Raw genomic sequence first — 144,179 nt, 5'->3', positions numbered from 1 at the left:
ACGTAATAAACATTCCCAAGGGGATTCACTGAGAAGTAAATGGAGTAAGAAGATATCAGGAGGACTGGTGAAAACCTTGGTCAAAGAGTGGGCTTAAGGATGGTGTAAAAGGAGAAGAAGTAAATGGAGAGTCGGAGGGGATAATATGGGTTTTCAAGAGTAGAATTTCGAAGTCTGAAGGATAAAAATGGATCCCCGACCAAAGAAGGAGATATTAGGAGGGATGACAAAAGCTTGAAGCAAGATATAGTTTTCATGGAAGGCCTGAAAGAAGGAAAGAACTTGCCTTTATATCGCGCCTTTCAAGGCCTCAGGACCTCCCAAAACAGTCAATAAAGTACATTGTGAAGTGTAGTCACTGTGGTAATGTAGGAAAGGTGACAGCCAATTTGCACACAGCAAGATCCCACTCACTGCAATGCGATAAATGGCCAGGAAATAGGCCTTAGTAATGTTGCTTGAGGGATAAATATTTGCCAGGACACCGGAAAGAACTCCCCTGCACTTTTTCGAATATTGCTGTGGGATCTTTTACATCTCCCTGAGAGGGTAGATGGGTCCACGATTTAATGTATCCTATTGTCGGAACCTCCGACAGTACAGGACTGCCACAGTACTGCCCCTCCAACAGTACTGCACTCCCGCAGCACTGACCATTCAACAGATTGAGAGTCCCTCAGTACTGGCCCTCCGACAGTGCAGCAATTCCTCAGTACTGACTCTCCGACAGCGCAACCCTCCCTCCATACTGACCCTCCGTCAGTGTAGCACTCCCACAGTACTGACCATCCGACAGTACAGTGCTTCTTCAGTACTGACCCTCCGTAAATACAGTGCACCCTCACTTGCATTTCAGTGTCTGCATGGATTATGTGTTCAAGTTTCTGGAATTGGATTTCAATGCACAGCCTTCTAACTCACAGATGAGACTGCTACCAATGATCCACATCTGACACCTGAAAGGAGGAGAGGGAGATGGAGGGGCTTCGGGAGATCATTGAGTCGCGTGGATATGGCTGAAGGCACGGTTGTCAAAAGTAGGACAAATGGACTGCGGATGCACAAGCGATCAGAGGTGGAGGAGTAAAGTGTTCCCGAGGGGCTGTCGGACTGGAGGAGGTTACAGAGGTAGGGAGGGGTGAGGCCCTGATGATATTAAGTGTAAGAAAGAATAAAAATAAACTACAGGCTGAGGAGAATGGAATCCAATGCAGGTCAGTAAGGATTTTGGTGATTGGTGAGCCGCTCACCAATCAAAAAGCCAGGGGTGTGGATGGCATCCCTGGCAAGGATGTGCCAATTTTGTGGCCAAATATCATGACTTCCCAATTTTTAACTGGAGGAAATGGTGGGTCATCTAAAACAGAAAGTGGGTCTGACATCACAAAGACATTGGAAGGGTCAAGAGAGGCGGTGGTTTTATCAGCGTCCATCTGAAAGCTGGTCCATGTCTGTGGACTGTGTCTCCAAAGGGCAGCATGTAGATAAGGAAGAGGAGGGAGTCAAGGATTGAACCTTTAGAAACATCAGAGATAAAGGTGATGGGGTGGGAAGAGAAACTTCTCCTGGCTGTGATCAGAGAGGTGAGTGGAACCAAGAGAGGGTCGTCCCAGCAAAAGAGGCCAGTGTCCGATGAATGAAGAGGTGACGGGTGGGTTGTCTGTAGGTATGGAGATGGGGAGGGTTTTAAACTCAAGGATGAGAATTTAAAATTTAACGGATATGTAACTGGGAGCCAGTGAGGGTCAGTGAGGCCGAGCAGGACCTGGTGCTGGTTGGACAACAACGTTTTGGACGAGCTCACTTTTATGGAAGGTGGAGGTTGGGTGGCCGGTCAGGAGTGTATTGGAGGAATGGAGTCTGGAGTGGACAGAGGCATTGATGAGGGTTTCAATGGCGATGTGCTGAGGAAGGAACAGAGCGTGTGATGGAATCACGGGGCCTTTGTGATGGAGGTCAATTCGAGGAATGAGCTCAGCTCGGTGTTACACGGGGCCAATTTTACTGGAGCCGCGAACCAATGCAGAATAAACGGGTAAACTTCTGCCGTAAAATGGCGGAGAGAGGAATGTCAATGGGACACGTTCAGTGTCCGTCCCCAAATATCACCCACAGTCATTTCTGGGCTGCAATCCTCAACCTGCCCTTTAACTGTCCTCGTGGCAGTGACTCAATATTCATATTTTAACTGGGAAACTGCAGGAACAGAGTGAAACGGGCCTGCTTGTGTCCCTGGATTCAGACTACACTGCGGAGAATCGGTAACATTCATAAATGAATCGCCAGCACTGACCATGGTCAATACAATTATATAAAAACCGTAAATGAAGCCGTTTATTATTGTCGGATCAGTCCCGTTTGAGAACAGATATAAACTTTATTCCTGAGAGAGGTCTGATTAAGATAATGTCCTGGACTTTGAGATGTTTGTGTTTTATTCACCACATTATTTACATCGGAGTCAAAGCTGCTGATATAATGTGTTTGTTAAACTGACTGTAACTGATAGCAATGATCAGGAGTATAACCGTGTCAGTGGAGACTTATCCACTGTATAAATCAGGGCTTGTTGGAATGGATCAGCTCAGTGTGACTGCTGGAGTTGTGCTTTCCTGGTCAACAGAAGTCACTGCTTCTCAAAGAAATGGATTATCCAGTAATATTTCAGATACAAGACATTTATTATCCTGTTCTTGCAGCAATTGGAGTTCCAGGTAAGCCGATATCTCAGCTGTTAATGGTGTAAATCAGTGTTGAATCTGCTGCTGTACTTGGTGTATGATTTTTTTCTCCTAGCGCATTTAACACAGTCACCTGGTCTGTTCTTCGGTTGAATGATGGAATATTTTAAGTCTCTGCTCTTTCGGGCTTGTCGGAGCTGCATTATATCCATAATGACCCTTTTATATCCAACCCTGGCATTGTTAATGGATTATTCTCTGTACTGAATGTATTGTTGACTAATTGTATCACTTTAACTTCCAAACTTTCGATATTGTCGGACTTACATTAGATCTGTAATGACTTTGTATATACAAAGCTGGCATTGTTACTGGATTATTCTCTGTATGGAATGTATTGGAATCAGGTGTCTTGGCTAAGAGTTGGTATCAGACCATCAGGAGTTGTTAACAGTCTCATGTTGTGGAACGAACCTGTCCTGGAATATGTTTTCATCAATGTGTTTTCAGTGATTGATAATGAGACAGCTCACGGTCTCAGTGTTACAAGGAGGCAGTGCAATGTCCTCCCTCCCCAATAAAATGCTTCAGTTTAACTGGGATTTCAATGTATTTATTGGTGATCACTGTTATGAAATATTATTTCATTATGTGTGTATCTGACGCCGTTTCAGATGTCTGGTTACTGAACTGAGTTTTCTGCTGAATCTTTCACATCTCATTCTCTGCTTCACTGTGGACGAATTCACTGACTGTCACTGGACTTCACTGTAAAATGAAATGTTTTGATGTTATGTTGTCTCAATTTGCACCGTATTTGTTGGAATCAGGAGCCCTTCAGTGTATCTGTACATTATCAGTGTGATTTTGGCGTTTTGTTAATTGAACAATCCCGCCAAATATGACTTTACTTTATAATTACAGGAGAAGGAATCTCAATTATTGTGAGATCTGCCTGGGAGAGGCTTTCGATTCTGTTTATTCCATGATTGGCAGATGATGTGAACAGTGTAGGTGAACAGGTGGAGAATCGGATGATCTCTAGAAACATTAAACTATTCCACAGAGGCTTCACTATTTAACAAACCGACACTGAGAATAGGATCGGTGGAACACGGGGCTGGTGAACAGAATGCAGGCACAGGATGATAGGATTTAATCGGATATGAAAATGGACTTGAGAAAGAGAGTAGAGTGAGTGATAGAGAGGGTGACTGAGAGGGAAAGCGAGAGGCTGTGGTGTGAATAATTCATCAGAATGAACTGCTGAAACTTCCAGTACAATTAAATATACAAAATGTGATTTGAAGGTGATATTATGAAGTGGTCAGATTGGGTGAGTTTTTATTGTGGGACTCGCTCCTCATGTTTATATCCCTGTCAGGTCCTCAGTCTGTTTTTGTGAATGTTCCTTGTTTTCCAAACTTAGCACTAAATATAATTCAAATTTACCTCAAGAATAGAATCAGTAATTTATTGATTGTGATGAATTATGAGGATGCTGTGATGTTAAAGCTCAGCTGAATTCAATAAACAACAAGTTTGATATAATTAATATCCAACACAGGTTCCCTGACACCAATAACCACAGAAAGGAACTGTTGAATGCATTAGTTGGATTGTGCAAGTGGGACCGATGGATTAGATTTCCTCTAACACTCTGCAGCAATCTCTCCCTGTGAATCCCACCCTCCCCTCCCACTGCATTGAATCCTCTGTCTCCCTCCAAATCTCACTCACTGGCTCGGTCTCCAGCTGACTTACCCGTTTAGTGCCAGTCCCTGTCGGCTCACTTAACCCAGAGCAACAAACCAGCTGCACCTCCCCCTGTCCCCTCACCTTCCCGACACTTCCCTCTCTTTCCCCATCCGTCTGGAGCCCAAATCCGGCTTTAATCCACTGGATTCGCGGTGTGTAAAACCCCTTCTCCCTTCCCCACCGGCACTGTGCCCTCACTCAGTCATTCCACTGGATCCAGTGCTCACTTTATTCACTTTCTGTATCCATCTCCCAATTCATTATTGATCATTGTGTTGAAAAACATCTCTCTGCCCGAAAGCGCTGCCCAGGTCAATCAATCACTTTCCACCCTTCGATGCAGCAACAAAGCTGGAAATTTCACCTCAGATCCTCTCAAACCGTTGCTTTGGCTCCAGGTCTGATCAATAATTTATCTGCTTCATTTTCTCTCTCTTACAGTTAACTTGGTGGCGATTGTGATCCTGTCCCGAGGAAAGTGCGGTCTCTCCAAATGTATCAGTCGCTACCTGGTGGGAATGGCAGTGGCCGATCTCATGGTCGTTATCTTTGGTGTGATATTGAATTGGATTGGTGCGATTTATTTCCCAGGTTCATTCCTGTTCATTACTCCCGTGTGTAGTTTTATTTCCTCCTTGAGTATTGCAGCCACGGATGTTTCTGTCTGGCTCACAGTCGCTTTCACCTTTGATCGATTTGTGGCCATTTGTTGTGAGAAGCTGAAAACTAAATATTGCACCGAGGGAACGGCGGCTGTGGTTCTGGGAACAGTGAGTGTGCTGGGCTGTTTGGTGAATGTTCCCTGGTACTTTATGTATGAACCTTACGATATAATTGATGATGTTCCCTGGTTTTGTGAGACTAAACCGAGCTTCCGTACTTCCCCCGCATGGGCCGCATTTGACATGATTCACCTCATTTTAACCCCTTGTGTCCCGTTCTGTCTGATTTTGCTGTTCAATGTTCTGACAGTCAGGTGTATTTTAGTGTCCAGTCGAGTCCGCAGGGGACTCCGGGGCCGCAGCAATGGAGAGAACCAGAGTGATCCAGAGATGGAGAACCGAAAGAAATCCATAATTTTACTATTTAGTATATCGGGCAGTTTTATACTGTGGTGGCTGACACAGGTTGTATTTTACATTTATCTGCGAATTGCAGACAATCGGTATTATTACTCCGACTCTGAGCCTGGTTTTCTCTCACAACAGACGGCAATGATGTTGCTGCTCCTCAGTTCCTGCACAAACACGTGTATTTATGTCCTGACCCAGACTAAATTCAGAGAGGAGCTGAAGAACGCGGTGAAATACCCACTCAATCTAATTGTTAAATTAGTGAAATAAAAGAAAGAGCTGAAGGGTTTCGAGCACGAGAACTAAATCCCATTTCATACTCCATAGAATCATAGAATGGTTACAGCACAGAAGGAGGTCATTCAGCCCATCGAGCCCGTGCTGGCTGTTTGTAAGAGCAATCCTGTTAGTCCCATTCCCCTGCAATTTTTTTCCCTTCAAGTATTTATCCAATTCCTTTTTGAAAGCCATGATTGAATCTGCTTCCACCATACTTTCAGGCAGCACATTTTGCCAATCACCTTAAATCGGTGTCCTCCGGTTCTGGACCCTTCCGCCAATGGGAACAGTTTCTCTTTATTTATTTTATCTAGATCATAGAATCATAGAAGTTACAACATGGAAACAGGCCCTTCGGCCCAACGTGTCCATGTCGCCCAGTTTATACCACTAAGCTAGTCCCAATTGCCTGCACTTGGCCCATATCCCTCTATACCCATCTTACCCATGTAACTGTCCAAATGCTTTTTAAAAGACAAAATTGTACCCGCCTCTACTACTGCCTCTGGCAGCTCGTTCCAGACACTCACCACCCTTTGAGTGAAAAAATTGCCACTCTGGACCCTTTTGTATCTCTCCCCTCTCACCTTAAATCTATGCCCCCTCGTTATAGACTCCCCTACCTTTGGGAAAAGATTTTGACTATCGACCTTATCTATGCCCCTCATTATTTTATAGACTTCTATAAGATCACCCCTTAACCTCCTACTCTCCAGGGAAAAAAGTCCCAGTCTGTCTAACCTCTCCCTGGTCCTTCATGTTTTGAACACATCTAACAAATTTCCTTTCAACCTTCTCTGCTATAAGGAGAACACCACCAGCTTCTGAAGTCTATATACGTAACTGAAGTTCTCATCCCTGGAACCATTCTAGTAAATCATTTCTGCTCCCTTTCCAAGGCCTTCACATTCTTCCTAAAGTGCAGGGCCCAGAATTGGACACAATACTCTATTTGTGGCCGAACCAGTGTTTTATAAATGTTCAACATAGCTTCCTTGCTTTTGTACTCTATTTATAAAGCCCAGGAACCCGTATGCTTTTTTAATCTTTAAAGATTTATGCACATATACCCCCAGGTGTGTCTGTTCCTGCACCCCTGCAATATCTTATTTAATATGGAATATTAACATTTCACACTCCAGATGAGAAACCCATTCGGAAGTCAAACGACATCAGTCCCAATCCTTGGAAGATGCAAGATAACAACTACTTGCATTTGTCCAGTGCCTGTAAAGTGGAAAAATGGCCCAAAACACCATACAGGTGTAAGATGGCATTAACTGAAATAAATATCATCTATGAAGAGGCATTTCAGTGACATATGAATTGACATTTCAAATTAAACAGGTAGTCATTTTAATTTTACTTTCAAATCTACTGTTATCATAAAAAGTTATTCAAATCCTGAAGAGGCTGAATGGAAATAGTCATAAATCTTCAAAATATAAATGTAGAGTATCTAAAACCGGAGCAATTGGTTTTCCTTTGCATTATTAAGCTGGAAGATCATTTTCTGCTTGGATACAGTTTCCATTCATATCTAAAATCAGACAGACATCCAACCACATTAAGTTTAATGGACCATAAAGCGGCAATGATTACTTTCCTTCAATTTACTAAAATCTATAGGTTCAAACAAGCTTTTCCAGCGCTTAATATATATTCATGCATTGTATATATGTAGCTGTGCATGAACTGGTTTGTTGTATGTATTTGCTTCCCTTTTCTCTTCCCTCAGTTGGTGACTTTGTCCCCTCAATCTATTTCATCCACACTAGGTCACTACTATTAGTCTCGTCATGTCCCATACACCAAAGAAACCACATATGGTCTCACAGAATTTTTTTAAAATGTTCATGTTCGAATTTTTTTTAATTTTATAGGTTGAAAAAATTGTGATTATTTTGAATATGAAGACTGAGGAAATGTAAAGAAAGTCCATTTAGTGAAATCTACTGCAGTAATTGGTCCATCAGTCGCATGAACAGAGCTGGCTGAATCATAGAAAAGAAACGTGGAAAAATTTACAGCACAGGAGGTGGAAAAAGAGCTACCCAGCCGAATCCCACATCCCAGCACTTAGTCTGTCGCCCTGTCGGTGAAGGCACTTCACGTGCATCTCCAAGTTCCTTTTAAATGTGATGAGGGTTTCTGCCTCTACCACCCTTTCAGGCAGTGAGTTCGAGACCCCTACTATCCTCTGGATGAAAAAAGTTTTCCTCTAATCCTTCTACCAATTACTTTAAATGCATAAGATGGTCGAATAGACCAGTCCATTGATATCTTCCTGCAGTCTACAGCTTTTCTCTTCACTATCAACCACACGGCCAATTTTTGTAACATCTGCAAACTTCTTAATCCTACCCCCTACATTTAAGTCCAAGTCATTAATATATACCACAAAAAATAATGGACCTGGTACTGAGCCCTGTGGAAGCCCACTGGAAACAGCCTTCCAATCACAAAACCCATCGACCATTACCCTTTGCTTCCTGCCACTGAGCCAATTTTGGATCCATTTTGCCACTTTCCCTTGGATCCCATGGGCTTTTACTTCTTTGACCAGTCTGCCATGTGAGACTTTGTCAAAAGCCTTGCTAAAATCCATGTGGACTACATAAAATACACTACCCTCATCGACCCTCCTTATTACCTCCTCAAAAAATTCAATCAAATTAGTCAGACATACCTTCCCTTAACAAATCCATGCCTTTCTAAATGACGGTTTATACTGTCTCTCAGAATTGATTCCAATAATTTGCCCACCACCGAGGTTAGACTGACTGGCATGTAATTAATTGCTCGCTCCCTATTCAAACAGTACAATATTACCAGTCCTCCAATCCTCCGGCATCATGCCTACAGCCAGGGAAGATTGGAAAATGATGGTCAGAGCCTCCGCTATTTCCTCCCTTGCTTCTCCCTTGCTTCTCTTAACAGCCTGGGATGCAATTCATCCGGGCCTGGCGATTTATCTACTTTCAATGATGCTAAATCCCTTAATACTTCGTCTCTCACTATGTTTATCCCATCCAATATTTCACATTCCTCCTCCTTAACTACAATCTCTGTATCGTCCCCCTCTTTTATGAAGACAGACGCAAAGCATTCATTAAGAACCTTACCCACATCTTCCGCCTCCATACATAGGTTATCGTTTTGGTCTCTAATAGGCCCTAACAGGATGGTAAGACAATTGGCTGTTTTTTTTAAAGCAACTTGACTACTCACTAATTTGCATAAGTGCATGCTAGTACTCAAACCTTGAATTTACGCCTCTCACATTGTCTAACATGTTTTTCAAGTTTGACTTCACAAATTCCTAGTGGTGGTGGTAGGTCAAAGGTTGGTTTGCTCCTATTAGGGAATAATGGAGCTCGAACTTGCTGTTTTCTTTCTCTGAGCCAGTGTTATCTCATGATCTATCAAGAATGCTCTTTCCCCTCAAACTTAGTACAGGCTGAAAGTAGCTTCGCATCTGACAAGTTCACTTTTTAAAAAATCATACCTTGTAAGGCATTTTAACATAGTTGGCAATATATTTTTTCTCACTAATGAGTTAATGTATGTGATGCAAGACACTCAAAACACAAGGAATTAATAATATAACTGCAAACTGTGAAAGCAGTATTCATGGAATTTGTACTGAAGTCGATTTTACACAAGTATTAAATCAGATAATCATGTTTTGAAGGATTCATTTTTCCACCCAAATAAATACCATTTTACTCAACCATGAAATTGCTTTGGACTATAACTTTTCTGTCATTGTTATCTTGCAAACTGAACAGGGGACGGAAAGTACATTTTATATTCGCAGCACAGAGTTCTGAAATGATCTTACATTTGTTTCTGATATTATATTTTATTGACAATCTGACCTATTGAGGCAGGATTTGCTCCACACACGGCACATGAACTGTTGCTCGAAATGAAGGCACTAAAGAGCTCAGCTGGACTTCAACTAAATGGCCGCCCTGATAAATAAGCAAAGCTGGTAATCAAAGCAGATGTTTGTGGTCTGATGAGAATGGGTACACTCTAAATAAATGGAGAGGGAGAAAGGGAGTGAGTGCAGAGAAAGAGAGACAGAGAGAGACAGAAAGAGAGAGAGGCGGAGAGGGAGAGAGAGACAAAGAGAGAGAGAGGCAGACAGAGAGACGAACAGAGAGAGGCAAAAAGCGAGAAACAGAGACAGAGGCAGACAGAGAGAGAGAGGCAGACAGAGAGAGAAGCAGACAGCGAGAAACAGACGGAGCGAGGCCGACAGAGTGAAAGAGACAGAGAAAGAAAGACAGGGAGAAAGAGACAGAGAGAGAGAGACAAAGAGAGAGACAGAGAGAGAGAGAGTGAGACAGGGAGAGAACGACAGGGATAGAGACGGACGGAGAGAGGCACAAGGACGAAAGAACTGTAACGATTTAAAAAGCGCAGAAAATTAAGACAGATTCACATAAAAGGGTGAGAGTGTGTGTGTGAGAGAGACAGAAACAAATAGGGGCAGAGACAGTGTTACTCAGAGATGGAGAGAAATAAAGATAGAGTTATTAAGATAGGAGAGAAAAGTAAAGGCAGAAAGAAAGCGGGTACATATAATATATATTATGAGAGAGAGAGAGAAAGCAGACATGGACGGGACGAGAGTGAGACACTGATAAAGAATTACAAAGTGATAGAAACGGAGAGGTAAATAAACGGAAGAAATCAATTCAAATTAAGTAGAGACTGAGGGAGAGGCAGAGCAGGAGAGTGTAAGACATAAACAGACAGTAACAAAAAGAGAGAAAGTGGAATAGAAAGCATGGAGAATAATGGAAAACAATAAAGAGGGAGAAATACAAAGATAAAAACAGAGATTGAAAGAAATGGAATGAAATACAGAAACAGATGCAAAGACGAGATGGAGAAGTCAACTAGAAACAGAGAGAAAGAAGTCGACAGAAGCAGAGCTGGAGAGAGTGAGAAATAGACAGAATGAAATAAAGACAGATGAAAAGGGAAGGAGCAAGATATGGATAGAAAGAAAAGGGAAAAGTAGTCCCACAGAGAGAAACAAAGGCAGATATAGACAGAGGAAAACGGAAAGAGGGAGAAGGATACGGAGAGAGAGGTGGAAAGACTAAAAGACGGATGAAGTCAGAGAGAGAGAGAGCGGGGGGAGACAGAGAAGCTAGAGAGAGAAGATAGGCAGCGACGAGCAGACCGAGAGAGAGAGGGAGGCGTATAGAACTAAAAGCCAAGAGCAACAGATAAAAAAAGATGGAGAGATAAACAGTGACGGAGACTGAAATTACAGTAGAAGTGGAAATAACAAGTAGAAAAAGATGGAGACGTAAACAGCAACAGAGGCGGAAATTACAGTTGAAGTGGAAATAACAAGTAGAAAAACAAACAGAAAATAAACAGAGATCAATGAAATGAACAGGAATAGACAGAATGAAAGACGGACAAACATATAAAGTGACAGGAGGGTAGAGAGAGAAGTGAGAATAGAACACAGAAAGCATTAAATAAACAAACAAACTGTGTAATCAGCCTGGAGTGTGTGAGAGTGCTGACCAGCAGAACAGCAGCAGATGAAGCAGGCCAGACAGTTCATGTTTGTTCTGGGGTAACACTCTTGTGGATTTAATTTTGACATTTCTAATGGTGATGCCTGGAGGCTGCACAATAAAGTCACTCAGTCTTGTGTCCCTGACCCTGACCATTACTTACTGCAGGAGTTTCCCAGCTGTTCTGTGTGGTAAACACTCATCTGAAAAACGAAAGCCTGAGACTAAATCGGCTTCAGCATGTCTGAAGGAAAAGGACGATAAAAAGGAGGAAGGACTGTGAAAAGAATTGTTAATGACACGTTGTAAAAGACCACATAGCAGAGGATAGATCACCATAGCAACAATGACGATTCCAGGAGGGCGACAGGTCGTTTGAACACCTGCCGACTTAATTTGGTTACACTGTGGACACTGAGAGAAAACAAGTGAAGTATCAATCAAATGTGGGTTGCATTTGTAGGAATCTATTGTTGATAAGCTGCCGTCCCCAGAGGTGTGATTCTGTGTTAAAAAAGGTCTTTAAAGCTGGGCAGAAGTTGAGTGGGGAGAGACACAGATCCACCACGACTGCTCCAACCTCGCCTTTCGCTTCCTGGCAGCACCACCTCAACTGGAATCTTGCTGACTGCTCGCTACCTCCCAGCTTAATGCCTCGATGCAGGTTTAGAGATTGCCTGTGAAGCAGATGACCTGACGACAAGAGAAAGCCATGCTTTACTATAACATTATCCATCAAAATACCTGGAATCTTCCCGGCAGGCTTGAGCCAACAATCAGTATAAAACTTTCGTTATGGGCTTAGTCTAAGATAGGCATTTGATTTCCAAACGGTTATGCATTTTGTTAATTCAGAATGTGTTGTTTTATTGTGGGTAAATCAATTCTAAATCGGACATAAACTCAAGGTGTTGGTTAAATTCTATTCTCAATTTTTATACTGTATTAATAACAAATGATTGTTTTCTTTGTGACGCCACGGTTTTATGCCTGAAGTTTCATTAGGAAAAAGAGCTCATTAAGTTTCATGTAAAATTAAACCTTGTGGAGATAAAAAGTCATTGCCTCAAATTAAAGTGTAAAATCACTTTATACCCTTTGCTCCTCCATCTATACCATGTGTAACTTTCTCAGTGAGCTGCTGGATTCTGTAATAAATCACAATGTATTCTTAACCCTTCTGCTGTGTTACTAAACTGGACAGGGTCCCGCAGCACTCTCCTGATCTGCTACTGTTACAAATACTGTTATTGTTTCAGGTTAATGAAAAATATGAATAATGGAGAGATGAACCAAATCCCAGATCAGAGCTACATTCAGATTGAGGCCAATTTTACTCTGATTTATTTAACAGAAGCTAGAATTACATTCTCTGCACAAAATGGCTAATTTGACCTTTCCCTCCGAATGTCTGGTCTCTCCTTCTCGTTAACCATTAAGTTCAAATAATCAAATGTTAATCCATATTTTTGGAAGTTCACATTTTGGTGTTTAATTCCCTCACTGCACCGCTGTCTTAATTTTAAACACCAGCTAGCGCCAGTCTGACTCAGTTTGTATCTTTAATTATAGTGCAACAGTGATTTGCGACCCGTTTTACACTATCACAGTCTACCTCAATGGATCTACAGCAGACCCAGACATGAGCTGTGAAGCTTTGTGAATCTCAGGGTATAAATTTGTCTACAGCAAGCCCAGACATGAGCTGTCGAGCTTTGTGAACCTCAGGGTATAAATTTGTCTACAGCAGACCTAGACATGAGCTGTGGAGCTTTGTGAATTTCAGGGTATGAATTGGTCCACAGCAGACCCAGACATGAGCTGTAGCGGTTTGTGAACCTCAGGGTATAAATTTGTCCACAGCAGACCTAGACATGAGCTGTGGAGCTTTGTGAACCTTAGGGTATAAATTGATCTTCAGCAGACCCAGACATGAGCTGTGGAGCTTTGTGAACCTTCGGGTATAAATTGGTCCACAGCAGACCCAAATATGAGCTGTGGAGCTTTGTGAATCTTAGGGCATAAATCAGTCTCGTGCAATTCCGTAAAACAGGTGGTAAAGAATCAGCCGCCCGTTCTACAATCCGCCCGATTTCCTTTTCCATTGAAGTCAATTGTTGGGAAAATCGGACCAACAACAAAACGGACTGCTGATACACCATCGCTCATTTTACGCTATCGCTTATTTTGCACCATCGCTCATTTTGTACCATCGCTCATTTTGCACCACCGCTCATTTTGTACCATCGCTCATTTTGCACGATCGCACATTTTGCACGATCGCTTGTGATGGAACAATTTCATTCTGAAAGTGCTGTTGACGTCAGGGCTGATTCCTCGAATGGGCGCTCTGGGAGAGCCCATCCATAAACCACAAGGTCGCTGCGCTTTATTTTCTACCCACTAATTTAAATCGACTGGAGATCGAAGAAATCCGTCTGTGGGCCGGAGATTTCCCCACCCTGCTACTCGACCAGTTGTGCCAGCCCTGTTGTTACGAAAGAAGAAGCCTCTAAAGTGGAAAGACTGAAAACCCTGGTGAAAGCAACTCAAAAAATATGTGGGTAAAATTCAACTTACGTAGAAACATAGAAAATAGGAGCAAGAGTAGGCCATTCGGCTCTTGGCCTGCTCCGCCATTCAAAATGATCATGGCTGATCGTCTAACTCAGTAACCTGTTCCTGCTTTTTCCTCATATCCCTTGATCCCCTTAGCATTAAGAAATATATCTATCTCCTTCTTGAATAAATCTAATTACTTGGTCTCCACTGCCTTCTGTGGTAGAGAATTCCACAGGTTCGCCACCCTCTGAGTGAAGAAATTTCTTCTCATCTCGCTTCTAAATGACATACCCCGTATCCTGAGACTGTGAACCCTGGTTCTGGACTCCCCAGCCATCGGGAACATCCCCCTTGCATCTAGTCTGTCTAGTCCTGTTAGAATGTTACAAGTTTTGCTGAGATCACATGTCATTCTTCTAAACTCCAGTGAATATAGGCCTAGTCGACCCAATCTCTCCTCTGACGTCAGTCCTGCCATCCCAGGAATCAGTCTGGTAAACCTTCGTTGCACTCCCTACATGGCAAGGACATCCTTCCTCAGATAAGTAGACCAAAACTGAACACAATAGTCCAGATGTGGTCTCACTAAGGCCCGGTCTAACTGCAAATCCTCTTACAATGAAGGCCAACATACCATTCGCCTTCCTAATTTCTTGCTGCACCAGAATGCTCGCTTTCAGCGACTGGTGTACAAGGACACCCAGGTCTCGTCGCACCTCCCCCTTTTCCCAATCTATCACCATTCAGATAATAATCTGCCTGTCTGTTTTTACAACCAAAGTGGATAACCTCACATTTATCCACGTTATACTGCATCTGCCATGTTCTTGCCCACTCACCCAACTTGTCTAAACCACATTGGAGCCTCTTTGCATCCTCCTCACAGCTCACTTTCCACCCCAGCTTTGTGTCGTCTGCAAACTTGGAAATGTTACATTTAGTCCCTTCATCCAAATCATTGATATATATTGTGAATAGCTGGGGCCCAAGCACTGATCTCTACGGTACACCACTAGTCACTGCCTGCCACCCGGAAAAAGACCCGTTTATTCCCACTTTGTTTCCTGTCTGTCAAACAATTCTCAATCCATGCAAGTACATTCCCCCCAATCCCATGTGCTTTAATTTTGCACACTAACCTCTCGTGTGGGACCTTATCAAAAGCCTTCTGAAAATCCAAGAACATCACATCCACTGGTTCTCCTTTATCTATTCCACTAGTTGCATCCTCAAAAAACTCCAGTAGATTTGTTAAGCATGGTTTCCCTTCCATAAACCCATGCGGACTTTGTCCAATCCTGTTAATGTCATCCAAGTGTTCTGTTATCACATCTTTTATAATAGACTCGAGCATTTACCCCCTACTGATGTAAGGCTAACTGATCTGTAATTCTCTGTTTTTTCTGTCCCTCCTTTTTTAAATAGTGGGGTTACATTTGCCACCCTCCAATCTGTAGGAACTGTTCCAGAGTCTATAGAATTTTGGAACATGATCATCAATGCATCCACTATTTCCAGGGCCACTTCCTTTAGTACTCTGGGATGTTGATTATGAGGCCCAGGGGATTTGTTAGCCTTTAGCCCCATAAATTTTCCTAGCACTAAGTTTTTACCAATAGTGGTTTCCTTCGGTTCCTCCCTCTCACTAGACCCTTGGTTCCCTAACATTTCTGGGAGGTTATTTGTGTCCTCCTTTGTGAAGACAGAACCAAAGTATGTGTTTAATTGTTCTGTCATTTCTTTGTTCACCGTTATAATTTCCCTCATTTCTGACTGTGAGGGACCTACATTTGTCTTCACTAATCCTTTTCTCTTGACATATTAATAGAAGCCTTTACAGTCAGTTTTTATGTTCCCTGCTAGTTTACACTCATACACTTTTTTCTCTCTCTTAATAAATCTCTTTGTCCTCCTTTGCTGAATTCTAAACTGCTCCCAATCCTCAGCATTGCCGCTTTTACTGGCAATTTTATATGTCTCCTCTTTGGATCTAATACTATCCCTGATTTATTTTATAAGACACGGTTGATCCACCTTTCCTGTTTTATTTTTGTGCCAGAAAGAAATGAATAATTGTTGTAATACCTGCACACGTTCTTTAAATATTAGACATTGCCTATCCACTGTCATACCTTTCAGTAAAGTTCTCCAATCTATACTAGCCAACTCGCACCTCATACTTTCGTAATTTCCTTTATTTAGATTCCGGAACCTAGTTTCGGATTCAACTACTTCACTTTCGATCTGAATGAGGAATTCTATCATGTTATGGTCGCTCTTCCCTAAGGGATCCCGCACAACAAGATTGTTAATTAATCCTTTCTCATTGCACAATAGCCAGGCTAGGATCGCCTTTTCTCTAGTTGGTTCCTCAACATATTGGTTTTGAAAACCATCACTTACACACTCCAGGAATTCCCCCCCACCCCCAACAGTATTATTGCTAATTTGTTTGAAAAATCTCTTTGTATATTAAAGTCACCCATGATTATAGTTGTACCCTTGTTGCATGCTCTCTAATTTCCTGTTTAATGCCCACCCCTACATTTCCACTACTGTTTGGGGGCCTATAGACAACCCCCACTAACGTTTTCTGCCCCTTGGTGTTCCTTAGCTCCATCCATACAGATTCCACATCGTGATTTTCAGAGCCAATATGCTTCCTCACTATTGCATTGATTTCCTAACTTTACTAACAACGCTACACCACCTCCTTTCCCTTTTTGCCTGTCCTTCCTAAATATTGAATACCTCTGATATTCAATATTTCGACCAGGGCACAACGCAGGCGGTAGCGGATGGGCCGCCTATTATACACCCCACTCAGTTCTCCTTTGCATTGAAGTCACGGTGTGTAAAACAGGCGGTCGATGCGCTACCGACTGTAATTCAGCTCCACTGAAGTTACATTTCATCCCTGATAATCCACAGGGTGCAGCCACCAGCCTCCGACCTGATCCGGGGCACTCAGCAGGTTCATTCCAGATTGAACTCACTGACCATCTGTCAAGCAGCTCAAAGTGTCCTCAATTTCCACAACTCGAATAGTCCAACACTTTGCCCCATAAACAAAACACTGTTTATGTCTGGGTGCCTCGGTAAATTTTGGTATAAGGAATATAACATTTGCCTTTTATTCCTGTTATCAATGTAACGCAAACTATCTTCCCCCCAGTCATTTTATGTCAGGTCCAACACAGCAGTAGCAATGGGACTTGGACCTGTTTCTGCTCTCATCTCACTTGTGCGTGTAATGCATACTGGGTTCAGTCCAGAACCACACACTGGAATGACACAACCTCATTATCCACGCCATCAGAAACAGTGAAATGTGCAACCACTCCTTGCAGGTCACTGGTGCTGGGAATGGGCTCGGTTGGACTGAAGGTCAGTGTGAGACTGACCGAATTGTTACAGTGAAGCTGTGAAAGCCTGAAATATGCTGCTATTGAGGGCATCAGACTAGTAATCTATGGAGGCGGTAATGACTGTCACTCCAGAAGTAACGAACGCCCTTAGAATCTCCACCATATCCCTTGTTGCAACAGGAATCACCTGGACTGCCATATTGTCCGGGGTGCTCTGAATGGCCTTACATACCTCCTGCGTTGTCTTACAAATGCAGATCTTGAACTTCTCCAACTGATCGGTCATCTCCAGAATGTGAGAGGTGACTGTCTCCACGGCCTGCCCTTTAGGTCTGTGCTGCCAAGTCATAGTTCTGTTGAAGACTGGCGTCCTCAGCTCTGGGGCCTTGGGCCCCTCAGCCAAGGACAGTTGTTCCTCGGCCTCCAAACGGGAGAAATATATTATTTCAAGCTCCTCCTGCTCACTGGTGCTCTGTGCTTAACCCTGTCATATACCCTCAGTCTCACTATAAACATCCTTTCGAGAGGCTGCATCTGGGCTGGTGATGGGAACGGTGAATCAGGTATAGCAATAGATGCTTTAGCGATTCAAAGCTTACTCTCATATCCTTACTTTATTAAATGGTGGGAGACTTTACAATTATCAACAACATGCGTTTATATAACGCCTTTAACGTAATGAATCCTCCCAAGGTTCGAGTCACTATTTCATTCTTTTCATCAAATGCACTCATTTCGCTGAGATGAAGTTTTTTCTTTAATGGCTTAACATTTCATCTTCAAATCCAGTAAATTTCCGTTGTGCTTGTCACTTTTTGATTGTTTTTAACAAGTGTAACTATTTCACTGAGATAAAGCTTTTTCTTTAATGGCTTAACATATTATCTTCAAATCCAAAAAATAATCGTGGTTCACCTTAATGTTTTCTTGTTTTCAATAAATGCACTTATTTCATTTTGTCAACTCATTTAATAAGTACCTTAACCTATATGGCTACGGACCAATTGCTGGAAAATGAGATTCGGCTGGATGGCTCATTTTCGGCCACAACGGACACGATGGGCCGAATGGCCTCCTTCTGTGCCGTAAATTTTCTATGATTCTGTGATTATAAGGCACGTCACAGGAGCTTCTCAGATCAAATCAGAGGACAGCAGCTTGATGACTGGTTGGTGAGTGATACACTTTCTTGCTCTCTCAGTTAGGGGAGTGGTTTAAACTAGAGACCTATAACTTACTAATACTTTATTCAATTATTAACTTAAACTAGATCAATTAATTAATTAAAAAATTATCAAAATAAACCAAGTGAATTAATTACATAAAGACTTTAATGAAGTAAATAAATAAAACAAGGTTAGGTAGGGATCGTAGGGCGGGTGATGTGCTGTAACTGCAGCATGTGGGAGTTTGTGGAGAGCAGCGTGATCCCAGGGATCCACATTCGCAGTAAGTGTCTGCAACTCGAGGAACTTCGGCTCAGAGTTGTTGAGCTGCAGTCCGAGTTGCAGACATTGCGATGAATAAGGGAGGAGTGAGTTATCTGGATACTTCGACCCAGGCGGCAGTCACACCCCTTAGGTTAGGTAGTGGTTTAGATTTAGCTAGTGGTCAGGGACTGGAGGATGTGACTGCGAGTCAGGCAGTTAAGGGGACCTCAGATGCAGTGGTGGAGGAGTCTCATCATTTGCTTTGTCCAACAGGAACGAGGTGCTTGTTGCCTGTGTGGATGAGAATAAAGATTGCAGGGAGGAAGGGCAAATTGACCAGAGCACCGTGGTGCAAGGGGCCATTCAATTTCCGGAGGGGTGGAATTAAAAGAAATATGCTGGTGTTACGTGATAATATACTCAGTGGGATACATACTGTTCTCTGCAGCCGTGACCAGGAGTCCCGAAGGCTGTGTTTCCTGCCTGGTGTCAGGGTTAAGGATATCTCCTCATGGCTGGAGAAGAACTTGGAACATGAGGGGGTTGGGGTATGGAATGTAGTTTTCGTGGTCCACGTAGGAACCAACGACATAGCTAATGCTAGGAATGAGATTCTGCTGAGGGACTTTAAGGAGCTAGGGTCCGAATTAATGAGAAGAACCACAACGGGAATAATCTCTGCATTACTAACTAAGCCACGCCCATATTGGCATCGGGTCAAACAGATCAGAGATTTAAATGCGTGGCTCAAAGAGTGATGTGGGAGACTGAGGTTTCAATTCATGGGGCACTGGCACCAGTACTGAGAAAAGAGGGAGCTGTTCCGTTGGAACTGGTTCCATTTAAACAGGACTGAATAACTAGGGCGGTAGATAGGGCTTTAAACTAAAAAGGGCGGGGGAAGATTCAAGTAAGGTTAAATTTATAAATATGAAGAGGAAAGTCAAGTCCAGAGAGCAGTGTAGCGATTTGGTTAAAGCTAAGCAGAGTGTGTGAGGAAGGGACAGAGAGTGTAACGGGAATAGTACCTCAGTGAATAAGGTCAAATCAGGGGAAAATAGTAAAACGTTAAAATTAAACGCTCTTGATCTGAATGCATGAAGCATTCGGAACAAGATCGACTAATTAGTGGCACAAATAGAGATAAATAGGTTTGATCCAGTAACATAGAAAATAGGAGCAGGAATTGGCCATTCGGCCATTCGAGCCATTTAATATCATCCTGGCTGATCTTCCATCTCAATAGCATATTCCCGCTCTCTCCCCATACCCCGAGATGACTTTTGTGTCTAGAAATCTATTTAGCTCCTTCTTATACATATTCAGTTACTTGGCCTCCACATTCTTCTGTGGTAGAGAATTCCACGGGTTCACCACACTCTGAGTGAAGAAATTTCTTCTCATCTCAGTTCTAAATGTCCTACCCCGTATTCTGAGACTGTGCCCCTCGTTCTGGACCTCTTGGCAGGGGAAACTTCCTCCCTGCATCCAGTCTCGAGCCCTGTGAGAATTTCATACGTTTCAATTAGATCACCTCTCATTCTTCTAAACTCGAGTGAACACATACGACAGTGCTGCCATACCAGGTATCAGTCTGATGAACCTTCGCTGCATTCCCTCGATGGCAAGTGTATCCTTTCTTATGTAAGGAGACCAAAACTGCACGCAATACTCCAGGTGTGGTCTCACCAAGGCCCTGTATAACTGCAATAAGACATCCCTGCTCCTACACACAAATCCTCTTGCAATGAAGGCCGACATACCATTCGCCTTCCTAACTGTTTATAAGAACATAAGAAATAGGAGCAGGAGAAGGCCAATCGGCCCCTCGAGCCTGCCAGCCATTCCATAAGATCATGGCTGATCTGATCCTAACCTCAAATCTAAATTAATGTCCAATTTCCTGCCCGCTCCCCGTAACCCCTAATTCCCTTTACTTCTAGGAAACTGTCTATTTCTGTTTTAAATTTATTTAATGATGTCGCTTCCACAGCTTCCTGGGGCAGCAAATTCCACAGACCTACTACCCTCTGACTGAAGAAGTTTCTCCTCATCTCAGTTTTGAAAGAGCAGCCCCTTATTCTAAGATTATGCCCCCTAGTTCTAGTTTCACCCATCCTTGGGAACATCATGACCGCATCCACCCGATCAAGCCCCTTCACAATCTTATATGTTTCAATAAGATCGCCTCTCATTCTTCTGAACTCCAATGAGTAGAGTCCCAATCTACTCAACCTCTCCTCATATGTCCACCCCCTCATCCCCGGGATTAACCGAGTGAACCTTCTTTGTACTGCCTAGAGAGCAAGTATGTATTTTCTTAAGTATGGAGACCAAAACTGTATGCAGTATTCCAGGTGCGGTCTCACCAATACCTTATATAACTGCAGCAATACCTCCCTGTTTTTATATTCTATCCCCCTAGCAATAACAGCCAACATTCCGTTGGCCTTCTTGATCACATGCTGCACCTGCAAACTAACCTTTTGATTTTCTTGCACTAGGACCCCCAGATCCCTTTGTACTGCAGTACTTTCCAGTTTCTCGCCATTAAGATAATAACTTGCTCTCCGATTTTTCCTGCCAAAGTGCATAACCTCACATTTTCCAATATTGTATTGCATCTGCCAAATCTCCGCCCACTCACCCAGCCTGTCTATATCCCTCTGTTGGTTTTTTATGTCCTCCTCACTTTCTACTTTCCCTCCCATCTTTGTATCATCTGCAAACCTCGGTCCCCTCCTCCAACTCGTTAATATAGATTGTAAAGAGTTGGGGACCCAGCACCGACCCCTGCGGAACACCACTGACTGCAGGTTGCCAGTCCGAGAATGTACCATTTCTCCCAACTCTCTGCTTCCTGTTAGATAACCAATCCTCCACACATGCCAGAATATTACCCCCAATCCAGTGATTATTTATCTTGAGCAATAATCTTTTATGTGGCACCTTGTCGAATGCCTTCTGGAAGTCCAAATACACTACGTCCACTGGTTCCCCTTTATCCACCCTGTACGTTATATCCTCAAAGAACTCAAGCAAATTTGTCAGACATGACTTCCCCTTTGTAAAGCCATGCTGATTTGGTCCGATTAAATTATGTTTATCCAAATGTTCTGCTACTGTCTCCTTAATAATAGACTCCAAAAGTTTACCCACCACAGATGTTAAGCTAACTGGTCTATAATTTCCAGCCTTCTGCCTACTACCCTTTTTAAATAAGGGTGTTACATTGGCAGTTTTCCAATCTGCCGGGACCTTTGCCGAGTCCAGAGAATTTTGGAAAATTATTACCAAAGCATCCACAATCCCTTCTGCCACTTCCCTCAAGACCCTCGGATGTAAGCCATCAGGTCCAGGGGATTTAACCGCCTTGAGTCCCATTAATTTATTGAGTACCAATTCCTTAGTGATTTTAATCGTATTTAGCTCCTCCCCCCCAAGAGCCCCCTGTTTTTCCAGTGTTGGGATATTCTTAGTGTCCTCTACCGTAAAGACTGAAACAAAATATTTGTTCAGCATTTTTGCCATCTCCATGTTTCCCACCATTAATTTCCCGGTCTCATCCTCTAAGGGACCTACGTTTGCCTTAGCCACCCCTTTTCTTTTCATACAACTGTAGAAACTCTTGCTATCTGTTTTTATATTTTTTGCTAATTTATTTTCATAATCTATCTTCCCTTTCTTAATCAATCCTTTTGTTACTTTTTGCTGTCTTTTGAAGACTTCCCAATCTTCTATCCTCCCACTAAGTTTGGCTACCTTATATGTCCTTGTTTTTAGTCGGATATTATCCTTAATTTCTTTACTTGGCCACGGATGGCTGTCATTTCTTTTACACCCTTTTTTCCTCAGTGGAATATATATTTTTTGAAAGTTTTAAAATAACTCCTTAAATGAACACCACTGCTCATGTACCGTCTTACCCTTTAATCTATTTTCACAGTCTACTTTAATCAATTCCGCTCTCATACCATCATAGTCTCCTTTATTCAAGCTCAGTACGCTTGTTTCAGAACCAACCTTCTCACCCTCTAATTGGATATGGAATGTAACCATATTATGGTCACTTATTCCAAGGGGATCCTTAACTAGGACATTATTAATTAATGCTGGCTCATTACACAGGACCAGGTCCAAGGTTGCTTGCCCCCTTGTTGGTTCAGTTACATACTGCTCAAGAAATCCATCCCTAATACACTCAATGAACTCTTCCTCAAGGCTACCCTGCCCAATTTGATTTGTCCAGTTAATATGATAGTTAAAATCCCCCATAATTATAACTGTTCCCTTATTACATGCCCCGACTATTTCTTGATTAATACTTCTTCCAGCAGAGTTGCAACTATTAGGAGGCCTATGTACTACGCCCACGAGTGTTTTTTGCCCCTTATTATTCCTTATCTCTACCCAAACTGTTTCATTATCCTGATCCTTTGTCCCAATATCTTTTGTCTGTATTACAGTGATTCCTTCCCTTATTAACATAGCCACCCCACCTCCCCTTCCTTCCTGCCTGTCCTTCCTGATTGTTAAATACCCTGGCATATTTAATTCCCAGTCGTTGTCACCCTGCAGCCATGTTTCTGTAATGGCCACAAGATCATACCCATACGTTGTTATTTGTGCCGTTGACTCGTCCATTTTGTTACGAATGCTACGTGCATTCAGATGAAGAACTTACAAATATGTTTTGTGACACTTAGTTCCTGCTTTTTCCTTTTTTAACACTTTACCTTTTACTCCATACCTTCTGTCCCTTCCTGATATGCTTTCCTCAGTCTCGCTGCTCACGTTCCCAACCCCCTGTCACAGCTTTGATGCTGGGTTAATCGCCTTACGCCTTCTAGTTTTCATTTTATCTGTCGTGCCTAAAGTGCCTAAAGTACACTTTCTTTCCGCTGCTCTATGCTTTTCCCTTTCATTTGTTCTTGAACAACTGTTTGTACTATTCGTATTGTAGATTTCCCCTGGGTCTTCCCCTCTCTTGCTGCTCTCAACTTTATTCCCTTCTGACTCCCCGCTCAGGTTCCCATCCCCCTGCCATTCCAGTTTAAACCTTCCCCAACAGCACCAGCAAACACCCCCGCGAGGACATTGGTCCCGGTCCTGCTCGGGTGTAACCCGTCACGCTTGTACATGTCCCACCTTCCCCAGAACCGGTCCCAATGTCCCAGGAATCTAAATCCCTCCCTCCTACACCATCCCTGCAGCCACGCATTCATCCTGTCTATTCTCCTGTTCCTATACTCACTAGCACGTGGCACCGGTAGTAATCCTGAGATCACTACCTTTGAAGTCCTGCTTTTTAATTTATCTCCTAACTCCTTAAATTCACCTTGCAGGACCTCATTCCTTTTTTTTACCAATGTCGCTGGTACCAATATGGACCACGACTACTGGCTGTTCACCCTCCCCCTCCAGAATGCCCTGCTGCTGCTCCGTGACATCCTTGACCCGAGCACCAGGGAGGCAACATACCATCCTGGAGTCACGTTTGCGGCCGCAGCAACGCCTATCTGTTCCCCTTACAATGGAATCCCCTATCACTATAGCCCTGCCACTCTTCTTCCTCCCCTCCTGTGCAGCAGAGCCACCCGTGGTGCCCCGAACCTGGCTCTTGCTGCTTTCCCCTGATAAGCCATCTCCCCCAACAGTATCCAAAGCAGAATATCTGTTTGAGAAGGAGATGGCCCCAGGGGACTCCTGCTCTACCTGCCTAGTCCTTTTAATCTGCCTGGCGGTCACCCATTTCCTTTCTGCCTGCGTATTCTTTACCTGCGGTGTGACCACCTCACTGAACGTGCTATCCACGATAGTCTCAGCATCGCGGATGCTCCACAGTGAGTCCACCCGCAGCTCCAGCTCCGAAAAACGGTTAGCCAGTAGCTGCAGCTGGACACACTTCCTGCACACATGGTCGCCAGGGAAACTGGTAGTGTCCATGACTTCCCACATAGTGCAGGAGGAGCATATCACGGGTGCGAGCTGTGCTGCCATGAATTTCCTCAGACTCCTAGACTCTCTTCCCGCTCTCGGCCTCCCCTTTTATACTCTGCTCACCTCTCGGACTCTCCTGCCTCACCTGTGATGTTGCACAGTAGTTGTCTCTTGGTGCAGGTCTGCTGCTGCTTTTATTTCACAATCTCAGTCTTCTACTCTCAGGTACACTGCCGCTCTGGGGAAAAGTTCGGAAAAGCAAGGCAAAGCAGCACCTCCCTCCCCCACTACACCGAACTCCCACACTTACCAAACTCTCAGCACACTGTGTCGTCCGCAGTGACAGGCCCCTGTATTTCGACAGTTGAGACTCAGATGAGTCAGGCAGGCCCCACCTTCAAGTACCAGTTGAATCTAGCTAACCAATTAACTTGCTACAGCAGCTCTCTGCTGAAGCCTGACAGAAATTAAAAAATCAAACTTTTAAATTGACCTTAAACAGTTGAAGCAATATGCACTAGATTTAAAGAGATTAACCCTTAAACTCCCACACTTACCGAACTCTCAGCACACTGTGTAGTCCGCACACCGTGCAGTCCGCAGTGACAGGCCCCTGTATTTCTACAGTTGAGACTCAGATGAGTCAGGCCTGCCCCACCTTCAAGTACCAGTTGAATCTAGCTCACCAATTAACTTGCTACAGCAGCTCTCTGCTGAAGCCTGACAGCAACTTAAACATTTAAACTTTTAAATTGACCTTAAACAGTTGAAGCAATATGCACTCGATTTAAAGAGATTAACCCTTAAACTCCCACACTTACCGAACTCTCAGCACACTGTGTAGTCCGCACACCATGCAGTCCGCACTGACAGGCCCCTGTATTTCTAGAGTTGAGACTCAGATGAGTCAGGCCTGCCCCACCTTCAATTACCAGTTGAATCTAGCTAACCAATTAACTTGCTACAGCAGCTCTCTGCTGAAGCCTGACAGAAACTTAAAAATTTAAACTTTTAAATTGACCTTAAACAGTTGAAGCAATATGCACTAGATTTAAAGAGATTAACCCTTAAACTCCCACACTTACCGAACACTCAGCACACTGTGTCGTCCGCACACCGTTTGCTGCACCTGCATTTTTGCTTTCAGTGACTGGTGTACAAAGACACTCAGGTCCCTTTGTACATCAACATTTCCCAATGTATCACCATTTAAATAATACTCTGCCTTTCTGTTTTTCCTTCCGAAGTGGTTAACTTCACATTTATCCACGTTATACTGCATCTGCCATGTATTTGCCCACTCACTCAACTTGTCTAAATCGCCTTGAAGCCTCTTTGCATCCTCCTCACAACTCACGATCCCACCTAGTTTTGTGTCGTCAGCAACTTGGAAATATTACATTTGGTTCCCTCATCCAAATCATTGATATATATTGTGAATAGCTGGACCCCAAGCACCGATCCCTGCGGTAACACACGAGTCACTGCCTGTTACCCCGAAAAAGACCCATTTATTCCAACTCTCTGTTTCCTGTCTGTTAATCATTTTTCAATCCATGCCAGTATATTACCACCAATCCAATGTGCTTTAATTTTGCACACTGACCTCTTATGTGGGACTTTATCAAAAGCCTTCTGAAAATCCAAATAAACCACATCCACTGGGTTCTCCCTTATCTATTCTAGCAGTTACGTCCTCAAAAAAACCCAGTAGGTTTGTCACACATGATTTCCTTTTCATAAATCCATGTTGACTTTGTCTGATCCGGTTGATATTTTCTAGGTGTTCTGATATCACATCCTTTATAATAGACTCCAGCATTTTCCCTACTTCTGTTCTGTCGTTCAGGGCTAAAGGGTTAAATTATGAGGACAGATTGCATTGACTAGGCTTGTATTCCGCTGCATAGAGAAGATTAAGGGGTGATCTAATTGAGGTATTTAAGATGATTAAAGGAATTGATAGGGTAGATAGAGAGGAACTATTTCCCCTGGTGGGGAATCCAGAACAAGGGGGCATAACCTTAAAATTAGAGCTAGGCCGTTCAGGGGTGATGTCAGGAAGCACTTCTTCACACTCAGGGTAGTGGAAATATGGAACTCTCGCCCACAAAAGTCTGTTGAGTCGGGGGGTCAATACGAAATTTCAAAATGGTGATTGATAGATTTTTGTTAGGCAAGGGTATTAAGGATTAAGGAACCAAGGCGGGTAGATGGAGTTAAGATACAGATCAGCCATGATCTAATTGAATGGCGGAACAGGCTCGAGGATCTGAATGTTCCATTCCTCTTCCTATGTAACATGATCGTGGGGCTGAATGGCCTCCTCCAGTTTCTGTGCAACAGTTTGGAGGGGATGAATAGCCTTCTCCAGTTCCTACTTAACATGATAGAGGGGCTGAATGGCCTCCAGTTCCTGCAAAACAGGCTTAAAGGACTGAATGGCCTCCTCCTGTACCTGTGTAACAGGCTCGACGATCTTAATGGCCTCGTCCTGTTCCTGTGTAACAGGCTTGACGGGCTGAATGGCCTCCTCCTGTTGCTATCTGACAGGCTTGAGTGGTTGGTAGGCCTCCAGTTCCAGTATAATAGACTCGAATGTCCGTATGGCCTCCTCCTGCTCCTATGTGACATGCTTGAGGGGCTGATCGGCCTCAGTACTGATGTAACTGGCTCGAGGACCTGAATGGCATCCTCCTTTTCCTATATAACAGGTTCGAGGGGATGAATGGCCTCCACCTGTACCTGTGTAACAGCCATGAGGGGCTGAATGGCCTCCTCCTGTTCCTGTCGAACTGCAGTGAGTTACTTGCAGCTACTGCATCCAAGATGGCTGCCGTAATCGCCGCCATTTTGTCCAAGATAGCCACCTTACTTGCCGCCATTTGTCCCAGAGGGCCGCCAAACTTGTGCCCATTTTGTCCAAGATGGCTGCCATACTTGCTGTCATGCTGGCCTTGTGTAAATACGCATATATGATATATATATTATGAATTCAAGTTGTTGTTGTTGTACTAGTAATAGTTGTGTTCGTGGTCTAAATATAAAAGTTTGCCATTCTGTGATCACTCTGGGGTGTCTGGGCGCTCTCTGGGATCATTGGGTGCATCCTGGGATCACTCTTGTGAGACGGTGTGCAATCTGGGATCCCTATGTGCGCTCTGGCATCACTCCAGGGTAACTGGGTGCACTCTGCCACCATTTTTTGCAGGATGGCAGCCACACTTGCAGTCACTTTGTCCAAGATGGCCACCATATTTGCCGCAATTTTGTCCAAGGTGGCCGCTGTGCTTGCCGCCATTTTTTTCCAAGATGGCTGCCATTCTTACCGCCATGTTCGCCGTGTTTAAATATACATATATATATCATATATATACTATAAATACAAGTTGTTGTTGTTGTAGTTGTTGTGGTGATAGTCTAAATATAAAGACTGCTACACTGGGATCAACTTGGGGTGACTGAGTACAGTGTGGGATCATTGGGTGCAATCTGAGGTCCCTGGCTGCACTCAGGATTCCCTGGCTGCACTCTGGGATCACTCTGGGTGCAATCTGGGATCCCTGGATGCACTCTGCGATCAATCACGGGTGACTGGTTGCACTCTTGGATCACTGGGTGCACTCTGGATTCACTGTGGGGTCACTGGGACATTCCGGGGTCGCTGTGGTGTAACTGGGGACACTCTGCGCGGTACTTGCCAGCATTTCGAACAAGATGACTGCCGTACTCGCTGGCGATTTGTCCAAGGTGGCTTCGGTACTTGGGGCAATTTTGTCCAAGATGGCCACCACACTAATTCACGTCCTCGTCGTCGTCGTTTGTTTGTTTGTTTGTTGTTGTTGTTGTTGTTGTGTTGGGGGTTGCTGAGGTGGTCTAAATATAAAGACTTCAACTCTGGGATCACTCTGGGTGACGGATGACACCCCCAGAAGGGACCGACCAAGGCCTCCTTCCCTGGAGGGGATGGATGGTGGCTTCCCTTAGAGCGCCTGACCAAGTCCTCCCCCAGAGTGGACCGACTAAGCCATCCCCCAAAGGGGACCAACCGAAGCCTCCTCTACAGAGTGGACTGACCGAGGACTCCTCCAGGGGGTACCGAATGCGGCCTCATGAAGAGGGGACTGACCGAGGCCTCCTCTAGAAGGGACCGAGCCAGAGATCCTGCACAGGTTGCACCCAAACAGGGCCCACATGAGATCGGTCTGTTTATTGCCCTGGGGTTTAATTTCCATTCTGTGCCCTGGTTTTGGGGCCTCGGTTTAACACGTTCCTGTTCGATTGTGACCGTTGTGATTTAACCAGGTTAAAGCCTGGGGTTAAAGTAGCCAGGCCTGCAATATTATACAAACACGTTAACCCAGAGTGAGACAAACAGGGGCCGAGAGGAGATTAACGTCGGAAACGTGAACCCCTGTACGGGCTTCGAGGGTTTGTTACAATTTCAAAATGATGCTTGTGTTTCGGGGAGATGCGACAACTTTGAGGGGACAGAGCGGCGAGTTGAGTCGGTTTTGATGGAGTAAATAAGGAGAAACTGTTTCCAGTGGCAGGGGGTCGGTAACCAAAGGACACAGATTCAAAATAATTGTCAAAAAGCGAGAGGTGACATGAGGATTATTTTTTATGCAGCGAGTTGCAATGATCTGCAATTCACTGCCTGAAAGGGAGGTGGAAGCAGATTCAAAAGTAACTTTCAAAAGGGAATTAGATAATTACTAGAAAAGGAAAAATGTGTTGGCCACGGGGAAAGATCAGGGTAATGGGACTATCTGGTTAGCTTTTTAATAGAGTCGACAATGGCACGATGGGCCGAATGGTTTCCTTTTGTGATGGATCATTCTGTGATTTTGCGGCCGGTCCACGTCAGCCATTTTGCGGCAGGTGCATGGCGGTCATTTTGTTTTGCATGTCGGGAGGCCATTTTGTGGGGTCCCAGCTGAGCTCTTTTGCTCACAGTCCGTCTCACCATTTTGTGCAAACTGCATATCCAGCCTCCGAGTAAGACCCCTCCCCCCAACACAAACATAAACACATACAGTTCACTCGACCAAACAGTCACGTCTGCGGTGCTGCTTGGAGGAGGAAGGATGGAATTTCCAGGATCCTTTACTCAATAATTTGAAACACTAACACCATTTAAAAAAATAACGAGACCAGGCCTGAGCTGAAGTAACTTTCAATAACTTACATTTATATTGCACCTTTATAGCAGAAAAACGTCACAGGGCGCTTCTCAGGAGCGATTCATGTGACACCGAGCCACACAAGGAGGTATTGGCACAAGTGACCAAAAGCTTTGGCAAAGAGGTAGGTTTTAAGGAGAGTCTTAAAGGAGGAGAGAGAGGCGGGGAGGTTTATGGAGGGAATTCCAGAGAATAGGGCCGAGACAGCGAAAGGCACGGCCGGCAATCGTGGAGCAAAGGGAGTGGGGGATGTGCAAGAGGCCAAAACTGGAGGAGCACAGAGATTTTGGAGGGTTCGAGGGTCAGTTGTTACAGAGTCCGACTCATAACTGGGAGGGACAGAGACTGTACATGGGGACATTAATTACCAGGAACACTTCATGTCTGTACATTGAACGAGTGTCCAACTGCAGCCCAGACTGAGCACCACCCTGGGACAATCCTGTCTGTACATTGAGCTGTGTCCCACTGCAGCCCAGACTGAGCCCCTCCCTGGGCCCTTGCTGTCTGTACATTGACCCAGTGCCCGACTGCAGCCAAGACTGAACCCCACCGCTGGGCCCTTCCTGTCTGTACATTGACCCAGTGTCCCACTGCAGCCCAGACTGAGCCCCACCCTGTGCCCTTCCTGTCTGTACATTGACCCAGTGTCCCACTGCAGCCCAGACTGAACCCCACCCTGGGCCCTTCCTGTCTGTACATTGACCCAGTGTCTCACTGCAGCCCAGACTGACCCCACCTTCGGACAATCCTATCTTTACATTGACCCAGTGTCCCACTGCAGCCCAGACTGAGCCCCACCCTGGGCCCTTCCTGTCTGTACATTGACCCACTGTCCCACTGCAGCCCAGACTGAGCCTCACCCTGGGCCCTTCCTGTCTGTACATTGACCCAGTGTCCCACTGCAGCCCAGACTGAGCCCCACCCCGGGCCCTTCCTGTCTGTTCATTGACCCAGTGCCCCACTGCAGCCCTGAATGAGCCCTACCCTGGGCCCTTCCTGTCTGTACATTGACCCAGTGTCCCACTGCAGCCCAGACTGAGCCCCACCCTGGGACCTTCCTGTCTGTACATTGACCCAGTGTCCCACTGCAGCCAAGACTGAACCCCACCCTGGGCCCTTCCTGTCTGTACATTGACCCAGTGTCTCACTGCAGCCAGACTGAGCCCCACCTTCGGACAATCCTATCTTTACATTGACCCAGTGTCCCACTGCAGCACAGACTGAGCCCCACCCTGGGCCCTTCCTGTCTGTATATTGACCCACTGTCCCACTGCAGCCCAGACTGAGCCTCACCCTGGGCCCTTCCTGTCTGTACATTGACCCAGTGTCCCACTGCAGCCCAGACTGAGCCCCACCCTGGGCCCTTCCTGTCTGTTCATTGACCCAGTGCCCCACTGCAGCCCAGACTGAGCCCTACCCTGGGCCCTTCCTGTCTGTACATTGACCCACTGTCCCACTGCAGCCCAGACTGAGCCTCACCCTGGGCCCTTCCTGTCTGTACATTGACCCAGTGTCCCACTGCAGCCCAGACTGAGCCCCACCCTGGGTCCTTCCTGTCTGTACATTGACCAAGTGTCCCACTGCAGCCCAGACTGAGCCCCACCCTGGTCCCTTCCTCTCTGTACATTGACCCAGTGTCCCACTGCAGGCCAGACTGAGCTCCACCCTGGGACCTTCCTGTCTGTACATTGACCCATTGTCTCACTGCAGCCCAGACTGAGCCCCACCATGGGCCCTTCCTGTCTGTACATTGACCCAGTGTCCCACTGCAGCCCAGACTGAGCCCCACCCTGGGCCCTTCCTGTCTGTACATTGACCCAGTGTCCCACTGCAGCCCAGACTGAGCCCCACCCTGGGTCCTTCCTGTCTGTGCATTGACCCAGTATCCCACTGCAGCCCAGACTGAGCCCCACCATGGGCCCTTCCTGTCTGTACATTGACCCAGTGTCCCACTGCAGCCCAGACTGAGCCCCACCCTGGGCCCTTCCTGTCTGTACATTGACCCAGTGCCCCATTGGTGACCATCCAGCCCCGGATATCCGGCAGAATCAGCGCTGTGGGACCGGGTGACTGAGTCTCGTGACCCTGTCGCTGGGCCTCTGACGTCACAATGGGAGAAGACGCTCGCTCAGCTCGAGCTGGAAACCGTTAAAGGGCCGTTAGGATTTAAACCTGGAGCACGGCCCGTTAAAGGGGAGGGACAGAGAATCGGCCAAAAATGTTCATATAATGAGACCAGGAAAGGTTATAAATTGAAATGTTCATATAATGAGACCAGGAATGGTTATCAATTGAAATGTTCATACATTGAGCCCTGGAATGGTTATAAATTGAAATGTTCATATAATGAGACCAGGAATGGTAATAAATTGAAATGTTCATATCATGAGACCAGGAATGGTTATAAATTGAAATGTTCATATCATGAGACCAGGAATGGTTATAAATTGAAATGTTCACACTCCCACTCTCAGTCCGCGTCTGGATTCCCGCAGCGACTCCAGGTGTCTCTTTCCGTTTGAACTGAATTGATTCTCCACCAGACTGAAACAGATTAAAGATTAAACAGGAAATAAACAGATTGAACAATAGTGTAAATAACAGGGAGACTGGGGTTAACATTTCAATAAAAATTACAGACAAATATTACCCACAAAAGGGACTGAATCCCATTGATATTTTATTTGTTAGATTGAACATTAACGCAAACACTCACCAGATCCACTCCAGACTCCTGCGGGTCAGTATGAGGGAGCGGAGAGCGGGGACAGATCGGTCTGTGAAGGAGTTTGATCCCAGGGACAGACCCGTCAGTGACCGGTTTGTACTGAGAGCGGAGACGAGATCCTCGGTACAAGAATCTGTGAGACCGACACCATCCAGACTGGGGATCAGAGAGAGAGAAATCACAGGAATCAGGGTAAATCCCCAGTGTTTATTAATAACACTATTACTGTTACTAATAATAATGTACAGTGTTTATTAATAACACTATTACTGATACTAATAATAATGTACAGTGTTTATTAATCACACTATTACTGACACTAATAATAATGTACAGTGTTTATTAAAAACACTATTACTGATGATAATAATAATGTACAGTGTCAGACATCCAGTTATTATAATCACAATCTCACACAGTCTGGTACTTACTCCAGTTCCTGTATTTTACAGTCCGGATTCCTCAGAAGCGCAGACAGTAATTTCACTCCTGAATCTCCCAGTCCATTGAAATTCAGATCCAGGACCGTCAATGACCGGTTTGTCCTGAGAGCGGAGACGAGATGCTCGGTGCAAGAATCTGTGAGGTCGTTATTCCATAACCTGGAGATCAGAGAAAGTCAGAGGAGAGAGACAGAGGCAAGCAGAGATAACAGGAATCAGAGTAAATTCCCAGTATTGATTTGTATTATTATTACTAAAACTTACATTAATATACCGTGTTAGACATCCGGTTATTGTAAGCACAACCTCACACAGTCTGATACTTACCACAGTTCCTGTATTTTACAGTTCGGGTTCCTCAGAGCCGCAGACAGTAGTTTCACTCCTGAATCTCCCAGTTTGTTGCTCCCCAGTCTAAACACAAACAGACAGTGAGAAACACATTGAATTCAATCCCCGATCTGACACAATTTCTCTCTGATATTACAGGAAACACAAAAATCTTCAGGAAATTAATAACCAGATGTCCCTGTCACTGACAATGAATTTCGCTCTGTTCAATGCCACATATATTCAGGGACTATCAGTAAATGCATTTATTCAATAACGTGCTGTCTGTGTGGAGCCTTTAAATGTCCCTCAGTCCGGTCTCATTCCCCGATGATCAGAATTACCCTCCTGGAGATCAGTGACCGGTCCCGTCAGGTTTGTGAAAACTTGTCTCATTTTTGCTGCTTCTTAAATCCCAGATTTTATGGGAATGGGGCGATTTCCCTGAATTAAATGATAAAGCGGCGATTACCTGTACATTATGCAGTATTTTATTAATCTGTATAATATCTCGGAGTGAGTTATATTGTGAAAAGGCGCTAACGGCTGCTGTAAAATGCGTCCCACAGGACTTTATGTATCAAGGAGAGTTTATTCTGTCCTGTTACAAGTTTTAAATGTCCCTGTACTCCTAGTTTATAGGGGAGGGGAGTCTCTCTCTTTATTCCCATTAAACTGGCTCTACATTTATTTCAGGTGGAACGGGCCCGACCGTTTTTGGGGAATTTTCTGAAGTTCCCTCCCCGAGCAGGACATCACGCACAAGGGGACAGATTATGGGAAATTCCCGGGTTCACTGCCCCTGGTTCACCCAGGAGCCTCCGGCTGTGTGTGAAGCCCCACCGCTGCCCAGTGTGTATTTGTTCTGCTGGGCTAATATACCACAACCCGTTCGATTTCAACCTTTTTACCGGCATATTTTAGTTCCCAAATCCACTGAAGTGTCGGCCTGGATTAATGAGCGAGGGGCCTGAATCCACGACCTTCTGACTCAGAGGCACGAGTGCTGCCAGCTGGGTGAAGAGATGGTGGATGTATTGGAGAGTGTGAAGGGCTGTGTCATTGATGAGTTAAGATAACGTACCGCCGTCCTGCGGGGAAAGCTCAGCTCGCCCACTGGCGGTTGACTGCCCGAAAGCTGTGTTTTGCTCTTTGTTACTGAATGTTCGGTGTTTCTGGTTCCCTCTCCTACACACGTTGACAGTCCGGGGACAGTCACTTGTCCCCACACCTCGGTAAGAGGGTGGGATGCTCCGACACACAGACTGCTGCAGTTACTGTCGGTCTACGTGAAAGCAACAGTGAGAAGGAGTCTCTTCAATGGACGTATCTCAGGCAGTGAGAAAAACTACAATAAATTTTATTTATTGCAATTCAATTGTCAGACTCCTCCAGTGACCTGTATTTACTGATCCGATAAAGACTGTAAAATCCCGACTTGTTCACAAGGATCCATTTTAGATTCTCGAGTCCTTAGGAAATTACTAACCGATCCTCTTATCATTTGTCATATTTGTGTTGAATCTGCTTCTCTCTGGTTTATCTGAACTGTTTGTTTCCCTTCATTACGGAGCAACAATATAATTCGTGACTGTTCTACAATTGGTCTAACAGTTAGAGACAAATGAACAGTTACCTCAACACCTGGCATTTGTGCAGTGCGGGTCCCAGCCGCTGGAGTCCTTCATACCGAATGGAGCAGTTCTCCAGATTGAGGTGTTTTATAGTATCGCAGAGTCCAATGACATGAGACAGCACCGCACAGTCAATCGGGGTCAGTCGCAATTCACTCAATGTAAGTGTTTCCACAGATCCCACTGTGACCCGAGCCAGTGTTTGATTCTGAGACTCAAACAGGTAGTGGAATGTGTTCAGGAGGTCCGTTTTACGAGTTTCTCTCCCTATGTTTCCAATCTCTCCTTCAACCTTTTCCTTCACCCAGTCAATCACTCCACAAATTGTGTGATGAAGAAATGGACCCAGAAACTCCTCCAGGGGCCGAGCTGACCGTGAGGAGGAGAGACCAACAAAAAAACGGAGAAATATCTCAAATCGCCCATCTTCCTTGCTGTGGGCTTCACTGAGGAGTTTCCGGATGTCCCCTGGATCTGGAGTCAGGAATTGTGCGAGTGCGGCTACAAACTCTTGGATGGTGAGGTGCGGGAATGTGTAAACCATACTCTGGGCAGAATCATCTCTCTCCAAAAGTTCCACCATGAACCCAGACAGGAACTGGGAAGGTTGCAGATTGTTCTTGATCAAATCTCCATTTCTAAACACAATCTTCTTCTCGGAGACTCCAGTGAAGGCCATCTCACCGATCTTCAGTAACACATCACGGGGGGATTCAATCTCTCGGCCATGGTTTTTCAGAATGTTGTAAATATAGTAGGAATATAGTTGGGTGATGGTCTTGGGAACTCGCTGCTGTTTCCTGTCTCTTTGTGTGAAGAAGGGACCCAGTGACAGACCGAGGATCCAGCAGTAGGAAGGGTTGTAACACATGGTGTACAGGATCTCGTTCTCCTCCACATGTTTGAAAACAGCTGCTGCCACCGCCTGATCTTCAAAAAACTTGTTGAAATATTCCTTCCGTTCTTCACCAACAAATCCCAGGATTTCAGCCCAGACACTGATCTCAGCCTTTTCCAATAAATGTAATGCAGTGGGGCGGCTGGTCACGAGCACTGAACATCCTGGGAGCAGCTGGTGCTGTATTAAACTGTACACAATGTCAGACACTTCACACCAGTCTTCAGGATCTGTGCACATGTACTGAGGTTCTGTATTTCTCCGATTGTCAGCAAAATCGATACTGTCCTTGAATTCATCTAAACCATCGAATATAAACAGTAATCCTACTGGGGTCTTCCAGAGCTCTCCCAGAATATTCCCAAAGTAAGGATACATATCCAGTATCAGATTCCTCAGGTTTATTCTACAGTTAATAGCGTTCAAATCCCGGAATTTAAAACTGAAAACAAATTGAAAGTGTGGGTATATTTTCCCAGTGGCCCAGTCATAAACAATCTTTTGTACCATTGTTGTTTTTCCAATCCCCGCGACTCCGCTCACTGCTGCTGAACTCCCAGAACTGGATCGCTGGAAGAAACTCTTCATTTTCTGGAACAAACTGCCTCTCTGAGAAAAACTGCTCTGGAACAATTGATCTGTTCGGATTTTTTCCAGTTCTCTCCGGAGATGTTTCCCTCTCCACTCTTCATGGTCTCGGCCTCTTGCCAGCAGTTCATGTTCTACAAGTGTCCGATCTCGAACAGTAGAAATGACCGTTAGCTCAGTGTATAGAGTGACCAGCTGGAAAATCTTAACCTTCTCCTTTATTAGGATCGTGTTCACTCTCAGTGTTTCAGTTTGGACCCGGAGTGTTTCCTTGTGTTTCTGTTGAACATCTTCAATGAGAACAGACAGAAAGTGGTTCTCAATGTTATTTATTTTGAAAAAAGTAACAACTTCTCATTATCACTTTACTCGTCAGTGTCATTTCGTCAGTCCTTGGGCAAGTTATCTTGATTATTGTGGGCACTGGGAGAGAGACAGACTGTGAATGGACAGAAGTCCCACTGTTATTGTATCAGGTCTAGGGCAGGTTATCTGGGATACTGTGTGTACTGAACAGACTGAAATGGGCAGAAATCTATTGTTTAACCTCAGTTGTGGGGAAGCTTTTAGAAACGATAATCCGGGACAAAATTAGTATTCAATTTATTAAGTGTGGATTAGTTAAGCAAAGCCAGCACCGATTGTTAAAGGTAAATCGTGTTTAACTATCTTGATTGAGTTTTTAAATGAGGTGACAGATTGCGTTGAGGAGTGCAATACGATTGATGTTGATATGGACTTTCAAAAGGCGTTTTATAAAGTGTCGCAAAATAGGCTTATTAGCAAATTTGAAAGCCATGGAATAAAAGGGGCAGTGGCAGCATGGATACGAAATTGGCTCAGTGACAGGAAACAGAGAGTCGTGGTGAACGGTTGTTTTTTGGACTGGAGGAAGGTTTACATTGGTGTTCCCCAAGAGTCGGTACTCGGACCACTGCTTGTTTTGCTATATATTTATGACTTGGATCTGGGTGACGCAAAACGTGAAAGTGCAGTAAACAGTGAGGAGGATAGTGATAGACTTCAATAGGACATAGACAGGCTGGTGGAATGGGCGGACATATGCAGATACAATTTAACGCAGAGAAGTGCGAAGTGAAACATTTTGGCAGGAAGAATGAGGAGAGGCAATATAAACTAAATGGTATCATTCTAAAGGGGGTGTAGGAACAGAGAGACCTGGGGGTGTATGTTCACAAATTTTTGAAGGTGACAGGACAAGTTGAGAAAGCAGTTTAAAAAGCATACGGGATACTTGGCTTGAAAAATAGATGCATAGACGACAAAAACAAGGAAGTGATGATGAAGCTTTATAATTCCCTGGTTTGGCCACAACTGGAGTACTGCGTCCAATTCTGGGCACCGCACTTTACGAAGGATGTGAAGGCCTTAGAGATGATGCAGAAAAGATTTATTCGAATCGCTCCAGGGATGAGGAACTTCAGTTACGTGGATAGACTGGAGAAGCCGGGGTTGTTCCACTTGGAGCAGAGAAGATTGAGAGGAGATTTGATAGAAGTTTTCAAATCCATGAAGGGTTTAGGTCAAGTAAATAAGGAGAAACTGTTCCCATTGATCGGACGGTCGAGAACCACAGGACACAGATTGAAAGTGATTCGCAAAAGAACCAATGGCGACAGGAGAATAAACTTTTTTTAAGTAGCGAGTAGTTATGGTCTGGACTGCTTTCTCTGAAAGGGTTTGTGGAAGCAGATTCAATCGTGGCTTTCGAAAAGGAATTCGATAAATACTTGAAGGAAAAGTTTTGCAGGGCTACGGGGAAATAGCAGGGGAATGTGGCGAACTCGGTAGCTCTTGCAAAGAGCCGGCAGGGGCTCGATGGGCTGAACGGACTTCTTCTGTGCTGTAAAAATTTTATGATTCTAATGTATCAGACCGTGGGCAGGTTATCTGGGGTATTGTGGGCACTGCGAGAGGGAGAGTCTGTGAATGGACAGAAGTTCCACTGTTATTGGAACGGACCTCGGGCAGGTTATCTGGGATATTGTGGGCACTGGGAGAGGGACAGAATGTAAATGGACAGAAGTCCCACTGTTATTGTATCAGACCTCTGGCAGGTTATCTGTGATATTGTGGGCACTCGGAGAGGGACAGACTGAGAATGGACAGAAGTTCCACTGTTATTGTATCAGATCGCGGGCAGGTTATCTGGGGTGTTGTGGGCACTGGGAGAGGAACAGACTGTGAATGGACAGAAGTTCCACTGTTATTGTATCAGACCTCGGGCAGTTTATCTGGGATATTGTGGGCACTGGGAGAGGGACAGACTGTGAATGAACAGAAGTTTCAATGTTATTGTATCAGACCTATACTTCTTTAGTCACCTGATCACAGGTAAATATTACTGACATTCTGAAGGTACAGGGGGGATTAAGAAAGACAATTTAAGGTATTAGGAGTTTAGGTTGAGGGAATGGTGAGAGGGTTTGATGTATCTTGTTAGTGTAAGAGACTTCGGTATTGAATCATTTCAACGTAATTCACAACTTTAATGCAGGAAAAAGGCTCACACTCACGAAAATAATTAGAGACGGAGAAAATTTAAAGTCGGAAATAAGAAGAGAAATCAGGGTAATTTTCTCACTGAAGGGTCAGAGAGCGGGGAACCAGTTACCAGGGAAACACACTGAAGGGGCAGTGTAAGTGGGGTTAAAAGACAATTGAACGTGTTTCTGTGGATACACTGAGAGGAGGAGTAGGTGGGGCCATCTCTCAAAAAGAGGCAGGCTTATTTGGGCCAAATGGCCTTTTCCTGTCTCTAATCATTCTCCCGTTATATTGTATTTCAGAAATTGTGAACAATTTTTCAGCAGCTTTGCACCTATATTTAATGTGTTTTTATAACAGTCCTTTCATAGAATTAGAATTAGAACTACTGCCCACATCACTCAGTGTAATGTTAGAGCAGAAAACATTCACAGTTCATATCAACTGTTCTCCCAATAATTATACTCTGTTGTTTCATTTTGGTCTGAATTTCCTACAATGCAGGATTGGGAAATTACAAATCTGTTTCCATCAGTCATTCCATTGGGTCTAAAAAGACCCTGAGTTAAATGACTATTCTTTGAGTGGAATAAGTTCTCTCTTTCACTGCCATCAGTCATTCCATTGGGTCTAAAAAGACCCCGAGTTAAAGGACTATTCTTTGAGTAGAATAAGTTCTCTCTTTCACTGCCATTAGTCATTCCATTGGGTCTAAAAAGACCCCGAGTTAAAGGACTATTCTTTGAGTAGAATAAGTTCTCTCTTTCACTGCCATTAGGAAGCCAGCCCAGAACTTCCGAATTACCCTGAATATTGTCTTTCCCTCACATTTCTCCACGGATTAATGATCTATTGTGTGAACATCTGAACATCTTCTCAGATCAGATCGAACACCGAAGTCTCATTCTGTGCTGTGTAATGAAAATGTTTTAATATTTTGCATTTCTCCACCTCTTTCCCTACCGTTGATGGTGGGCCAGATTTCTAGAGTAGTCGGTAAACCTTAAAGTCTGGCTTAAGGCACTGCTCATTAATTCTGAGCCCAGAGCTTCTATGTGCCTCATAGGAGTTGTGTATGGGGATTCACGGTGTATCAGGATCCTACCAGGTGTGTATGGGGATTCACAGTGTATCAGGATCATGCCAGGTTTGTATGGGTATTCACAGTGTATCTGAATCCTGCCAGGTGTGTGGGGATTTAACAAGTGCTGGCGATCATCAGCTGGATTAAGTGAAATAATGCAACCTCCGCATATTCCTAACGAGGTTTCATTTCTGTACCCTCCACCCTTTGAATTTCTGATTCCCAGATTCTGACAATCCCTAAATAAAAGTCTACAGTCAAACATTCTGATTCTCAGAAGTGAAATAAATGGTTTGAAATCTCCATTTCATCACTTACCTTTCAGCTGACTGGGTATTTCAGTTAAACCTCGTCCGATGTTCATATAATCAAATGGATCAGGACCTGTTTAAATCAATGAGCTTTCATGAAATCAGATCTGTGTAATATTAAAGTAAATTCTGGAGTTTTTCAATCCGAAATTGAATTCAGTGTCTGATTTTACCGTACCAAGTTCCTGCATCTCTTTCAGTATTTTGTCCAACTTTGGTACCGCATGGTGCATTTTCACAAAGGATTCCCACATCACCCTTCGGGCCCGCGAGCCTTTCTCCATCACCAGATTTAGGAGAAGTTTGGAACTGTCAGCTCTATTTCCCTTCTCCACGAGATCAACGACTTTCTGTAAAGAATAATAATTAATATATTGGTCTCTCCTTTTCCCAACCCCACTGAAACTGTTTCCTTTTTTTTCAGTCCACAGAAAAGTTATACCCGAAGCGTTCCTCTATCCTTTGTGCAAGCACTCACCGATCCACTGGGTATTTTCCTCTCATCGTATCATTGTTTCAGATTTACTGTATTTTCAGTTTGATCCATTTATTTCCTATTTGGCATGTTTCTGTTCTGTAACATTGTTTGATTCTAAGATCTGATATCCTGTTATTTCCCTGATGTTTAAATAATCCAAACTCATTCTGTTTCCAGCCCACTTACCCGATGTTCCTGTCCACTGAAATGCCTCTCGTATGTTAACAACGAGCTGACTCCGTCCACCCCTTCTTCAATCGCCTGTTCTAGTCTGTCCCGGTAGAATTTCGTCAACTGGAACAGATGATAGTCGTCGCACTTTGTCAGGAACTCAGTGATTGCAGTGTTCGGATCTGTGAGCAAAAATGGAGAAAACTAAACACATTATCGACTTTCTATCCAGGCGGTTACATTTCCTCTTATAACAAACGGCTGAAGCCTCCTGTGAGCCACATTATCAAACACCTTCTGAAAACCCAGAGACACCGCATGTGATACATTCCATCGACCTATATAGTCACCTCTCAACAAAGCTGCATCAGATTTGTCAAATACGGCTTGTCTGCAGCGAATCATTTCCAGCCTCCCCTGATCATCCCTTGTATCTCTAAATGTTCACGAATTCGACCTGGAATTACAGATTCTAGGAGTTTGCCCACTACTGACGGAGACTAATTGGTCTCCAGTTACCCGTTGACCCTCTCTCCCTATTTTAGCAGAGACATTACTTGGGCTCCTTCAGTCCACCTGGATATTTTTGATAACAAGCGAGGATTGAGAAATTGGGGTCAGAATCCCTCCTATCGCCTCTTTGACTTCCTTTAACAGCCTCGGATGTGTTATCTCTGGGGCCAGTGATTTATCCACCTCGGCGATGTTTCTCAGATCCAAATCCTTCTCTTTACCTCTCTGTTCTCCTTTTGGAATATCCTGGAAACCTACCTCTTTGACCAAGCTTTCCGTCACCAGTTCTAATATCTCCTTATTTGACTCTGTGTCAAATTTTGTTTGATAATCGCTCCTGTGAGGCCCCTTGGGTAGATTTACTATATTAAAGGCGCTATATAAATGCAAGTTGTTATTGTTCTAGCTCTGTCATAGAAGCTTTATTAATACTGGCGACCAGAGGTATTTTTCTTTCTCCTCAAAATGTGATAACCAAGAACGTTTTGTTCTGAGTCCTGTGAAAACTCAGGCCCTGTCTTGCAGATACTAGATCACATCTCTCATGATTCTGATTTTCCAAATGTGTTTGGAGTGATTTGTATATTTAGAGATAAAATTCAACCATAACTCCGATTTTTTGGAATGTTGACCCGTTTCCGTTTATTGTGTTTTTTTAATACCAAGTGACTTTATCTCTCAATACTTCAAAACCACCTTCCTTTTTACCTGCCAATAACTTTTCATTATTTCATAAATCTTCTGTTCCTGCTCCAACAGTTTTATGAATTCCGTTCTCTCATCTCAGACCCGGATATTTCCCACCCTCCAGATTATCAGCTGAAACCCTCCCGCTGCTCCATTCACCCAGTCTGTAAAATCATTGTTGTTCGATTCAGACCGTGACCGTCCCTTCCCTTCTCCCTGAACTCACCCTCGTGCCCCGAGACCGTGAACCCTTCCCTCCTGCTCCATTCACCCAGTCTGTAAAACCAATGGTGGTCGGTTCATATCGTGTCCGCCCCTTCCCTTCTCCCTAAACTCACTCTATTCGCCAAGACCGTGAACCCTTCCCTCCTGCTCCATTCACCCAGTCTGTAAAACCATTGTTGGTCAGTTCATATCGTGTCCGTCACTTCCCTTCTCCCTAAACTCACTCTATTCGCCAAGACCGTGAACTCTTCCCTCCTGCTCCATTCACCCAGTCTGTAAAACCATTGTTCTTGATCGGTTCAGATCGGGACCTGCTCAGGGCTGCAGAAGAGCCTTTCTATTCCCTGACTATGGAATATCCCATCACTATCACTCTCCTATTCCTGTGTCCCACCTGCCTCTCACCCCCGCCCCACTCGGGGTGTCCCCCTGCTCCCTGGCCTCACACTGTTACTCAGGAAGACCATCCTCTGAGTCACTGTCTCTGTCCACCTTACAGTCCCCGCCATCAGGTATCAATTGGACAGTTCCAGTACTCAGGAGATCCCTACACCTGTGACTGCACTATGCCTCTAGATGGTCACTCACTTCCCTCTATCTACACGGTATCTGTACTGTTACATCTTCCTGTGTGAACTGCAGGTTCTTGCTCCTGATCTGGACCCTTTGTCAGGACGGAAATTTTATTGTGAAGAATTTTCTGAACCTACCTGTGTACATTCTCATTCTTGTTGAAGATGTTGGAACTTCTCCCCTGTTTGAACCTTCAGCCATGGTGGTGACAGACGTTCCCAGATTCTGATGCCCTGTAATAAATATAATATAAATAGGAGGGTTAGACGGAAATATTAAAATAAGCAGGAGAGCATTGCCTTGTTAAACATGATTCCAAGTCTCTCCTCCCCCATCAGCACAACAGCTGTTCGCTCTGGGATCGAGCATTTCCCGAGTGTTATGATCAACGCTCCACATCAGGTGTGACATGGACAGCTGCCCAGTGAAGTCCAGTGAGTCCCGCTGATCTCCACAACCCAGTTCCAGACGGGAACCCATCGGCAGAGACTCTGAACTGGGAGCGTCCCTTGGTAAGATTTACTCACACAGTACAGGCCAGAACCAGCCTTATTCCTGAGGCAGTGAATATTCTGGAGGGAAATCTGGAGCGGGGTGATCATTGATGGATTAAATGACCCTTCACTCGGTTTAACACAGTCTGAGGCAATTGTGTTATTTTTATTCACAAATTGTGTTGAATATTTTTGATTTGTTGAGTTTCGTCATTAAATTCAGATACTTTATGAATATGATATCTATCCTCATACACAATATATAGCTGGGTGGGATTCCTCTGGTGCCTTTGGGCAGTGAAAGTGTCCGTGTGTTCATGGAGAGGTGTCCTGGTTGGTGTTTCTACTGGAATATATTTACCACATCCCCATGGTGTCAGCACCTGACAATCACTGTAGGAGGTGAGGAGATTTACCACTGTTCTAATATTAACACTAATGAGCACTGTAGGAAGTGAGGAGATTTACCACTGTTCTAATATTAACACTAATGAAAACTGTAGGAGGTGAGGAGATTTACCACTGTTCTAATATTAACACTAATGAGCACTGCAGGAGGTGAGGAGATTTACCACTGTTCTAACATTAACACTAATGAAAACTGTAGGAAGTGAGGAGATTTACCAATGTTCTAATATTAACACTAATGAGCACTGTAGGAAGTGAGGAGATTTACCACTGTTCTAACATTAACACTAATGTATAATGTTATGAATCGTGTAACTTTAAACATTCAGGTGATGCACAATATTTATTTAGAGAATGTCGTTCTGGGTTTTACAGTCTCAATGTTCAAGTGGTGGATTTGATTGTTTTTATATAATCACGTTTGTGACTGGCAGTTGTATGTGTGTCTCACGAATGTGCTCCCAATCAAACTATCAGTCCCAGTGCCATTTCCTTTCCCCACTGTGGAAATGTAAAAATGATTAAATCTCGGATCAGTAATTTCTCCAAACTATATTTGAAGTTATTCTCCGGCATTAATTTATAACCAAGTTTGAGACTTTGTAAAATTCAATTCCTGCTGTTTCACTCACACTGACACTAGTATAATAAACACACAACAGCAACAACTTGCATCACCACAGAGCCTTTAACATCGAAAAAACATCCCAAGGCGCTTCGCAGATGCTGAATCAGACAGAAAATGGCCAAAATTTTGGTCAAAGAAGTGAGTTTTAGGATGGTCTTTATTGTGACACCGCACACAAAATAATCAAATGGAAGAAATTTTACAAATCTTTATTAAAATTTAAGATCTACATATCATTTTATCACCAAATTATATCGAAATGGTAATCATTTAATTCAACTGTAATTTTGAAATTCAGAAATAGATTTACTGATGGGAAATAACATTAAGTAAAACCCAGTAAGATGATTGATTTTGATAGTTGGATCTGAAATATATTTGAATTCGGTAACACTGTCTGGTACTACCTTAACACACAGCGTAATATCGATATTATGAGGGCTATCAAGGTGGGTTCATTCCGATTTGATGCTGGGGGCGGGGAGACACTGTTTTTCTGCTGGGCTCTGCCTCGGACTGGAGCCACTTCTTCGATCAAACCCCTTCACTCCAAAACACACACAAGATTCATCAGTGACTGTGTGTTTTGAGATAGAAACTGATCTCACTTCACATTTCATTGCACGGCCTCATGCTGGATAATTGTACTCGGTGATCAGACTCTCCCAGTCTCATTCTCACCATTTCGCCCCTTAACTTGTAACCTTTGTGGACCGTCAACAGGACCAGTGTTTATCTGAGTAAGTGAGACTTTCTCTTACCTTTCTCCCCAGTCCATCTATGGAAGCTCTTTGAATCGGAAGGATTCTCTCTGGTTGCTGCTCTCACAATCCTGTGCTGATTCACCTGCTGTTGTTCCTCAGTCTACAATCCCTGTTTACTTCCAGCTGTGGGCTTTTCTCAATCACTCCGTCATTCACCGGGAGATCTAATAATGGCAGGGCAGAAAATGAGACAAACATTGACTGTGTGAAGGAGAATGTAATCTGCACTTTCCCTCTAATGTTGAATTTAAATGAAAGTAATTGAAACTTAAACAATTGAACAACAAATATTTGATTGAATAAACACACTGTTTGAGGAACTCTGTTCTCACATTCCATGTCTCTTTACCATCCCGACCACAATATTTGATCGTTTCATTCTCCAGCCCTCGTTAGAGGCAATTCCTTCTCCATGTCCCGCCCCTGGTTTTAGGATCACATTTGCTATTTGTGAATCAGTGACCATTCCTTTATATTTTCTGGCTGAACTCCATCCAGGGGCGAGACCCCCAGTTTCCAAGTGTATTTTAGTAGCATCATCGACAAACAGGGAGAGTTGATGGGACAATATCCTCAGGGATATGGTTCTACCCACAGAAGGCAGCTGTACTGCCCCAACACCGTGACTGGGAAGTGTGACTATTACAGTGAGTTCACTTCACTGAATATTTACAAAACATAACATAACATGGGACTGATTTATCACAGAAAGAAGAGATTTCCCCTGCTGTGAGTGTTACTGTTTGGACACTGCGATGAGTATAAGTCCTAGTAACAACTGTGGACCGGGTTTCTAACCGTCTTGAATTGACAGTTCCTGACTCAGAGGCTGGATGTGTCTCCAGTTAGCTGCAAACTCCAAAGTTCTGGCACGTGGGGGTGGGGAAGGAACGTTTGTAACTACAAGTGAGACATTTTAATAACAATATTTAACTGTCAAATAGGTATTAACTGTAATAACAACACCTCAGTGTGGGAATGTGGTGGGAACTTTGACCATATTTAAGAGAACAAGAGAAAATAGAAGCTCTCAGCAATTAACTTGTTTCTATTTTGCTATAAATGGTCATTGATGTACAGAACTGGACGATAGATTACAACTCATTCTCATGCCTGTAATAAAATATCTCTGATTAGATAAAATCACGATCAGTAACGAAATCATTTGAAGTAGAATGTGTGAACAAATATGGCCCATTCTTAGTTTTAGGATAAATCAAATCACTATCCCCAAAAATATCAATAGTTGAATGCGTAATTGGAATTGAAAGATTTATTGGGGCCACTGTCCAAACACAATGGATATGATCGAAGGACTCACACTTCAGGGAGGGCACGGTGTCCCCAATGATGACATTGTACCGTGTCTGATACAACGGGGCGGGGAGGGCACTTTGTCACCACAGGATGGTATTGTACCTTGTATCGAACAAGGTGGCGGGGAGGGCACTTTGTCACCACAGGATGGCAGTGTACCGTGTATGGCACAATGGGGCGGGGAGGGCACCGTGTCACCACAGGATGGCAGTTTACCGTTCCTTACACAATGGGCGGGGCAGGCACTCTCGGGTACCGACCCCAAAAGATGGCAATGTACCATATGAGATATGGAGGAGGCGTGGGTATATCAGTCAGTGATTCTTTGTGTGTTTGATAGAGAGAGATAGGGGAAGTGAACTCGTGTCTATTTCAGTGAGTGAATCTTAATGTTTGTGTGTACATGAGAGAGAGGGAGAGTGAAACAGATTTTATCAGTGAGCAACTGAGGATTGTATGAGTATGAGAGAGAGACAATGGATGCCTCTGTCTAACTGTGAGACTCTGAATGTGTGTTTATGTGATGGAGCCAGATACATTGTGCATCAGTGAACAACTGAGTGGGTGTGTGTGTGTGTGTGAGAGAGAGACAGAGAGAGAGAGAGAGAGAGAGAGAGGATGTGTCTGTATATCTGAGTGACTCTGAGCAGGTGTGTGTCTACGTGACGGAGGGAGACACATTGTGTATCAGTGAGGGACTGACTGAGTGTTTGTGTATGTCAGAGGCAGAGAGAGAGAGAGAGAGAGAGAAAATAGCTCTGCATATCTGAATGACTCTGAGTGAGTGTGTGTGTGAGAGAGGGAGACAGAGGATGCCTCTGTATATAAGTGAGTGACTGACTGTGTGTATTTTCTGTTGGGGGAGAAGCGGCAGGATGATGAAATATAACCTTTAACTATCAACCACTTCTAAGATCGTACACAGACCGGTATTTAACAAGTTAAATTGCCAGAAGACACGTGTCCATATCAAACGTTCAATCAGACACAGCAAGGGCAGACGACATGCAAAGTGCAAAAACCTCTTGCTCTTATAGATTAAAAGTTGGAGGAAGTGAGTTCCCACAAACGGAAACCGTTCAGCTCTGTCTCTGCAAGATTCAGCATTTTGCTGTTACTTTGTGTCACTCAGGGGCAGACATTTTGAGACTCACTCAGTACCCCCTTCAGTTAGATTTTTTTAGCAGAGGTTTATTCAATCCCATTAGTTCTGATTAAAGTAGCTCTGGGTTTCAATTCGACCCGAACATCCACCTGAGAATAATGGGGTCACCCGCATTTGGTGTTGATTAATTCTCTGCATTAGGTTTTATCGTTAATTCTGATCACCATCTGGTTTCCACCCAGAACCGTGTGTGTGACGAGATCTGCACTTAATGTAGAAATGTGTTTCCTTCTATATCATCCCCCACTCTCAGACATTCTCAGTCACTCACCCAATTCGTCCTTTGAAAAGACTGAAGCCACATGTGATCTGGTCCGCACGGGCCCTGTCGCCAGTCAGGACTTGATACCTAGGGATTAGGCTGATCTCCCCGCCTTGCTCTCCCTGTCCCCAGTGAAGACTCTGGTACTCGTGGATTCGGTTGATCTCCCCGCCTTGCTCTTCCTGTCCCCAGTGAAGACTCTGATACTCTGGGATTCAGCTGATCTCCCCGCCTTGCTCTTCCTGTCCCCAGTCAGGACCCTGGTACTCGTGGATTCGGCTGATCTCCCCGCCTTGCTCTCCCTGTCCCCGATCAGGACTCTGCTACTCGGGGATTCGGCTGATCTCCCCGCCTTGCTCTCTCTGTCCCCAGTGAAGACTCTGGTACTCGGGGATTCGCCTGATCTCCCCGCCTTGCTCTCCCTGTCCCCAGTCAGGACTCTGATACTCGGGGATTCGGCTGATCTCCCCGCCTTGCTCTCTGCTCGACACAATTTGGGTGGAGCGCTCCAGGAAGTGTCAGCGCACACCAATATCGCTGTCACCTCTTCCGCTAAATGTTACTGACATATAAAGTTCGTGTGGGGCATAACCCGAAACCTCGCGTTGCCTTTACTCTTCCTACCAGCTAATTCACGTGGGTTTGATGTGAGTTAAGTTTCGTATTAAGTGCTCAAATGATGTAAGTGCTTCGATTAAAAATCCCCCCATTGATTTGAATCAAACAAAACAGAAGGAGACCATTCGGCCCCTGGTGTCTGTGTTGGTTCTTTGAAAGAGGTATCCATTTAATCACACTCCCCTGCACTTTCCCAATGGTCCTGCAACCTTTCTCCTTTCTCCTTTACAAGTATTGATCCAATTCCTTTTTGAAAGTTCACCGCGAGCGACTGGACAGACAGACCATCCGTTATACACAGAGACATTGGGGTAGATTTTAAACACGAATCTGCTTCCACCGCCCTTTCAGGCATTGGGTTCCAGATCAGAACAATTCGCTGCGTGAAGATTATTCGACTCATCTCTCCCCTCCCCCGCTGGATTTTTCCAATTCTCATCAATCTGCGTCCTCTGGTTACCGACCCTCCTGCCAGTGGAAACGGTTTCCCCCGATCCACCCGATCAAAACTCCTCGATTAAATCTGCGACAAGTAGAGCAACCCAAGCTTTGAAGTCCCTGGGCCAGACGCAGAAAATTGCAGGATATTCGCTGGAAGTTAATTTTATTGAAGTCAATCGAAGCAGCTCAGTGATGTGAGAATTCTGAGCAGTCAGTAATTCACATTAAAACACGGAAACAAATTGTACAGATTAAAGTAAGGGGCTCTCTGTCATTCTCTCTATCCCCCCTTCCCACGCCCATCACTGATTAAAGTAAGGGCCTCCCTGTCATTCTATCCCTCCCCCCTTCCCCCGCCCATCACTGATTAAAGTAAGGGGCTCTCTGTCTTTCTCTCTCTCCCGTCTTCCCCCGCCCATCACTGATTAATATAAGGGCCTCCCTGTCATTCTATCACTCCCCCCTTCCCCCGCCCATCACTGATTAAATTAAGGGGCTCTCTGTCATTCTCCCTCTACCCACCTCCTCCCATCCATCACTGATTAAAGTAAGTGGCTCTCTGTCATTCTCCCTCTCCCCCTCCCCCCGCCCATCACTGATTAAAGTAAGAGGCTCTCTGTCATTCTCCCTCTCTCCGCCTCCCCCCGCCCATCACTGATTAAAGTAAGAGTCTCTCTGTCATTTCACCTCTCCCGCTCCCCCGACCATCACTGATTAAAGTAAGGGGCTCTCTGTCATTCTATCTGTCTCCCCCCACCCCGCCCATCACTGATTAAATTATGGGACTATCTGTCATCGTCCCTCTCCCCCTCCCCCCGCCCATCACTGATTATATAACGGGCTCTCTGTCATTTTCCCTCTCCCCCTCCCCCCGCCCATCACTGATTAAAGTAAGGAGCTCTCTGTCATTATCTCTCTCCACCTCCCCCCGCCCATCACTGATTATAGCAAGGGGCTATCTGTCATCCTCCATCAACCCCTCCCCCCGCCCATCACTGATTGAAGTAAGGGGCTTTATGTCATTTTCCCTCTCCCCCTCCCCCGCCCATCACTGACGAAAGTAAGGGGCTCTCTGTCATCCTCCCTCAACCCCTCCCCCCGCTCATCACCGATTAAATTAAGGGGCTCTCTGTCATTCTCCCTCTTCTCCCTCTCCCACCCATCAATGATTAAAGTAAGGGGCTCTCTGTCATTCTCCCTCTCCCCCCTCACCCGTCCATCAATGAATTATATAAGTTGCTCTCTGTCATTCTCCCTCTAACCCCTCCCCGAAACATCACTGATTAAACTAAGGTGCTTTCTGTCATTCTCCCTCTAACCCCGCCCATCACTGTTTATCGTAAGGGGCTCCCTGTCCTTCCCCCTCGCCCACCTCAACCTGCCCATCACTGAATAAAGTAACGGGCTCTCTGTCATTTCACCTCTGCCGCTCCCCCCGCCCATCACTGAATAAAGAAAGGGGCTCTTTGTATTTCGCCCTCTCCCCTCCTCCACTCATCACTGATTAAAGTAAGGGGATCTCTGTCATTCTCACTCTCCCCCTCCCTCCACCCATCACTGATTTTGGGAAGGGGCTCTCTGTCATTCTCCCTCTCCGCCTCCCCCGCCCATCATTGATTAAAGTAAGGGGCTCTCTCTCATTCTCCCTCTTCCCCTCCCCCTCCCATCATTGATTAAAGTAAGGGGCTCTCTCTCATTCTCCCTCTCCCGCTCCCCCCGCCCATCATTGATTAAAGTAAGGGGCTCTCTCTCATTCTCCCTCTTCCCCTCCCCCTCCCATCATTGATTAAAGTAAGGGGCTCTCTCTCATTCTCCCTCTCCCGCTCCCCCCGCCCATCATTGATTAAAGTAAAGGGCTCCCTCTCATTCTGCCTCTCTCCCCCTACCCCTGACTATCACTGATCAAAGTATGAGGCTCTCTGTCATATTACCTCTCCCCCTTCCCCCGCCCATCACTGAATAAATTTAAGGGCTCTCTGTCATTCTAAGTCTCACCCCTCCCCCACCCATCACTGATTGAAGTAAGAGGCTCTATGTCATTTTCCCTCTACCCCCACCCACCGACCATCACTGTTTGAATAAGGGGGTGTCTGTCATTCTCCCTCACACTCACCCCCCGCCCATCACTGATTAAAGTAAGGGGCTCTCTGTCATCCTCCCTCACCCCCTCCACCACCCAACACTGATTAATATAAGGTGCTCTCTCTCATTCTCCCTCTCCCCCTCCCCCCGACCATCACTGATTAAAGTAAGGGGCTCTCTCTCATTCTCCCTCTCCCGCTCCCCCCGCCCATCATTGATTAAAGTAAGGGGCTCCCTCTCGTTCTGCCTCTCTCACCCTCCCCCTGACTAACAGTGATCAAAGTAAGAGGCTCTCTGTCATACCACCTCTCCCCCTTCCCCCGCCCATCACTGAATAAAGTTAAGGGCTCTCTGTCATTCTAATTCTCACCCCTCCCCCCCGCCCATCTCTGATTGAAGTAAGAGGCTCTATGTCATTTTCCCTCTCCCCCCACCACCCGACCATCATTGTTTGAATAAGGGGGTCTCTGTCATTCTCCCTCACACCCACCCCCCGACCATCACTGATTAAAGTAAGGGGCTCTCTCTCATTCTCCCTCGAACCCCTCCCCGAAACATCACTGTTTAAAGTAAGTGGCTCTTGGTCATTCTCCTTCTACCCGTCCCCCGCCATCACTGATTCAAGAAAGGGGCTCTCTCTCATTCTCCCTCTCCCCCCGCTCATCAATGATTAAAGTAAGGGGCTTTCTCTCATTCTCCCTCGAACCCCTCCCCGAAACATCACTGATTAAAGTAAGGGGCTCTCTCTCATTCTCCCTCTCTCAGCCTCCCCCCGCCCATCACTGATCAAAGTAAGAGGCTCTCTGTCATTCTCCCATTCTCCGCCTTCCCCCGCCCATCACTGATTAAAGTCAGAGTCTCTCTGTCATTTCACCTCTCCCGCTCCCCCGCCCATCACTGATTAAAAGTAAGGGGCTCTCTGCCATTCTCCCTCTGCCCCTCCTCCACCCATCATTGATTAAAGTAAGGGGCTCTCAGTCATTCTATCTCTCTCCCCTCCCCCCGCCCATCACTGATTAAATTAAGGGGCTCTCTGTCATTCCCCCTCCCCCCGCCCATCACTGATTAAATTAAGGGGCTCTCTGTCATTCTCCAGCTTCCCCCACCCATCACTGATTAAAGTAAGGGGCTCTCTGTCATTCTCCCTCTCCCCCCTCACCCGCCCATCAATGAATTATATAAGTTGCTCTCTGTCATTCTCCCTCTAACCCCTCCCCGAAACATCACTGATTAAAGTAAGGTGCTTTCTTTCATTCTCCCTCCAACCCCGCCCATCACTGTTTATCGTAAGGGGCTCCCTGTCCTTCTCCCTCTCCCACCTCAACCTCACCCATCACTGATTAAAGTAAGGGGCTCTCTATCATTCTCCCTCTCCCCCCAACCCACCCATCACTGATTAACGAAAGGAGCTCTCTGTCATTCTCCCTCGCCCCCCTCAACCCGCCCATCACTGATTAAAGTAAGGGGCTCTCTGTCATTTCACCTCTCCCGCTCACCCCGCCCATCATTGAATAAAGAAAGGTGCTCTCTGTCATTCTCACTCTCCCCCTCCCTCCACCCATCACTGATTTCGGAAAGGGGCTTTCTATCATTCTCCCTCTCCCCCTCCCTCCACCCATCACTGATTTCTGTAAGGGGCTGTCGGTCATTCTGACTTTCACCCACCCCAACAAATCACTGATTGAATTAAAGGGCAATCTGTCATTCTCCCTCTCCCGTTCCCCCCGCCCATCATTGTTTAAATGAAGGGGCTCTCTCTCATTCTCCCTCTCCCCCTCCCCCCTCTGATTAAAGTAAGGGGCTCTCTCTCATTCTCCCTCTCCCGCTCCCCCCGCCCATCATTGATTAAAGTAAGGGGCTATCTCCCATTCTCCCTCTCCCGCTCCCCCAGCCCATCATTGATTAAAGTAAGGGGATCTCTCTCATTCTCCCTCTGCCCCAACCCCGCCCATCATTGATTAAAGTAAGGGGCTCTCTCTCATTCACCCTCTCCCCCCTCCCATCATTGATTAAATAAGGGGCTCTCTCTCATTCTCACCCTCCCGCTCCCCCCGCCCATCATTGATTACAGTAAGGGGCTCCCTCTCATTCTGCCTCTCTCCCCCTCCCCCTGACTCTCACTGATCAAAGTAAGAGGCTCTCTGTCATATTACCTCTCCCCCTTCCCCCGCCCATCACTGATTAAAGTTAAGGGCTCTCTGTCATTCTAAGTCTCACCCCTCCCCCCGCCCATCACTGATTGAATTAAGAGGCTCTGTGTCATTTTCCCTCTCCCCCCACCCACCGGCCATCACTGTTTGAATAAGGGGGTGTCTGTCATTCTCCCTCACCCCCATCCCCCGCCCATCACTGATTAAAGTAAGGGGCTCTCTGTCATCCTCCCTCACCCCCTCCCCCACCCATCACTGATTAATATAAGGTGCTCTCTTTCATTCTCCCTCTCCCCCTCCCCCCGCCCATCAATGATTAAAGTAAGGGGCTCTCTCTCATTCTCCCTCGAACCCCTCCCCGAAACATCACTGTTTAAAGTAAGCGGCTCTCTGTCATTCTCCCTCTCCCCCTCCTCCATCCATCACTGATTAAAGTAAGCGGCTCTCTGTCATTCTCCCTCTCACCCTCCCCCCGCCCATCACTGATTAAAGCAAGGGGCTCTCTGTCATTTTACCTCTCCCCTTCTCCCTGGCCATCACTGATTAAAGTAAGGGGCTCTCTTTCATCCACCCACTCCCCCTCCCCCCACGCATCATTGATTAATTTAAGGGGTAACCTGTCATCCTCCCTCTCCCCCTCCCCCGCCCCATCACTGATTGAAGTAAGGGGCTCTCTCTCATTCTCCCTCTCCCCCTCTCCCCGCCCATCACTGATTAAAGTAAGGGGCTCTCTGTCATTCTCGCTCTCCCCCGCCCCCCACCCATCACTTATTAAAGTAAGGGGTTCTATAACATTCTCCCTCTCCCCTCCTCCACTCATCACTGTTTAATGTAAGGGGTTCTCGATCATTCTCCCTCTCCCCCTCCTCCACCCATCACTGTTTCAAGTATGGGGCTCTCTCTCATTCTACCTCACCCGCCCATCAATGATTAACATAAGTTGCTCTCTGTCATTCTCCCTGCAACCCCTACCCGAAACATCACTGATTAAAGTAAGGTGCTTTCTGTCATTCTCCCTCGAACCCCGCCCATCACTGATTATCGTAAGGGCCTCCCTGACCTTCTCCCTCTCCCACCCCACCCCACCCATCACTGATTAACGAAAGGAGCTCACTGTCATTCTCCCTCGCCCCCCTCCCCCCGCCCATTACTGAATAAAGAAAGGGGCTCTTTGTCTTTCGCCCTCTCCCCTCCTCCACCCATCACTGATTAAAGTAAGGGGCTCTCGGTCATTCTCCCGTTCCCCCTCCTCCACCCATCATTGATTTTAGGAAGGGGCTTCCTGTCAGTCTCCCTCTCCCCCCGCCTGCCCATTACTGATTAAAGTAAGAGGCTCTCTGTCATTTCCGTCTCCCCCTCCCCCCGCCCATCACTGATTAAAGTAAGGGGCTCTCTGTCATTCTCCCTCGCCCCCTCCCTCCACCCATCACTGATTTCGGTAAGGGGCTGTCGGTCATTCTGCCTTTCACCCACCCCAACAAATCACTGATTAATTAAAGGGCAATCTGTCATTCTCCCTCTCCCGCACCCCCCGCCCATCACTGATTAAAGTAAGGGGTTCTCTGTCATTCTCCCTCTCCCCCCACACATCACTGCTAAAATAAAGGGGAAATCCTTCATTATCCCTCTCCCCATCCTCCACCCTTCACTGATTAAAGAAAGGGGCTCTCTGTCATTCTGCCCCTCACCCCTCCGATCACTGATTAAAGTACGGGGCTCTCTTTCATTCTCCCTCTCCCCCACCCCCCACCCATCACTGATTAAAGTATGGGGCTCTCTGTCATTCTGACTCTCCCCCTCACGCCACCCATCACTGATTAAAGTAAGGGGCTCTCTGTCATTCTCCCCCTCCCCCCACCCATCACTGATTAAAGTAAGGGGCTCACTGTCATTCACACTCTCCCCCGATCCCCTCCCCCTCCCCCCTCCACCTCCCCCCTCCCCCCTCCACCTCCCCCTCCCCTCCCCCTCCCCCCCTCCCCCTCCCCCCTCCCCCTCCCCCCTCCCCCTCCCCCTCCTCCCCTCCCCTCGCCCTCCCCCGCTCCTCCTCCCTCTCCCCTCGCCCTCCCCCCTCCCCCTCCCCCTCCCCCCCTCTCCCCCCTCCCCCCTCCCCTCCCCCCTCCCCCCTACCCCTCCCCCTGCCCCCCTCCCCCTCCCCCTCCCACCCTCCCCCTCCCCCCTCCCTCTCCCCCCTCCCCCCCCCTCCCCCCCCTCCCCTCCCTCCCCCCCTCCCCCCCTCCCCCCCTCCCCCTCCCTCCCCCTCCCCCTCCCTCCCCCTCCCCCTTCCTATCACTGATTAAAGTAAGGAGCTCTCTGTCATTCTCCCTCTCCCCCCTCCCTCTCCTATCACTGATTAAAGTAAGGGGCTCTGTCTCATTCTCCCCTCCCCCGCCCATTACTGATTAAATTCCGTGCCTCTCTGCCATTCTCCCTCTCCCCCTCCCCCACCCATCACTGATTAAAGTAAGGTGCTCCCTGTCATTCCCCCTCTCCCCCTCCCCCTGCCCATCACAGATTAAAGTAAGGAGCTCACTGTCATTCTCCCCCTCCCCCCACCCATCACCGAATAAAGTAAGGGGCTCTCTCTCATTCTCCCTCTCCCCCTCCCCCCGCCCATCACTGATTACAGTAAGGGGCTCACTGTCATTCTCCCTCTCCCCCTCCCCCCACCCATCACTGATTAAAGTAAGGGGCTCTCTCTCATTCTCCCTCTCCCCCCTCCCCCCGCTCATCACTGAATAAAGTAAGGGGCTCTCTCTCATTCTCCCTCTCTCCCCTCCCCCCGCTCATCACTGAATAAAGTAAGGGGCTCTCTCTCATTCTCCCTCTCTCCCCTCCGCCACCCATCACTGATTAAAGTAAGGGGCTCTCTCTCATTCTCCCTCTCCCCCCTCCCCCCGCTCATCACTGAATAAAGTAAGGGGCTCTCTCTCATTCTCCCTCTCTCCCCTCCGCCACCCATCACTGATTAAAGGAAGGGGCTCCCTGTCATTCTCCCCCTCCCCCCACCCATCACTGATTAAAGTAAGGGGCTCTCTCTCATTCTCCCTCTCCCCCCTCCCCCCACCCATCACTGATTAAAGTAAGGGGCTCTCTCTCATTCTCCCTCTCCCCCCTCCCCCCACCCATCACTGATTAAAGTAAGGGGCTCTCTCTCATTCTCCAACTCCCCCCATAGATTTGGTCCCTTTTGGATCAATCCCGATTGACAAGTCCGTCCCCATTTCCTCCCTAACCGACTCCTCCCCCTGGGCCCATCCGGGGCGGGATCTGCGCACTGCGTGCTCGGGACAAATGAACGCCGAACCCACATGCACCGCCCTCTTTCACTTGATCGACCGCAGAAAGGGTCACGTGTCTCCAGATTTTTAAACCCTTTCGGCCGTTTCACCGACTCAGCGCGGGCCCGGATGCAGCGCGCTTGTGTGATGTCAGCAATCGGGTGGGGTCGCGAACTGACTGATTGGAGAGTCCAGGGGACTGGAGAGGATCAACCGGTCCCCATCCACCACCATCATCTCAATCCACCGCCATCCTCCCCCTGGAGAAGATCAACCGGTCCCCATCCACCGCCATTATCTCAATCCACCGCCATCCTCCCCCTGGAGAAGATCAACCGGTCCCCATCCACCGCCATTATCTCAATCCACCGCCATCCTCCCCCTGGAGAAGATCAACCGGTCCCCATCCACCGCCATCATCCCCCTCGAGAGGATCAACCGGTCCCCATCCACCACCATCATCTCAATCCACCGCCATCCTCCCCCTGGAGAAGATCAACCGGTCCCCATCCACCGCCATTATCTCAATCCACCGCCATCCTCCCCCTGGAGAAGATCAACCTGTCCCCATCCACCGCCATCATCTCACTCCAAGGCCATCCTCCCCCTGGAGAAGATCAACCGGTCCCCATCCACCGCCATCATCCCCCTCGAGAGGATCAACCGGTCCCCATCCACCGCCATCATCTCAATCCACCGCGATCCTCCCCCTGGACAAGATCAAACGGTCCCTATCCACCGCCATCATCTCAATCCACCTCGATCCTCCCCCTGGAGAAGATCAACCGGTCCCCATCCACCGCCATCATCTCAATCCACCGCCATCCTCCCCCTGGAGAAGATCAACCGGTCCCCATCCACCGCCATCATCTCAATCCACCACCATTCACCTCTGGGCGGAAGTGTGAATCAGGTGGTTAATCTGACTCATCCATCCCTTTATCACCTCCAGACTCCACTATTCCAATACTCTCCTGCCCGGCCTCCCATCTTCCATCCTCCATAAACATCCAAAACTCTGCTGCCCATGACAGAACTCGCACCAAGTCCCGTTCACCCATCACCCACTGTGCTCACTGACCTGCATTGGCTCACGATCCGGGAACGCCTCCATTTTAAAATTCTCATCCTGATTTTCAAATCCCTCTCCGACCCTCGCCCCTCTCCCCATTTCTGTAACCTCCTCCAGCCCTACAACCCTCCGAGATCTCTGCGCTCCTTCAATTCTGGCCTCCTGCCTATCCCCCGATTTCCATCGCTCCACCATTGGCGGAAGTGCCTTCAGCTGCTGGGGCCCAAAGCTCTGGAATTCGCTCCCGAAACCTCTCCACCTCTCTCTCTCTCCTCCTTTAAGACGCTCCTTAAAACCCATCTCATTGACCGAGCTCTGGACGGGCTCTGAACAGAGCTCTGTACAGCTGCAACATAACGTCCTCCCCTTTATATTCCAGCCCATGAGATAAAGGCCAACATTACATTTGCCTTTTTGATTACTTTCTGTACCTGCCCACTAGCTTTTAGAGATTTGTGTACTTGGACCCCTAAATTTCTCTGCTCATCCACAGTTCCCACACTCTTCCCATTCAGAAAATATTCCGATTTGTCTTTTTCTGATCGAAAGTGGATGACCTCATTAAACAGCATCTCCCACAGTTTTCCTCACTCACTTAGTTGGTCTGTGTGTCCCTGGTTTCCAGTTTCCCAATAGGGTCCGATTCTGTTTTCAGTACAAAGTAACAGGGAATCAAATCTACCCTTTTATTAGCTGGATCGAGGTGATAGGAAGTTGAGGTACAGTTCGGCTACGATCTAATAAAATGGGGGACAGGGTCGAGGGGATGAATGGCCTCCTCCTGTTCCTGTGTAACAACCTCGGGGAGCTGAACGGCCTCCCCCTGTTCCGGTGTAACAGGCTCGAGGGGCTGAACGGCCTCCTACTGTTCCTGTGTAAAAGGCTCGAGGGGCTGAATAGGCTCCTCCTGTTCCTATATAATGTCATTGGTTGTGTTGTGAAACACACGGGTAATGATACAGTGTCAAACACTTTGTGGAAGGCACTGGGTCACCACACAATGGCAGGGTACCGTGTGAGAGACACAGTGTGAAAGGATGTGTGTGTGTATCAGTGAGTGAGAGTGAGAGAAAGAGGATGCCTCTGTATATCAGTGAGTGTGTGAGAGAGAGGATGCCTCTGTATATCAGTGAATGAGTGAGTGTGTGTGAGACAGAGGATGCCTCTGTATATCAGTGAGTGTGTGAGAGAGAGGATGCCTCTGTATATCAGTGAGTGTGTGAGAGAGAGGATGCCTCTGTATATCAGTGAGTGTGTGAGAGAGAGGATGCCTCTGTATATCAGTGAGTGTGTGAGAGAGAGGATGCCTCTGTATATCAGTGAGTGTGTGAGAGAGAGGATGCCTCTGTATATCAGTGAGTGTGTGAGAGAAGATGCCTCTGTATATCAGTGAGTGTGTGAGAGAGAGGATGCCTCTGTATATCAGTGAATGAGTGAGTGTGAGCGAGGGTGCCTCTGTATATCAGTGAATGAGTGAGTGTGTGAGAGAGAGAGGATGCCTCTGTATATCAGTGAGTGACTCGGAGTGAGTGTGTGAGAGAGAGGATGCCTCTGCATATCAGTGAGTGTGTGAGAGAGAGGATGCCTCTGTATATCAGTGAGTGTGTGAGAGAGAGGATGCCTCTGTATATCAGTGAATGAGTGAGTGTGTGTGAGAGAGAGGATGCCTCTGTATATCAGTGAGTGTGTGAGAGAGAGGATGCCTCTGTATATCAGTGAGTGTGTGAGAGAGAGGATGCCTCTGTATATCAGTGAGTGTGTGAGAGAGAGGATGCCTCTGTATATCAGTGAGTGTGTGAGAGAGAGGATGCCTCTGTATATCAGTGAGTGTGTGAGAGAAGATGCCTCTGTATATCAGTGAGTGTGTGAGAGAGAGGATGCTTCTGTATATCAGTGAATGATTGAGTGTGAGCGAGGGTGCCTCTGTATATCAGTGAATGAGTGAGTGTGTGAGAGAGAGAGGATGCCTCTGTATATCAGTGAGTGACTCGCAGTGAGTGTGTGAGAGAGAGGATGCCTCTGCATATCAGTGAGTGTGTGAGAGAGAGGATGCCTCTGTATTTCAGTGAGTGTGTGAGAGAGAGGATGCCTCTGTATGTCAGTGAGCGAGTGAGTATGTGTGTGTATTTTGTGTTGGGTATAAGTGGCAGGATGATGCAACCCGACCTTAAACCATCAACAACTTGTAAAATCCGACACAGACTGGGACTGAACAAGTTAAATTCCCAGAAGACACGTGTCCATAACACAGGTTGGATCAGACACAGCAAGTGGTGTCTCGGGACAAAGGATCACAAACCTCTTCCTCATATTGACCCATTCAGCAGAGGGGGGTGATGCAACAGATCTACTTTACCCCCCAGTCTCCAGGTTACAAACCACAGTCAGCAGAGGGGGGCGATGCAACAGATTTACTTTACCCCCCATTCTCCAGGTTACAAACCGCAGTCAGCAGAGGCGGGCGATGCAACAGATCTACATTAACCCCAGTCTCCAGGTTACAAGCCTCAGTCAGCAGAGGCGTGAGATGCAACAGATCTACTTTACCCCCCAGTCTCCATGTTACAAACCGCTGACAGCAGAGGGGGGGGGGGCGATGCAACAGATCTACTTTACCCCCCAGCCTCCAGGTTACAAACCTTTATCAGCAGAGGCGGGCAATGCAACAGATCTCGTTTCCGTTCCTTGAGCTCGCTGACAACTTACAGCTGCCAAATGGAAAAAAGTGTTTTGAAGTTTGTGTCGCTGCAATTATGCTTGTTTTTCATAGAACATTTTATAAACCCGCCATTTCTTAACAACTGTATTACTTATCATGATCACTTTGTAATATGAAAGTTACATGACACGCCAGATTGTACATTAATCTAAAGGGCCTGTCACTCACTGATGTTTTGAAAACACGGTCCTCTATTTATACCTGTTAAGTTGGATTAAATATAATTATAAATCGATAAACGGATGGTTAGAAAAAAGGCTTTTAAGATTAACATGTGTCGATAACCAGGGGAGACAGATTTAAGACAATTGACAAAAGAAGCAGGCGGGGGGTGATGGAGAGATTTTCATTTTGATGTGGCCAGATATTATGATCTGGAATGCACTATGAACGGGTGGTGGAAGCAGATTCAATAGTAACTTGAAAAAGGAATTGGATAGAATAACGGAATGATTACAGCATCGATTCTATGATTCTATCCAAGTTACATAATTGGTTTAATATTAATTACTTGGGATACAATGAAATATATGAATCGTTATCACAATTAAAACAGCATGGCGGCACTCCAATTTTCCTGCCAGCTATCGGGGCAGGTGGCCCTGTTGTGCCTGTATAAGTGTGTACCACGCACCCAGATTATTTAAATGACCCTTTCTCTGTGATTTTGGATGGGGTCTACAGCGGTAGCTGCATTTCCTACGGTGGAGTGGGACTCCCAGGATTTCAGGTCCAAGTTGTCTGGGCAGGGTAAAGAAACTTTATACCTGGCTTGGGAATGCTTGATGTTGATATTCAATGTCCAGAATGGAAATCCCAAGCACAAATATTCCCGCACCTGGATGAGCACAAAATTCACTGAAAAGAGTAAATAGATAAATATCTCAGATTAAAGTAAGGAGGAACGTGGTCTACATGGACTTTAGACAAGGTACCGCATGGTAGGTTGTTACATAAGGTTAAATCTCACGGGATCCAAGGTGAGGTAGCCAATTGGATAGAAAATTGGATTGACGACAGAAGACAGAGGGTGGTTGTAGAGGGTTGTTTTTCAAACTGGAGGCCTGTGACCAGCGGTGTGCCTCAGGGATCGGTGCTGGGTCCGCTGTTATTTGTTATTTATATTAATGATTTGGATGAGAATTTAGGAGGCATGGTTAGTAAGTTTGCAGATGACACCAAGATTGGTGGCATTGTGGACAGTGACGAAGGTTATCTAGGATTGCAACGGGATCTTGATAAATTGGGCCAGTGGGCCGATGAATGGCAGATGGAGTTCAATTTAGATAAATGTGAGGTGATGCATTTTGGTAGATCGAATCGGGCCAGGACCTACTCTGTTAATGGTAGGGCGTTGGGGAGAGTTATAGAACAAAGAGATCCAGGAGTACAGGTTCATAGCTCCTTGAAAGTGGAGTCACAGGTGGATAGGGTGGTGAAGAAGGCATTCAGCATGCTTGGTTTCATTGGTCAGAACATTGAATACAGGAGTTGGGATGTCTTGTTGAAGTTGTACAAGACATTAGTAAGGCCACACTTGGAATACTGTGTACAGTTCTGGTCACCCTATTATAGAAAGGATATTATTAAACTAGAAAGAGTGCAGAAAAGATTTACTAGGATGCTACCGGGACTTGATGGTTTGACTTATAGGGAGAGGTTGGATAGACTGAGACTTTTTTCCCTGGAGAGTAGGAGGTTTAGGGGTGATCTTATAGAAGTCTATAAAATAATGAGGGGCATAGATAAGGTAGATAGTCAAAATCTTTTCCCAAAGGTAGGGGAGTCTATAACGAGGGGGCAAAGATTTAAGGTGAGAGGGGAGAGATACAAAAGGGTCCAGAGGGGCAATTTTTTCACTCAAAGGGTGGTGAGTGTCTGAAACGAGCTGCCAGAGGCAGTAGTAGAGCGGGTACAATTTTTTCTTTTAAAAAGCATTTGGACAGTTACATGGGCAAGATGGGTATAGAGGGATATGGGCCAAGTGCAGGCAATTGGGACTAGCTTAGTGGTATAAACTGGGCGACATGGACATGTCGGGCCGAAGGGCCTGTTTCCATGTTGTAAACTTCTATGATTCTATGATTCTATGAAGGAGGCCGTTCAGGCCATCGAGCCTGTGCCGGCTCTTTGTCAGAGCATTCATGTTAATCCCATTCACCCGCTCTTTCCACGTAGACCTGCAAATATTTTCCCTTGCACAATTTATCCAATTCGCTTTTGAAACTGCTTCCACCATCCCGTCAGGCAGCGCATTCCAGACCATTAAACTCACTGCATTTGGTTCTTTCGCCAATCACCTTAAATGTGTGTCATCTGGTTCGTGACCCTTCCGCCAATGGGTACTGTTTCACTTTATCTACTTAATCTAAATCGCCATGATTTTGAACACTTCTATCGAATCAAAGAGCAAGGAAATGAATCTGGATTGTATCGGGACAAACATCGCTCTCAGTTTATTAAAAAGAACCCTCGGCCGAGACTGGATCAGGTGATCACCCAGAACATTATTCTGACAACACACAAAATAATCAATTGGAAGAATTTTTACAATCCATTAAATAAGATTTGCGTATCATTTTATCACCAGTTTATATTTAAATGATAATAATTTAATTCAACTGCAAGTGTGAAGTCCGGAAATAAATTTACCAATGAGAAATAATATTAAGCAAAACACAGTATCTAGTTCAGAATTGTAAGATGGTTGATTTTGATGGATATGAAATATATTTGAATTCAGTAACACTGTCTGGCATTACATTAATACACAGTATAATATCGATATTATGGAGGCAAGAAAGGTGGGTTCTTTCCAAGTTGGTGCTGGGGGCGGGGAGACACTGTAAACCTGATGGGCTCTGCCTCAGACTGGAGTCACCTCTTCGATCAAACCCCTTTTCTCTAAAACACACGCAAGATTCATTTGTGACTGTGTGTTTTGAGACAGAAACTGATCTCACTTCACATTTCATTGCACGGCCTCATGCTGGATAATTGTACTCGGTGATCAGACTCTCCCAGTCTCATTCTCACCATTTCCCTCCTTACCTTGTAACCTTTGTGGACTGTCTACAGGACCAGTGTTTATCTGAGCAAATGGGACTTTCTCTTCCCTTTCTCCCCAGTCGATCTATGGAAGCTCTTTGAATCGGAAGGGTTCTCTCCAGTTGCTGCTCTCACAATCCTGTGCTGATTCACCTGCTGTTGTTCCTCAGTCGACAATCCCTGTTTACTTCCAGCTGTGGACTTTTCTCAATCACTCCGTCATTCACCGGGAGATCTAATGATGGCAGGATAGAAAATGAGACCAATGTTGACGGTGTGAAGGAGAATCTAATCTGCACTTTCCCTCGCTGCAGAAATTTATGCCGCTCATAGAGTCCGCCCCATCCATTGGTTCAAAACAAGTGATTGATAACCCCACCCGCCAATCAGGGCCTGGTCCCACACACAGCCCCACGCCCGCTTGTTATGAACCAATAGAATAGAACCTCCCTTCCGATCAGCACTGTGGGAGAACCTTCACCACACAGACTGCAGCGGTTGAAGAAGGCGGCTCACCACCACCTTCTCAAGGGCAATTAGGGCTGGGCAATAAATGCCGGCCTCGCCAGCGATGCCCACATCCCATGAATGAATAAAAAAATAATAGAACGGGCGGAAGTCACTCGCCTATGCGAATCTCTATCGGAGTTTTTTGAGGATGTCACGAGCAGGGTCGATAAAGGGAAACTAGCGGATGTTGCTTATTTCGATTTTCAAAAGGCAGTCAATAAATTGCCACACAATAGTTTGTTACACAAGAGAAGGGCTCATTGGGTTGGGCTAATATTGAGGATTGAGAATTGGTTCACGAACAGAAAACAGAGAGTCGGGATAAACGAGTCATTTTCAGGTTGGCAGGCTATAACAGTGGAGTGCCACAAGGATCAGTGCTTGGGCCTCAGCTATTTACAATCTATATTAATGACTTAGATGAAGGCACCGAGTGCTGTGTATCCAAGTTTGCTGACGATACAAAGCTAGGTGGGAAAGTAAGCAATGAGGATGACACAAAGAGTCTGCAAAGGGATATAGACAGCTTCAGTGAGTGGGCAAAAATATGGCAGATAGAGTATAATGTGGGGAAATGTGAGGTTATTCACTTTTGTCCGAAGCAAAGAAAAACAGAATATTTTTTAAATGGTGAGAAACTGTTACATTTTAGCGTTCAGAGGTGTCCTCGTACAAGAAACAAAGAAAGTTAACATGCAGGTACAGCAAACAATCATGAAGGCAAATAGCATTTTGGCCTTTATTGCAAGGGGTTGGAGTTCAAGAGTAAGGAATTCTTCCGAGAATTGTATCGGGCTTTGGTGAGACCTCACCTGGAGTACTGTGTACACTTTTGGTCTCTTTATCTATGGAAGGATATACTTGTCTTACAGGCAGTGCAAGATGGGTTCACTGGATTGATTCCTGGGATGAGAGGGTTGTCCTATGAGGAGAGATTGAGTAGAATGGGCCGATACTCTCTGGAGTTTAGAAGAATGAGAGGTGATATTATTGAATCATATAAGATTCTGAGGGGTTTTGACAGGGTCGATGCTGAGAGGTTGTTTCCCCTGGCTGGAGAGTCTAGAACAAGGGGGCATAGTCTCAGGATACGGGGTCGGACTTTTAGGAATAAGATGAGGAGAAATTTCTTCATTCAGAGGGTTGTGAACCTTTGGATTTCTTTTTCCCCAGTGGGCTGTGATGGTCAGTCGTTGAGTATATTCAAGATTGAGGTTGAGAGAATTTTGGACTGTAATTGACTCAAGGGATATGGGGATCAGACGGGAAAGTGGAGTTGAGGTCGATGATCAGCCATTGAATGGCGGAGCAGGATCGAGGGGCCGTATGGCCCAGCCCTGCTCCTATTTCTTATGTTCTAATGAGGTGACCCAGGGGATGGACCGGGCTGTGAGACCAGGCAGTGAGACCGGGCGGGGAGTGCGGTAGTGCAGCTCCTCACTGACTGAGGCCCGGGGTTCAAGGAGGGGGAGATTTATCTGAGCCACAAGCACATTCCCCGGAGCTGCCACACGTTCCCGGGCCCAGAGAGAGGAGCAACACAGTCACTCACATGGCCCTCCGTGCACCCTCATTCACGTGCCTCTCCCTCCACAGTCACCCACATCCCTATCCCTCCACCGTCTCTCACATCCCCCACCCTCACCCTCACCCACATCCCCATCCGTCCACCCTCTTTCAGATCCCCTCCCTCCGCTCTCACTCACCTCACCCTCCCACAACACTCATTCACATCCCACTACTTCCACTCTCACTCACATCCATTTCCGTCCAGCCTCACGCATATGCCCCTCACTCCACTCTCACTCACATCACCCTCCTTCAAAACTCACTCATATCCCGATCCCTCCATCCTCTTTCACACCCCCTCGCTCCACTCTCACTCAGATAACCCTCAACCCACTTTCATTCACATCCACTTCCGTCCAGCCTCACTCACATAACCCTCCCTCCACCCTCACACACACCCCACTCCCTCCATCCTCACACACATCCCACTCCCTCCTCCCTGACTCATAACACCCTCCCTCCACTCTCACTCACACATCCCCCTCCCTCCACCATCACACACAATCCCCTCCCTCCACTCTCACTAACACATCCGCCTCCCTGCATCCTCACTCACAACCCCCTCCCTCCACCATCATACACAAACTCCTCCATCCACACTCACTCACATCGTTCCTATCAACCTCATTCACATTCACCTCCTTCCCTTCTCACTCACATTCGCCTCCCTCTACCCTCACTCATATTCCCCTCCCTCCACACTCAATCATATATCCTCCTGTCTCTACCCTCACTCACATTCCCTTCCCTCCCTTCTCACTCACATCACCGTTAGTGCACCCTCATTCACGTCCCCCTCCCTCCACCCTGACTCACATAACCCCCTCTCTTCACCCACACTCACACATTTCCCCCCCTACGCCACCCCCCACACACAATCCCCCCTAAGCCACCACCCACACACAACCCCCTTCCACAACACTCACTCACATATCTACCTCCCTACACCCTCATTCCATCTCCCTGCCTCCACCCTCATTCAAATCCCACTCCCACCACCCTCACTCACACAACCTCTTCGCTCCACGCTCACTCAGACATCCCCCTCATTCCACGCTGACTCACACATTCCCCTCCCTTCACCGTAACTCACACAGCCCACCCTCACCCACATCCCCCTCCCTCTACCCTCACACATACTTCCCCGTCCCTCCTCCATCAATCACATATTCACCTCCCTCTACCCTCAATCACGTCATCCTCTCTCCAGCCTCACTCACACATCCCCTACTTTCAAACTCACTCACATCCCCTCAGAGTCATTCACATTCCACTCCTGCCACACTCATTGACACATCCCTCTCCTTCCATCCTCACTCACACACCCCCCTCACTCGACCCTCACTCACACATCAAGCTCCTTCCACCCTAATTCACACATCCCACACCCTCCACGCTCATTCACATTCTCTGCCCTCCTCCCTAACTACCACACCCTGCCCTAACTCACATCTCCTCCGTCCGCCTGCACACATACTTCACCCTCCTTCCACCATTATTCACATCCCCTTCCCTCCAACCTCACTCCCATTGACCTACCACCAACCTCACTCACATCCCCCTCCATCCACCCTCACTGACACATCCCCATCCACCCTCACTCATACATCCCATCCCTCCACCCTCATACAAACATCCCACTAACTCACCATCACACACACACCATTCCTCCAACCTTATTCACTCATTCCCCGCCCTCCACCTTCACTCACACATCCTCCTTTCTCTACCATCACTCACTCATACCCCTCCCTCCATCCTCACTCACAAATCCACTCCCACCACCCATCCATCCTGAGTCAATCACACATCCACCTCCCTCCAACTTCACTCACATATCCTCTGCCTCCGCCCGCACTCACATCCCTTCACCTCACCCTCACTCACACACAGCCCACCCTCCACCATCAATCACACATCCACCTCCAGCCACTGTCACCCACACATCCCCCTCCCTCCAGAGTAACTCACACCCCTCCCCCTCCTGCCTCACTCACACATCCCACTCTCTCTACCCTCACTCACACATATCAAGCTCCACCCAAACTAACTCACATGCCTCCCTCCAGCCTCTCTCACACATCCCCCTCCATTCTCCTTCACTCGCATAGCCTCCTCCCTTAACACTCACTCACGTCACCCATCCTCAATCGTCACTCATGCATCCCGCTCCCAAAACCCACATTCACACAACCCACTCCCTCGCCCTCACGCACAACCCCTTCCCTCCACGCTCACTCACATCCCCCTCCATCCACCCTCACTCACATCCCTCTACATCCACCTTCACGCACACACGATCCCTCCAAACTCACTCACACATCCCACGTCCTCCACCCTCACTCACACCTCCCGCTCCCTCCACCAACAATCACACATACCCCTCCCTCCATCCTCACTCACACATCACACTCCCTCCACCCTCACACACATCACCCTCCCTCCACCCTCACACACATCCCACTCCAAAAACCATCATTCACATCGGCATCCCAACCACCGTCACTCACCTCCCTCTCCCTCCAACATCACTCACATCCCCCTCCCTCCAAACTCACTCGCATCCCCCTCCATCCACCCTCACTCAAAACCCACACCCTCCAACCTCACTTCCATCGCCCTACCTCTACACTCACTCACATCACCCTCCCTCCACTTTCACTCACACATCACCCTCACTCCACTTTCAATCAAACATTCCCCTCACACCATCCTCACTCACACATCCAGCTCGCTCCACCGTCACTCACACATCACCCTGCCTCCACTGTCACTCACATCCTCCTCCCTTCACCCTCTAACAATCATACCCCACACTCCACCCTCACTTACACATCTCCACACTCCGCCATCATTAAAACATCCTCCTCTCACCACACTCACTCACATCCCCTCCCTCCAAACTCACTCACAACCCCTTCCATCCAGCCTCACTCACATCCACCCTTCTACCCTCACTCACACACCCTCCCACCACCTTCACTCATACATCCGCCTCGCTCCACCGTCACTCACACATTTCCCTCCCTCCAACCTCACCCACAACCCCTTCCTCCAGCCTCACACACATCCCTATCCCTCCAGCCTCACACACATCCCCCTACATCCGCAGTAACATGCCCTCCCACCACCCTGACTCACACATACCTCTAGCTCCACCGTCACTAACACAACCAACTCCCTCCACCCTCACTCACATCCCCCTCCCTCCAGCCTCACTCACACAACCCCTCCCTCCTACGTCACTCACACAGACTTCTCCCTCCGCCCTCACTCACGTCACCCACCCTCACTCACACATCTCCCACCCTCAAACGTCAATCACACCCTCCCCCATCATCGTTAACAACGAAACACATCACACTCACTCAGACTCCTTCCCTCCACCCTCACGCACATCACCCTCCCCCGTCCCCATTAACACCCTCACACACCAAGCTCACTCACACTTCTTCCCTCCACCCTCATTCACATTCGTTTCCCTCCACCTTCACTCACACACCATCCATCCAACCTCATTCACATATCCCACGCCTTCCACCCTTACTCACACCTCCCTCTCCCTCCACCTACAATCACACATTCCCCTCCCTCCATCCGCACTCACATATCACCCTCCCCGCACTCCCACTCACATCGCACACCCCTACATCCGCACTCACATCCCACAACCCCACCCTCACTGACACATCCCCTCCCTCCGCTCTCACTCACACGTCCCACTCCCACAACCATCATTCACATCAATATCCCAACACCGTCACTCACATCCCCCTCCCTTCAACATCATTCACATCCCCCTCCATCCACCCTCACTCACACACCATCCCTCCATCCTCACTCACATCTACCACGACCTCCACGCTCACTCACAGCTCCCATTCCCTCCACCCTCACACACACATCCTCCTCCCACCACCCTCACTCACATTCTCCACCCGCCACCCTCACACACATCTCCCAACATCCACCCTCACTCTCACATTCCATTTCGTCCACCCTCATTCACATCCCTCAAACTCCACCTGCACTCAGACCCCCTCCCTCCACCTTCACTCACACATCACCCTCAAGTCACTTTCACTAAAGCATTCCCCTCCCGCTACACTCATTCTAAAATCCTGATCTCTCCACACTCAATCACACATTACCCTCAACGCACCGCCACTCACACATCACCCTCCATCCAAACTCATTCATGCCCCCCCACCCTCACTCACTCTTCCCCTCCCCAAGCCCTCACTCACACATTCCCCTCCCTCCACCCTCACTCACACATCCCCCTCCCTCCACCCTCACAAACATCCCCCTCCTGCCATCCTCACTCACATCGCCACATCACTCCACCCTAACTCAAACATATTCCCCTTCCTTCACACTCACTCAGCACACCCTCCTCCACCCTCACTCACTCATCCCCCTCCCACCGCCCTCACTCACACATCCCCCTCCCTCAATCCTCACTCATATAGGCCCTCCCTCCACCTTCACTCGCAAATACCTCTTACTCCACCCTCACTCAAACATCCTCTCACTCCACCCTCACTCCCATCGCCCTCCCTCCACCCTCACTCACATCCCCAACCCCCAACCTAAATCACTCATCCCCCTCCCTTCATCCTCATTCACACATTCCCCTGCCTCCACCTTCTCTCATACACCCCCCTCCTTCCACCGTCACTCACACATCCTCCACCCTCTACCCTCACTCACATATCCCACTCCCTCTACCATCATTCACATCCTGCTCCCACCACAGTCACTTACACCCCACTCCCTTCATCATCACTCACATCCTCCGCCCTCCACTCTCACTCACACTTCTCTCTCTGGGCCCGTCCCCGTTCAATCATGGCCTTCAAAAGGGAATTGGATAAATACTTGAAGGGAAAAAAATTGCAGGGCTACGGGGATAGGGCAGGGGAGTGGGACGAGCTGGATTGCTCTTGCAGAGAGTCGGCGCGGAGTCGACGGGCCGAATGGCCTCCCTCTGTATTGTAACCATTCTATGATTATATGACTTAGATGAAGGGACCGAGTGTAATGTCTCCAAGTTTGCTGACGATAAAAAGTAGGTGGGAAAGTTAGCTTTGAGCAGATCACAAAGAGTCTGCAAAGGGATAGAGACAGGTTAAGTGAGTGGGTAAGAAGTTGGCAGGTGGAGTATAATGTGGGGAAATGTGAGGTTATTCACTTTGGTAGGAAGAATAGAAAAACAGGATATTTTTTAAATGGTAAGAAGCTGTTGAATGTTGGTTTTCAGAGAGATTCGGGTGTCCTCGTTTCATGGTCTGAATATATCAATAGGAGTTTACACTGAATGTTTCATGGTCTGAATATATCGATAGGAGTTTACATTGAATGTTTCATGATCTGAATATATCGATAGGAGTTTACATTGAATGTTTCATGATCTGAATATATCGATAGGAGCTCACACTGAATGTTTCATGGTCTGAATATATCGATAGGAGTTCACACTGAATGTTTCATGGTCTGAATATATAGATAGGAGTTTACATTGAATGTTTCATGGTCTGAATATATAGATAGGAGTTTACACTGAATGTTTCATGGTCTGAATATATAGATAGGAGTTTACACTGAATGTTTGATGGTCTGAATATATCGATAGGAGTTTACACTGAATGTTTCATGGTCTGAATATATCGATAGGAGTTTACACTGAATGTTTCATGGTCTGAATATATAGATAGGAGTTTACATTGAATGTTTCATGGTCTGAATATATAGATAGGAGTTTACATTGAATGTTTCATGATCTGAATATATCGATAGGAGTTTACACTGAACGTTTCATGGTCTTTCGGATATAAATTGGAACCAACGCCTCTTGCACTGAGATCTGACAGATTGTTACCCTGGCAATAGAGGAAATCACTCAACGAAAATAACTGAAACGGAAATAACAAAAACTACCGTCGTGTTTGGAGTTTAGTTAAGATGAACATTAATCCTAAACATTCAGACACTTTTTCTAACCATAAAGCTGCCATTCCAATAACGATTTTTTTTACACCACGAGACCTGATACTGGGAATTTACTGAATGTACCGTCAGTTCGAGCTCCACAGAACATTAAGCAGCACCGTATCTACAGAAGGATCAAACAGTCACATTATTAAAAACAGACCCCATCTGCTCTGAAAATCTGATTGTCTTAAACCATCTAAACCTGTAACTGTTAGCAGTGACCATTTAAATTACTGCCACAATACTGAATTCGATTGCAAAACATCTGATCGTCATATTCTTTATACATCTGGAATGCTACAAAGTTTGGATGAACAACATTTCTGGAAACTCCAGTTAGTGTTTAAAAGGCTGAAAGACAGTGTTTATATTTTCTGCTGAAAGCATTATCAGAATACGATTTACGTAATATTTTATCACCAGTTTATATTTAAATGATAATCATTTAATTCAACTCCAATTCTAAAATCCAGAAATAGATTTACTGATGGGAAATAACATTAAGTTAAACCCAGCTTCCAGTTCAGAATTGTAAGATGATTGATTTTGATAGTTGGATCTGAAATATATTTGAATTCGGTAACACTGTCTGGCACTACCTTAACACACAGTGTAATATCGATATTATCTGGGCTATAAAGGTGGGTTACTTCCGAGTTGGTGTTGGGGGCGGGGAGACACTGTATATCTGCTGGGATCTGCCTCAGACTGGAGTCACCACTTAGATCAAACCCCTTCACTCGAAAACTCAAACAAGATTCATGTGTGACTGTGTGTTTTGAGACAGGAACTGATCTCACTTCACATTTCATTGCACGGCCTCATGCTGGATAATTGTACGTGGTGATCAGACTCTCCCAATCTCATTCTCACCATTTCCCCCCTTACCTTGTAACTTTTGTGGACTGTCTACAGGACCAGTGTTTATCTGAGGAAATGGGACTTTCTCTTACCTTTCTCCCCAGTCGATCTATGGAAGCTCTTTGAATCGGAAGGGTTCTCTCCAGTTGCTGCTCTCACAATCCTGTGCTGATTCACCTGCTGTTGTTCCTCAGCCGACAATCCCTGTTTACTTCCAGCTGTGAACTTTTCTCAATCACTCCGTCATTCACCGGGAGATCTAATTATGCCAGGGCAGAAAATGAGACCAATGTTGACGGTATGGAGGAGAATCTAATCGACACTTTCACTCGCTGCAGAAATTAATGCCGCTCACTGAGTACGCCCCTTCTCTTGGTTCAAAACAAATGATTGATACCCCACCCGCCAATCAGGGCCTGGTCCCACACACAGCCCCACTCCCGCTTGTTATGAACCAATTGAATAGAACTTCCCTTCCTCACAGCACTGTGGGAGAACCTTCACCTCACGGACTGCAGCGGATCAAGAAGGCGGCTCACCACCACCTTCTCAAGGGCAATTAGGAATGGGCAATAAATGCCGGCCTCGCCAGCGACGCCCACATCGCATGAACGAATAAAAAAATAATAGAAAGGGCGGAAGTCACTCGCCTATGAGAACCTCTATTGGAGTTTTTTAAGGATGCAACGAGCAGGGTAGATAAAGGGGAACCCGTAGATGTTGCATATATAAATTTTCAAAAGGCATTCAATAAATTGCCACATAAATGTTTGTTACGCAAGATAGGGGCTCATTGGGTTGGGGGTAATATTGAAGATAGAGGAATGGTAAACGGGCAGAATATGGAGAGTCGGGATAAACGCGTCATTTTCAGGTTAGCAGGCTCTAACTAGTGGAGTGCCACAAAGATGAGTGCTGGGGCCTCAGCTATTTACATTATATATTAATGACTCAGATGAAGGTACCGAGTGTTATGTATCCAATTTTGCTGACGATACAAAGCTAGGTGGGAAAGTAAGCTATGAGGAGGACGTAAGAAATCTGCAAAGGGATATAGACAGGTTCAGTGAGTGGGCAAGACGATGGCAAATGGAGTATAATGTGGGGAAATGTGAGGTTATTCACTATTGTGGGAAGAATAGAAAAACAGAATATTTTTAAATGGTGAGAAACTATTACATTTTGGTGTTCAGGGAGATCTGGGTGTCCTCGTAGAAGAAACACAGAAAGTTAACATGCAGGTACAGCAAATAATTATGAAGGCAAATGGCATGTTGGCCTTTATTGCATGGGGGTTGGAGTATAAAAGCAAAGAAGTTTTCCGACAATTGTACTGGACTTTGGTGAGACCTCACCTGGAGTAATGTGCACAGTTTTGGTCTCCTTATCTCAGAAAGGGTGGACTTGCCTTACAGGCGGTGCAACAAAGGTTCACTAGATTGATTCCTCAGATGAAGGCGTTGTCCTGTGAGGAGATATTAAGTAGAATGGGCCTATACGCACTGGAGTTGAGAAGAATGAGAGCTTAGAAGATTGAGAGCAATACGATTCTGAGGGACTTGACAGGGTAGATGCTGAGAGGTTGTTTCCCCTGGCTGGATTGCCTCGAACAAGGAGGCATAGTCTCAGGATATGGCGTCGGACATTTTAGTTAAGGACTGAGATGAGGAGAAATTTCCTCACTCTGAGGTTTGTGAATCTGTGGAATTCTCTTCCCTAGAGGGCGGTGGGTGTTGAACCGTTGAATATATTCAAGGCTGAGATCGATAGATTTTTAGACTCTTAGGCAATCAAGGGAAATGGGGATCGGTAAGGAAAGTGAATTTGAGGTCGAAAATCAGCCAGGATCTTCTTGAATTTCGGAGCTGACTGGAGTGGGCGTATGGCCTACTCCAATTCTTATGTTGTTATGAGGCGACCCAGGGAATGGACTTGGTGGATTGAGATGATGGTGGTGGATGGGGACAGGTTGATCTTCTCCAGGGGGAGGATGGCGGTGGATTGAGATGATGGCGGTGGATGGGGACCGGTTGATAGTCTCCAGTCCCTTGGACTCTCCAATCAGTCAGGTCGCGACCCCGCCGGATTGCTGACATCAAACAAGCATCTGGGCCCGCGCTGAGTTGGTGAAACGGCCGAAAGGGTTTAAAAATCTGGAGGCACGTGACCCTTTCTGCAGTCGGTCAATCAAGTGCGGTGTCTGTGGGGTAGGCGTTCATTTGTCCCGAGTAGGCAGAGCGCATATCCCACCACGAATGGGCCCAGGGTGGGGGGGAGTGGGTTGGGGAGGACATGGGGAGGGAATTTTCAATCGGGATTGATGCAATAGGGACCAAAACTATGGGGGGAGAGGGAGAATGACAGAGAGCCCCTTACTTTAATCAGTGATGGTTGCAGGGAGGGGAGAGGGAGAATGAAACAGAGTCCCTTACTTTAATCAGTGATGGGTGGGGGGAGGGGGAGAGTGAGAATGACAGAGAGCCCCTTACTTTAATCAGTGATAGGCGGGGGGAGGGGGAGAGGGAGAATGAGAGAGAGCCCCTTACATTAATGAGTGATGGGTGGAGGGAGGGGAGAGGGAGAATGACAGAGAGCCCCTTACTTTAATCAGTGATGGGTGGGGGAGGGGGAGAGAGAGAATGACAGAGAGCCCCTTACTTTAATCAGTGATTGGTGGGGGAGGGGGGAGAGGGAGAATGAGTGAGAGCCCCTTACTTTAGTCAGTGATGGGCGGGGTGAGGGGGAGAGGGAGAATGACAGAAAGCCCCTTAATTTAATCAGCGATTGGTGGGTGAGAGGGTGGGGAGGGAGAATGGCAGAGAGCCCCTTAATTTAATCAGTGATTGGTGGGTGGAGGGTGAGAGGGAGAATGACAGAGAACCCTTTACTTTAATCAATGATGGGCGGGGGGGAGGGGGAGAGGTAGAATGACAGACAGCCCCTTCCTTTAATCAGCGATGGGCGCGGGAAGGTGGAGATGGAGAATGGCAGAGAGCCCCTTACTTTAATCAGTGATGGGCGGGGAGAGGGGGAGAGGGAGAATGAGAGAGAGCCCCTTACATTAATCAGTGATGGGTGGGGGAGTGGGAGAGGGAGAATGACAGAGAACCCTTTGCTTTAATCAGTGATGGGCAGGGGGAGGAGGGGGAGTGAGAATGACAGAGAGCCCCTTACTTTAAACAGTGTTGGGCGGGGGAAGGGGAGGGGGAGAATGACAGAGAGCCCCTTACTTTAATCAGTGATGGGTGGGGGGAGGGGGAGAGGAAGAATGAGAGAGAGCCCCTTACTTTAATCAGTGATGGGCGGGGGGAGGGTGAGATGGAGAATGACAGCGAGCCCCTTACTTTAATCAGTGATGGGCGGCGGGAGGGGGAGAGGGAGAATGAGAGAGAGCCCCTTACTTTAATCAGTGATGAGCGGGGGAGGGCGAGAGGGGGAATGACAGAGAGCCCCTTACTTTAATCAGTGATGGGTGGGGGGAGGGGGAGAGGAAGAATGAGAGAGAGCCCCTTACTTTAATCAGTGATGGGCGGGGGGAGGGTGAGATGGAGAATGACAGCGAGCCCCTTACTTTAATCAGTGACGGGGGGAGGGTGAGAGGGAGAATGACAGAGAGTCCCTTACTTTAATCAGTGTTGGGTCGGGGAGAGGGAGAGGAAGAATGAGAGTGAGCCCCTTACTTTCATCAGTGATGGGTGGGGGGAGGGGTGAGAGGGATGATGACAGGGTGCCCCTTACTTTAATCAGTGATTGGCGATGGGAGGGGGCAGAGATAGAATGACATAGAAACCCTTACTTAAAACTGTACTATTGGTTTACGTGTTTTGATGTAAAATTCTGACTGTTCAGATTTCCCTCATCCCTGATCTACTTCCATTGACTTCAATAATAGGGCGGCAGAAGCAGATTCGTTTTTTAAATCCCGCCAATGACTCAACGTATAACTGTTGCTCTGTCTGTCCAGTCGCTCGCGGTGAAATGACGCAGTTTAGTAATGGAATTGGATAAATATTTGAAAAGGAGAAAGTTTGCAGGGCCATGGGGAAAGTGCAGATGAATCTGAAAAAAATGGATAACTCTTTCAAAGAGCCAGCACAGACACCAGGGGCCGAAAGGCCTCCTTCTGTGTTGTTTGATTTAAATCAATGGGGTGATTGTAAATCGAAGCATTCATATCATTTGAGCACTTAATAGGAAAGTTAACTCGCATCAAACCCACGTGAATCAGCTGGTCGGAAGAGTAAAGGCAACGCGAGGTTTCGGGTTATGCCCCACACGATATTTATATTTCAATAACATTTAGCGGAAGAGGTGACAGCGAGGTTGATGTGCGCTGATACTTCCTGGAGGCTCCATTCAGATTGTGTCGAGCGGAGAGCAAGGCGGGGAGATCAGCCGAATCCCCATAGTATCAGAGTCCTGACTGGGGACAGGAAGAGCAAGGCGGGGAGATCAGCCGAATCCCGGAGTATCAGAGTCCTGACTGGGGACAGGGAGAGCAAGGCGGGGAGATCAGCCGAATCCCCGAGTATCAGAGTCCTGACTGGGGACAGGAAGAGCAAGGCGGGGAGATCAGCCGAATCCCGGAGTATCAGAGTCCTGACTGGGGACAGGGAGAGCAAGGCGGGGAGATCAACCGAATCCCGGAGTATCAGAGTCCGGACTGGGGACAGGGAGAGCAAGGCGGGGAGATCAGCCGAATCCCGGAGTATCAGAGTCCGGACTGGGGACAGGGAGAACAAGGCGGAGAGATCAGCCAAATCCCCGACTACCAGAGTCCTGACGAGGGACAGGAAGAGCAAGGAGGGGGGATCAGCCGAATCCCCGAGTATCAGAGTCCTGACTGGGGACAGGAGCCGTGCGGACCAGATCACATGTCGCTTCAGTCTTTTCAATGGATGAATTGGGTGAGTGACTGAGAATGTTTCAGAGTGGAGGATTATAAAGGGAAAGGAGAGAGTGAAAGTGATGGATTGGAGAAAAAGATGGGGAAATGAAAGGGGCACCTTAGTTATTTGGACTCGGAGTCTACTATTATATAGAAGGAAAAACATGAATACATGAAGTGCAGATCTCTCGTCTTTCTCTCGTCACACATACGGATCTGGGTGGCAACCAGATGGTGATCAGAATTAAAGATAAAACCTAATGTAGAGAATTAATCAACACCAAATGCGGGTGACCCCATTATTCTCAGGTGGATGTTGGGGTCGAATTGAAACCCAGAGCTACTTTAATCACAACACAATGGGATTGAATAAACCTTCTGGTAAAAAATTAAACTGAACGGGGAACTGAGTTGGTCTCAAAATGTCTGCCCCTGAGCGACACAAAGTAACAGTAAAATGCTGAAACTTGCAGAGACAGAAGCGAACGGTTTCCGTTTGCGGGAACTCACTTCCTCAAACTGTTTATCGATAAGAGTAAGAGGCTTTTGCACTTTGCATGTAATCTGCACTTGCTGTGTCTGATTGAACATTTGATATGGACACGTGTCTTCTGGCAATTTAACTTGTTAAATCCCGGTCTGTGTAGGATTTTAGAAGTGTTTGATGGTTAAAGGTTAGTTTTCATCATCCTGCCGCTTCTCCCCAACTGAAAATACACACAGATACTCAGTCACTCACTGATACACAAGGCATCCTCTGTCTCTTTCTCTCACACACACACTCACTCAGATATCCAGAGCCATTGTCTCTCTCTCTGCGTCTCACATACACACGCACTCAGTCAGTCCCTCACTGATACACTGAGTGTCTCCCTCCATCACATATACACACACCTGCTCAGAGTCACTCAGATATACAGACGCACCCTTTGTCTCTCTCTCTGTATGTGTCTCTCTCATACTGACACACTCAATTAGTTGTTCACAGATATACTATGTATCTGGCTCTCTCAGATAAACATACATTCAGAGTCTCACAGAGTTATACAGAGGCATCCATTGTCTCTCTCTCACATTCATACAATCCTCAGTTGCCCACTGATAAAATCTGTTTCACTCTCATATACACACACATTCAGATGCACTCACTGATATCGACAGGCATTCACTTCCCCTATCTCTCTCCATCAAACACACAAAGAGTCACTGACTGATATACACACGTCTGCTCTCTATCTCATATGGTACACTGCCATCGTTTGGGGTCGGTGCCCAAGAGTGCCTGCCCCGCCCCTTTTGTAAGGAATAGTAAACTGCCATTCTGTGGTGACATAGTGCCCTCCCCGCTCCTTTGTGTCAGACACGGTGCACAGACATCGTGTGGTGACACAGCGCACTCCCGCCCCCTTGTGCCATAAACGGTACACAGCCGTCCTGTGGTGACACAGTGCGCTCCCCGCCCACTTGTACCATACACGGTGCATTGCCATCCTTTGGTGACACCGTGCCCTCCCCAAAGTGTGTGTCCTTTAATCATATCCATTGTGTTTGGAGAGTGGCCCCGATAAATTTTCAACTCCAATTCCCCATCAACTACTGATATTTTTGGAGATAGTGATTTGATTTATCCTAAAACTAAGAGTAGGCCATATTTGTTCACACATTCTACTTCAAATCATTCAGTTACTGATCCTGATTCTCTCTAATCAGAGATATTTTCTTAAAGGCATGAGAATGAGTTGTAACCTCTAGTCAAGTTGTGCACATCAATGACCATTTAGAGCAAAATAGAAACAAGTTAATTGCTGAGAGCTTCTATTTTCTCTTGTTCTCTTAAATATGGTCAACGTTCCCTCCATATTCCCACACAGAGATGTTGTTATTACAGTTAATACCTATTTGACGGTAATGTATTCTTATTAAAATGTCTCACTTGTGGTTATAAAACGTTCCTTCCCCACCCCACATGCCAGCACTTTGGAATTTGCAGCTAACTGGAGACACATCCAGTCTCTGAGTCAGGAACTGTCAATTCAAGACGGTTAGAAACCCACCCCACAGCTGTAAACAGGAGATTTACTCATCGGAGTGTCCACACTAAAGAGTAACACTCACAGCAAGCGAAATCTCTTCTTTCTGTGAGAAATCAGTCCCATGTTATGTTATGTTATGTAACATATTCAGTGAAGTGAACTCACTGCAATAGTCACACTTCCCAGTCACGGTGTCCCATCAACTCTCCCTGTTGTCGATGATGCCAGTAAAATACACTTGGAAACTTGGAGTCTCGCCCCTCGATGGAGTTCAGGCAGAAAATATAAAGGAATGGCCACTGATTCACAAATAGCAAATGCGATCCTAAAAACAATGACGGGACATTGAGAAGGAATTGCCTCTAACTGGGGTTGGAGTATGAAACGATCACATATTGTGGTCGGGGTGGTAAAGAGACATGGAATGTGAGAACAGAGTTCCTCAAACAGTGTGTTTATTCAATCAAATATTTGATATTCAATTGTTTAAGTTTCAATTACTTTTATTTTAATAATACATTAGAGGGAAAGTGCTGATTAGATTCTCCTTCACACCGTCAGTATTGGTCTCATTTTCTGCACTGCCATAATTAGATCTCCCGGTGAATGACGGAGTGATTGAGAAAAGTCCACAGCTGGAAGTAAACAGGGATTGTAGACTGAGGAACAACAGCAGGTGAATCAGCACAGCATTGTGAGAGCAGCAACCAGAGAGAACCCTTCCGATTCAAACAGCTTCCATAGATCGACTGGGGAGAAAGGTAAGAGAAAGTTCCATTTACTTAGATAAACACTGGTCCTGTAGACAGTACACAAAGGTTACAAGGTAAGGGTGGAAATGGTGAGAATGAGGCTGTGAGAGTCTGATCACCGAGTACAATTATCCAGCATGAGGCCGTGCAATGAAATGTGAAGTGAGATCAGTTTCTGTCTCAAAACACACAGTTACAAATTAATCTTGTGTGTGTTTTAGAGTGAAGGGGTTTGATCTGAGAGGTGACTCCAGTCTGAGGCAGAGCCCAGCAGATATACAGTGTCTCCCCGCCCCCAGCACCAACTCGGAAATAACCCACCTTTATAGCCCCCATAATATCGATATTACACTTTGAGTTAAGGTAGTGCCAGACAGTGTTACCGGATTGAAATATATTTCATAACCAACAATCAAAATAAATCATCTTACAATTCTGAACTGGATACTGGGTTTCACATAATGTTATTTCCCATCAGTAAATCGATTTCTGGATTTCACAATTGTAGTTGAATTAAATGATTATCATTTAAATATAAACTGGTGATAAAATAATACGTAAATCTTATTGAATGGATTGTAAAAATTCTTCCTATTGATTATTTTGTGTGTTGTCAGAATAATGTTCTGGGTGATCACCTGTTCCAGCTCCCGGCCTCGGCCGAGGGTTCTTTTTATTAAACTGAGAGCGATGTTTGTCCCGATACAATCCAGATTCATGTCCGTGCTATTTGATTTCATAGAAGTGTTCAAAATCATGGCGATTTAGATAAAGTAAATAAAGGGAAACGGTTCCCATTGGCGGAAGGGTCAAGAACCAGATGACACACATTTAGGGTGATTGGAGAAAGAACCAAATGCAGTGAGTTTAATGATCTGGAATGCGCTGCCTGACAGGGTGGTGGAAGCAGATTCAATAGTAAATTTCAAAAGCGAATTGGATAAATTGTGTAAGGGAAAATATTTGCAGGTCTACATGGAAAGAGCGGGGGAATGGGACCAACTGGAATGCTCTTAAAAAGAGCCGGCACAGGATCGATGGCCTGAATGGCCTCCTTCGATGCTGTAATCATTCCGTTATTCTATCGAATTCCATTTAGAAAGTTACTATTGAATCTGCTTCCAACACCCGTTCAGGTAGTGCATTCCAGATCATAATATCTGGCCACATCAAAATGAAAATCTCCATCTCCCCCCGCCTGCTTCTTTTGTCAATTATCTTAAATCTGTGTCCCCTGGTTATCGACACATATTAATCTTAAAAGCCTTTTTCTAACCATCCGTTTATCGATTAATAAATATCTTTAATCTAACTTAACAGGTATAAATAGAGGACCGTGTTTTAATATGTGATTTTAAAACATCACTGAGACAGGTCCTTTAGATTAAAGTACAAGTCTGGTGTGTAAAGTTACTTTCATATTATAAAGAGATCATTTTCAGTAATACCATTGTTAAGAAATGGCGGGGTTATAATATGTGTTCTACGAAAAGCAAATATAATTGCAGCGACACAAAGTTCAAAACATTTCTTTCCATTTGGCGGCTGTAAGTTGTCAGCGAGCTCAAGGAACGGAAACGAGATCTGTTGCATCGCCCCCCTCTGCTGACAGCGGTTTGTAACCTGGAGACTGGGGAGTAAAGTAGATCTGTTGCATCGGCCGCCTCTGCTGACAGCAGTTTGTAACCTGGAGACTGGGGGATAAAGTAGATCTGTTGCATCGCCCCCCTCTGCTGACTGAGGTTTGTAACCTGGAGACTGGGGGATAAAGTAGATCTGTTGCATCGCCCCCCTCTGCTGACTGAGGTTTGTAACCTGAAGACTGGAGGGTAAAGTCAATCTCCCCTCTTTCTCTCGTCACACACACGGTTCTGGGTGGAAACCAGATGGTGATCAGAATTAAAGATAAAACCTAATGCAGAGAATCAATCAACACCAAATGCGGGTGACCCCATTATTCTCAGGTGGATGTTAGGGACGAATTGAAACCCAGATCTACTTTAATCAAAAAGCACTGGGATTGAAGAAGCCTTCTGGTAAAAAAAATCACACTGAAGGGGGAACTGAGTGGGTCTCAACATTTATGCCCGAGTGACACAAAGTAAAAGCAAAATGCTGAAACTCGCAGAGACAGAAGCGAAAGTTTTCCGTTTGTGGGAACCTCACTTCCTCCAACTTTGGATCGATATGAGGAAGAGGTTTCTGATCCTTTGCCCCGAGACGCCACTTGCTGTGTCTGATCCAACCTGTGATATGGACACGTGTCTTCTGGCAATTTAACTTGTTCGATCCCTGTCTGTTTCGGATTTTACAAATTGTTGATGGTTAAAGGTCGGGTTTCATCATCCTGGCACTTCTCTCCACACAAAACACTCAGTCACTCACTGATGTTCAGAGGCATCTTCTCTCTCTCACACGCATTGATGTTCAGAGGCATCTTCTCTCTCTCACACTCATTGATATTCAGAGGCATCCTCTCTCTCCCACACTCACTCAGTCATTCACTGATAGACACACACATCCTCTCTCACTGTCTCTCTCACATGGTACACTGCCATCGTGTGGTGACACAATGCCTTCCCCAAAGTGTATGACACTGTGTATCATTACTCGTTTGTTTCACACTCCACCCAATGACATTATACAGGAACAGGAGGACGCCGTTCAGCCCCTCGAACCTGTCCCGTCACTCTATTAGATCGTAACCGATCTGTACCTCAACTCCATTTCCCGCCTTAGCTGCATGTCACCTTAATATACCTAATAAAAGGGTAGATTTCATTACCTGTTACTTTGTGCTGAAAACAGAATCTGACCCTATTGGGGAACTGGAAACCAGGGACACAGACAGACTCAGTGAGTGAGGAAAACTGTGGGAGATGGTGTTTTATGTGGGCAAGTGTGAGGTCATCCACTTTGGATCAGAAAAAGACACATTCCCCTTTGTGTCTGGAGAGGCCCCGAGAGATGTTTCCCCTCAATTCCCCACCAACTATCGATAGTTTCAGTGATTGGGTTTATCCTAAGACGAAGAGTGGACCGTATTTCTGGTCATTCATTCCTTTCTGGTGCAAAAACACAAAAGGAAACGTGGCTCCGCCAAGGCTAACAAAAGAGATTAAGGATAGATTCAAAGAAGAGTCATATAAAGTTACCAGAAAAAGCAGCAAACCTGAGGATTGGGAGCAGTTTAGAATTCAGCGAAAAAGGACCAAGATGATTAAGAGGAAAAACAGAGTATGAGAGTAAACGTGGAAGGAACATAAAAGTGGACTGTAAAATCTTCTACAAGTATTTAAAAAGAAAAAGATTAGTGAAGACAAATGTGAGTCCATCACGGTCAGAAGCGGGAGAATTTATGGTGGAGAACAAGGACTCAGTGGGTTTCACTGGGCAGCTGTCTGTTTCACACCTGATGTGGAACGTTGATCATAACACTCGTGAAATGCTCGATCCCAGAGCTAACAAATGTTGTACTGATGGGGGAGGAGGGACTTGGTATCATGTTTAACAAGGCAACGCTCTCCTCATTTTAATATTTCTGTCTAACTTCATATTAATATATTTATTACAGAGCATCAGAATCTGGGAATCTGTTACCACCATGGCTGAAGGTTCAAACAGGGGAGGAGATCCAACATCTTCAACAAGAATGAGAATAGACACAGGTAGGTTCAAAAATTCATCAAAATATAATTTCTGACCTCACAAAGGGTCCAGATCACGAGCAGTAACCTGCAGCTCACCACAGGAAGAGGTAACAGCACAGATACTGTGCAGATAGAGGGAAGTGAGTGACCATCTAGAGGGACAGTGCAGTCACAGGTGGAGGGATCTCCTGAGTACTGGAACTGTCCAATAGATAACTGGTGTTGGGTACTGTAAGGTAGATAGAGACAGCGTCTCAGAGGATTAACAGTGTGAGACCGGGGAGCAGGTGGACACCCCGAGTGGGGCAGGGGTGAGAGGCAGGTGGGGCACAGCAATAGGAAAGCGATAGTGGTGGGAGATTCTATAGTCTGGGGAATATACAGACTCTTCTGCAGCCCTGAGCAGGTTCCAAATGGTAAGTTGCCTCCCTGGTGTCAGAGGGAAAAATTTCCAGGAACAGGTGGGACGATCTCTGGAAAGGAAAGGGGAGCAGAGAATAGTCATGGTCGGACCCAATAACATGGATAGAAATACGATTATACAGGGAATATTGAGACTGAGGCTCGACACATTAAACAAGGCCTTCAGGTGTTGATCTCTGGATTGTTTTACGGTGGGCCACTTAAAGAGGGAAATATGCGGCAGGTCAATGTGTGGCTGCAGGGCTGGAGCAGGAGGGAAGGGTTCACGGTCTTGGGGATAGAGTGAGTTCAGGGAGAAGGGAAGGGACGGTCACGGTCTGAACCGAGCAACAATGATTTTACAGACTGGGTGAATGGAGCAGGAGGGAAGGGTTCACGGTCTTGGGGACTAGAGTGAGTTCAGGGAGAAGGGAAGGGACGGTCACGGTCTGAACCGACCAACAATGGTTTTACAGACTGGGTGAATGGAGCAGCGGGAAGGTTTCAGTTGATATGACCGGAGAGGGGGAACTATCTGGATCTGAGACTTAAGCGTGGAATTAATAAAACTGTTGGGGCAGGAACAGATGATTTATGAAGTAATGAAATGATATTGGCAGGAAAAAGGGTAGGAGGTTTTTAAGTATTGCGAGATAAAGTTATGGATGTCGAGGGGGGAAAGAAAAACGAATTATAGGTAAATTACCCCCAAAATCGGAGTTTGGATTAAGTTATGTGTCTATGAATGTACAAATCATTCCAAACACATTTGGAAAGTCAGAATCATAAGAGATATGGTCCAGGAGCTATCAGACCACATGGTTTAGGTTTACACGGATTCAGCGAAATCTTCCTGGTTATAACATTTTGCGGGGAGATTAATGAAGATTCTAACACTGATGGTGTTAGTGGGAATGTCGGTGTACTGGAGGAGGATGTCAGAGATAACTGGAGAAGGATTTGGATCTGAGAAAAGTAGAGAAGCGGCTGGACCTACAACCAATGCGGTTAAATGAAGTCAGGGAGGAGACTTTGGAAATAAAAACGGATTAGAAAGAGACAAAGAAATGTATCTGTTCAAGAGGGAGAGAAGGTAAACCCGGTAACTGGAGATCAATTAGTGTACGTCAGCAGTGGGCAAACTCCTCAAATCTGTCATTCCAGGTCGAATTAATGAACATTTAGAGACACGGGATGATCAGGGGAGGCTGGAACTGATTCGCTGTAGACAAGCCGTGTTTCACATATTTAAACACCGGTTTTTAAGAATTGACTGTACGGAACGATGGAAGGCAGCACATGCGGTGTTTATCGGTTTTCAGAAGGTGTTTGATAATGTGACTCACAGGAGGCTTCAGACGTTTGGTATAAGAGGAAATGTAACCGCCCGGATAGAAAGTAAATAATGTGTTTAGTTTTCTCCATTTTTGTTCACAGATCCGAACACTGCAATCACTGAGTTCCTGACAAAGTGCGACGATTACCAGCTGTTCCAGTTGACGAAATTCTACCGGGACAGAATAGAACAGGCGATTGAAGAGGGGGTGGAGGGACTCAGTCTCATGTTAACAGGCGAGGACCATTTCAGTGGACAAGAATATCACGTAAGTGGAATGGGCACAGAATGAGTTTGGATTATTTAAAAGTAACAGAAGTGACAGAATATCACATCTTAGAATCATAGAATGTTACAGGACAGAAACAGGCCAAATAGGGAAGAAGTGCATAAAACTGAATATATTTGAATCTGAACCAATGATAGGAAGAGATGATAATACCCAAATGGATCAGTCAATATCTGCACAGAGAAAGGACAGGGTAACGACAACAGCAACATGCATTTAAACAGCGCCTTTTCACAGAAGCGATTATCAAACAAAATTTGACACCAAACCACATGAAGAGATATTCGGAGAGGTGATCAAAAGCTTGGTCAAAGAGGCAGGTCTTAAAGGAAAGGAGAGAGAGGTAGAGAGGCGGAGATGTTTAGGGAGAGAATTTTCACAGCTTGTGGACTCGGCAGTTGAAGGCAAAACCACCAATGATGGAGCAACGACAATCGGGGATGCACAAGAGGCCAGAATTGGAGGATGGCAGAGATCTGAGGGGTTTGTAGGGCTGGAGGAGGTTACAGAGATAGGGAGAGGCAACGTCATGGTAGGATTTGTGCACAGCGATGAGAATTTTAAAATCGATCAGTTTCAGGATCGGGAGCCAATGAAGGTCGGCGAGCACAGGGGTGTTGGGTGAACGGGACTTGGTGTGAGTTAGGCTACGGGAAGCAGAGTTTTGGATGAGCTCAAGTTTACGGAGGCTGGAAGGTGGGAGGCCGGCCAGGACACCATTGGAATGGTGGAGTGTGGAAGTGACAAAGGGATGGTTTCGGTCTTCCCAATATTTAATTGGAGGAAATTTCCTCCGGACGCAACTATTCCGATGCTCTCCTGGCCGGCTTCCCATTCTCCGCCTTCTTTAAACTTCAACACATCCAAAACGCTGCTGCCTGTAACCTGTCCCTCGCCCATCCCGCTCACCCCTCACTCCTGTGCTCGTTCACCTATCGCAGTTCTCGAATGACTTCAATTTTCAATTCCCATCCTCCTGTTTAAATCACTTCATGGTGCCGCCCCTCACTAGAAATCTATATTGCTCTGACTCTGGCATCTTGTGCCTCTCCCCATCGCCCGACCAGCGGTGGCCTAGCATTCTGTAGTTTTTGGACCCAGGCTCTGGAATTCACTCCCTAAACCCCTCCACCTCTCTACCTCCCTCTTCTGCTGAAAATTTGATTCTTTATCCAGCTTTTGGTTACCCCGAATAATATGCCTTCCTTTGTCTCGGGCCCATTGTATGATTCCACTCCTGTGAATCGCTGTGGGACATTTTTCTACATTAAAGGTGCTATGTTTTTGTTGATGAATCAAGATGTTTACAGAATATTTTGCCCATGTTCAGAATGGATCAGTACCCGGCCCAGTGATTACTTTCAGTGCTCAATATAAACTGGGAGATCCCATCACGGAGCAGCTCCTTTCCTTCTCATTATCAGTCTTTGTCTTTCACTCCACTCAATATAAACTGGGAGATCCCACCACGGAGCAGCTCCTTTCTCTTTGGGGATAGAATCTAAAAACAGGGAGGTATTGGGGCAGTTATATAAGGTATTGGTGAGACCGCACCTGGAATACTGCATACAGCTTTAGTCTCCATACTTAAGAAAATACATACTTGCTCTTGAGGCAGTACAAAGAAGTTTCACTCGGTTAATCCCAGGGATGAGGGGGCGGACGTATGAGGAGAGGTTGAGTAGATTGGGACTCTACTCATTGGAGTTCCGAAAAATGAGAGGCGATCTTATTGAAACATGTAAGATTGTGAAGGGGCTTGATCGGGTGGATGCGGTAAGGATGTTCCCAAGGATGGGTGAAACTAGAACTAGGGGGCATAATCTTAGAATAAGGGGCTGCTCTTTCAAAACTGAGATGAGGAGAAACTTGTTCACTCAGAGGGTAGTAGGTCTGTGGAATTTGCTGCCCCAGGAAGCTGTGGAAGCTACATCATTAAATAAATTTAAAACAGAAATAGACAGTTTCCTAAAAGTAAAGGGAATTAGGGGTTATGGAGATCGGGCAGGAAATTGGACATGAATTTAGATTTGAGTTTAGGATCAGATCAGCCATGATCTTATTGAATGGTGGAGCAGGCTCGAGGGGCCGATTGGCCTACTGCTGCTCCTATTTCTTATTCTCAGTTTTTGTCTTTCACTCCACTCCTCAATATAAACTGGGAGATCCCATCAGAGAGCAGCTCCTTTCCTTCATTCTCAATCTTTGTCTTTCACTCCACTCCTCAATATTTTCATTATTATTCTTTACAGAAAGTCACTGAGCTCGCGGTGAAGGGAAACAGGGCGGACAGTTCCAAACTTCTCCTAAATCTGGTGATGGAGAAAGGCTCTCAGGCCCGAAGGGTGATGTGGGAATCCTTTCTGAAAATGCACAGGTTACCAAAGTTGGTCAAAATACTGAAAGAGATGCAGAAACTTGGTACGGTAAAATCACACACTGAATTCAATTTCAGATTGAAACACTGCAGAATTTACTATAATATTACACAGATCAGATTTTACGAAAGCTCATTGATTTATACAGGTCCTGATCCATTTGATTATATGGACATCGGACGAGGTTTATCTGAAATACCCAGTCACCTGAAAGGTAAGTGATGAAATGGGGATTTCAAACCGTTTATTTCACTCCTGAGAATCAGAATGTTTGACTGTAGTCTTTTGTTTAGAGATTGTCAGAATCTGGGAATCAGAAATTCAAAGGGTGGAGGAAAGAGAATAAAAGTTCATTTCGATTAGTCGTTAATCCCGTGAAACCACTTGCATCTGGCAGGATCCTAATACACTGCAGCGCTTTATATTCGTCTGTGAGATGCCCTGGTATAGCAGGAAAAAAATGCTTTGCGCAGCTTGAAGATAAAAGTCACTACTTGTTTTGAATTATTGGTAAGTTTGTATTACTCCAATTAATCCAACTGCATACATTCCTGGCAGGATCCTGAAACGCTATGAATCCCCTGACACACCTGGCAGGATCCTGATACACTGTGAATCCCCATACACACCTGGTATGATCCTGTTACACTGTGAATTCTCATACACACCTGGCAGGATCCTGATACAGTGTCAATTCCCATACACACCTGGCAGAATCCCGATACACTGTGAATTCTCATACACACCTTGCAGGATCCCGATACACTGTGAATTCTCATACACACCTGGCAGGATCCTGATATACTGTGAATCCCCAGACACACCTGGCAGGATCCTGATACACTGTCAATCCCCACACACACCTGGCAGGATCCTGATACACTATGAATCCCCATACACACCTGACAGGATCCAGATACACTGTGAATTCTCATACACACCTGGCAGGATCCTGATACACTGTGAATCCCCATGCACACCTGGCAGGATCCTGATACACTGTGAATCCCCTTACACACCTGGCAGGATCCTGACACACTGTGAATCCCCATACACACCTGGCAGGATCCTGATACACTGTGAATCCCCATACACACCTGACAGGATCCTGTTACACTGTGAATTCTCATACACACCTGGCAGGATCCTGATACACTGTGAATCCCCATGCACATCTGGCAGGATCCTGATACACTGTGAATCCCCTTACACACCTGGCAGGAACCTGATACACTGTGAATCTCCTTACACACCTGGCAGGATCCTGATATACTGTGAAACCCCTTACACACCTGGCAGGATCCTGGTACACTGTGAATCTCCTTGCACACCTGGCAGGATCCTGATATACTGTGAAACCCCATACACACCTGGCAGGATCATGATATACTGTCAATCCCCATACACACCTGGCAGGATCCTGATATACTGTCAATCCCCTTACACACCTAGCAGGATCCTAATATACTGTCAATCCCCATACACCTGGCAGGATCCTGATACACTGTGAATCCCCATACACACCTGGCAGGATCCTGATACACTGTGAATCCCCTTACACACCTCGCAGGATTCTGATACACTGTGAATCCCCTTACACACCTCGCAGGAACCTGATACACTGTGAATCCTCATACACACCTGGCAGGATCCCGATACATTGTGAATCCTCATACACACCCGGCAAGAACCTTTTGCACTGTGAATCCCACAGTGCAAAAGGTTCTTGCCGGGTGTGTATGAGGATTCACAATGTATCGGGATCCTGCCAGGTGTGCACCGCACAGATGCTCTAGGCTCAAATTTAATGAGCAGTGCCTTGAGCCAGATGTTATGGGTTACCTGGCACCCCCCTCCCAGAAATATTCCCACCATCAGCTAGAGGGAAAGAGGTGGAGAAATGCGAAATATTAAAATGTTATCATTTCACAGCACAGAATGAGACGTTAAAGTGTTCGATCTGATCTCAGAAGATGTGCAGATGTTAACACAATAGATCTTTAATCCGTGGAGGGAAAGACAATATTCAGGGTAATTCAGAAGTTATGGGTTAACTTCCGAATGGCAGAGAAAGTGAGAACCTTATTCTGCTCAAAGAATAGTCCTTTAACTCAGGGGTCTTTTTAGACCCAATGTAATGACTAATGGAAAGAGATTTGTAATTTCCCAAACCTTCATTATAGGAAATTCAGACCAAAATGGAACAATGGAGTGTAATTATTGGGTGAACAATTGAAATGAACTGTGAATGTTTTCTGCTCCACCAGCACACTGAATGATGTGGGCAGTAATTCTAATTCTAATCGATGATATGACAGGACTGTTATAAAAACACATTTAATGAATGTACGTGAAAAACTGCTGCAAAATTGTTCACAATTTCTGAAACACAATATAAGAGGAGAATGAGTACAGACAGGAAAAGGCCATTTGGCCCATATAAGCCTGTCCCTAAGAGAGATGACACCAACTCCCCCTCCTCTCAGTGTATCCGTAACACATTCAATTATCCCTTTACCCCACTTACACTGCCCTTTTAGTGTCCTTCCCATGTTTCTCTGGCCCTTTGTGTGAGAAAATTACCCTGACTTCCCTTTTCCGATATTAATTATTGTGTTGTTTGTGAGCCTGTTTCCGGTTTCCATTCAGTATATTCAAGACTGAGATCGATAGATGTTTGGACACGAAGGGAATCAGTGGATAAGGGAATTGGGCGGGAAAGTGGATTTCAGGTAGATCAGACATGATCTGATTGACTGCTGGAGCAGGCTTATGGCCCACTCCTCCTATTTCTTATGTTCTTTTGTCCTAACTAATGTTGGGAATTCCATTAAAACATTTCAATTCCGAAGTTTCTTGCCCAAACAAAATACATCAAACCCTCTCACCATTCCTTCAACCTAAAGTCCAAATACCTTAATTCATTTTTCTGATTCGCCTCTGTACCTTCAGAATGGCAGTAATCTTTACCTGTGATCAGGTGACGATAGAAATGCATGTAATATCCCAGATAACCCCACCGAGTCCGAAAACAACAGCAACTTAACTCCTGTCTATTCAATCTTTCACTCTCCCAGTGCACACAATATCCCAGATAACCTGCCCGAGGTCTGATACAATAACAGTGGAACTTCTGTCCATTCACAGTCTATCCCTTTCCCAGTGCTCACAATATCTCAGATAACCTGCCCGAGGTCTGATACAATAACAGTGGAACTTCTGTCCATTCACAGTCTGTCCGTCTCCCAGTGCCCACAATATCCCAGATAACCTGCCCGAGGTCTGATACAATAACAGTGGAACTTCTGTCCATTCACAGTCTGTCCCTCTCCCAGTGCCCACAATATCACAGAAAACCTGCCCGAGGTCTGATACAATAACAGTGGAACTTCTGTCCATTCTTCGCCTGTCCCTCTCCCAGTGCCCACAATATCACAGAAAACCTGCCCAAGCTCTGATACAATAACAGTGGAACTTCTGTCCATTCACAGTCTATCCCTCTCCCAATGCACACAATAACATATTTCCCATTTCCGCAAAAGGTTAGCACCTCTGACGGTTTCATAGGATAATCCACTAGAACCTCCAGTTTCGTAGAACCAGAATCACATTTAGATTTGTAATGAGATGTCCATGGTTCAGGCCAGGTCTGATAGTATTAATCATCAGATGGAAAATATCACTTTCACAGAAATCTCCATGTGCAGTCAATATTTGAATCGTGAGGACTTGAAACTTCTCTCAGCCGTTATTCACTTTCAAGCGAGGTTTTCAGTAACTGAGTTTAATTTCCTGCTCGCACCTCTATTGAAGCTGCAAATTCAATCTCGGAACATTTTACTGAATAGTAAAGTGATATTGAGAATTTGGTTTTATGCCAATACAACTAACATTAAGAATCACTTTCTGTCTGTTCTAATTGAAGATGTTCAACAGAAACACAAGGAAACACTCCGGGTCCAAACTGAAACACTGAAAGTGAACACGATCCTAATAAAGGAAAAGGTTAAGATTTTCCAGCTGGTCACTCTATACACTGAGCTAACGGTTATTTCTACTGTTCGAGATCGGACACTTGTCGAACATGAACTACTGGCAAGAGGCCGAGACCATGAAGAGTGGAGAGAGAAACATCTCCGGAGAGAACTGGAAAAAATCCGAACTGATCAATTGTTCCAGAGCAGTTTTTCCCAGAGAAAATCCAAATCTGGGAGTACAGCAGCAGTGAGCGGAGTCGCGGGGATTGGAAAAACAACAATGGTACAAAAGATTATTTATGACTGGGCCACTGGGAAAATATACCCACACCTTCAATTTGTTTTCAGTTTTAAATTCCGGGATTTGAACGCTATTAACTGTAGAATAAACCTGAGGAATCTGATACTGGATTTGTATCCTTACTTTGGGAATATTCTGGGAGAGCTCTGGAAGAACCCAGAGGGATTACTGTTTATATTCGATGGTTTAGATGAATTCAAGGACAGTATCGATTTTGCTGACAATCGGAGAAATACAGAGGCTGATTACATCTGCACAGATCCTGAAGACCAGTGTGAAGTGTCTGACATCGTGTACAGTTTAATACATCACAAGCTGCTCCCAGGATGTTCAGTGCTCGTGACCAGCCGCCCCACTGAATTACATGTATTGGAAAAGGCTGAGATCAGTGTTTGGGCTGAAATCCTGGGATTTGTTGGTGAGGAACGGAAGGAATATTTCAACAAGTTTTTTGAAGATCAGTCGGTGGCAGCAGCTGTTTTCAAACATGTGGAGGAGAACGAGATCCTGTACACCATGTGTTACAACCCTTCCTACTGCTGGATCCTTGGTCTGTCACTGGGTCCCTTCTTCACACAAAGAGACAGGAAACAGCAGAAAGTTCCCAAGACCATCACCCAACTATATTCCTACTATATTTATAACATTCTGAAAAACCATGGCCGAGAGATTGAATCCCCCCGTGATGTGTTACTGAAGATCGGTGAGATGGCCTACACAGGAGTCTCCGAGAAGAAGATTGTGTTTAGAGGTGGAGATTTGATCAAGTACAATCTGCAACCTTCCCAGTTCCTGTCTGGGTTCATGATGGAACTTTTGGGGAGAGATGATTCTGCCCAGAGTGTGGTTTACACATTCCCGCACCTCACCATCCAAGAGTTTGTAGCCGCACTCGCACAATTCCTGACTCCAGATCCAGGGGACATCCGGAAACTCCTCAGTGAAGCCCACAACAAGGATGATGGGCGATTTGAGATATTTCTCCGTTTTGTTGCTGGGCTCTCCTCCTCACAGTCAGCTCGGCCCCTGGAGGAGTTTCTGGGTCCATTTCTTCATCAAACAATCTGCAGAGTGATTGACTGGGTGAAGGAGATGATTGAAGGACAGATTAGAAAGAGCGGTAGTAAAACTGGAAAAAGGAACCTCCTGAACACACTCCACTACCTGTTTGAGTCTCAGAATACAGCACTGGCTCGGGCCACAGTGGGATCTGTGGAAACACTTACATTTGGAGACAGGGAAGCAGAGTGCACATTGCAACTGACCCCGATTGACTGTGCGGTGCTCTCTCATGTCATTGGACTCTGTGATACAATAAAATACCTCGATCTCGAGTACTGCTCCATTCAGTGTGAAGGATTCCAGCGGCTGGGACCCGGACTGCACAAATGCCAGGTGTTGAGGTAACTGTTTATTTGTCTCTAACTGTTTGGCTAATCGTAGAACAGTCACGGATTGTATTGTTGCTCCGTAATGAAGGGAAACAAACAGTTCAGTTAAACCAGAGAGAAGCAGATTCAACACAAATATGACAAATGATAAGATGATCGGTTAGTAATTCCCTGAGGACTGGAGAATCTAAAATGGATCCTTGTGAACAAGTGGGGATTTTACAGTCTTTATCGGATCAGTAAATACAGGTCACTGAAAGAGTCTGATAATTTAATTGCAATAAATGATATTTGTTGCTGTTTTTCTCACTGCCTGAGTTACGCCCATTGAAGAGGCTCCTTCTCACTGTTACTTACACTGAGACCGACACTAACTGCAGCAGTCCGTGTGTCGGAGCATCCCACCCTCTTACCGAGGTGTGGGGGCAAGTGACGGTCACCGGACTGTCAACGTGTGTAGGAGAGGGAAGCAGAAACACCAAACATTCAGTAACAAAGAGCAAAACACAGCTTTCGGGCAGTCAACCGTCAGTGGGCGAGCTGAGCTTTCCCCGCAGGACGTCGGTCCGTTATCTTAACTCATCAATGACACAGCCCTTCACACTCTCCAATACATCCACCATCTCTTCATCCAGCTGGCAGCACTCGTGCCTCTGAGTCAGAAGGTCGTGGATTCAGGCCCCTCGCTCATTAATCCAGGCCGACACTTCAGTGGGATTTAGGAGCTGAAATCTGCCGGTAAAAATGTTCAAATCTAATGGGTTGTGAGGGATTAGCCCAGGAGTGCAGACACATACCGGCCAGCGGTGTGGCCCCACACACAGCGGGAGGTTCCTGGGTTAACGAGAGGCAGTGAACCCGGGAATTTCCCATAATCTGCCCCCTGTTTGTGAGGCCCCGCTCGGGGACGGAACTTCAGAAAATTCCCCACAAATTGTCGGGCCCGTTTCACCTGAAATAAATGTAGAGCCAGTTGAATGGGAATAAAGTGAGAGACTCCCCTCCCCTATAAACTAGGAGTAAAGGGACATTTAAAACTTGTAACAGGACGGAATAAACTCTCCTTGTTACATGAAATCCTGTGGGACGGATTTTACAGCCGTTTCACAAGATAACTCACCCCGAGATATTACACAGATTAATATAATACTGCATAAAGTACAGAGAATCACCGCTTTATCATTTAATTCAGGGAAAATCGATGGATTCCCATAAAATCTGGGATTTGAGAAGCAGCAGAAATGAGACAATTTCGCCAAACTTGACGGGATCGGCCACTGATCTCCAGGAGGGTAATTCTGATCATCAGGAAATGAGACCGGACTGAGGGACATTTATAGGCTTCACACAGACAACACTTTATTTAATAAATACATTTACTGACAGTCCCTGAATATATGGGGAGCTGGGCAGAGTGAGATTCATTGTCAGTGACAGGGAAATCTGGTTATTAATTTCCAGAAGATTTTTCAATTGTTTCCTGCAATATCAGAGATCAATTGTGTCAGGTCAGGGATTGGATTCAGTTTGTTTCTCACTTTCTGTCTGTTTGTATTTAGACTGGGGGCCAATAAACTGCGAGATTCAGGAGTGAAACTATTGTCTGCGGCTCTGAGGAACCCAGACTGTAAAATAATGAGACTGTGGTAAGTACCAGACTGTGTGAGATTGTGTTTATAATAACTGGAAGTCGAACACTGTACATTAATCTCAGTATCAGTAATAATAATACAAATAAACTTTGGGAATTTACTCTGATTCCTGTTATCTCTGATCGTCTCTCTCTCTCTCTCTGATCTCCAGGTTATGGGATAACGGTCTCACAGCTTCTTGTACCGAGGATCTCTCCTCCGCTCTCAGTACAAACCGGTCACTGACGGCACTGAACGTGGGTTGCAATAACCTGGGAGATTCAGGAGTGAAACTATTGTCTGCGGCTCTGAGGAACCCGGACTGTAAAATACAGGAACTGGAGTAAGTATCAGACTGTGTGAGATGGTGTTCATAATAACTGGAAGTCTGACACGGTACATTAATGTCAGTATAAGTAATAATAATACAAATAAATATTGTACATTATTAGTATCAGTAATTGTGTTATTAATTAACACTGGGGATTCAACCTGATTCCTGTTATTACTCTCTCTCTGATCCACAGTATAAGTGATAACCGTCTCACAGATTCTTGCGCCGAGGATCTCTACTCCGCTCTCAGAACAAACCGGTCACTGACATGGCTGAATCTGAGAACAAACTCCTTCACAGACCAATCTGTCCCCGCTCTCCGCTCCCTCATACTGACCTGCAGGAGTCTGGAGTGGATCCAGTGAGTTTAAAGTAATATATAAAATATCAATGTCATTCAGTCCCTTTTATGGGTAATATTTGTATGTAATTATTATTGAAATATTAACCGCAGTTTCCCTGTTATTTACACTGTTGTTCAATCTGTTTATTTCCTGTTTAATCTTTAATCTGTTTCAGGCTGGTGGAGAATCAGTTCAGTCCAAACGGAAAGAGACACCTGGAGTCACTGCGGGAATCCAGACACAGACTGAGTGTGGTAGTGTGAACATTTCAATTTATAACCATTCCTGGTCTCATTATATGAACATTTCAATTTATAACCATTCCTGGTCTCATTATATGAACATTTCAATTTATAACCATTCCTGGTCTCATTATATGAACATTTCAATTTATAACCATTTCTGGTCTTATTCTATGAACATTTCAATTTATAACCATTCCTGGTCTCATTATATGAACATTTCAATTTATAACCATTCCTGGTCTCATTATATGAACATTTCAATTTATAACCATTCCTGGTCTCATTATATGAACATTTCAATTTATAACCATTCCTGGTCTCATTATATGAACATTTCAATTTATAACCATTCCCGGTCTCATTATATGAACATTTCAATTGATAACCATTTCTGGTCTCATTATATGAACATTTCAATTGATAACCATTTCTGGTCTCATTATATGAACATTTCAATTTTTAACCATTCCTGGTCTCATTATGTGAACATTTTTGGCCGACTCTCTGTCCCTCCCCTTTAACCGGCCGCGCTCCAGGTTTCAATCCGAACGGCCCCTTTAACGGTTTCCAGCTCGAGCTGAGCGAGCGTCGTCTCCCATTGTGACGTCAGAGGCCCAGCGACAGGGTCTCGAGACTCAGTCACCCGGTCCCCCAGCGCTGATTCTGCCGGATATCCGGGGCTGGATGGTCCCCAATGGGGCACTGGGTCAATGTACAGACAGGAAGGGCCCAGGGTGGGGCTTAGTCTGGGCTGCAGTGGGACACTGGATCAATGTACAGACAGGAAGGGCCCAGGGTGGGGCTCAGTCTGGGCTGCAGTGGGACACTGGGTCAATGTACAGACAGGAAGGGCCCAGGGTGGGGCTCAGTCTGGGCTGCAGTGGGACACTGGGTCAATGTACAGACAGGAAGGGCCCAGGGTGGGGCTCAGTCTGGGCTGCAGTGGGACACTGGGTCAATGTACAGACAGGAAGGGCCCAGGGTGGGGCACAGTCTGGGCTGCAGTGGGACACTGGGTCAATGTACAGACAGGAAGGGCCCAGGGTGGGGCTCAGTCTGGGCTGCAGTGGGACACTGGGTCAATGTACAGACAGGAAGGGCCCAGGGTGGGGCACAGTCTGGGCTGCAGTGGGACACTGGGTCAATGTACAGACAGGAAGGGCTCAGGGTGGGGCTCAGTCTGGCTGCAGTGGGACACTGGGTCAATGTACAGACAGGAAGGGCCCAGGGTGGGGCACAGTCTGGGCTGCAGTGGGACACTGGGTCAATGTACAGACAGGAAGGGCCCAGGGTGGGGCTCAGTCTGGGCTGCAGTGGGACACTGGTTCAATGTACAGACAGGAAGGGCTCAGGTGGGGCTCAGTCTGGGCTGCAGTGGGACACTGGGTCAATGTACAGACAGGATGGGCCAGGGTGGGGCTCAGTCTGGGCTGCAGTGGGAAACTGGGTCAATGTACAGACAGGAAGGGCCCAGGGTGTGGCTCAGCCTGGGCTGCAGTGGGACACTGGGTCAATGTACAGACAGGAAGGGCCCAGGGTGAGGCTCAGTCTGGGCTGCAGTGGGGCACTGGGTCAATGTGGAGACAGGAAGGGCCCAGGATGTGTCTCAGTCTGGGCTGCTGTGGGGCACTGGGTCAGTGCACAGACAGGAAGGGCCCAGGGTGGGGCTCAGACTGGGCTGCCGTGCGACACTGGGTCAATGTACACACAGGAAGGGCCCAGGGTGGGGCTCAGTCTGGGCTGCAGTGCGACACTGGGTCAATGTACAAACAGGAAGGGCCCTGGGTGGGGCTCAGTCTGGGCTGCAGTGCGACACTGGGTCAATGTACAAACAGGAAGGGCCCAGGGTGGGGCTCAGACTGGGCTGCAGTGGGACACCGGGTCAACATTGGTTCAATGTTTATCGGAGCACCAGGGACTCCCCATCTCTTCTTCAGTTATTGTTCCTGGATCTGTTCCGTCCACTGAAACAGACAGAGTGAGCTCTGGTTTCGCATCTCATCGGTGAAAGCAACAATCAATGGAAAATAAAATCAGTCAGACTCGAAAAAGAGCTGCCAATTCGCTATCGCCCGTTTTGCTCCAATGCCCGAGGTGAATTTATTCTCTGATCTATTGCCCAAGCTGGCGATCGAATGGGGTTAAATTGTCAGATATCTTAATGGTGAATCCGAAATTAATCTCACCAATCTGCAGTCGTGTCAGACACTGATCTGAATTATAATGTGATAATCAGTGATCCAGCTAATGCTGAATTACGGTGATACTCTCAGCTGCTTTTATAATCGGTTATTCATTGTGTTAATTATCTGCCTATTAATTATTTATTGTTAACATTGTTCGGTGGCTCTGTTTATATGTAATTATTATTGTTATACTCAATGGTTAAATAATGATAATTATGAATTCCAAGTTAATAAATCACTGTTGTGCATGATTTGCCCTCTGACTTCTCCTTTGAAGATTTGGTCAGAAAGTGTTAATCCATTCACTCAGTCGCTTGTGGGGATCCTAATTAATGGTCGGTGAGGTGAACTCATTCAATCTGAACTGGGAGATGTAAGACCGTTCAGGGAGCAATATTGGGCATCATTCACTTCTAGACATAGGTCACAATCGAACAGGAACATGTTAAACCCAATCCCCAAAACCAGGGCCCAGAGAGGAAATTAAACCCCAGGGCAGTGAACAGACCGAACTCAGGTGGGCCCTGTTTGGGTGCAGCCTGTTGAGGAGGCCCCGGTCGGTCCCCACTGGGGGAGGCGTCATACGGTCTTCTATGGGGGAAACAATGGTCGGTCCCCTCGGGGGAGGCCCCGGTCGGTCCCCTCGGGGGGAGGCCCCGGTCGGTCCCCTCGGGGAGAGGATTCTGTCTGTCCCCTGCAGGGGAGGCAATAGGCACCTCAGAGGGATACCAGAGTTGCAGTCTTTATATTTAGACCGCCACCACAACAACTACTAGTGCAACAACAAATACTTATATGCATAATATATATTATTTATGTGTATTTACACACGACCAGCACGGTGGCAGCTTGGACAAAACAACGGAAAATACGGCGGCCATCCTGCACAAAATGGCGGCAAGTCAGGCGGCCTTCTAGGGCAAAATGGTGGAAAATACCGCGCAGAATGTCCCCAGTGATACCACAGTGATCATACAATGTTCCAGTGACCCCAGAGTGCACTCAATCACCCCAGTGTGATCCCAGACTGCACCCAGGGATCCCAGAGTGCACCCAGTCACCCCAGAGTGATCCCGGAGTGCACTAGGGACCCCAGAGTGCACCCAGTCACCCCAGAGTGATCCCGGAGTGCACTTAGAACCCCAGAGTGCACCCAGTCACCCCAGAGTGATCCCGGAGTGCAATAGAACCCCAGAGTGCACCGAGTCACCCCAGAGTGATCCCAGAGTGGCAGGCTTTATATTTAGACCACCACCACAACAACTACTACAATAACAACAACTTGTATTTATAATATATATATATACTGTGTATAAATTTATTTGCACACGGCCAGCAGGGTGGCATTTTGGACAAAATGGCAGCAAGTACGGTGGCCATCTTGGACGAAATGGCGGAGATTACCACGCAGATTGTTGACAGTGATATGACAGTGACCCCAGAATGTCCGAGTGAACACACAGTGACTCCAGAGCGCACCTCGTCACCACAGAGTGATCCCAGAGTGCATCCACTCACCCAGACCTGACCCCAGAGTGCTCGCAGTATCCCAGAGTGAATCCAGTCACATCAGAGTGTTTCTGGAATTCACCCAGTCACCCGAGATTGATCGCAGAGTGCGCCCCGGGATCCCAGAGCGCACTCAGTCACCTCAGAGTGATCCCAGCGTGCCAGTCTATATATTTAGACCACGACCACAACTACACAAGTTGTATTTATAAGGTATGTATCATATATATATATTTGACATATATATGTGTATTTACACACGGCCAGCAGGCGGCAAATACGTTGACCATCTTGGACAAAATGGCGGCAAGTACCGCTCACAGCGTCCCCAGTGATCCCACAGTGAATCCAGAGTGCACCCATTGATCCCAGAGTGCAACGATTCACACCAGTGTGATCCCAGAGTGCACCCAGGGATAACAGAATGCACCCAGTCACCTCGGAATGATCCCAGAGTAGCAGTCTTTATGTTTAGACCACCACCACAACAACGAGTACTATAAAACAAAAACCTGCATTTATAACATATATATATATATATATATATGCATGTGTGTGTATTTACACACGGACCGCATGACGGCAAGTACGGTAAGTATCTTGGACAAAATGGCGGCAAGCACCGTGGCCATCTTGGGCATAATGGCCACAGTTATGACGGCCATCTTGGACAAAATTACGGCGATTACGGCAGCCATCTTGGATGAAATGACTGAAAGCACCTCAAGGCTGTTGGACAGGAACAGCAGGAGGCCATTCAGCACTTTGAGCCTGTTACACAGTAATAGGATGCCAATCAGCCCCTCAAGCCTGTTAGGTCGGAAGAGGATGAGGCTTTTCAGCCCTTGGAGCCTGTTATACAGGAACTGGAGGTCATTCAAACCCTCAAGCCGATGACACTGGAACAGGACGATGTCATTCAGCCCCTCAAGCCTGTTACACACGAACAGCAGGCCAATCGATCACTCAAGCCTGTCAGACAGCAACAAGAGGAGGCCGTTCAAACCCTCGAGCCTGTTACTCAGGAAGAGGAGGCTAATCAGCCCAATTAGCCCTTGATGCAGGAACTGAAGGCCATGCAGCCACTCGAGCCCATTAGGTCGGAACTGGAGGAGGCCATTCAGCCCCTCAAGGCTGTTACATAGGAACAGGACTGGAGAATTCAGCTCCTTGAGCCTGTTCCGACATTCAGTTCGATCATGACTGATCTTTATCTTAACTCCATCTGCCGCCTTGGTTCCTTAATCCATAATACGCTTGGCGAACAAAAATTTATCAATCTCCGTTTTGAAATTTCGTATTGATCTCTACCTCAAATTTGTGGGAGAGAGTTCCAGATTGCCACTTGCCTTTGTGTGAAGAAGTCCTTCCTGACATCATCCCTGAACGGCCCAGCACTAATTTTAAGGTTATGCTCCATTGTTCTGGACTACCCCACCAGGGAAAGTAGTTTCTCTCCATCTACCCTATCAAATCCTTTAATCATCTTAAACACCTCAATTAGATCACCCCCTTAATCTTCTATATTCAGAGGAATACAAGCCGAGTCTATGCAACCTGTCCTCATAATTTAACCCTTTCAGACCCGATATCATTCCGGTGAATCTGCGCTGCAGCCCTTCCAAGGCCAATATATCTTTCCTAAGGTGCAGTGCCCAGAACTGAATGCAATCCTCCAGATGGGCTCTATCCAGAGCTCTCTACAGCTGTAACATAACTTCCACCCCTTTATATTCCAGCCCTCTTGAAATAAAGGCTGACATTCTATTAGCCTTTTAAATTATTATTGTAAATGTCCACCAGCTTTTAATGATTTCTGTACTTGGCCCCCTAAATCTCTCTGCTCCTCCACAGTTCCGAGCTCCTCACCATATAAAACATTCTCTGATCTATCTTTCTTAGATCCGAAGTGGATGACCTCACATTTCCCCACATTAATCTCCATTTGCCACAGTTTTGCCCACTCACATAATCTCTCAAAGTCCTCGGAATGCTTGGTGCTTTTGTTTGGTTGGAGAATGCTTTATATCAGATCGTTATTGTAAAAAGATTAGAATTGATTTTTATTTTGTATTTTTTGAACAAGATCATTATTCCCCGATCAGTAAAATGTCCGTGTTTTTCAGATAGTGGCGACAGTTCAGAGATAGTTGCCTTTGTGCCTACTTTAATGGAGTGAAATTTTGCTGATTTAAAATCAGCTGTATTTCTAAGCTTGAAAAAGCAGCTCCTCTGTTTGGTGAGGCTTCACTCCCAATGTCTCAGTGTTTCCGCTTGTCCTGATATCAATGTAACATTTGAAGGGCTCCAGGTAATGAACAGTGAAACCCCTTCAGATTATCTCAGCCCACTCGTTCTATCTAGTGCCTAATAGTGCCTGCTCTTCAGAGGGTGACAGATTCACACCACACGAGGCCTTGTTTTAGACTTTAACTGCCAAACAAATTGATGAAACAGTAAGAGAATAAACAAATAGTAGCAATAAGACAACAGTTTTACTGTGAAGCTCAACCAGATCGTTATTGGAAAAGAAAACAATAAATAATTCACAAATACTATACGAAACTGTGACCGAACTTTTGAACATCCTGGTTCTTTGTTGTCTTTTTCTCACAAACTATGGAAGCTGTCGACTTGATTAATATTCTCAGAGATTCCAAACAGATTTACAAGTTTGAAAAAGACAGGCTGATAAATGCCTTCAAAACAGTGACTGGGAGCCAGTCATTTTAAGCAATGGTCTGTTTAATTCAAACGCAGCTGCCAATCAAAAATGTGACCCCGGAGGTTTGTATCTGAATCAAATGTTTGACTTTGTGAGGTGCAGGCTGCCTTTAAGAGGTGCGAACCACTCACGCAATATCGGGGCACCCCTGCTGGTGAGAATCTGCTCAACAGCACAGCCAGGCCTGACTGCTCGCAGGAATCAGGTAAATCACCAGGCAGCACCAATCTCACGGACTGTCTGCATCTCAACGACCGGGTGCAGGTTAATCACGTGGGGGTTAATCGCCCCCCGCGCCCGGATTCGGAGGTTATCGAATTTAACCCCGTACATATCGTTATATATACACATATATATATATATATATATATATTGCACAGAATACAGAACGACACAGAAACAGGCCATTCAGCCCATCTGGATAAAGAAGTTCCTCTGAATTTCTTATTTGACAACAACTTCTGGAGTAGAAAATATAATACAATACATAATGTAATATTCTACGTATATATATTTAACATCGAATGTATAGTAAAGCACAGTACAGTGTCCATTCGGCCCGACTACTATTTCTGCTTTACAACAGCTACTTTTTTTAACATAAAATACAACACAATATATCTTTATATAAATATTGCATAGAATTCCGCACGTCACCGAAACAGGCCATTCGGCCCATCTGGATAATTAAATATCCCACAGTGTTCCCACAGTGACCAAGTGATCCCACAGTGCACCCAGTGATAGTGCCCCATTGATCCACAGTGTCCCAGTGATCCTACAGTGATCGCAGCGTGACCCAGTGACCCTACAGTGCACCCAGTGATATTGCCGCAGTGATCCAAAGTGTCTCCTTGATCCCAATGTGCCCCAGTTCTCTCAAAGTGATCCCACTGATCCCACAGTGTCCCAGTGATCCCAAACTACCCCAGTGGACCTGCAGTGTCCCAGTTATCCCACAGCAACCTGTGACCCCACAGTTACCCAGACAAAACTCACGTGAGTCCCATTGGGTGCAGCCTGTGTTGAAGGCCTCGGTCAGTACCCTGTGGAGAGAAAGCCTGCAGTTTGTGGTCAACTTACAGTTTGTGGCTTTTTCCAATCAGCTAAAGAGTTCAAACAAATTCATGACATGCAAAAGAGTCAAAGCAAAAAGCTTTTTAAAAAAACGAACGCACGGCAAGATCCCTCACTCAGTTACAGGGACAATCTCTCAGCAACATTCATTTACACAGAAACAAAGCCCAGTTTATAAAGGAGAAGAATCTAAGTAGTAAAAGATTGAGAGACAATCTTTATCGACAACAACTTGTATTTATATCTTACAGCAAATACGACAGCATCAATTTGCATCATTACATATATATGTATTTGCATAATACAACTACTATTACAAAGCCTCCATAAAGGAAGTGGGGAAAGAGCAAAGGGGGAAATGGGACTAATTCGACAGCCCTTTCAAAGAGCTGGCACAGGCACAGTGGGGCGAAAGGCCTCCTCTTGTGCCATATTTACCATGAAACCTTAAATCTCTGAACAACAACTTCAATGTCATGAACCTGAAACAAAATGGACACCAGTAAGGCAGTCATCTTACTGAGGGGCAAGCTGGACATCATACTGAGGGGCAAGTCGGCCATTTAACTGAGGGGCAAGGTGGCCAAATTACTGGGGGACAAGATGGTCATATTCACCAAATTGGCCGCCATGAAGCTTAAACAAATTGGGCGCCTTGATCCTGAAACCTGATGGCCACCAATAAGGCAGCCATCTTACTGAGGGGCAAGATGAAGCTCGCTGTGGTGTGAGATATGGAGAGAGTTCATTTGCTGTTACTGTTAAATCACTGTTGAACTATAGTTAAAGATACAAACGGAGTGAGACTGGCACTAGCTGGTGTTTAACACAAAGACAGCGGAGCAGTGAGGAAATCAAGGACCAAAATGTGAACTTCTGCAAAAAAATGGATTAACATTTGATTATTTGGGCGTAATGCTTGTGGAGAAGGAAAGACCAGACATTCGGAGGAAAAGTCAAATGAGCCGTTTTGTGTAGAGTTTGTAATTCTAGCTTCTATCAATAAATCAGAGTAAAATTGGACTCAATCTGAATGCAGGTCTGATCGAGCATTTGGTTCATTTCTCGATTATTCATATTTTTCTTTAATCTGAAACAATAACAGTACTTGTAAGAGTAACAGAACAGGAGAGTGCTGCGGGACACTGTCCAGTTTAGTAACACAGCAGAAGGGGTAAGAGTACATTGTGATTTATTACAGAATCCAGCAGCTCACTGGGAAAGTTACACATGGTAGAGATGGAGGAATAAAAAGGTGCAAAGTGATTTTACACTTTAATTTGGGGCAATTCCTTTTTATCTCCAAAAGGTTAAAATTTATGTTTAAATAATGGGCTCTTTCTCCTAAACAAACTTCAGGCACAAACCATGGCTTTATGAACAAAACAATCATTTATTATTCTTAATACACCAGAAAAATTTACATTAGAATTTAATCAACATCTTGGGATTATACCCGATTTAGAATTGCTTTAACACCAATAAAACTACACATTCTGAATTCCCAAAATGCATAACCGTTTGGAAATCCAATATCTATCTTCGACTAAGCTGATAACGAAAGTTATATCCTTATGGTTGACTCAAGCTTGACTGGAAGATTCCAGGCGTTTTGATGGATACCGTTGTAGTGTAGCCTGTCTTACTCTGGCATCCAGGTCATCTGCTTCACAGGCAATCTGTAAACCAGCATCGAGGGATCAAGCTGGGAGGTAGCGAGCAGTCAGGAAGATTCCAGGTGAGGTGGTGCTGCCAGGAAGCGAAAGGTGAGTTTGGAGCAGCAGTGGTGGATCTGTGTCTCTCCCCACTCAACTTATGCCCAACTTCTCTCTCAGTGTCTAGTTGTTTTGAATTGATTTCATCTGTCTATTTAACTCTCCTCTCCTATCACTTTGTAATTATTTGGCAGTGCCTCTCTCTCTCATTATATATATATATATATAGAAAGATAGATATGCTTTCTTTCTCTCTTTATTTATCTCTCTTGTCTTAATAATTTACTCTTTATTTCTCTCTGTCTCTGAGTAACTCTCTCTGCCCTTCTCTTTTTCTGCACTTTTCTAATTGGTACATATATTTTGTCCTTACGTTCTCTCTCTGTCTGTCCCTCTCTCTGGCTCTCGTCTCTCTCCCTCTGCCTCTCCATATATCTCTTTCTCTCACTCTCTCTGCCCTCTCTGTCTCTCACTCTCTCTGTGTCTATCTCTCCCTGCCTCTCTCTTTGTCTTTCTCCTGGTCTCTATCTCTGTCTCTCTCTGTGCCACTCTCTCTCTCTCTCTCTGTCTCTCTCTTTTCCTCGCTTCCCTCTCTCTATATCTCCCTCTCTGTCTCTCTGCCTCTCCTTCTTTCTCTCCCCCTCTCTCTCTCTCCCACCCTCTCTCCCTCTCTCGCCCTTTCCCTCTCACTTCCCCTTTGTCTCTCTTTCTCTGTCTCTCCCTCCCTGTCTCTCTCCAACTCTCTCTTTGTCTCTGACCCTCCCTGTCTCATTCTCTCTGTCTCCCTCTCTCTGTCTCTGTCTCTCTCTAATTGCCTCTCCCTTTCTCTCCCTCTTTCTCGCTCCCTCACTCCCTCTTTCTCACTCTCTCTCTGTCTCCCGTTCTCCCACTCCCCTCTCTCTCTGTCTCCCGTTCTCCCTCTCCCCTCTCTCTCTCTCTGTCCCTCTCTCTGTCTCCCCTCTCCCTCTCCCTCTCTCTCTTCCTCTCTCCCTCTCTCTCACCATTTATGTGAAGTACACACATCCTGATCAGGTCCACAGAAGTGAATTTGATTTCCAGCTTTGCCCATTTTGTCTTGCGGTCAGTTAATTAAAGTCCAGCTGAGTTCTTTAGTGCCGCCATTTCGATCCATAATTCACGTGTTGTCTGCAAAGCAAATCCTGCCTCAATAGGTGAGATTATCAATAAAATATAATCTCAGAATCAGATTTAAGATCATTTCAGGACTCTGTGCTGCTAATATAAAATGTACTTTCCGTCCCCCGGGAAGTGTAGGGGATGGAGTATGAAATGGGATTTAGTTCTAGTGCTTGAAACCCTTCAGCTCTTTCTCTGATTTCACTAATTTAACAATTAGATTGAGTGGGTATTTCACCGCGTTCTTCAGCTCCTCTCTGAATTTAGTCTGGGTCAGGACATAAATACACGTGTTTGTACAGCAACTGAGAAGCTGCAGCAACTTTGCTGTTTGATCTGTGAGAAAGACAGGGTCAGTGTAGGAGTAATAAAACGGAATGTCTGCAATTCGCACATAAATGTAAAGGACAACCTGTGTCAGCCACAACAGTATAAAACTGCCCGATATACTGAAGAGTAAAATGATGGATTTCTTTCGGTTCTCCATCTCTGGATCACTCTGATTCTCTCCATTGCTGCGGCCCCGGAGTCCCCTGCGGACTCGACTGGACATTAAAATACGCCTGACCGTCAGAACATTGAGCAGCAAAATCAGACAGAACGGGACACAAGGGGTTAAAATGAGGTGAAACATCTCAAATGCGGCCCATGCGGGGGAAGTACGGAAACTCGGTTTAGTCTCACAAACCCAGGGAACATTATCAATTATATATAAAGGTTCAAATGTAAAATACCAGGGGACATTCACTAAACAGCCCAGCACACTCACTGTTCCCAGAACCACAGCCGCCGTTCTCTCGGTGCATTATTTAGTTTTCAGCTTCTCACAACAAATGGCCACAAATCGATCAAAAGTGAAAGCGACTGTGAACCAGACAGAAACCCCCATGGCTGCAATACTCAAGAAGATAATAAAACTACACACAGGAGTAATGAGCAGGAATGACACTGGGAAATACATCGCATTAATCCACACCAATATCACACGAATAATAACGACGAGGAGATCGGCCACTGCCATTCCCACCAGGTAGACAATGATACATTTGGAGAGACCGCACTTTCCTCGGGACAGGATCACAATCGCCACCAAGTTAACTGCAAGAGAGAGAAAAGGAATCAGAGAAATTACTGATCAGACCTGGAGACAAAGCAGCAGTTTGAGAGGATCTGTGGTGAAATTTCCAGCTTTGTTGCTGCATCGAAGGGTGGAAAGTGATTGATTGACCTGGGCAGCGTTTTCGGGCAGAGAGATGTTTTTAAACACAATGATCAATAATGAATTGGGAGATGGATCCAGAAAGTGAATAAAGTGACCACCGGATCCACTGGAAGGGCTGAGTGAGGGCGCAGTAACGGTGGGGAAGGAAGAAGGGGTTTTACACAATGGGAATCCAGCGGATTAAAGCCAGATTTGGGCTCCAGACGGATGGGAAAGAGAGAGAAGTGTCGGAAGGTGAGGGGACGGGGGAGGTGCAGCTTGTGTGTTGCTCTGGGTTAAGAGAGCCGACAGTGAGTGAGATTGGGAGGGAGTCAATGAAAAGAGTAGTGTACATGAAAATGTAGGAGCTGGAGAGTAGTCAGGAGCAGATGGTTTGGGAGAACGGACAAACTGAAGGAACCGACGAGACAGAGGATTCATTGCAGTGTGAGCAGAGGCTGGGATTCACAGGGAGAGACTGTACACAATCCAACTATTACATTTAACAGTTCATTTCTGTCGTTATTGGTGTCAGGGAACATGTGTTTGGTACAAAATGTGTTTAATAAATTTAAGTTGCAAATTCAATGAAACTTAAAATGAAAAGTATTAATAAAATTAATCATGTTGTTATTGAACTGATCCGAGCTTGAAAAATACAGTTTCCGAATAATTGATTACAATCAAGAAATTTCTGATTCCATTATTGAAGTATTTTTTAAATTATGTTTAGTGTTAAGTTGGAAAACAAGGAACATTCACAAAAACAGACTGAGGACCTGACAGGGATATAAACATGAGGAGCGAGTCCCACAATAAAAACTCACCCAATCTGACCACACCATAATAACACCTTCAAATCACATTTTCTATGTTTAATTGTACTGGAAGTTTCAGCTGTTCATTCTGATGAATTATTCCCACCACAGCCTCTCGCTTTCCCTCTCAGTCGCCCTCTCTATCACTCACTCTACTCTCTTTCTCAAGTCCATTTTCATATCCGATTAAATCCTATCATCCTGTGCCTGCATTCTGTTCACCAGCGCCGTGTTCCACCGATCCTATTCTCAGTGTCGGTTTCTTCAATAGTGAAGCCTCTGTGGAATAGTTTAATGTTTCTTCAGATCATCCGATTCTACTCCTGTTCACCAACACTGTTCACTTCATCTACAAATCATGGAATAAACAGAATCGAATCCCTCTCCCAGGCAGATCTCACAGTAATTGAGATTTCTTCTCCAGTAATTATAGGGTATAGGGATAGATGGCGGGATTGTTCAATTTACAAAACGCCAACATCATACTTATAACCTACAGGTACAGAGAAGGGCTGCTGATTCCAACAGGGACAGTGCAAATTGAGACCACAAAACATCAAAACATTTCATTTTACAGTGAAGTCCAGTGACAGTCAGTGAATTCATCCACAGTGAAGCAGAGAAGGAGATGTGAAAGAGTCAGCAGAAAACTCAGTTCAGTAACCAGACATCTGAAGCGTCGTCAGATACTCACAGAATAAAATAATATTTCATAACAGTGATCACCAATAAATACATTGAAATCCCAGTTAAACTGAAGCATGTTATTGAGGAGGGAGGACACTGCACTGCCTCCTTGTAACACTGAGACCTTGAACTGTCTCATTATCAATCATTGAAAACACATTGATGAAAACATATTCCAGGACAGCTTAGTTCCACAAGAAGAAACTGTTATCATCTCCTGATGGTCTGATACCAACTCTTAGCCCAATACATTCAGTACAGAGAATAATGCAGTAACAATGCCAGGATTGGATAGACAAATTCATGACAGATATAATGCAGCGCCTCAATACCGAAAGAGCAGAGACTTAACACATTCCATCATTCAACCAATAGAACAGAACAAGTGACTGTGTAAAATATGTAGGGACAAAAAATAATTTGCCAAGTACCGCAGCAGAGTTAACACCGATTTACACCATTAACAGATGAGATAACGGCTTACCTGGAACTCCAATGGCTGCAAGAACAGGATAATAAATCCGTATCATCTGAATGATTACTGGATATTCCATTTCTGTGAGAAGCACTGACTTCTGTTGACCTGGAAACCACAGCTCGGGCAGGCACTCTGAGCTGATCCATTCCAACAAGCCCTGATTTATACAGGGGATAAGTCTCCACTGACACGGTTTTACCCCTGATCATTGCTATTAGTTACAGTCAGTTTAACAAACACATTATATCAGCAGCTTTGACTCCGCTGTAAATAATGTGGTGAATAAAACACAAACATCTCAAAGTCCAGGTTATTACTTAATCAGACCTCTCTCAGGAATAAAGTTTAAACCTGTTCTCATACAGGACTGATCCAACAATAATAAACGGCTTCATTTACAGCTTTTATATAACTATATTGACCATGTTCACTCCTGGTGTTTCAATTATAATTTAGACAGATGTCTCCGCAGTGTGCACTGAATCCAGGGACAGGAGCAGACCCGTTTCACTCTGTTCCTGCAGTTTCCCAGTTAAAATATGAATTGTGAGTCCCTGACACGAGGACAGTTAAAGGGCAGGTTGAGGATTGCAGCCTAGAAATGACTGTGGGTGATATTAGGGGACGGACACCTTGGACAAAATGGAGCACAGCGCGGCCAACCTTTTGGAAAAAAGGCGGCTGCGCCAGCCGCCATCTTGGTCAGATGGCAGCAAGGAGCCAAAAGAGAGTCGCCGCTGATCCCGCAGTGAACCCAAAATGATGCCAGGTTGCAGCCAGTCAGCCCAGAGTGATGACAGAGTGGCGGTCTTGATATTCAGACCACCACCACAACAACAAGAACCACCACAACAATGTCCCAGTGACCCCCCTGCAAGTGTCCCCTGAATGTCCCAGTGACCCCCCCAGTGTCCCCTGAATATCCCAGTGATCCCAGTGTGCACCCAGTGACCCCAGAGTAACCCAGACATTACTCACGTGCTCCCCATCGGGTCCAGGCTGTGGTGAAGGTCTCAGTCAGTCAGTCCCCAGCGGGGAGAACGATTCTTGGCCCAGGATTTCTCCCACTCCTCCTCCTCCTCACAAAATGTCTCTTTCTGGATCATCTCCTTGCAGCATTTCATCAAAAATATTCCTGAGGGGAGAGAGAGAGAGAGAGAGAGAGGGAATTGATTAAATTACAAAAGCAAGGGATTAAAAAGGCACAGCAAGAGCCCAGAACTGCCGACCTCCCACTCCCTCTCCCCCTCTCTCTCTCCACCCTCCCTCTCTCTCTCCCTCTCCCTCCCCCTCTCCATCACCCCCTCTCTCTCTCTCTCCCTCTCTCCCTCCCTCTCCTCTCCCTCTCTCTCCCTCCCTCTCCCCTCTCTCTTTCTCTCCCTCTTCTTCTCTCTCCCTCTCTCCCCCTCTCCCATCTCTCTCTCTCTCACCCTCTATCTTTCTCAACCTCTCTCTCTCCCTTACCCCTTTATCTCTCTCTCCCTCTCCCTCTCTCTTGCTCCCTCTCCCTCTCTCTCCCTCTCCCTCTCTCCCCCTCTCCCCTCTCTCTCTCTCTCTCTCACCCTCTATCTCTCTCACCCTCTCTCTCTCCCTCTCCCTCTCTCCCTCTCCCTCCCTCTCCCCTCTCCCTCTTCCCCCTCTCTCTCCCTCTCACCCCTCTCTCTTTCTCTCCCTCTTCCCCCCTCCCTCTCTCTCTCTCCCCCTCTCTCCCCCTCTCTCTCTCACCCTTTATATTTCTCACGATCTCTCTCCCTCTCCCCTCTCTCTCCCTCTCCCCCTTCTCTCTCTCTCTCTCGCCCTCTCCCACTCTCTCCATCCCTCTTTCCCCTCTCTCTCTCACCCTCTCTCTCCCTCTCCCTTTCTCTCCCTCACTCCCCCTCTCCCCTCTCTCTCTCTCTCCCACCCACTCTCTTTCTCTCCCTCTCCCTCTCTCTCCCTCTCTCCTCTCTCTCTTTCTCTCCCTCTCTCCCTCTCCCCCCTCTCTCTCTCTCTATCTCTCTCTCCCTCTCCCTCTCCCTCTCACTCCCACTCCCCCTCTCTCTCTCTCACCCTCTCTCTTTCTCTCTCTCTTTCTCTCTCTCCCTCTCTCCCCCTCTCCCCTCTCTCTCACCCTCTATCTTTCTCACCCCCTCACTCTCCCTCCCCCTCTCTCTCTCCCTCTCTCCCTCTCCCCCTCTCTCACTCCCTCTCCCTCTCTCCCTCTCCCTCTTCTCCCTCTCTCTCCCCTCTCTCTTTCTCCCTCTCCCTCTCTCCCCCTCTCCCCTCACTCTCCCTTTCCCACTCTCTCTCACTCTCCATCCCACCCCACTCTCCGACGCATTCTCATCCCAAGTACTCCCCGCGTGGGAGACTTCTACTGCCTCCCAAAGATACACAAAGCCAACACACCCAGACGTCCTATCGTGTCAGGCAACGGAACCCCGTGTGAGAACCTCTCTGGATACATCGAGGGCATCCTGAAACCCATCGTACAGGGAACCCCCAGCTTCTGTCGCGACACTACAGACTTCCTACAAAAACTCAGTACCCACGGACCAGTTGAACCAGGAACACATCTCACCACGATGGACGTCTCGGCACTATACACCAGTATCCCCCACGATGACGGCATCGCTGCGACAGCATCAATACTCAACACAAACAACAGCCAATCTCCAGACGCCATCCTACAACTCACCCGCTTCATCCTGGATCACAATGTCTTCACCTTCGATAACCAGTTCTTTGCCCAAACACACGGAACAGCCATGGGGACCAAATCCGCACCCCAATACGCCAACATTTTCATGCACAAGTTCGAGCAGGACTTCTTCACTGCACAGGACCTCCAACCAACACTATACACCAGATACATCGACGACATTTTCTTTCCATGGGCCCACGGCGAAGAATCACGAAAGAGACTACACGATGACATCAACAAGTTCCATCCCACCATCTAGCTCACCATGGACTACTCCTCAGAATCAGTTTCTTTCTTGGACACACGAATCTCCATCAAAGACGGGCACCTCAGCACCTCACTCCACCGCAAGCCCACGGACAACCTCACGATGCTCCACTTTTCCAGCTCCCACCCTAACCACGTCAAAGAGGCCATCCCCTATGGACAGGCCCTGCGAATACACAGGGTCTGCTCAGACGAGGAGGAACGCGATGGACACCTACAGACGCTGAAAGACGCCCTAGTAAGAACGGGATATGACGCTCGACTCATCGATCGACAGTTCCGACGGGACACAGCGAAAAATCGCGGAGACCTCCTCAGAAGACAAACACGGGACGCAACCAACAGAGTACCCTTCGTCGTCCAGTACTTCCCCGGAGCGGAGAAACTACGCCATGTTCTCCGCAGCCTTCAACATGTCATCAATGAAGACAAACACCTCGCTATGGCCATCCCCACACCTCCACTACTCGCCTTTAAACAGCCACCCAACCTCAAACAAACCATCGTTCGCAGCAAATTACCCAGCTTTCAAGAGAACAGCGTCCACGACACCACACAACCCTGCCACGGTAACCTCTGCAAGACATGCCAGATCATCGACACAGATACCACCATCACACGAGAGAACACCACCCACCAGGTGCACGGTTCATACTCCTGTGACTCGGCCAACGTTGTCTCCCTCATACGTTGCAGGAAAGGATGCCCCAGAGCATGGTACATTGGCGAGAACATGCAGACGCTGCGACAACGGATGAACGGACACCGCGCAACAATCGCCAAACAGGAGGGTTCTCTCCCTGTCGGGGAACACTTCAGCAGTCATGGACATTCAGTCACCGATCTTCGGGTAAGCGTACTCCAAGGCGGCCTTCGAGACACACGACAACGCAAAATCGTCGAGCAGAAATTGAAAGCCAAGTTCCGCACCCATGAGGACGGCCTCAACCGGGATCTTGGGTTCATATCACTCTACACGTAACCCCACCAGCGAACAAATGTTATCTGTTTTTTAATAAAACGGGTCATTGACTGTCTTCCTTCTCTCTCTCTTTTTTTCTTTTTTTTGGGTGGTTTGTATATTCGGTGGCCTTTTAGGTGACACCTTTCTGTCTGCTCACTGCGATTGCCTTGGCAACGGGCAGTAATCACCAGGCATTGTTCTGTGATTTTCAAATGCGAAGGATTCGAAAATTCCATTTCGACATTCACCTGAGGAAGGAGGAAGCCTCCGAAAGCTTGTGGAATTTAAAATAAATTTGTTCGACTATAACTTGTTGTTGTAAAATTGTTTACAATTGTCAACCCCAGTCCATCACCGGCATCTCCACATTTATTCATCGAAGCTGAGGATTGACGTGGGTTCTGGATTTGCTGAAAACTGATACCATTTTTGTTTCGGGACAATTCCCCAAGGTAAAAAAGTGAATGGAGAATGCGGGGATCGATCCCGCTACTTATCGCATGCTAAGCGAGCGCTCTACAATTTGAACTAATTCCCCTGCTTGGCGAGTTAAATTGCCCTTCACAATAGTCGCTTAACACTCGCCTCCAAACAGCGCCACTAATTGCCGCCTCCCTGAATTTTTTCAATACTTTGCTCCAATCCGCGGTATCGAGTATTCGCAAGTGAGCAACCGCAGAACGGGAAGGCACAGTAATCGTGAATGATGCCGAGAAGAGCCCGAGCCTGCGGAACGCAGACGAGGTCATCGGAAAAGAACATCAGCCCGAGCTTGAGGAAACAGCGAGAGCTCTGTCTGTCTGTCGGTCTGACTGACTGATGGAGGCTTATTTGCCTGCAAGTGAGTGCGGTTTGACGTGTTGTTATTCAAAGGCACTCCCTGCTGGTGAGCAGAGGCAAGTGCTCGAGCAAAACAGCCGTATTCGGGAAGACACAAAAAGCTTTCTTGTTGAAGAAAAGAAAGGAGGTCTCCTGTGCCTCAGCGCCAAAATGTTAAGCTTTTGGCTGTCTGTAAAGTAAAGAAAACGGCCTTGAGCCAATTTCTGCTCACTCCAAAAGCACGTTCGCTAGTTCCAACCAGAAACCTAAGGATGACTTTTATCTGTTAATTGTATTGCTGTCCTCCGCTGTACAAACGAAGGGAAGCAGCCAAGATTGCTCTGTTTGTTAAATGTTCACTGTGCGCCTTTTGACACTGCCGGACTCGTGGAGTCACGTGTGCATGACCGAGACTGACTCGGTTCCTGCTCATACCGCAGCGCTGTGGGAGTGTGAGCTGCTACTTTCGCTGCACAGCCTTGGCCAGTGGAGCAGGAGATACCTTGTCTCATGACAAGTCTGAAGATTGTCTGGTCGACTCCGACCTGACTGGATTGTTTTTGCAAACTGTCCACTACTTTATGACTTTAGATAGCTTGCAAACTAACCTAATTGGCAGTGCTGCCTGGCAGTCTCCACCGTTCGTGTGCTTTTCACACAGCAGGGAGTGCATTAGTTTTATTAACTTTGTAAATCCTGAGTTCAATCCACAGAAAATATATCAGGACCTGTGAAGCTTTTTTCCATGTCTCACTTCATCTTTCCATCTTTGCTAAACACCAAAATCACAAACTTTTGCTTACTGCAGCACACCAAAAGATTTGCTGCTCCTTGACCTCTATTTATCGAAGCTTCGGATTGACGTGGGTTCTGGATTTGCTGAAAACTGACACCATTTTTGTTTCGGGACAATTCCCCAAGGTAAAAAAGTGAGTGGAGAATGCGGGCATCGATCCCGCTACTTCTCGCATGCAAAGCGAGCACTCTACCATTTGAGCTAATTCCCCTACTTGGCAAATCAAATTGCCCTTCACAATAGTCGCTTCACACTCGCCTCCAAGCAGCGCCACGAATTGCCACCTCTGAATTTTTTCAACACTTTGCTCCAATCCGCGGTATCGACTATCTTCAAGTGAGCAACCGCTGAACGGGAAGGCACAGTAATCGTGAATGATGCCGAGAAGAGCCCGAGCCTGCGGAACGCAGACGAGGTCATCGGACAAGAACATCAGCCCCAGCTTGAGGAAACAGCGAGAGCTCTGTCTGTCGGTCGGTCTGACTGACTGATGGAAGGCTTATTTGCCTGAAAGTGAGTGCGGTTTGACGTGTTGTTATTCAAAGGTACGCCCTGCTGGTGAGCAGAGGCAAGTGCTCGAGCAAAACAGCCATTTTCGGGCGGAAACATAAAGCTTTTGGTTTCAGAAAGGAAAGGAGGTCTCCTGTGCCTCAGCGCCAACATGTTAAGCTTTTGGCTGTCTGTGAAGTAAAGAAAACGGCCTTGAGCTAATTTCTGCTTACTCCAAAAGCACGTTCGCTAGTTCCAACCAGAAACCTAAGGATGACTTTTATCTGTTAATTGTATTACAGTCCTCCGCTGTAACAGCTGAACGATCGAAGGGAAGCAGCCAAGATTGCTCTCTTTGGTAAATATTCACTGTGCGCCTTTTGACACTCCCGGACTGGTGGAGTCACGTGTGCATGACCGAGACTGACTCATTTCCTGCTCAGACCGCAGCGTTGTGGCAGTGTGAGCTGCTACTATCTCTGCACACCCGAGACCAGTGGAGCAGTGGATATCGTGTCCAATGACAAATCAGAAGATTGTCAGGTCAACTCCTGCCTGACTGGATTGTGTTTGCAAACTGCCCATTACTTTATGACTTCAGATAGCTTGCAAACTGTCCTAACTGTGACTGCTGCCTGGCAGTCTCCATCGTTCGTACGCTCTTAACACAGCAAAGAATGCATTAGTTTTATTATCTTTGTAAATCCTGAGTTCAATCCACAGAAATGATATCAGGACCTGTGAAGCTTTTTTCCATGTCTCACTTCATCTTTCCATCTTTGCTAAACACCAAAATCAAAACCTTTTGCTGACTGCAGCACACCAAAATATTTTCTGCCGCTTGACCTCTCTTCATCGAAGCTTCGGATTTCCGTGGGTTGCGGATTTACTGAAAACTGACACCATTTTTGTTTTGGGACAATTCCCCAAGTTAAAAAATGAGTGGAGAATTGGGTATCGATCCCGCTATTTCTCGCATGTTCAGTGAACTCTCTACTATTGGAGCTAATTCCCCACCTGTGTTGGGGAAATTGCCCTTCACAATGATCGCCTCACACTCGCCTCCAAGCAGCGCCACGAATTGCCCTCTCCCTGAATATATTCAATACTTTGCTCCAATCGGCGGTATCGAACATCAGCAAGTGAGCAACAGCTGAACGGGAAGCCACAGTGAGCGGCCTTGATCTAACTGCTTCTTATTCCAAAATCACATTCGCTGCTTGGAGCCGAAATTAAACCAGCAACCTAAGGGTGACTCTGCTTTGTTTTCCACTGTAGTCCTCTATTCTACCAGCTGAGCGATCGAAGGGAAGCAGCAAAGATCCTTCTGTTTCGTGATTGTTCACCGTTTTGAACACCCCGACTCGTGCAGTCACGTGGGCCTGACGGAGATTTACTCGGTCCCTGCCCTTCACAGTAGCTGCTTTGCACTCGCCTCCATGCAGCTCCATGGGCAGCAGAGAAATCTTGCCTTGGGTTAGCCCCTCCCTGAATACAATCAATACTTTGCTCCAATCGGCGATATCGTACATCAGCAAGTGAGCGGGAACGGGAAGCCACAGTAATCGTGAATGATGCTGAGAAGAGCCCGAGCCTGCGGAAGGCAGACGAGGTCACCGGGAAGGAACAGCCGCCTCCAGCTTGAGGGAGCAGCGAGAGCCCTGTCTGTCTGGTTGACTGACGGAAGACTTTTTGTCCTGAAAGCGGTTTGAGGTGTTGTTACTCAAAGGCACTCCCTGCTGGTGAGCAGAGGCAAGTGCTCGAGCAAAACAGCCGTGTTCGGGCAGACACAGAAAGCTTTTAGGTTTGAGAAAGGAAAATAGGTCTCCTGTGCCTCAGCACCAACATGTTAAGCTGTCGGCTGTCTGCAAAGTAAAGAAAACGGCCTTGAGCTCATTGCTGCTTCCTCCAAAAGCACGTTCGCTAGTTCCAACCAGAAACCTAAGGATGGCTTTCTCGACGGATGCTGCCTCACTTGATGAGGATTACCAGCATTTTCTCTTTATATTTCACATTTCCAGCATTCGCATTATTTTGCTTTTGATTGTATAAACCTCGCCCTCAAAAACCCCATCACAGAATTATCAGCAAGATGGGATTTCAATGGCGGATGAGATTACCCAGAATGTCCCGCGCGGTAGAATACGATCTATCTCCATTCGAAGGGGCGCAATGCGCAGGTGCGGCAAGGGCCGACGGCCGGAGAAATCAGCGCCTTGGAGAGATAGAGGGGTTTCTGGGGCGCGGTGGATTGTGGGCTCTGCGGCCGCCATTAGTCGCAGGTTCTGGGTCAATGTTCGATTGCCCGCGTCGCCCACAGAACCGATTCTGGAAATACAGACTAAGAAATTCAGAGCGAGTTTGATGAACAGACACTGACCGTACAATGTAGAACAGATTTTCTGAAACTATTTTTCTCGTGACCCAGTGGAAGAAAAACACTTCCCCCAGAGACCCCAAACAATAATAACTTCAGACTGGAGTTTGCATCAAATCCCAATAAAGGTCAGTCCATGCTCGCTCTTCACTTCACTTCAAGTAATAACCAAAATTAGACATCGACGTTGCTTGAAAAACATTTTAAATACAGTATAAATACAGTAAAAGAAGATCAGGTTGAGTTTCACTTCCTCAATGTGAGGGGTGGGTCTGTCAGTTGGTCATGATCTCGTTCCAATCTGGATCACAGGATGAAAGTGCTTCACGCATCTCAGGTGCGCTTTTGAGTTTCTTTCTCTTGTTTTTAACCTTGTCAAAGTCGAAAATCCCATTTCGCACAGGTAGGTTGTTGTGAACGGCAGCAACAACAGAACACGAATCATAACAGAGGATATTCTTTGAAAGCACTGATCCAAAAAGATGACAATCTGAATGACTTGTGGCGTGTTTTCAATGTGTTCACAGGTGAGTCGCACCGGCTCGTTTTCTTGCTCAGGCATCAAGTTTAGCCTCATTATTGATTCAGGATTTCCCAAAGCAAAAGGATTTTCACCCAACGCTTTTCCTTCAAATTTTCAAATCCCTCTACAGGGAAGTAGCGACTAAAATGGTCAGACAGAGCAGCGAGATGTAACTGTGTGACACATTTCATTTCATTCCCTTTATCTTCATTGATGCTGTTCTCCTCAATGTGTTGTAACAGTGTGAAGCAGGAAATGAGCTCCGCTCCCATTTCTGATCATAACTCTTCAAAAACCCTGTATTTCAGTGAGCTTCCTTTAATGAAAAACCCCTTCTCATTCCAAGCCATTAGAGAGAGTGCGGTGCCCAGAACTGAGCACGGAACTCTAAATGATGCCTAACCAGAGCACTGCTTTTTTTTCCAATTCCCTTGAGATAAAGATCAAAATTTAATCTCCATTTTAACATTGTTTTAGTGAATTAGTGATCACTTTTAGTGATTTCTGTATTGGACCCCCTAAATCTCTATCCTCCCCCACAGTTCCTAGCTTCTTGCCATTTAGAAAATACACTGATCTATCGTTTTATGGTCCAAAGGGATAACCTCACACTTCCCCACGTTGAACTCCATCTGCCACAGTTTCACCCATTCACTTAATCTATCAATGTCCCTTTGCAAATTTCTGCTCCCATCTACAATGTTTACTGTGCTACCTAAATTATTGTCGTCAGCACACTTGGAAATAAAGCTCTTTACATAAGAACATAAGAAATAGCAGCAGAATAGGCCATATGGCCCATCGAGCCTGCTCCGCCATTCAATAAGATCATGGCTGATCTTCGATCTCAACTCCACTTTCCCGCCGATCCCCATATCCCTTGATTCCCCTCGAGTCCAACAATCTATCGATCTCAGCTTTGAATATAACTCAACGACTGAGCATCCACAGCCCTCTGGGGTGTAGAGAATTCCAAAGATTCACAATCCTTTGAGTGAAGAAATGTTTCCTCATGTCGGTCCTAAATGGCCGACCCCTTATCTTGAGACTATGAGCTCTAGTTCTTGACTCTCCAGCCAGAGAAATCAGACTCTCAGCATCTACCCTGTCAAGCCGTCTAAGAATTTTATACATTTCAATGCGATCAACTCTCATTCTTCTAAACTCCAACCAATATTGGCCAATTTTGCACAATATTTCCTCATACTACAATTGCAGCAAGACCTCCTTTCTCTTATATTCCAACACCCTTACAATAAAGGCTAACATATCATTTCCCTTCCTAACTCGCATTAATGCATCAAAATGCAAGAGGGCATTAATAAACTTGCAGAATGAAGAATCAGGAGGTCACACACTGCTTGGATAATAAGAGTCTAAACGGGATAGAGGAGCAAAGGGATCTAGTGGTACAGATACACAAAATACTAAAAGTAGCGACCCAGGTTAATCAGGTCATAAAAAGACAAATCAAACACTCGGATTCATTTCAAGAGGGATAGAGTTGAAAAGCAAAGAAGTTATGTTAAACTGGTATAGAACCTTGTTTAGACCAGACTTGGAATACTGCGAACAGGTTTCGTCTCCATATTATAGACATCGGGGCATTGGAGAAGGTGCAAACAAGATTTACAAGGATGATACCAGAAATGAGAGGATATTCTTATCAGGAAAGACTGAACAGACTGGGTCTCGTTTCAGTCGAAAAGAGAAGGCTGAGTGCTGATCTGATCGAGGTTTTTAAGGTAATGAAAGGGTTTGTTGGGATAGATGTCGAGAAAATGTTTCCACTTGAGGGGAGTCCAAAACTTCAGGTAATAAATATATAATAGTCGCCAATAAATCAAATAGGGAATTCAGGAGAAATTGCTTTACCCAGAGAGTGGTTAGAATGTGGAACTTGCAACTACGAGGAGTAGCTGAGGCAAATAACATAGGGGCATTTAAGGGGAAGATAGATCAGCACATGAGGGAGAAAGGAATAGAAGGATATGCCGATAGGGTTAGATGAAGTAAGGAAGGAGGACGCTCATGAGCAGCATAAACGCCGGCATAGACTTGTTGGGCCGAATGGCCTGTTTCTTTGCTGTAGTTTCAATGTAACTCGATGTAAAGGCTCTTTTCAGAGCCACCCTCTGTATCTGTGAAAGGACTGGTTACTGTCTGAAGGGAGACGCTGATATCATGCTACCAGTGTGGCTTTGAGCTGCTTTTGTCTCGTTGTGGACGAGATGAGGTATTAATGGGACTGGAGTCGGGGCAGTGACCACAGTCCGTTACTTTAAACGGTGACTAATTGACCCCAGCCCACACATCACCAGATTTCTTGTATTTATTTAAAGTACTTATCATGCTGCGCTCGGAAAGAATCACCAGAACTGCTCGACTAACCTTTCTACATCTGTGTAATTCAGCGCTTCGCTCCGTTTCTGTTCTATTTTTTTGGATTATTTACATAACGCATCAAACTCACTGGGGAATCACCGAAATGTAACTCTGTACAGAAACAAATAACAGTGAATTGCCTGGTGCCCAGGAGATCAGGAACATGACTCGCCTTTCGCCCTGTTAACGAGTAAACCGTGTTTAGAGTCCACCGACCCGCTTTGGTTCCATATGGGGGATTAAACAGAGAAATCGGGAGGGGAGGAGACAGTCAGAGTGACAGAGCGGAGAGCGGCCTCTGATCTTCCAGCTCCAACTCCAGTTCTCTCCATCCGACAGTTTCAAACCGTTTATCGATAATAGAACCGAATCTCAGCGCTCCGGACAAACCCTGACAGACCCGGGCTTCATATTCAAGGGTTCCCAAAATAGAAGCTTTCAAATAAGCCCCGTTACAGTGAGAAATCGTTAATATTCCCGCCTAAATACAGTCCATTCAATAACAAGTCAACTCGGCTCCTCCATTTCAGTCTGTTTCCCTGTTCTATCTCCCCACACATCCCCTCCCAGACGGGTTCAGCGTTTTATCTCATGTGTTGGGGTTTGAGTTATGATGCGGAGTTTCTCCGCCAGTGTTACCGTCTCACAGAGACTCTCGCCCTGAATCTGTGAAAAGATTATGACCATGAACCGGACTGGAGCCGAAGACATCCCCAATTACAGTGAGGCCCGGCCCGGACATCTCATTCTCTCTATTTTATATCAGACAGTATCCCACTTTCATGTCCAGCAATGGAGAGAGAGAGACAGTATCAGTCTTGCACTCCCTATCTGTGTCCAAATCACGCTCAATAGCAGTATCCACCTTCATATACAGCACCAGAGAGAGAGGGGGAGGCAGACACGGTGAGGGAGACAGAGAGAGCGGTGAAACACAGTGACAGACAGACGTTAACAGTATTAGTTCCAGACTGACCGGTAAAGTGCCGTTTTATCCAGAAAGATCGCGTTGGAGAGACAGAAGATGCAATCTCATCTCTCACTGATATTGTACAAGGGTCAGAAACACTATTAATCCCACAATCAGGGACAGTACAGAGAGGGACAGAAACAATGGGTCACATTTAACCCTCTAATGCCTGTTGTACTATCTGCAGTTTTACAGCTCAGGGCTGTTCGATATTACTCTCAGTGACCTACAGTTTCACTCCGGTTAAATTAATCTGCGACTGTTGCTGCCTGATATTAACCCTACACGGTCCCAGCAAATACACCGACTCCCACTTTCCTCCCATGTTTCTCCAGGATTGGTTTGAGAAATCCTCTCTCAGTCTCACATTACAGGGGCCATTAATGAAGAGAATCCATTTGCTGATTTCACAGTCGCTCACTTTATCTCTGAAAGGCACTTCACCATCAAAAGACCCCGAGAGAAACAGCAGGGATGGAAACATCTAGTTTAATAGTTGGAGATTGCAAAGTCAGTCTGGATTCCAGCGTTAGGCACTGGTGGAATCCCATCTGTTTCCCATTCTGGTGCCTGTTCCTGCACTGCCTGTGGACCCCATTCCCTCTGACCTCTCCCCCAGCCCCACTTCCTTTGCTCAGACTCGGAAAAATTCCAATTTGGTAAAGTTTCCATCGATTTTTGGATTGGGAATTGTGGGCGCCATTCCCTCAGTGAGCGGAAGAAAATGGTTTAAAACAGTCGGGAATGGAGAGATCACGGCCCCCGGGGGAAGGGAGCAAAGAGCAGCCTCGTTACAGCAGATCATCGCTTCGGGACCGTGTCCGCAGATGGGCTCAGAGATCGGCATTGAGTCAGGGGGTAGTTCAGTGGGAGTCCGGGGGGCTGTTTGTAAGAGGCGGAGTGGATCAGGAACTGGTCCCGGAACATGGAGTGAGAGGGGGGAAGGGAGAGGTCATTCTCGGGCTGTGTGTGTACAGGGTGTGACCAGGGGAAGGGAGAGAGAATGGGAAGGACCTGCTATTAAAATCATTGCTGCTTTCTCTCCCCAAACCAGTAGTGAATGGTCCTGGTTTAGTTCCAGCCTCACCCTGTTTATTGTTATTGGACAGTGAAGAGTGGAAACAGAGCCGGACAGAAAGGATTTGGGGAGTTATACAAAGAGCATCTATTGCAGGCATCAGGTGAGAAGTGTCAAGGACACATTTTAAACAGCGGCTGTTTGGTATCGGTTGAACGGTTCGTCCCATGGGAGAGGGGATTAGAAACCTGACCTGTACAAAGGTCCCTGCCCCATCGGGTAGTCCCATTCATGGATCAGTGCAGGAGTTGGGCCGTGTCTGGATGTCATTGACTTGTTGTAAAACAGCCCAACACACCTGGTATGCAGAAGCTGAGTGCTGCAGTACTGCAGTGGAGTCAGACACTGACACTGTTTGTATCACTGGATTTCATTTGTGGATATTCAAAATGATTATTAAGAGAGATATTAAACTGATCACTTCTGTATTTTCTCCCTCACATGTTCCTGAGTAACAAGAGATGATTTTCTTTCTCCAGGCAAACCCTTGAACGATCCAGAATAAATGTGATGCTTCCTCCACCCGAGGCAGAAGGAACAGTACAGCCAGCTCCTTCTCACACACAGTAAGTATATTATCACTCACAGAGCACAGAAACACAGACAGGTCATCAGTTCCACAGTCTCAGACAGCAGAAGTAGTCAGTCCCACACTAATCACAATTTCCAGAGACACATTTTCAATCCAACAGTCAAGCAGAGTAGGTGAGGCTGACACTGTTCCATTTCCCCATAACTCAGACCCGCTGACAGGTAGATACAAAAATCCCAGTCCAAAATCACACTCTCAGAGTGAAAGGCACTGTGTCAATCTCACAATAGGGCAAAATTAGCTACGAATTAAATACAGATAGAAATAACACATGGTACCCGATTCAAAGGGACAGACTGAATCCCAATAATGTACTCCGAGATTCAAATTGAATACTAGCCAAGAACTCTCACACACATGACTTTAATACATGCAATATCCATTCGAAAAGTGTATCATATGATACAAATTGCATACAAGTCCAAAACTCTGGTAGAGTATCAGAGTGAGAAATATTGAAAGATAGTAAACCTGAGAAACAAATTAGATACCTGTTCAGAATGTACTCGTAGAATGAGATTTAAAGATAGAGTATTAATTCTATTAGTGCAGACTGAGATACACATTACATACCAGTCCAAAAATCTCATACACAAAAAGCAGGACAAATCCAATCCGGCCAATTACCGCCCTATCAGTCTACTCTCAATCATCAGCAAAGTGATGGAAGGTGTCGTCGACAGTGCTATCAAGTGGCACTTACTCACCAATAACCTGCTCACCGATGCTCAGTTTGGGTTCCGCCAGGACCACTCGGCTCCAGACCTCATTACAGCCTTGGTCCAAACATGGACAAAAGAGCTGAATTCCAGAGGTGAGGTGAGAGTGACTGCCCTTGACATCAAAGCAGCATTTGACCGAGTGTGGCACCAAGGAGCCCAAGTAAAATTGAAGTCAATGGGAGTCAGGGGGAAAACTCTCCAGTGGCTGAAGTCATACCTAGCACAAAGGAAGATGGTAGTGGTTGTTGGAGGCCAATCATCTCAGCCCCAGGGCATTGCTGCAGGAGTTCCTCAGGGCAATGTCCTAGGCCCAACCATCTTCAGCTGCTTCATCAATGACCTTCCCTCCATCATAAGGTCAGAAATGGGGATGTTCGCTGATGACTGCACAGTGTTCAGTTCCATTCGCAACCCCTCAAATAATGAAGAAGTCCGAGCCCGCATGCAGCAAGACATGGACAATATCCAGGCTTGGGCTCATAAGTGGCAAGTAACATTCGCGCCAGATAAGTGCCAGGCAATGACCATCTCCAACAAGAGAGAGTCTAACCACCTCCACTTGACATTCAACGGCATTACCATCGCCGAATCCCCCACCATCAACATCCTGGGGGTCACCATTGACCAGAAACTTAACTGGACCAGCCATATAAATACTGTGGCTACGAGAGCAGGTCAGAGGCTGGGTATTCTGCGGCGAGTGACTCACCTCCTGACTCCCCAAAGCCTTTCCACCATCTACAAGGCACAAGTCGGGAGTGTGATGGAATACTCTCCACTTGCTTGGATGAGTGCAGCTCCAAAACACTCAAGAAGCTCGACACCATCCAAGATAAAGCAGCCCGCTTGATTGGCACCCCATCCACCACCCTTAACATTCACTCCCTTCACCACTGGCGCACAGTGGCTGCAGTGTGTACCATTCACAGGATGCACTGCAGCAACTCGCCAAGGCTTCTTCGACAGCACCTCCCAAACCCACGACCTCTTCCAACTAGAAGGACAAGAGCAGCAAGCACATGGGAACAATACCACCTGCACGTTCCCCTCCAAGTCACACACCATTCTGACTTGGAAATATATCGATCTTACTTCATCGTCGCTGGGACAAAATCCTGGATCTCCCTTCCTCACAGCACTGTGGGAGAACCGTCACCACACGGACTGCAGCGGTTCAAGAAGCCAGGTCAGCACCAACTTCTGAAGGGCAATTAGGGATGGGCAATGAAGGCTAGCCTTGCAAACGACACCCACATCCTATGAACGAATCAAAAAAACAGTTATTAAACATAACAACGAGATCTGCACCTGTATTTTATCTGTGCAATTTCTGATCTCCATTCAGACCTGTATCTGTGTTTCACTTTATATTTCCTGTCCTCTGTAGAGTGTGTTTCTTTCCCAGTGAGGAGAGGAACTCTGTAATAAATGTCCCAGTGTGTTGACACAAAATGGTGGCCCTGAATAAACACAAAATTGAGACATACACCTGTAAAAAAATCAGTGCCTTTAGATTTAAACAACATGCCTCTCTCAGTTTGTCTCTCCTTCTCTGTACTTTACGGCCCTTGTATGGAACAGTGACAGCTCCTGGACATGTACAGTACACAGTGGGTAACAGGGAACCGTTCACTTCCGCCCTGAACTGAAAACAAACTGTCTGCCAGCAAGGCTCACTGAGGGGCAAGGCGGCCATCTTACTGAGGGGCAAGGCGGCCATCTTACTGAGGGGCAAGGTGGCCATCTTACTTTGGGGCAAGGAGGCCATCATACTGTGGGGCAAGGCGGCCATCTTACTGAGGGGCAAGGTGGCCATCAGACTGTGGGGCAAGGCGGCCATCGTACTGTGGGGCAAGGCGGCCATCATACTGTGGGGCAAGGCGGCCATCATACTGTGGGGCAATGCGGCCATCATACTGTGGGGCAAGGCGGCCATCATACTGTGGGCAAGACGGCCATCATCCTGTGGGGCAAGGCGGCCATCATACTGTGGGGCAAGGCGGCCATCATACTGTGGGGCAAGCTGGCGATACTGCTGAGGGGCGAAGGCCATAAAAATGCAAACATTTCTCGAGGAATAGAATTGAAAAGTAGAGATATTATGTTGAACTTGTACAGGAGCTTTGTTAGACCAGTCTATGTAAACTGTAATTAAATCAGATAATGCTGGACACACATAACAGGTCAGGCAGCATCTGTGGAGAGAGAAACAGTGTTAACATTTCAGGTCTGTGAACAGTTCTGGTCTCCATATTATAAAAACGAAACACGGTCACTGGAGAAGGTGCAAAAAATGATTCACTGGAATGATACCAGAACTGAGAGGTTATAAATATCAGGAAAGACTGAACAGGCTGGGGATTTCTATTCTGGAGAAGATAAGGCTGAGGAGTGCCCAAATAGAGGTCTTTACAATTTGGAAGGGGTTTGATATGTTAGAGGTCGGGAAGATGTTTCCACTTGTGGGGAGTCCAAAACTTGGGGTCATCAATATAAAATAGTCACTAATAATCTCAATAAGGAATTCAGGAGAAACTTTTTAACCATGAGAGTGGATGGAATTTTGGAACTTGCTCCAACCTGGAGTAGTTGAGGCGAATAGTAGAGATGTATTTAAGGGGAAGCTGGATAAGTACACGAGGGAGAGAGGAACAGAAGGATATTCTGAAAGAGTTAGATGAAATTAGGAGGAGGCTCGTGTGGAGCATATACACCGGAATGGAACAGTTGGGCCGAATGGCCTGTTTTTGTTTTAGATTTAAGTCTCCTCTCTTCTTTTCCCATGGAAATAATCCTGTTTTTTCAAGTCTTTCCAAATAAGTTTCCCTTCCCTGGCCTCATTCGAGTGAATCTGCATTGTGCTCTCCCTGTGGCTTTTATGTTGTTTCTGTAATGGGACACCGAAACTGCATAGAATAACTAATAAATCTTCATCACAGTCATCAGTCCCAGGGAGCAGTAAAACGGGTTATAATCAAAGAGTAAAAAGACAAATAACTAATAAATCTTCATCCTAGTCAGTGTTGCTGGTCTCCTATTCGGTAGAAGACTCCCTAAAGGTTCCCTCACAGTTGTACAAACCGATTTCAATGCGATGCCTGAACATAAACCAAGTTATGTTGGTCTAACAAAACGGTGTCCACGACTAGTTTCCAATGTTAATTTATGTGAAAAATCTGTCTCTGATATAAATCTGTTTCTGGTACGAGAATATGAATCAAGAAACTACTTTTTTTCTCATACGGTGGACAAATGATGAACATATTGCAATGAAAGTTAATAAAACTTGCATTCCCAGATCGCCTTTAATGTAATAAACATTCCCAAGGGGATTCACGGAGAATTAAAAGGAATAATAAGATATCAGGAGGACTGGCGAAAACCTTGGTCAAAGAGTGGGTTTAAGGAGGGTGTAAAAGGAGCAGAAGTAAATGGAGAGTCGGAGGGGATAAGATTGGTTTTCAAGAGCAGAATTTCGATGTCTGAAGGACAAAAATGGACCCCGGCCAAAGAAGGAAATAGCAGGAAGGATGACAAAAGCTTGAAGCAAGAGATGGGTTTCATGGAAGGTCTGAAAGAAGGAAATAACTTGCCTTTATATAGCGCCTTTCAAGGCCTCAGGGCATCCCAAAACAGTCAATGATGTGCATTGTGAAGTGTAGTCACTGTGGTAATGTAGGAAACGCGACAGTCAATTTGTACACAGCAAGATCCCACACACTGCAATGAGATAAATGGCCAGAATATCGGCTTTAGTAACGTTGGTTGAGGGATAAATATTGGCCAGGACACCGGAAATATCACCCCTGCTCTTTTTCGAATATTGCAGTGGTATGTTTTATATCTACCTGAGAGGGCAGATGGGCCCTCGGATTAACATAGCCTATCGTTTGCACCTCCGACACTGCACCAAACCCACAGTACTGCCGCTCCAACAGTACTGAGCTCCCACAGCACTGACTGTCCAACAGACTGCCTGTCCCTCAGTACTGAACCTCCGACAGTGCAGCACTCACTCAGTACTGATCCTTGAACAGTGCAAAACTCCCTCAGTACTGAGCCTTCGGAAGTGCAGCACTTTGTCAGTACTGACCCTCCGACAGTATTGCACTCCCTCAGTACTGACACTCCGAGAGTATTGCAATCCCTCAATACTGACCCTCCGAAAATACTGCACTTCCTCAGTACTGACCCTCCGACAGTGTAACACTCCCTCGGTACTGACCCCCTGACAATATTGCGCTCCTTCAGGAGAGACCCTCCGACAGTATTTCACTCCCTCAGTACTGACCTTCCGACAGTACAGTACTCTCTCAGTACTGACCCTCCGACAGTACAGTACTCCCTCAGTACTGACCTTCCGACAGTACAGTGCTCTCTCAGTTCTGACCCTCCGACAGTACAGTACGCCCTCAGTACTGACCCTCCGACAGTACAGTACTCCCTCAGTACTGACCCTCCGACAGTACAGTACTCTCTCAGTACTGACCTTCCGACAGTACAGTACTCCCTCAGTACTGACCTTCCGACAGTACAGTGCTCTCTCAGTTCTGACCCTCCGACAGTACAGTACGCCCTCAGTACTGACCCTCCGACAGTACATTTCTTCCTCAGAACTGACCCTACGATAGTATCGTACTCCCGCAGAACTGCAGTGCATTGTCAGCCTGGATGATGTGTTCAAGTTTCTGGAGTTGGATTTGAATTCACAACCTTCTAACTCAGAGTCGAGACTGCAACCACTGAGCCACGTCTGACACCTGAAAGCGGGAGAGGGAGATGGAGGGGCTTCGGGAGGACACTCAGGAGCGTGGATATGGCTGAAGGCACGACTGTCAGAAGTCGGACAAATGCACTGCAGACGTACAAGCGGCCAGAGGTGGAGGAGTGGAGTGTTAGGGAGGGGCTGTCCGACTGGAGGAGGTTACAGAAAAAGGGGTGGGTGAGGCTCTGATGGATTTAAGTGCAGGAAAGGATTAAAAAATACAAGCTTAAGAGAATGGAATCCAATGCAGGTCGGTAACGGCTTCAGTGATTGGTGAGCCATTCACCAATCAAAAAGCCAGCGGTGGGGATGGTATCCGTGGCGAGGATGTGGAGATTGTGGGGCCAAAGATCATGACTTCACAATTTTTACCTGGAGGAACTGGTGGCTCATCTAAAACAGAAAGTGTGGGCCTGACAACACAAAGACATTGGAAGGGTCAAGAGAGGCGGTGGTTTTGTCAGCGTCCATCTGAAAGCTGGTCCGTGTGTGTGAACCATGTCACCAAAGGGCAGCATGTAGATGAGGAAGAGGAGGGAGCCAAGGATTGAACCTTTAGAAACATCAGAGATAACGGTGATAGGGTGGGAAGAGAAGCTTCTCCTGGCTATGATCAGATAGGTGAGAGGAACCAAGTGAGGGGAGACCCACCAAAAGAGGCCTCTGTCTGAAAAATGAGGAGGCGACAGTGAGTAGCCTGTAGGTATGGAGATGGGGAGAGGTGGGCCATGGAGGGAGTTAAACCCAAGGATGAGAATTTTAAATTTAAGTGAAATGGAACTAGCAGCCAATGAGGGTTACTGAGGCCGAGCAGGACCTGATGCTGGTTGGACACGGACAACACAGTTTTGGACGAGCTCACGTTTATGGAAGGTGGATGTTGGGTGTCCGTCCAGGAGAGCATTGGAGGAATGGAGTCTGGAGGGGACAGAGCCATTAATGAGGATTTCAATGGAAATTGGGTGAGGAAGGAATGGAGGCGGGTGAGGGAATCACGGGGCCTTGTGATGGAGGTTAAATCGGGTCATGAGCTCAGCTCGGTGTTACACGGGACTAATTTTACTGGAGCCGTTAACCAATGTAGAATAAACGGGTTAACATCTGCAGTAAAATAGCGGAGAGAGGAATGTCAATGGGACACGTTCAGTGTCCGTCCCCTAACATCACCCACAGTCATTTCTAGGCTGCAATCCTCAACCTGCCCTTTAACTGTCCCCGTGTCAGAGACTCACAATTCATATTTTAACTGAGAAACTGCAGGAACAGAGTGAAACGGGTCTGCTTGTGTCCCTGGATTCAGGCTACACTGCGGAGAATCGGTAACATTTATAAATGAATCACCAGGAGTGAACGTGGTCAATACAATTGTATAAAAACTGTAAATGGAGCCGTGCATTATTATTGGATCAGTCCTGTATGAGAACAGATTTAAACTTTATTGCTGAGAGAGGTCTGATTATGATAATAACCTGGACTTTGAGATGTTTGTGTTTTATTCACCACATTATTTACATCGGAGTCAAAGCTGCTGATATAATGTGTTTGTTAAACTGACTGTTACTAATAGCAATGATCAGGAGTATAACCGTGTCAGTGGAGGCTTATCCCCTGTATAAATCAGGGCTTGTTGGAATGGATCAGCTCAGAGTGCCTGCTGGAGCTGTGGTTTCCAGGCCCACAGAAGTCAGTGCTTCTCACAGAAATGAGACATCCAGTAATCTATCAGATACAACGCATTTATTATCCTCTTCTTGCAGCTATTGGAGTTCCGGGTAAGCCATTATCTCAGCTGTTAATGATGTAAATCGATGTTAACTCAGCAGCTGTATTTGGCAAATTGTTCTTCCCCCTGCATCTTTTACACAGTCACCTGTTCTGTTCTATTGGTTGAATGATGGAATGTGTTAAGTCTCTGCTCTTTCAGTCTTGCAGGAGCTGCATTATATCTGTAATGAACTTTGTATATCCAACACTGGCATTGTTACTGGATTATTCTCTGTACTTAATGTATTGGGCTAAGAGTTGGTATCAGACCATCAGGAGCTGATAACAGTTTCTTGTTGTGGATCCAACCTGTCCTGGATTATGTTTTCATCAATGTGTTTTCAATGATTGATAATGAGACAGCTCAAGGTCTCAGTGCTTACAAGGAGGCAGCGCAATGTCTTCCTCCCCAATAATATACTTCAGTTTAACTGGGATTGCAATGCATTTATTGGTGATCACAGTTATGAAATATTATTTCATTATGTGTGTATCTGACGCCGCTTCAGATATCTGGTTACTGAACTGAGTTTTCTGCTGATTCTTTCACATCTCCTTCGCTGCTTCACTGTGGATGAATTCACTGACTGTCACTGGGCTTCACTGTAAAATGAAATATTTTGATGTTATGTTATATTAATTACTTGGATGAAGGGACCGAATGTATGGTTGATAAATTTGCTGATGACACAAATGTAGGTAGGGAAGTAAGTTGAAGTTGTGAAGAGGAAATAAGGAGTCTGCAAAGGAATATGGATAGGTTAAGTGAGTTGGGAAAAATTGGCAGATGGAGTATAATGTGGAAAAATGTGAACTTGTCCACTTTGGCAGGAGGAATAGAAGAGCGGTATATTATTTAAATGGAGAGAGATTGCAGAACTCTGAGGTGCAGAGGGATCTGGGTGTCCTCGTACATTAATCAAAAAAGTTAGTATGCAGGTAGAGCAATTGATTACGAAGGCAAATGGAATGTTGTCATTTATTGCAAGGGGAATGAAATATAAATGTAGAGGTGTTTTGCTACAGTTTTACAGGGCATTGGTGAAACCACAACTAGAATATTGTGTGCAGTTTTGTTCTCCTTATTTATGAAAGGACATAACTGCTTTGGAGGCGGTTCAGAGAAGGTTCACTCGACTGATTCCTGGGATGAGGGGTTTATCTTATGAGGAAAGGTTGGACAAGTTGGGCCTGTATAAAGTGGAGTTTAGAAGAATGAGAGGTGATCATATTGAAACACATAAGATCCTGAGGGGACTAGAAGGGGTCGATGCTGAGGGGATGTTTCCCCTTGTCGGCGACACTAGAACTCGGGGCGACAGTTTAAAAATAAGGGGTCTCCCATTTAAGACAGAGATGAGGAGAATTTTTTTCTCTCCGAGGGTCGTGAGTCTGTGGAACTCCCTTCCCCAGAGAGCCCTCGAGGCAGGGTCATAGAATACTTTCAAGGCTGAGTTAGATAGATTCCTGATTAACAAGGGAGTCAAAGTTTATAGTGGGTAGACGGGAAGGTTGGGCTGAGGTCACAATCAGATCAGCCATGAACTTAACAAATGGCAAAGCAGGCTCGAGGCGCCGAATAGCCTACTCCTGCTCTTAATTCGTATGTTCGTAGTTTGCTCTGTATGTGGTGGTATCAGGAGTCCTTCTATTTATCTGCAGATGATAAGTGTGATGTTGGCGTCTTGTTAATTGAACAGTCCCGCCATCTATCCCTTTACTTTATAATTGCAAGAAAAGGAATCCCGATTATTGAGAGATCTGTCTGGAAGTGGCATTCGATTCTGTTTATTCTATGATTTTTAGATGAAGTGAAAAGTGTACGTGAACATGTGGAGACTTGAATGATCTGTAGAAATATTAAACTATTCCACAGAGGGTTCATTATTTAACAAACTGACACTGAGAATCGGATCGGTGGAACACGGGGATGGTGATCAGAATGCAGGCACAGGATGATAGGATTTAATCGGATATGAAAATAGACTTGAGAAAGAGAGTGGAGTGAGTGATAGAGAGAGTGACTGAGAGAGAAAGTGCGAGGCTGTGGTGTGAATAATTCATCAGAATGAACTGCTGAAACTTCCAGTACAATTAAACAGAGAAAATGTGATTTGTAGGTATTATTACGATATGGTCAGATTGGGTGAGTTTTTATTGTGGGACTCGCTGCTCATGTTTCTATCCCTGTCAGGTCCACAGTCTGTTTTTGTGATTGTTCCTTGTTTTCCACATTAACACTAAACATAATCAAAATTCAAGAATATAGTCAGTAATTTCTTGATCGTGGTGAATTATTCGGATGCTGTATTTTTAAAGCTCGGCTGAGTTGAATAAACAACGAGGTTGATTTAATTAATAATTTTAAATTTAATTTTAATTGAATGCACAAAATAAATTTATTGAACACATTTTACACTCAACACAGGTTACTGACAACAATAACTACAGAAATGAACTGTTGAATATATTTGATGCATTGTGTTCGTGGGACCTATAGATTAGATTTCCTCTAACACTCTGCTGCAGTCTCTCCATGTGAATTCCAACCTCTCCTCCAACTGCACTGTATCCTCTGTCTCCTCATCCGTTGCTTTCCCAAACCATCTGCTCCTGACTCCCGACCAGCTCCCACATGCTCTTTTCCTTGTCTCCCTCCCAATCTCACTCACTGGCACGGACTCCAGCTGCCTTTCCCGTTTAGTGCCAGCCCCTGTCGGCTCTTTTAACCCAGAGCAACAAACCAGCTGCACCTCCCCTGTCCCATCACCTTGCCGACCCTTCGCTCTCTATCCCTCTCCGTCTGGAGCCCAAATCTGGCTTTAATCGGCTGGATACCAGGTGTCTAAAAGCCCATCTCCCTTCCCCACCGGCACTGCGCCCTCACTCGGTCCTTCCACTGGATCCGGTGCTCACTTTATTTTAAAAACATCTCTCTGCCCAAAAGCGCTGCCCAGGTCAATCAATCACTTTCCACCCTTCGATGCAGCAACAAAGCTGGAAATTTCACCCAGATTCTCTCAAACCGCTTCTGCTGCTGCTTTGACTCCTGGTCTCATCAATAATTTCTCTGTTTCCTTTTCTCTCCCTTACAGTTAACTTGGTGGCGATTGTGATCCTGTCCCGAGGAAAGTGCGGTCTCTCCAAATGTATCATTGTCTACCTGGTGGGAATGGCAGTGGCCGATCTCCTAGTAGTTATAGCGGATCCGATATTGAGACAGATTACTGTGATGCATCTCTCATGGTCATTCCTGGACATTACTCCCGTGTGTAGTTTTATTATATTCTTGGGTTTTGTAACCGCGAATGTTTCTGTCTGGTTCACAGTCGCTTTCACCTTTGATCGATTTGTGGCCATTTGTTGTGAGAAGCTGAAAACTAAATATTGCACCGAGAAAACGGCGGCTGTGGCTCTGGGAACAGTGAGTGTGCTGGGCTGTTTGGTGAATGTCCCCTGGTATTTTACTTTTGAAACTCAATTCATAATTGATAATGTTCCCTGGCTTTGTGTGAGTAAACCGAGCTTCCGTTCTTCCCCCGCATGGGCCGCATTTGAGATGTTTCACCTCATTTTAACCCCTTTTATCCCGTTCTGTTTGATTTTTCTGCTCAATGTTCTGACGGTCAGGCGCATTTTAATGTCCAGTCGAGTCCGCAGGGGACTCAGGGGCCGCAGCAATGGAGAGAATCAGAGTGATCCAGAGATGGAGAACCGAAAGAAATCCATCATTTTACTCTTCAGTATATCGGGCAGTTTTATACTGTTGTGGCTGACATGGGTTGTCTTTTACATTTATGTGCGAATTGCAGACATTCGGTATATTTATTCCTACACTGACCCTGTTTTTCTCACAGAACACACAGCAAAGATGCTGCAGCTTCTCAGTTCCTGCACAAACACGTGTATTTATGTCCTGACCCAGACTAAATTCAGAGAGGAGCTGAAGAACGCGGTGAAATACCCACTCAATTTAATTATTAAATTAGTGAAATCATAGAAAGAGCTGAAGGGTTTCAAGCACTAGAACTAAATCCCATTTCATACTCCATCCCCTACACTTCCCGGGGAATGGAAAGTACAGCACAAAGCCCTGAAATGATCTGAAATCTGATTCTGAAATTACATTTTATTGATAATCTGACCCATTGAGGCAGGATTTGCTTCACAGGCGACACATGAATTGTTGCTCGAAATGGCGGCTCCAAAGAGCTCATCTGGGCTTCAACGAGATGACCACCGGGGAAAGTTTGAAAAGCTGGTAATAAAAGTAGCTGCTGTGGGCCTGATCAGAATAGGTGCAGTCCCCATAAATGGAAAGGTAGAGAGCAAGAGGGAGAGAGAGCGAGAGCGAGAGAGAGAGAGAGAGACAGAGAGATGCAGCGGGGAGAGAAACTGAGAGAAGAGGAAAGAGTGAGAGTGATAAAGACAGATGGAGAGAGAAAGCAGGGACAAAAGAAATATAATGATTAAAAAAGCTCAGAAAATTTCAGACAGATTCACATCAAAGCGAGGGTGTGTGTGTGAGAATGAAAGAGAGAGAGAGAGAGAAGCAAAGAGGGAGAAAGACAGAGCTACTCGAAGAAGGAGAGATATACAGACAGTTTGTAAGAAAGGAGAGAAAAATAACGAGATAAAGAATGAGTGAAATAAATCATATATATAATGAGAGAGAGCAAGCAGACCTGGATGGAACGAGAGAGAGAGAGAGAGACTGAGAATGCAATACAAAGTGATGGAAGTAGAAGTGGAAATAACAAGATAGAAAAACACACAGAAAATAAATAGAGACAAACGACATAAACAGAGAGCAGGCACAATGAAAGACGGACAAACATATATAGTGACAGGAGGGTGGAGACAGTATTGCGAATAGAACACAGAAAGCATTATATAGCCAAACAAACGGTGTATTCAGCCTGGAGTGTGTGAGAGTGCTGACCAGCAGAACAGCAGCAGATGAAGCAGGTCAGACAGTTCATGTTTGTTCTGGGGTAACACTCTTGTGGATTTAATTTTGACATTTCTAAAGATGATGCCTGGAGGCTGCACAATAAAGACAGTCAGTCTTGTGTACCTGACCCTGATCATTACTTACTGCAGGAGTTTCCCAGCTGCTCTTTGTAGTAAACATTCATCTGATAAACGAGAGCCTGAGACTAATTCGGCTTCAGCATGTCTGAAGGGAACGGACTCTTAAAAGGAGCAAGGATCGTTAAAAGGATTGTTGATGACACATTGTAAAACATCACACAGCAGAGGATAGACTACCGAAGAACGATTCCAGGAGATCTGGAGGTGGTTTGAACATCTGCCGAATTAACTTGGTTACGTTGTGGACACTGAGACAAAACAACTGAAGTGTCAATCAATCGTGGGTTGTATTTGGAGGAACGAAATGTTGTCAAGCCATTGTCCCAGAGGTGTGATTCTGTGTTAAAAGTGTCTGTAACAGCTGGGCAAATGTTGAGTGGGGAGAGACACAGATCCACCACGACAGCTGCAACCTCACCTTTCACTTCCTGGCAGCACCACCTCACCTGGAATCTTCATGACTGCTCGCTACCTCCCAGCTTGATGCCTCGATGTAGATTTACTGATTGCCTGTGAAGCAGATGACCTGGATATAAGAGAAAGTCACACTACACTACAACGGTATCCCTCAAAATACTTGGAAACTTCCCCCAAGCTTGAGCCAACCATAACGATATAACTGTTGTCATGGGCTTCGTCTAAGATACACATTGGATTTCCAAACGGTCATGTATTTTAGGAATTCAGAATGTGTTGTTTTATTGGTGTTAAAGCAATTCTAAATCGGGCATAAACCCAAGATGTCGTTTAAATTCGAATCTCAATTTTTCTGGTGTATTACTAAGAACTGATTGTTTACTTTATGAAGCCGTGGTTTGTGCCTGAAGTTTCTTTCGTGAAAAAAGCGCATTACGTTAAATATGAAATTAAATCTTGTGGAGATAAAAAAGGCAGTGCCCCAAATTAAAGTGTAAAATCACTTTGCCCCTTTTTGCTCCTCCATCTGTACCATGTGTAACTTTCCCAGTGAGCTGCTGGATTCTGTAATAAATCACAATGTACTCTTACCCCTTCTGCTGTGTTACTAAACTGGACAGGGTCCCGCAGCACTCTCCTGATCTGTTACTGTTACAAATACTGTTATTGTTTCAGATTAAATAAAAATATGAATAATGGAGAAATGAACCAAATCCCAGATCAGAACTACATTCAGATTGAGACCAATTTTACTCTCATTTATTTAATAGAAGCTGGAATTGCAAACACTACACAAAATGGCTCATTTGACGTTTCCTCCGAATGTCTGGTCTCTCCTTCTCCGTAAACATTACGTCCAAATATACAAATGTTAATCCATTTTTTGCAGAAGTTCACGTTTTGATGTTTAATTCTCTCACTGCACCGCTGTCTTTATGTTAAACACCAGCTGATGCCAGTCTCACTCAGTTTGTATCTTTAACTATGGTGCAACAATGATTTAACAGGAACACCAAATGAAGCCTCTCCGTCTCTCTCACCAAAACAAGCTTCACCTTGCCCCTCAGTAAGATGGATGCCTTAATAGTGGCCATTTTGTTTCAGGATCAGGACGGCCATTTCGTTTCAGCTTCATGGCGGCCAATTTGTTTGACATTGCCCCCTTGCCCGCCGGTAAATGGGCTGCCTTGCCCCTCAGTAAGATGGCCGCCTTGCCCCTCAGTAAGATTGCTGCCTTACTGGCTGCCATTTTGTTTCAGGGTTATGGCGTTGAAATTGTTGTTCATAGTTTCATATGTTCATAGTAGGTACGGCACAAGAGGAGGCCATTCAGCCCACTCTGCCTATGCCAGCTCTTTGAAAGGGCTATCCAATTAGTCCCTTTATTAATCCACACTTGTCCAAGTGGCTATTAATTTTGTCCCTGATTATTTTTTTCTGAAAGCTTCCCCATCACCGAGGTTAAACTGACTTGCCTGTTGTTGACGGGTTTATCCTGACACCCTTATTGAACAAGGGTGTAACATTTGCAATTCACCAGTCGTCTGGCACCACCTCCGTATCTAAGGATGATTGGAAGATTATGACCATTAATTCAGCAATTTCCATCCTGACTTCCCTCACCAACCTAGGATGCATCCCATCTGGAACGGGTGACTTATCTGTTTTAAGCATAGCCAGCCTTTTTAGCACCACCTCTTTATCAATTTTTAGCCCATCCAGAAACTCAACTACCTTCCCTTTTACAGTGAATTTGCCAACAACTTTTTCCTGGTAAAGACAGATGCAAAGTAATCATTTCGTGCCTCAGCCACGCCGTGTGCCGCCATGTGTAGATCTCCTTTTTGGCCCCGAATCAGCCAAATCCCTCTTCTTACTACCCGTTTACTATTATATGCCTGTGGAAGACTTTGGGATTCTGTTTTGTGTTAGTCTATTTCATATTCTCTCTTTGCCCCTCTTATTTCCTTTTTCACTTCTCCTCTCAGCTTTCTATATTCAGCCTGGTTCTCACTTGTATTATCAACCTGACATCTGTCATATGCCCCCTTTCTCTGCTTCATCTTACTCTCTATATCTTTCGTCATCCATGGATATCTGGCTTTGTTTGCCCAAGATCTCCGAGGGAATGACCCTAGACTGTAACCAAACCATCCCCTCTTTAAAGGCTGCCGCTTGTTTGATTACAGTTTTGCCAATCTTTGTTTCCAATTTACCTGGTCCAGATCCGATCTCAACCCACTGAAATTGGCACTCCTGCAATGAAGTATTTTCACTCCAGATTGCTCCTTGTCCTTGCCGATGTCTACTCTAAACCTCATGATACTATGATCACTGTTCCCTAAATGTTGCCCCACTGAAACTTGCTTCAATTGGCCCACCTTATTCCCCAGAACAGCAGAACGGGAAACCAGAGTAATCAGGAATGATGCTAAGAGGAGGCCGAGCCGACGGAAAAATCACTGCGTGTTCAGTTCCTACGCTGGCCGAGCAGATATAGGAAGTACCGTCGAGCTGGAACATCCCCTGCCCCCACCTGTCCCAGATGGAGAAGTTCCTGAGGAGGAACCCCTTTGACGACAAAGCCCTCAGACAATAAGAAACGTTCTGGGGGTCCTTCAGGGAAAGGAGATGCTGGACCGAATTGGGCAGTTCCGCGAACATACAGTCGATGTCATTTGGCAGAACGTCTCAACGCCGGAACTGACCAACCGGCGCCAGGATGTGACCTGGATGTTGGTGAGTAAGGCCATTCCAGTGCAGTCCTTCCAACACACACGGAATCTCAGCGCCACCGCGAGCTGCCCTCGAGGCTGCAGCATGGCGAGACTGTCATCCGCCTCCTGATGGACTGTCCCTTCACGCGGAAGGTGTGGAGAGAGTTGGTTTCTGTCCTGGTGCATCCCCAACAGTTTGATAACAGTTTGGCTCTGTGGGGAAAGGGAACCGTGTCAGGCCATCCCACGTGGTATTGGTCATCGTGTATTATGAGATATGAACTTTGTTTGAATTGTAATATTAGGATCATATTGTGTATGATCTGTATTTTTATGAATTGCATTGTTTTGAAATTGTGACATTTAATTTGAACTCTGTGGATTCTTAAATGTCATGAAATGAGGTATATTTTGGATATTAAAAATGTGCAAAAACCTTCAAAGCAATTAGAAATCAAACCTACAATCTTCTGGCCTTGAGTCAGACACGTTACCCATTGATCCACTGGCCCAGGGTGTGCAGAGTAAATAACAGCTCACACTCCCACAGCGCTGCGGTATGAGCAGGTACCGAGTCAGTCTCGGTCATGCACACGTGACTCCACGAGTCCGGGTGTGTTTAAAGGCGCACGGTGAACAATCACCAAGGAGAGGGACCTTTGCTGCTTTCCTTCGATAGTTCTATTGGTGGAGTGGAGGATAATTCATTCACCATAACACAATGAAAAGTCATCCTTAGATCACTGTTTCAATTCCGGCTTGAAGGAACATGTCTGCTTTTGCATTAAGCAGCATTTAACTCAAGGCCGCACTTTTAACTTTCCAGGCAGCCGACAGCTCAACATGTTGACACATCTTTTCTCAAACCTGAAAGCTTTCTGTGTCTGCCCAAACACGGCTGTTTCGCTCGAGCATTTGTCTCTGCTCACCAGCAGGGGGCAGCTGTGAGAAGCAACTTTAAAAAATTTCATAGTATATTTTATTTCATAAAATTTAAGGATTCAAACAGTTCAGTGTAAAAGTCGCAATTTCTGTTCAAAACAATACACAATAGATTCACACACTATGATCCCAGTATTTTAATAGAAAGCACAGTACATATCTTATGTTACATTCTGTACAATAAAAGGTGCGGTGGACTCAGTACATATCTTATATTACATTCTGTACAATAAAAGGGGCGGTGGACTCAGTACATATCTTATATTACATTCTGTACAATACAAGGTGGGGTGGACTCAGTACATATCTTATATTACATTCTGTACAATACAAGGTGGGGTGGACTCTGTACATATCTTATATTACATTGTATTAAATACAAGGTGGGATGGACTCAGTACATGTCTAATATTACATTATGTACAATACAAGGTGGGATGGACTCAGTACATGTCTTATATTACATTCTGTACAATACAAGATGGGGTGGCCTTGAAGATCACCAAGTCCGGCATAAAAGGACTTGCTGATCCTCAGTATATCGGTCTGTGAAGAAGTCACCGAGCCCTCTCCCTCCTTCAGGCTGCTGATCACAGAAGTCTCATTGAGCAGCTTCTGGAAGTGCAAGTGCGAGCACTTCTGGTCCTGCTCCACAGACTCTGGACCGGAAGATGATGCATGAGACCCCTTTACCTGAACGGGTCATACAGTGAGATCACAGGGTGAGGCCCCTTTAACTGGACGGGTCATACAGTGAGATCACAGGGTGATGCGCCTTTAACTGGACGGGTCACACCCTGAGATCACAGGGTGAGGCTCCTTTTACTGGACGGGTCACACCCTGAGATCACAGGGTGAGGCACCTTTTACTGGACGGGTCACACCCTGAGATCACAGGGTGAGGCACCTTTTACTGGACGGGTCACACCCTGAGGTCACAGGGTGAGGCACCTTTAACTGGACGGGTCACACCGTGAGATCACAGGGTGAGGCCCCTTTAACTGGACGGGTCACACCGTGAGATCACAGGGTGAGGCCCCTTTTTCTGGACGGGTCACACCGTAAGATCACAGGGTGAGGCCCCTTTTTCTGGACGGGTCACACCGTGAGATCACAGGGTGAGGCCCCTTCTACTGGACAGATCATATCATGCGATACGGTCCGTATTGTATTGTATTGCTTCGAAATTGTGAAATCTAATTTTAACTCTGTGTATTCTTAAATTTCATGTCGTGATGTATGTTTTGTAATTAAAAAAAATTCGATGAAACCTTCGAGTCATACGGGAAGCGAACTCTACAATCGGCTTATTTATAAACAGACATGTTATCCATTTTTGCACTGGCCGAGGTGACAGACAGCAAGTAGCAGCTCACACTCCCACAGCGCTGCGCTATGAGCAGGTACCGAGTCAGTCTCGGTCATGCCCACACCAGTCCGGGAGTGTCAAAAGGTGCACGGTGAACAATTACCAAAGAGTAGCAGCTTTGCTGCTTCCCTTCGATCGCTCAGCTGGTAGACTGTAATACAGTAACAGATCAAAGTCATCCTTCGGTTACTGGTTCGAAGGAACAAACGTGCTTTTGGAGTAATTAACTCAAGGCCGTTCTCTTAACTTTACAGGCGGCCGACAGCTTAACATGTTGGTGCTGAGGCACAGGAGACCTCTTTTCCTTTGTCAAACCTAAAAGCTTTCTGTGTCTGCCCGAACACGGCTGTTTTGATCGAGCATTTGCCTCTGCTCACCAGCAGGGAGTGCCTTTGAGTAACAACACTTCAAACCGCTTGCAGGCAAAAAATTCTTCCATCAGTCAGTCAGTCAGACAGACAGGGCTCTCGCTGCTCCCTCAAGCTCGGGGCCGCTGTGCCTTTCCTGTGACCTCGTCTGCCTTCCGCAGGCTCGGGTTCTTCGCAGCATCATTCACGATTACTGTGGCTTCCCGTTCTGCTGTTGCTCACTTGCTGATGCTCGATACCACCGATTGAAGCAAAGTATTGATTGTATTCATGGAGGCGGCCAAACCAAGGCAAGATTTATCTGCTGGTCGTGGAGCCGCGTGAGAAGCAGCTACTGTGAAGGGCAATTTACAAGAAACAACCTCAAATATGGAATAAACATGCAGTAGAAACATGGATACAGAATTGGCTAAGAGAAAGGAAACTTAGAGTAGTGGTGAACGGTTGTTTTTTCGGACTGGAGGGAGGTGTTCAGTGGTGTTCACCAGGGGTCAGTGCGAGGACCATTGCTTGTCTTGATATATATTAATGGCTTGTACAGTGTACAATTTCCAAATTTGCAGATGACACAAAACCTGGAAGGGTAGTAAACAGTGAGGAGGATAGTGATATACTTCAAGAGGATATCGACACGCTGGTGGATTGGGCGGACATGTGGCAGATGAAAATTAACGCAGAAAAATGCAAAGTGATGCATTTCGGTCGGAATAACGAGGAGAGGCAATATTAACTAGAGGGCACAACTCTAAAAGGGGTACAGGAGCAGGGAGATTTTGGGGGTATATGTGCACAAATTGTTGAATGAGGCAGGGCAGGTTGAGAAAGCGATTAAAAAGCATATGGGATCCTGGGCTTGAAAATAGACAACAAAAGAATGAAAGTCACAATGAACCTTTATAAAACACTGGTTCGGCCATAACTGGAGTATTGTATCGACTTCTGGGCACCGCATTTTAGGAAAGATGTGACGGCCTTAGAGAGGGTGCAGAAGAGATTTACTACAATGATTCCAGGGATGAGGGACTTTCGTTACGTGGATAGACTGGAGAAGCTGGGTATGTTCGCCTTGGAACAGAGAGGGTTGCGAGGAGATCTGATAGAGATTTTCAAAACCATGAAGGGTCCAGACACAGCATATAGAGAGAAACAGTTCCCATTGGCGGAATGTTCAAGGGGCAGAAGGCATAGATTTCAGGTGATTGGCAAAAGAACCAAAGGTGACATGAGGAAAAACGTTTGTACACAGGGAGTGGTTAGGATCTGGAATGCACTGCCCGAGGGGGTGATTCAATCATGGAAAGGCAAAAATTGGAAGGGCTACGTGGATGGGTTGGGGGAGTTGAACGAGCTGGATTGCTCTTGCATGGACCCGGAGCGGACTCGATGGGTCGAATGGCCTCCTTTCGTGCTGTAATCATTCCATGATTCTGGTCGAGTGCTCTCTGAGCACGTGAGAGTTAGCAGGATCGATTCTTGCATTCTCCACTCACCTTTTGACTTGGGTCAATTGTCCGGAAACAAAAGTGGCGTCAGTTTTCAGCGAGCCCATGGTCCATGTACTTCTTAAGCTTCACTGCGTGCTACGGTACAGAGAGGTCAAGGGGCAGCAAATCTATTGGTGTGCTGCAGGAAGCAAAAATTCTTGATTTTGGTTTTATGGAAAGATGAGGTCAGAGAGGGAAAGAAAAGTTTTGTGATGCCTTCTCTGAGGATCGAACTCAGGACCTTCAGATTATGAGACTGACGCGCTGTCTACTGCGCTAAGAAGGCACTTGATAACGCACTCGCCAGGCAGCATTACCAAATAGGACAGTTTGCAAGTTTTAAAGTCATAAACTGATCGACAGTTTGCAAAAACCATCCATCCAGGTCGAAATTGAACCAACAAACATCTGAATCCTGATCAGACACGTTATCCATTGCTCCACTGGCCGGGCAAGTAGCAGCTCACACTCCCACAGCGCTACGGTATGAGCAGGTACCGAGTCAGTCTCGGTCATGCACACTTGACTCCACAAGTCCGGGAGTGTCAAAAGGCGCACAGTGAACAATCACCAAAGAGAGGGACCTTTGCTGCTTCCCTTCGATCGCTCAGCTGGTCGTGCGGAAAACATGTCGAGATAAAAACTTGAAAGCAAAATCGCTATAAAATCATTGGTTTGACTCCGGCTCAAAATAATAAACGTGCTTTTGGAGTCAGCGGTATTG

General features: G+C 46.0%; 2 protein-coding genes and 1 non-coding gene across 5 annotated transcripts in view; 1 reads left to right on the top strand and 2 right to left on the bottom strand.

Annotated features, from left to right (window-relative positions):
* LOC137313324 (NACHT, LRR and PYD domains-containing protein 3-like) overlaps positions 1 to 48,719 on the bottom strand; it is a 55,218-nt gene extending 6,499 nt beyond the window's left edge. The window contains exons 1-11 of one of the 2 annotated variants that reach the window (XM_067979437.1): positions 48,051 to 48,719; positions 45,295 to 45,461; positions 43,141 to 43,236; positions 41,021 to 41,187; positions 40,535 to 40,706; positions 40,364 to 40,429; positions 34,970 to 36,743; positions 33,331 to 33,417; positions 32,992 to 33,162; positions 32,640 to 32,716; positions 941 to 949 (exon numbers count right to left, since the gene is read on the bottom strand). In XM_067979437.1, the coding sequence (XP_067835538.1) occupies positions 941 to 949; positions 32,640 to 32,716; positions 32,992 to 33,162; positions 33,331 to 33,417; positions 34,970 to 36,743; positions 40,364 to 40,429; positions 40,535 to 40,706; positions 41,021 to 41,187; positions 43,141 to 43,204 (2,587 nt within the window). In that variant the 5' untranslated portion in view covers positions 43,205 to 43,236; positions 45,295 to 45,461; positions 48,051 to 48,719. Of the gene's footprint in view, positions 1 to 940; positions 950 to 29,816; positions 32,377 to 32,548; positions 32,717 to 32,991; positions 33,163 to 33,330; positions 33,418 to 34,969; positions 36,744 to 40,363; positions 40,442 to 40,534; positions 40,707 to 41,020; positions 41,188 to 43,140; positions 43,237 to 45,294; positions 45,462 to 48,050 lie in introns of those variants that run through there. The other variant, XM_067979436.1, reaches the window with a different exon arrangement.
* A 27,977-nt stretch (positions 48,720 to 76,696) lies between these two features.
* On the top strand, positions 76,697 to 98,771 carry LOC137313323 (NACHT, LRR and PYD domains-containing protein 3-like). Of its 2 annotated transcripts, none has more exons than XM_067979434.1 (11): positions 76,697 to 77,293; positions 79,902 to 80,068; positions 83,634 to 83,727; positions 85,549 to 85,715; positions 87,989 to 88,157; positions 88,263 to 88,328; positions 92,040 to 93,795; positions 95,343 to 95,429; positions 95,587 to 95,757; positions 95,942 to 96,109; positions 96,268 to 98,771. In XM_067979434.1, the coding sequence occupies exons 3-11, from the start codon at positions 83,664 to 83,666 to the stop codon at positions 96,353 to 96,355; spliced, it is 2,736 nt and encodes a 911-aa protein (XP_067835535.1). In that variant the 5' UTR covers positions 76,697 to 77,293; positions 79,902 to 80,068; positions 83,634 to 83,663; the 3' UTR covers positions 96,356 to 98,771. The 2 variants fall into 2 exon arrangements, with proteins under 2 accessions (XP_067835535.1, XP_067835536.1); XM_067979435.1 differs by having other exon boundaries at positions 95,942 to 96,120; positions 96,268 to 96,356.
* A 44,897-nt stretch (positions 98,772 to 143,668) lies between these two features.
* On the bottom strand, positions 143,669 to 143,741 carry trnam-cau (transfer RNA methionine (anticodon CAU)). The gene has a single exon. It is a non-coding gene; the product is annotated as a tRNA-Met (tRNA).
* Positions 143,742 to 144,179: the final 438 nt, after the last annotated feature.

This window comes from Heptranchias perlo, unplaced genomic scaffold (assembly GCF_035084215.1).
Source record: "Heptranchias perlo isolate sHepPer1 unplaced genomic scaffold, sHepPer1.hap1 HAP1_SCAFFOLD_47, whole genome shotgun sequence".
Classification (NCBI taxonomy): Eukaryota; Metazoa; Chordata; class Chondrichthyes; order Hexanchiformes; family Hexanchidae; genus Heptranchias; species Heptranchias perlo.
The sequence above is the reverse complement of the archived record's forward strand: the minus strand, read 5'-3'. Positions and strand labels throughout refer to the sequence as shown.

Excerpts from the sequence above, each read along its gene's own strand:
- LOC137313323 (XM_067979434.1), top strand. The coding sequence starts at position 83,664 with ATGGCTGAAGGTTCAAACAGGGGAGGAGATCCAACATCTTCAACAAGA. Across the intron at positions 95,430-95,586 it reads TGTAAAATAATGAGACTGTG|GTTATGGGATAACGGTCTCA; the intron begins GTAAGTACCAGA and ends TCTGATCTCCAG. Across the intron at positions 95,758-95,941 it reads TGTAAAATACAGGAACTGGA|TATAAGTGATAACCGTCTCA; the intron begins GTAAGTATCAGA and ends TCTGATCCACAG.